Source organism: Cervus elaphus, chromosome 14, assembly GCF_910594005.1.
Source record: "Cervus elaphus chromosome 14, mCerEla1.1, whole genome shotgun sequence".
In the NCBI taxonomy this organism is placed as follows: domain Eukaryota; kingdom Metazoa; phylum Chordata; class Mammalia; order Artiodactyla; family Cervidae; genus Cervus; species Cervus elaphus.
The window spans coordinates 75746510-75890688 of record NC_057828.1 but is presented as its reverse complement, the minus strand read 5'-3'; the positions used below and the strand labels follow the sequence as shown (position 1 = coordinate 75890688).

The 144179-nt window shown below is 43.2% G+C and overlaps 2 long non-coding RNA genes and 1 other non-coding gene across 3 annotated transcripts; 2 read left to right on the top strand and 1 right to left on the bottom strand.

Annotated features, from left to right (window-relative positions):
- Positions 1 to 58748: 58748 nt before the first annotated feature.
- LOC122708388 lies at positions 58749 to 58883 on the bottom strand. Its single transcript, XR_006345169.1, has one exon. It is a non-coding gene; the product is annotated as a small nucleolar RNA SNORA48 (small nucleolar RNA).
- An 8502-nt stretch (positions 58884 to 67385) lies between these two features.
- On the top strand, positions 67386 to 95746 carry LOC122707916. The gene is made up of 3 exons (XR_006344958.1): positions 67386 to 67636; positions 90779 to 91013; positions 95459 to 95746. It is a non-coding gene; the product is annotated as an uncharacterized LOC122707916 (long non-coding RNA).
- A 37870-nt stretch (positions 95747 to 133616) lies between these two features.
- On the top strand, positions 133617 to 137749 carry LOC122707885. The gene is made up of 3 exons (XR_006344948.1): positions 133617 to 133738; positions 135211 to 135310; positions 137650 to 137749. It is a non-coding gene; the product is annotated as an uncharacterized LOC122707885 (long non-coding RNA).
- Positions 137750 to 144179: the final 6430 nt, after the last annotated feature.

The following is a 144179-nucleotide window of genomic DNA, read 5'->3' as shown; positions in this document are numbered from 1 at the left end:
TATTTCTCCCTCTCTGCTATGCATCCCTATCTTGAGTTGTCTGGGGCTCTGTTCCATGTTATCTTTACTCCATGTTCTTTACTTTAGACCTCTGGCTGAAGGAGTATTTTCTGGTTAAGGTGGCTCAATTGGTAAAGAATCCTCCTGCAATGCAGGAGACCCCAGTTCAATTCCTGGGTCAGGAAGATCTGCTGGAGAAGGGATAGGCTACCCAGGCCAGCATTCTTGGGCTTCCCTTGTGGCTCAGCTGGTAAAGAATCTGCCTGCAATGCAGGAAACCTGGGTTCGATCCCTGGGTTGGGAAGATCCCCTGGAGAAGGGAACGGCTACCCACTCCAGTATTCTGGCCTGGAGAATTCCATGGGCAGAGAAGCCTGGTAGGCTGCAGTCCATGGGGTCACAAAGAGTCAGACACGACTGAGCGACTTTCCCTTTCTTTTTCAGGTCCTCTTGGCAGTGGTGGCAGAGGGAGAGGGCATGGCAGAGCTCTGAGAGCCCCTGCTTAGAAGCAACGTCTGTCTCGTCTGCCTACATCTCACTGGCCGAAGCCAGGCACATGGTCGTTCAAGAGTTGAACAGAGCCGGTTAAGTATCATCATCTCACAGGGAGGGGCACTGCGGGAGTTGAAACCAGAATATTTAGCAATGAGTAAGGCAATCAGCCACAAATGGGGCTGAAATTGATTTTGATAGTCTCAGAACTTACATATTTTGGTCTTATTTTATGTACTGCTCAGATGTGCCCGAGAGTATTTAGGTTTGCTTTTTGTCAGTTTTGATGAACCAAGATATTGCCTAAAATAACAAAATACACTTAGACCTAGTAAAAACATTTTCAATTGTTGAAATTTCTGGAGGAAAAATAACTATCATTACACATCTGAAAGTGTCTGGCCTCAACTATCTTTTTCCTCCATTAGAATAATTTTTATTATGCTATTTTTGATAATGTGATATTTCTTACGAACACAATCATCATTTGATAGTAGGAAACAATACTTTTTTCCCCCATTATTCCTTAATTTTAGCTATAATAACTTTTGATTGTCCATGTTCCAGAAAAAGGAAGTTTAGAAGACGCATCTGATGATGCTCCCCCCCAAATACATAATTTTTCTTATTACACATCTTTGCCTTCATGTCTCATGTAACATTTATCCCGATTCTGCTTTATTCAGAGTTATTTATTTATATATCAATTAATCATAGTCTGCTACTAGATTGTCAGTTTCTAGAGGGTAGTGACTATTTCTATCTATCTCTGTGTCCCTTCTGGTACCTGATCCTGCTTTCCATAAGGTTTCTTGAGTTGAACTGGGTGGGAGGCAAGAATTATTCTCAAACATAATCTGAAAGAATAGGCTATTATTCTCTTCAGGTAAAAAGCTGTGAGATTGTTTTTTCCTCCAGAGAAAATGAAGTAGGGTCTTGCTAACTATTCCGAAGGGTTACCTCTAATTGGCCTTAAATTGCTCTTTCTAAGCCCAGTGCCAACTATGCAAGTGAGATGCTAATAGTTTTTCTTCCTTTCTCATCCCATCTAATATTTGCTTATGCAGCCCACCTTTAGAGACATTCTAGCTATCTGTGCTCTGTGAGTGGGAGGGAGGAGGGAGAGAGGGAGAGGGATAGGGAGAAGGCAGGAGATTTGGAGCAAAGACACAGGCAATCGTGAAACAGAGAAAGAACTGTATACCTTGCTGTTTGGGAAAGAAAAGATAAGAAGCATGAAGTCCTGATGGAGTCTATTGTATTAAATTGAGAGGAATAAATTCTTGCCTCTGACTTTTTTAGCTGAGACTTAGGGTCAGTAGAGCAGAATGTGATGTTGCTGGTAGTTGATTTAATATTCAACTTTTGCCTATAAATACAAAAGCAAGAGAGGAAAAGTAAAAGGGTGCTGTACAGAATGATGCTGTTACCCATATCTAAACAGCAGGACTTGAATAAGGAGAATCCCACTTACTTAACTGATAATGAGTTTATGAAAGCTCCTTTAAGAGACACGTCAACTGCCTTGTTAACCAAAGCGATGCTTGGAGTTCAGCACAGAATTCTAAGGGCTAAGTCTTTTTGGGTGCATGACCTGGGAGCTTGCTTACCTCTGCTGTTTGGGATTCCTAGGTTCTCTACCCATGTGTCCAGACTGCTACGCCCTGCTCATTGGATACCCTGGTTCCAGCCTTCTTGATCCTTCCCACCGTCATGAACATATATTCACTCCTCTTTACATTCTTGGGTTCCTGGGCTATATAAAGTAGACAAGAACTGCTTATAATCTTTTACATACTCTAAATACTTTTGGCAGCAAGAAGTGGTGGGAAATGAGAAAGAAGCGCAGAAGGGGGAAATGAGTTGGTCTTCTATAGCTTCCACTCACAAAGTATTTTGTAATTCCACAAAGACTTGGGACATTCATTTCATTGTGATGGTATGGCAGCATGTAATTTTGCAACATGATCCATAGACCAGAATCCCAGCCCTACTTCTGACTCTTCTAACTCATTTATTAAATATATTTTGAGTGCCTTCTACACTCTGTAAAGCTCTGGGGGATACAAAGATGAAAAAGCCATCATCTCTGCCTTTGAGAGATGCACCATTTAGTAGAGAAGCTTGTAAACATGCAAAAAGTGTGGTAAAAATACATCGTGGTAATGCGTGTAGAAAGGGACAGTATATGGCTTTAGATAGACACCCAGAAAATGTGAGCAATTATCAGGACTATTGCTGTTATCATTACTAAGTGATAACAGTGGCAGGTTCAACGTCTTAAAGAATCATTAAGGAAAAATTATACCTGGGGTGCTAAGTGGGGACCCAGGGGAAGGCCTCACAGGAGAAATCACTTTTGACTCGAATCTTAAAGAAAGAATGGAAGATTATAACTGAGTAAGCATGGGATGGGAAGCGGCGTGGGGGAGGGTAAGAGCTGGGAAAGGCAATCCACATGGAGAGACCCCTCTGCCCGATGCAGGAATGTGGGGGAGAGCGGCTATGTGCACGTGTGTGTGCAGGTTGGCTTGGCCAGAGTGCAACAGGGAGGCTGCATGGGGAGAACGGAAGGTCTCCTCTTCTGGTTGAGGAATTAGATCTTATCTTCTGGATTGCAGGAACGAGAAGCGTTTCATAAGCTTCAATCAGATTCTCATTTCAGAAAACTAACTCTGCCCCTGGTTAATCATCTATACACACAACTGGGATTCACAAACAACATCTCTAGATCCCAGTTTTCTCATGTATCATGAGCATGGTGACTCATGACCTGCTCACCAGATAAACATGCTACTTGCATCAAAATGAGGAATAAGGAGGTGAGGGTCTCTTTGTTCATGACGTTATCTTTAACGCATAGGACCATGTGCCAGATTACTTCTGGGTCTTTGCTTATCTTTCCTACCTCTTCCTTTGCCCACAGCTTAACTGCTTCCCACCCTCTTTAAACTTCTTCAAGTTGTCAGCATATTCTTCTGGGCTCTGCTCAAGTTATTTCTGGTTGAAAAAGCCTTCTGCTTTCATTTTCTATTGCTGCATTAAAAATTTCCACAAACTTGTTGGCTTAAAACAGCATTCATTCACTATTTCACATTCTCTGTAGGTCAGGAATCCAGGCACAGCTTAGATAGGTTCTCAGTTGAGGGCCTTACCAGACGGAAATCAAGGTTTCTTTCCAGAGCTCAGGTCCTCAGGCTCACAAGGCAGTTGGCATAATTCAGCTCCTTGTGGCTATAGGATGGAGGTCCCTACTTTCTTCCTGGAGCCTCTCCCAGCTACTAGAGCCTGTCAGCCGTTTCTTGCCATGTGATTCTCTCTACAACATAGCAGTTTGCTTCCTTGAGGCAAACAGGAGAGACCATTTGCTGCAGCTTGAAATCGCTGACTTCTTCTGCCTCTGACCTCTAGACTCTTAGAGAAAAGGATTCACTTGATTTGGTCAGGCCCACCCACACTCAAGGACAAGGGATTAAACAGAGCATGCACACCAGGAGATGAGGATCTTGGGGCCTTGTTAGGAGTCTGCCTACATACCTTCCCTTACTACTCTACAGAACAGATCACCTCCTTGAAATTCTTAAACTTCCCAGGTGGTCTGTCACCATCCCCTCCATGTAAACAAACACTCGATTGTATTCTGCTTCTTATTACACTTGAGCTGTTGCAGGACCAGTCCTTTCAACTGCCAGAGCCAGAAAGATGCCTTTTTGTTTTTTTTGTAACTATTTGCACCCTGGCTCATTACTGGGGAGACTAGAAACTTAAAAGATGCTGGTATCTTTTGTTGATTTTTTCTTCTTGTCCTAGACATCGCCATGCATGTGTTCTTCATTGGCATGCTAATAATACACAGAGCAATGACCTTCCTCAAGGCCTCAGGAGAACCCCCTGAAATTCCACGCCACTCAATATCTTTGGGCAGGCTGTCAGTGCAGTCCTGCACATTGGAGACCCTGAGTTTGGGAGTCTCAAGGTAAATGGAGAAACAGCATTGTGTGTGAACAGAAGTACGTTCTCTGCTTAAAAATAATTGTATTCACTTTTGGTTAATGTCTAGCAGAAGCTTAACTGAAGCTTAGGTTTGCTCTGATAGGAAATCTACCTTTGAACTCTGTCTCTGTCTTTATTTTGGAGACTGGGCTTTAAAGGAGAATAACTTGGTAAGCCCCAAATCAACCTCCAAACATTTTATCTCCTGGGATTAACCTTCCAAAGAACAGGTATAGTGTGTTTGGAAAACAAATGCCTAGCAAATGCCGTTTGAGGCAATCCATGTCCACCCAGCTAACTGAGCTTGACAGGTCCTAAGAGATGATGAAGCGTATGAACTACTTTCCACAGAGTAAGTTAGAGCTTAGAGCTTTTTCTGTGGTTACCACCACCTCTGACTACTGCACAGCGAAATCACTCAATAACTTTTGATGTAGAGTTTGGGGAAAAAAAAAAATTCTGTCCCTGTTTATTTTTTTCACATTTGCTGTAATGGCAGATTGTCAAGACAGGACTATTAAATATGCATGGGTGCATGGCCTTGTCCTGGTCAGGTCCAAACTCAACCCACCCACATTGTACAGACAGCCTGGTGTTTAAAGTTGGACGATGGCTGTGTATATCCAGGGCAGACAGATGTATTGTGTATGTAGAGAAAATGTATACAACAGACTGCATTTCAATGTATACACTGGGAAATGGGGGCTGCTTGGAAGAGCAGAGCTGAGAGTGGGAGGACGAAGGACTCCAGCCTTTTTGAGCCCTAGTTACTATTCTGAGAGGCAGAAGACACTCGGCGGGTCCTGTCAACAGTTCCTCCTAAACGTAATAGCTTCATTATCTCCCTAGAGTCACTCACAAGCATCTGGATGATCTAGGACAGTTGTGACCTGTCCTTGGCTGGTCCTAGTAGTGATACTGACTCAGTTCAGAGCCACACGCGGTGCCAGCCAGGCATGAGGGTGCACACCCTGAGTGAACACGTGGATGGATTGGTTGGCTCGGGAGAGAGAGGTTAGACCAGTGCTCTTTTCCCGTGAAGATTTTATTAGAATTCAGAGGAAATTAAAACTGAAAGCAATTCTAGAGATCGCCTCACGAGACGTCTTGTTTGGAAAATGAAAAAGCATCTGAGATTCAGAGAAACTGAAAATAACTTGTGCAAAGGTCCAAACGCCGAGCAGTCGCTAAGAATAGCCTGGGACCCAGATCTTCCGGTTCCTCTTCATGGTAATATTCTTCCATGATCACTCACACAGAAGAGACCTTAGAACCTTCACCCTCACGTCACCCTTACAGCACTCACTAGGTGTTCATGGAGCTGCTGCTGGAGTGGGCTTCCTGTTCAGTATGTAGAAAGTAACAAACAGAAGACGTTTCTTGTTCCACGTAGTGAAGCAACTTTCATGGGCTTAAGGAAGTTTCTCCCACTCCCTGTTGTTGCTAGAAATTCTGCCACAGTGCTCCACTCCTTAGTTTAAGACTTAGGCTTCTACCGAAATACAGTTATCTCTGGAAAAGCCATCACCTTCACCCCACTCATTTACTCTCAGGAAAGAATGATTTTATGAGACTCTCTTTTGATGTGGAATGGAAGGTGGGGAGTGTCTAAGAGCTGAAGAGAGAGGGACATTGAAAAGAAGGCTGTTGATGAGGATGGGGCTGAAAAACAAATTTCATCAGATCATAATTTCCCCAGGGTCTCAACCTAATAGTGAAAACTGTATCATATGGGTTTCCCTGGGTGTGGGAGTGGGAGGGTAGATTGCAAAAATGGCCCCTAGTTTTTTTATCCTTCAAATCTGGGCTGGTTTTGTGACTTGATTTGGCCAGTAGAATGTGGCAGAAATGATGTTCTGGTTTTGAACTCAAACCTGGAGAGGCCCTGCATTCTTTATTCTTCTCTCCTGCGATGTCTGTGATCACTGTCTTGTGGGCAAAATCAGGCTAGCATTTCAGAGGATGAGACATTGTATGGAACAGAGACAATGAGGCCAGCTGACACTTCTTAGGCTATCCGCCTGGTTGCCGACTGTTACGGGCTAAACTGTGTTCCACCCCAAATTTATATGTTGAAGTCTTGACCCCCAGAATCTTAGAATGTAACTGTATTTGGAGATAGGTCGTTAAAGACGTAATTAGAATTCGGTCTTTAGATTGGGCCCAATCCTATATGACCAATGTCCTTATAAGAAGAGGAAATTTATACACAGAGGTGTGTACATAGAATAAAGACCATGTGAAGATACAGGGAGAAGTTGGCCATCTACAAAGCAAGGGGAAAGACTTCAAGAGAAATCAAACCTGCTGATACTTTGATATTGGACTTCTAGCTTCCAAAATTGTGAGAAAACACATTTCTGTTCTTTATCCCAATCTGTGGTACTTTGTTGTAGCAACTCTAGTGAACTAGTACATCCCAGCCTAGCAGCTAGCCATAGATGCAAGCACATGTTTTAACAGTATCAGCCAAGTCTGGCTCAGGTTAGCAGAGGCCCCAGACTGATCCCGGCCAAAATTGCTCTTTATTGATTGATCTCTACCTATCCTCTCATCTCAAGCACCGGCACCATCAGTAAGAAGAACTGAGTTGATTATTGCTGCTCTCCTATTCTCTATCCTTTCTCAATTGTGCCCACTGTCCCTTGGTGTAAAGAGCTTCTCAACCAAGAGTCAGACAACTTATTTGAGTTGCACCACAGGCCGTCAGAGGCCAGGTTATTATCCTCGAGTGAGATGGGAAGAGTGGCCTGACATGGTGGTGTGAGGAAGGAAGGTCTTGCGTATTGGCACTAAACACCTCTGGGTTGGATTTCTATGTTGGCCAAATTATGCATCTTTTGGGAAGCTCTGCAAGCAGGTATTTCCTTATGGATACAGTGTGGATAATAGCATGTACTTACAGGGTTGTTATATAACATTAATTCACACACTTTCAGATAGCCCAGAATTCTGTGTATAGTAGACAGTCAATACATGTGAATTTTATTTCTTCCCCATTGTACCACAGTTAGGAGGCTCAGATTCACTTATTCACTAATGTTTTTGTTTAGTGCTGAGTGCCACATACTGTTTTAGCAGAAGCCAGACAGACAATGTCCCTGCTCTCGTGAAGACTATGTTCTATTGGGAATATGAAGATATTAAAATCTGTTTATCTATTTATCTATATATCCATCCTCTCTCTGTCTACCTATCAATCTACCTATCTACTAACTACTGATCAGTCTTGGAGAGATCACAGAGTATTCACTACTTTTCTTCTATTCCTTTATCTTTCATCAGAGCAGCTTCTATTTATTTTAGAAATTGAGCTTCTGAGTAAGGTTTGGCTTGAAGAAAGGGTTATCTAGTTGGGAAAAGAAGTTTGGAAAAAAGCTCCATTGGTTCATTTGCCTTTAGGGAATTCCATGTTTTTCTGCCCATATATGATTTTAAAAGTTAACTCAAGCTTACTACTTGGAAATCTTACAAGAGTATATAGATTATAAAAAGAAACTTGTAAATATGGTATACCTCTCCTTGACAGAGAATGCTGAGGACAGAATGTGGAATGTAGCCCACAGTTTTCTCAGTAGTTTCAAATACTCAGCCTCTTTGAAACATTGAACAACACTGACACCCCACTCTTCAGAAGGTTCCTAGGTATTCATACACTGAATTTTTCAGTTCTCTGCTCACTTTTTGGGGCCATTTTCTTCTCAGTTTCCTTAACCTACTCTTATTATTCCTTCTACCCCTTAAATGTCACTGAAACTTTTCTCCTATTTTCATTCTTCCTCAAAATAATTCTTTCCCCGTGTTCCCAACAATCTTCTCCTTGCAGATGGCAAATGACCCCAATTTCATATTTCTAAGACCGTTTCTCTTCAGAGAGTAAAACATATCAGCTTCTTCTTGGGCAGCATGGCCAGCTAAGGTTCTAGGGGTTTTACAAACACAGGTCCAAATCCTGAATCACAGGTTTCTTAAAAGCAGCTCCTACCTCTTTTATCTTTCTGAGCTGTGGCATGACATTACCAAGTCTGTCAGTCAGTCTTCATCATCTAAAACTGCCCCTTCACCCCTAACCGCCAGTAATTTTGAAGATCTGTTGATTGAGTCCCACAAATTATGACTTCTTTTTATTACCTCGGTTCAGCACCCAATTTTCTCTTACTTGTAGTGTTGAAATTGTCTCCTAACTGGATTCCCTAACTTTATTATCTGGCTTTCAAAGTTATCTTTATCTATTGCTTTTAAAGTACTCTTTCCACAGCAGAGCTTTGATTATATCAGTTGCCTATTGGAAATTTTTTATGACTTCCCACTGCATACAAAATAAATTCCAAATTTCTGAGTGTATCACCCTCCTTGACATGGATCTGAATTGCTTTCTTTATTATTGAAGTATAGTTGATTTACAATATTGTATATGTCATTTTCACATGTAAAACATAGTGATTCAGTATTTTTATGAATTGTATCCCACCTAAAGTTCCTATAAAATAATGACTCTATTTCCTTGTGCTGTAGACTACCTGCTTGTTGCTCACTTATTTTATACATAGTAGTTTGTATCTCTTAATCCCACATCCTGATCTTGCCCTTCCCCTTTTCCCTCTCCCAACTGCCAACTATATCCCCTCTATTCTCTGTATCTGTGAGAGTATTTGTTTTGTTATATACATTTATTTTATTTTTAGATTCCACATATAAGTGACACATAGAGCTTTAGTCTTTCTCTGACTTATTTCAACAAGCATAATACCCTCTAGGTCTATCCACATAGTTGCAAAAGGCAGAATTTCATTTTTAAAAAATCTGTGAGTAATATTCCATTGTGTGTGTGTGTATATATATATATATATATGGCGTGAGTGCTAAGTTGCTTCAGTCGTGTCTGACTATTTGTGACCCTGTGAACTGTATCCCGCCAGGCTCCTCTGTCCATGGGATTCTCCAGGCAAGATTACTGGAGTGGGTCGCCATGCCCTCCTCCAGGGAATCTTCCTGACCCAGGGTTTGAACCTGCATCTCTTATGTCTCCTTCATTGGCAGGCAGGTTCTTTACCACTTGCGTCACCTGGGAAGCTCATATATATTAGCACATCTTCTTTATTCAACGCAGGAGATGGGGGTCCGATCCCTGGGTCGGGAAGATCTCTTGCCTTCTCCTGGAGAAGGAAATGGCAATCCAGTCCTGTACCCTTGCCTGGGAAATTCCATGGACAGAGGATCCTGGCAGGTTACTATCTGTGGGGCTCCAAAAGAGTTGGGTGTGGCTTAGCGACTAGACAACAACAGCAACCACAAAGATCATCACAACTCATGTATATTGAGAGAAACAGATGTGTGGTTGCCTGGGGTGGCTGGCACGAACTTCAAAGGGGCATGAGGGAGCATGATGGGGTGATGGAATGAGTCTATCTTTTCTGGTTAGCACTTATAAGAAGGTACACTTTTGTCAAAGCTCATTGGGTACATTATATTGTTTCTAAATTACACCTTAATAGAATTGATTAACAAGTTAAAACATTGTTATACTTTATTTCTGCCATTTACCAATAGAGAACCCTTTAGGCCCTCTGGCCTCCCTGGTAGCTCAGCTGGCAAAGAATCCGCCTGCAATACAGGAGATCCCAGTTGGATTCCTGGGTTGGGAAGATCCACTGGAGAAGGGAAAAGCTACCCTATTCTTGGGCTTCCCTGGTGGCTTAGATGGTAAAGAATCTGCTTGCAAAAAACAACCTGGCAAGATAGGTATTATTAATTCAACTTCATATATAAGGATGGTAGAATCAGAGAGGTTAAATGACTTGCCCAAGGCCACACAGCTGGATCTCAACGTTGTCTTAGGGCTTTGTAGTTTTATAGACCTATTTGCTTCTATGCTAAGAAGACTGATGTAGTTTTATTTTTAGTCTTCTTGAGTTTAATTTTTCTGTTTTGCTGTTTTCCTCTATTCTGCTTTTTCATGCTAGACTTTTCTCATTATCCGTGTACCTAAGAATCTAGAACCTAGCACTGCCCCCTCCCTATACATAGTCACTTCCCTTTTTTGATAGCTGTTGAGGACCACAAAATTATATAAATGGCTTTGTTGTGAATTTTATCTAAAATAAGAATGTATAGATCTGAGGGAAGGCAATAGGAGTTTTCTGACATATAAAAATGTGTAATTCTAGGGCAGGAACTTTTCTGAAAACTTTGTAAAAACATTGAGATATAACATAGAGCCAAGTGCACAAATCATAGGTGCATAGCTCCATGACTTTTTACAAAGTAAATATCCACGCAACCACCACTTAAATCAAGTTGTAGATAATTGCCAACAGCCCAGAATCCTCCTTCCTTTTGGGCAGGAATTTTTTTGACAGATATTATGATTCAGTGTTCTTCTTTGCTTATGCCTCTGTTCTGGATGGTTGCACTTTTGAATAATAAGTTCATATTATTCGCTCACTTTAATAGTCTATTTTTCGACTGTACGGTGTACCTCTGAGGTACACAGACCAAACAGCCGTGGCTGGGCCTTGGCTCCGTTTTGGGAAGTGTGCTGCGCTGAGGTGGGGTGGGGGAGGTGGAGGGGAGGTGGGCCTGATGAACTCAGCACTCCCAGAACTGGCTCGTTGCTGTGGATCCAACTCACTCAGGTTGTCATGACTCCAGCCTCCACACGGACTGAGCCTTGTCTGCATATTTTTGCGTCTCCCGAAGCTGGTTTCCGGCCTCGCTGTTTCCTAGCCTCCAAAACACCTCCGAAAGTGGCTGGTCTTTCTGTGAGGGTATCATGTCACCTGCACCTGCCCTGTGACTGTGTTTCTTTCATGCTCACTGTGTCCCTCTGATCTGCTAAAAATGTCCTTCTGTAGACTTCTGATGAAGATGAAATTAAACCTGGGGACGAGGGCAGGGGAGGCTGGGGCCAGAGCAAGGATGTGTTGCCTGAGGCCTTGGCTGGGCTGCCTTCCAGCGACTTTGGAGAGGTAGCCCCAGGAAAGGACTGGCTGATGAGCTCTGAGCAAACCCCAGCTCCCGGGGCTGCGGGGGCTGGACGTCCAGGCTGCATTTTGAAGATCAGCTACCAAAGCTTCAGGAACTGGGAAGGAGAGGAGCTAAGGAGGCCCCAGGGAGGCTTGAATCACCTGCCCTACCTTCTGCAATGAATGGCCTGGATGCTTTTTCTTGTTTTTGTTTTCATCTGATGATTCAGCGGTGAGACGAGGAGGCCCTGGCAAATTTAAGTGTGTCTTAAGGAAACTGTATCTATGAAAGGGTTAACTTCATGCAGAAGTTAATTGGAGAGATGTAAGCAGAAAAGTCTTTGTGAATTCAAACTTTGATCCATGAAGATTAGCACTGAAAAAGGAATCGTTATGTGCGAGGGGCCACAGGTCAAGTACTACACCCCTGGCCATACTTGGGGTTTTCTTGCTTTGAGATCTCCCAGACATTGGTCTAGTTGGCTGGCTTGCTCTGCCTTTCTTATTTGGCCCCAAATGTCCAAATGCCTTTGCTGGAACCCCTACCTCCTTACAGGCAAGATGAACTTTCAGCAAGGCTTTGCAAAACACCAAGATAGAATGAGAGTGAAAGAAGCCTGGGAAATACAGGCACATTTTTAATGTCCTGGCTCCATCCTGTGTGGGTACCTGATGCTGCCTTAACCTGCCTGAGGGCTGCAGCTTCTAGCCTCTAGGACCAAAGTCCTTGCAAACCTCAGATGGCCCTTTGCCTGGAATTCTGATTTCTTAGATCTCAGTCTGTATCTGCACGGGTAGGGGGGATTTGCTGACCTTCCCAGCTAAGTGGTAAAGAACCCACCTGCCAATGTGGAAGATTCGGGTTTGATCCCTGGGTCGGGAAGATCCCCTGGAGAAGGAAATGGCAACCCACTCCAGTATTCTTGTCTGAAGAATCCCATGGACAGAAGAGCCTGCTGAGCTAAGTCCATGCGGTCTCGAAGAGTCAGACACAACTGAGTGACTGGGAACACACACAAGCACAGAGAATGAGACACTCATCTTTTATTAGCCTCTACTATGTGCCAGGCACTTTGTAAAAATGTTTGCGTGCATCATTGCATTTCCTCTTTTCAACTGTTCTATATGATGTGCATTAAGCCCACTTTTCAGGTGAAGAAACTGAGGCTCAAACAGATTGACTAGCTCAAGGCCACACAAGCTAGTAAGTGGTGGAGTCAAGATTCAAATGCTGGTTTTGTAATGCATGATCCAAGACCTCTTTCTTAAACAAGGTAATGCTTTCATGATCAAATCTGAGAGAAGACAGTTCTATTGTCTCATAAGACTCTCTCCTCAGCTCCAATCTCTAGACTGAGGACTCTTCTCCTGGTAATTGCCCCATGAGGGACATGGAACTGTGTCACAAGTATATCATTTTGCATTTAGATGCCAACAGTATAGACCCATTACTATGTATTATCATACCCCAGCATTCATAAAAGAACTGCATCAGTTAATTAATTGGGGGTCACTACACCACTGAATGATTTTATGTTTTACAAAAGGCTTCAGCATTAGATTCTTTTATCGAGCAAGCACAGCAGTGCATTTCAAATATGGACTGATTTGCATTCAATCACTCAGGAATACAATTATGCAGCAGGAATAATCATTATTATGTAAGAGTAGCTACAATTTATTGAATACCTACTACATACTGTGTGTTTTATAGTTGTGAGTGTTTGTACGCCAAGTTGCTTGTCGTGTCTGACTCTTTGTGATCCTGTGGACTGTAGTCTGCCAGGCTCCTCTGTCCATGGGATTCTCCAGGGAAGAATACCAGAGTGGGTTGGCACGCCCTTCTCCAAGGCATCTTCCTGACCCAGGGATCGAACCCATGTCTCTTACATCTCCTGCATTGGCAAGCGGGTTCTTTACCACTAGCGCCTCCTGCGAAGCCCATGCTTTGTATTCATACTTTATTTATTCATCAAAAGTTGGCAAGAAGGTATATCTTCCTCATTTTAGAAATGAAGTTACTGAGGCCCTTTCCTACACTTGTAGAAGTAGAAAGGAGCAGGAATAGAAACCCACTAAAGAACCTGCTCCTCACCATTCCAGAAGGATGTGTTAATAAGAGTGTAAATATATCCCAGCAGCCCATCTCACCCTTCTATCATTAGCGCAGGTAACTTTTTCTTTTTTTAGTGAGGCATTCAATTTCACTTGCTGGCCTGGGATAAAATCTGTTACTTGAATTTGCTTCTTTCCACTTTTACTTTCTATAAAGTCTTCTCCAGAGTCACCAAGCCCACTTCAAATCTCACTTTCTCTTTAATCTAGACCTGTAGGTACATCTTAGCAACGACTCTCTTCCCCTCAGTATTTTTGATCAAACAGTAATTTTGGTCAAATAGTGCGTGCACGTGTGCTCGGTCCTGTCTGACTCTGCGGTCCTGTGGACTGTGGCCCGCCAGACTCCTCTCTTCATGGGATTTTCAGGCAATATTACTGGAGTGCATTGCCATTTTCTCTTCCAGGGGATCCTCCTGACCCAGGGATCGAACCTACATCTCCCGAGTCTCCTGTATTGCAGGCAGATTCTTTACTCCTGAGCCAACAGAGATGCCCCAGTCAAATAGCATATTTGTTCAAATAAATTCAGTTGACGCTTCATATATTCCTTGATGGCTTAGTTTCTGCTGATCCCTCAGAATATAATGAGGAGGGAAAAGACTGTCTCAGGTCCTCAAGGATCTTATATTGAATTGGAATTGTCAGACATTAAATAGTTAATCATATGATTATATATAAAATATAAATTGTGATAAATGCTACCATGGCAAAATACAGTAAAAAAATAGATATAGCCTCAATCCATCTAGTACTTATGGTTATTGGGAACTGTTCAGTGAACTTTAACTGATTTTATCTTCTCACTGATACTTTGGGCAAAGAGGCAATGTGTTCAGAGCCCTGTAGCCAGTGAATGGTGGCCCCAGGTTTTGACTTCAAGAAATGAGGTTGCAGAGCTGGAATTATTCATCAAGGCACTGTAAGAAATACATACTGGGAGTACTGACCCAAGGAAGTGATGTTTCAGTGGACATGGGGATGGATGAAAGGGAGGGATAGAAGAAAAACAGAGGGAGAGGACGTCTGGCCTCCACTGGCACTCTTGACCTGTCTTCCCTTGCCGTTTTATGAGCTTTGCTGCACTGGGCTTCTTCTCCCACTTTATACAGTCCTCCTGCGGGATCCATGGGGAAGTGGTCCCAGAACCTCCAAGAATGTAAAAATCTGAGCGTGCTCAAGTCCCTTATGTAAAATGGCACGGTATTTGCTATAACCTACACACCTCCTCCCGTATACTTTGTTTTTTTAATTAATTTGTTTTTTATATTTATTTATTTGGCAGCCCCAGGTCTCAGCTGGGGCACTCAGGATCTGCGATCTTCACTGTGGCGTGCGGGATCTTTGCTTATGGCCTGTGACCTCTTTGTTCAGTCACGTGGGCTCTAGTTCCCAGACCAGGGATGAAATCTGGGCCCCCTGCATGGGGACCAGGGAGTCTTAGCCACTTGACCACCAGCCACCTTCCCATAGACTGTAAATCATTTCTAGTTTCCTTATAATACCTAATGCAACATAAATGCTATGTAAATAGTTGTAAATGTAGTGTAAATGCTATGTAAATAGTTTCCTGTGCACGGCAAATTGAAGTTGTGCTTTTTGGAACTTTCTGAAACTGTTTTGAAAAATATTTTTTATCTCTGGTGGGTTAAATTTGCAGATGCAGAAATCTTGGATACAGAGAGCCAACTGCATTTTCAAAACTGTCCAGTCTTCTCGTCCATTTCCCGGTGACTCTGAAAATTCTTACGCGTCTCAGCTCTTAAAAGCAAACAAACAGGCAGAGGCAGGCAGCATGGTCCTGCGTCTCCTTCCATGCCCGCTGCTTCATGCTTCCTTCCCAGCCAACTTCTAGGAAGAATCCCCCACCTGCTCTCTCCACCTGGTCACCCCCTCCTTCAGCCCTCAGTCTCCTTCCCTATTCTCGCTTCGCACAAATCTCACCAGGGACCTCCCATTTCCAAACAACAGTCTTCACATCTCTGCTTCTTAGACCTTGGTGTGGCAGGTGATGTCACCACCCCCTTTTGCCTGAATCCCTGCCCTCCTCTAGCCTTGGAGATGATGTTTTTGTTGGCTTGTCTTCACTGTCTTGACTGTTTCTCCTGAATGGCGATTGTATGTTTGTCCTCTTCTTTCATCTACTTCTTAAACGTGGGTGTCTTAGGTTCTTACCTGATAGAAAATTACATGTATTTCCAAGTTCCACTTGCTTCCTCTGTCTTGGTTCCTGGCACATCTGTGTCTCCAGCCTGGGTCTTCATTCCAAGCGGTCCTGTGCACTAGACGTTAACACCCTGATGCCTCAGGCAACCATCGAATCCATCATGTCCCAAACCAACCAAGTGATCTTTCCTCTTAACTGCATTGTTCCTTTTTATTTCCCCTTTGAGTAAATCCCTCCACTATCTGCCCTTTCAGTTCAAAATCTAGGACTCACCCTCTCCTCTTTCTTCTCTGTTACCATGTCACTATCCAAATAGACGCAAATTTCTGGAGACCCCATCTGCAGTCTAACTTACTTCTCTCTCTCCCCTCTCCAGACATTTTAAGCAGTTCTTGCCCCAGTTCGGGCTGCTATTCTCCCTTATCTGGTCTTCGGCAACAGACCCCTGACTGGTCTCCCTACCTCTTATCAGGTCTTCTGCAATAGACCTCTGTTTGGTCTCTCTACCTCTGTCTTTCCCCTCCATCCATCACATGTCCAGCTGCTTCCATGGTGATTTTTCTGAAGGTCAAACCATGTTGTTTCCTGGCTTAAAACTCCAGAAATAGCTGCTATAGAATGAGGTGCAAACTCCTCTGTATGCCGCCCATGACCTTTTATACTCTGGTCCTTACTTATCCTCACCATGGCTCGCTCACATTAAGTAAAGTCTTTGAAGTTCTCAGAATATGCTGGATTCTTTTATATCCTTGGATTGGCTCATATCATTCTCTCTGCATGATGAGCACCTCTTCAGTCTAGAGTCTGGTCTCCTCCTTTCCCACGCGGGCTTCTGTGTCAGCATCTGTAACACTTGGTGTTTTGCACGTATTTGTTTATCAGCCTCCTTCAGCCCCATTCATTAGAGGAAGGTCCCTCCCCCAGTTCGCCCCCACTTTCTTCTGCATGTGCCAATAAAATATATATTTATGAACAAATGAACACATCTTACATGAGTAGAGAAGGCATAATTTCATCATGTTGCAACAGGCATTCTGATGTGGGAAGCAGGAGCCTATGACTTTGGGTGGGTTAATGAACTTCTCTGAGGTCAGCTTTCTCATCAATAAAATGGATTTGTAGCAATTTCAAGACTCAGAGATGGGTTAGATACTATTTTGAGGTCTTCCTAAGATGTAAGTTACTTTTAGTGTGCTGTCCACTAAAAGGGTTTAAACGCTGAGCAGTGTTCCCTGTTCAGGATATATTAGTTCTGATCTTCCTGCCTGCCTGAAAGTGCTTTTATGAAATGAATTTTAAACATTATTGGAATTTATTGAGAGCCAGTTCTATTATGTGCTGATCTATTCAGGACCTTAAAAGGGTGAATGTTGTATCATCCTCACAACAATGTACCCGAGGGCATATTTTCCTTACCCCCATTCTGCAGATAAAGAGACTGAGACTCAGGGTCACTAGCTAGTAGGTGGTGAAGCCAGGATTCAAACTCAGTCACTTCTACTATGATTAATCTATGATTTAACCCCTACCCTATACTTGCTCAGTTTTTGAAACTGTGGTTGGGGAGTCAAGCTTCATTTTGTTATAATATCAGGTATGAGTTGCAAGCTTCCGCTGTGAGGGGCTGGATGGTAAACATTTTATGCTTTGCTGTTTCCTGTTCTTCACTTTGTTGCAGTGGAGGGGTATCTTGGTTTTATTTTTCTTCACAGATAATGTAAAAGCTCATACAAAACAACTCAAATGACTTTGTCTTCAGTCAGGTTTGCCTTTTTTCTACCTGAGCACACCAAGTCAGGACAATTTTTCTCTTAGACCGTGGAAATAATACATAGAATTAACCGGTGTTTTAGTAATTCCTGTTGGATAAGATCAAGCTATGCAATTCCACAGCAAACAGATTGACAGTCCCAGCCTCCCTTGCAGCAGCCTACAAAGGTTCCATTAAACGCTGACCAGCCAGACCAGAAATGTCAATTGTCTGCTCCGTGAACTCTCTGTTTTACAGAATGTCAGGCGCTCTAGGGAGTAAACAACTTAACTTGCCCATTCAGATCTCAATCGTTAACATCAGGGCTCCCCCCTCGAAAATCTGCGATGAAGCAGAGGAGGGGACTTCAGTTCTTTGATGTCTGGCCTTAAATTTAAATCAGTCAAAAGTGAAGAGTTCATTCAACCTCTCCTCCCTAATCACTAATGTTATATCTGGAGCAGAAGAGCAGAAGCTTTCTTGAGAAATTTTAAACGCTCAGCCTTTTGAGGATGAGACACCCCTCTGGGTACTGAAAATCCCCCTAGAATCTGTGCTCTCCTGAATGCCCAGGCGAATACACACAACAGTTGGCCTTTGTGTTCAGGGGAGTCTTACTTATCCAGAAGGCGATTTAAAATGTCCTGTTTTAACACTTGAAAAACGAAATGCCTAAGTGTGTGGTATCGATCGAAGAACCAGCCCTCTCCTGAGCCAGCCCGCCCACCTGCTCCTGGGTCCACACCATCGCTCAGGCACCAGTGGAAATGATTCATTTCCTCCGCGCTTCTGCTGTGTCATCGGGCTGATGAGCGACGGAGCCCGGTGCCCCAGAGGCGCGCTCCCCTCCGTCCCCGGCTCCTTATCGCCACGTGGCATGTTTCCCAGCCAGCGCATCTAATGGGAGGTCAAGGTTCCCTAGCTCGCAGCTCCCTCGGAGTATTTTACCGCAAGTGGAGGACGGCCCTTTGGGAAGAGGGGAAGTGCAAGCTGTCGCCTCAGACTGCTGCTCGGTGGAGCATCTGTTCAAAATAAATCTTATTCTCCCTTCCAAGTGCGACCTTTGGAATGCAACCACCTGACCCCCGGAGAGAGGGGGCGAAGCTGGCAGAAAGGAGGGAGCCGGGGGTGAGAGGATCCTGGGGGCTGTCAGCGGTTACGCCTGGTTCCAGGACGTGGTCGCAGAGACGGCGCTGGCGTGTGGCTCCTTCGTGTTTAGCCTCGCGACTGCTGTAGTGGGTTGGATGGTGTTCTCTAAATCTCCATGTCTGCCTGGGACCTTAGAATCTGACCTGATTGGCAAATAGGGTCTTTGTGGATGAAATCATCTTGGATTGGGGGTAGCCCCTAAATCCAACGACTGGTATCCCCATAAGAAGAGGAGCAGACAGAGACAGAAGGAAGATGGTGTGTGAAGACAGAGGCAGAGACTGGAGAGATGCTGCCGGAGGCCACCGGGAGATGGCAGGGACAAGGATGGATTCTTCTTTAGAGCCTTCAAGGGGGCCCGGCCCTGGTGACACCTGGGTCTCCAGCATCTGTCCTCGAGCGCTGTGAAAGAAGACTTCAATGTTTTTCTAAGCCACCCAGTTTGCGGTACTTGGTTATAGCAGCCTTAGAAAATGAATGCAGCTGACTTCTAACTGCTGTGAATGACTGATGGACCTCTTCATGGCTGGAAATCCTGATTCCTGGTGATTCCTGGTGTACCCTGAATGATGCTCGTGGAGAAATGACAGGGGCCTGGTGCCTCTGATTCGAGGGACCTATAGTTATTGGATGTGTGATTGATTGTCATTGGATGTGTGGTTGATGTGTTGCAAGTTGGATGACGTTTCTGTGTGCTGCTTTCTGTAATTTAATATGGAACCAAATTTTCCTTGCTTCTGCCTTCCCACTTGAATTTCTACCAGAACTTTAGAAATTCTGGCAGCTTTGTGAAGAGATTCACTGTCCACCAAAACATAACCCACTCCTTTTTTTCTTTTTTTCACTGTCTTTGCTTAATTGCTTTTCCATCTGGGGTACTCCTTCTCATAGTCATCATACCAAACGTTAAACCAATAAAAATTGAATATTCATTGGTGTGTCTTATCTCCTTTACGAGCCTATAAGTTACCTGAGGCGGAGTCATTCACGCCTACTGGACAGCCAAGCCTGCATACAGCATTTGATGAGTCCCCATTTGTAACTCGTGCCACACATTATCCAATATAAGGGCTTCCCCGGTGGCTCAGACAGTAAAGAATCTGCCTGCAATGCAGGAGGCCAGAGTTCGATCTCTGGGTTGGGAAGATCCCCTGGAGGAGAAAATGAACACCCACTCTAGTAGTCTTGCTTGAAAAATTTCATGGACAGAAGAGCTTGGCAGGCTATACTCCAAAGGATTTCAAAGATTCGGACACAGCTGAGCGATTGAGCACACAGGCATGCCAAGGTCTTCTCGGTTAATTTGAGGTCATGTCAGGACTTGAATCCAGGCAGTCTGACTCTAGAGTCTAAGATCTTAATCAGTACATCTACTGCATTGAAGTTATTGAAATAAACAAGCAGAGAAACACATGGACCTCCTGAGTGGCCCAGCTGGAACCCAAATCTGTTTCTTAAAAACTCTGACCAGTGGCAAAATCTTTATAGCTGACCTCACTGAGCCTTCTATTTTGCTAATGAGAGCAGTGGTAAAAATAAAGCAATTTAGCAGTGGTCAAAGTTCCATTTCCTTTAGGACTGCTCTAGAAAAACAGATAATCAAGAGGCATGGTGACCTGCAGTTTTGGTAAGAAAACTGAGTTTGAAACACTCACAAACCCTAAAATTTGAAGTTGGGTAGTTAGCGTTCCTCAGTTCCAGTTTCCTTTCTGGGAAAAGCTCCTTACCGCAATGATTAACTGAGACAATGTACATAAACTGCCTGGCAAAAGTAACAACTGATCTTTACCTTTTATACTGTTTTTAAACTAGTATAAAAGCTATCTATCCAGTGGTTTCTGGTCTGTTGTCATGGTATCCTGGTGTGCTGCAATCACTTGTGAAGTATATAATTCCTTTGAAATAATAATGAAAATGCCAATACTTGTAAATAATAAATCTGTTATTTTCTATAGATTAAATTACTATAATTTAGGTGATCTCTGCATCAGTGCCACACTTGCTTGCATTTTTACATGGTTTCCCAAGGAAAGAGAGAGAAAAGGGTAAAGTGAACTGGTGAGGAGGAAACCATGTACCACCTAGGAATATATGCAAGGGATTGTCAGATGTCAAGTGTAAGATGGTGGAAAAAAATTTGAAGATCACCGTGCATCTGAATCCCCACCTTGCTGTGCTGTGCTTAGTCATTCAGGTATGTCTGACTCTTTGCAACCCTAATGGGCCTTAGCCTGCCAAGCTCCTCAGTCCATGGGAATTCTCCAGGCAAGAATACTGGAGTGGGTTGCCATACCCTCCTCCAGGGTATCCTCCCAACCCAGGGATCAAACCTAGGTCTCCCACATGGCAGGCGGATTCTTTACCATCTGAGCCACCAGGCAAGCCCCTCTCAGGAGTAAAGAATCCACCTGTGAGCTATGGCTCACAGATTAATCTAGATTCAATATGCTAAGAATTGTTTATTTGTTGCTATTTAGTTGCTAAGTCACGTTCAACTCTTTCGTGACCCTGCAGACTGTAGCCCACCAGGCTCCTCTGTCCACGGGATTTCCCAGGCAAGAATACTAGAGTGGGTGGCTGTTCCCTTCTCCAGGGGATCTTCCCAACCCGGGGATCAAACTCAGATCTCGTACACTGCAGACAGATTCTTAACCATCTGGGCCACCAGGGAAGTCCAATGCTATTGGGATTAATAAAGTAAAAGTCATTTAAAGGCATAATAGAATTCATAATAACTTCTTGTCACTCTGTATTTTTGAATCAGCAAAATGCTCAAGCACTATCATGTGGATGTCAATTTTAGATATTGAAAAGGGTGCAATACACTCAAAAAGATTGAGAAGCCCCGACTCATTGATGAAAGAATTTGCACGACGTTTTGCATGTTCAGCTGCTCAACAGCCCACTCCTCATGGTGGAGGAGCACGCTGTTGGTCTTGTCAGGAAAGGACGTGAGTAGAGGCCACAGGCCAGGAGGTAGAAGAATCAGAACTCTGGGTGGATCTAGGCGGGTTAAACTCCAAACACGGGGACATGGAGTGGTACAACGGCCTTAGGCGATACCTTTTTGTATTTGAGATATTTACATTGTTTTCAAGAAGATCTATCCAAGTTCGTGTTGGGGCTGAAAAGTTAACTCTGTCTTTAGGACAACTGCTAAACTAAGGGGTCAGAATTTTTGGGAGACTGGGCTAAGAACTGAGCTTCAAGGGGGGTTGGAAATGACAAACAAATAGTCACAAGGGCACTTTGGTGGTGTTTGCACCTAGTAGGGGCAGTCAGGAGGCTACAGCCCAGCGCCCAGGGGATCCCTGGTAGTAAAGTCTACACAGAGACAGTGCACACCATTTATGTAAGGAGTGGATGCCTACAGAATTCCAGAGTGGCTCTCAATATCAGAGACTAGTAGTGCTGGGTCTGCAGGAAGCAAGAGGTTATTCTCACAGCTGGGCAGATCAAAGGCAGTCAGGAAAAAATGTATGATTTTCCCTCTCCCAACATCCTACATGGGTGGTCATCTAGGCTCTGCATATACGTCTTCAGCGATAGCAGTCTCTTCAGGGGTGAGGTGGGGTCACATTCCTCCTCAGGAGAAATAGACCTGTTTTCTACTGAAGAGGGAATCCCCCTGGGGTATCTCGAACTGTCCCCCATGGCTATTTGGAAAGAGGCAGCATGTCGAATTGCGACTTAGTGGCATTCCAACCTTCAGACCAGGTATTTGTGCAGAATATTTCAATTGCACATTTGAATCCAAAGAAAATTGTTATAAAGGGAGCAAGTGTGTATTTCTGTGTGTGAGAAAGAAAGATAGAGACAGAGAGACAGAGACAGGAAAAGGCAGGTAGATTAGAGAGGAGAGAATTTTCTTCTCAAGTGTTGAAAAATACAGCACAGTTTCAAGAGGTAGAGACGACAGTATAGAAGTTTCCTTTCAACTCCACACTTCATGAGTTCTCTCAGACTTCGCTCTTTGTTGATTTTACTGATAGTTTTAGCTGCTAATCATTGAAACAGCAAGTATGCAGTGTCAGATGCTGGACTAAGTGATCTGTAGACTTCATAGGACCTAATCGTTGCAGCAAAGGTGGTGTCCCCCCATTTAAGGTGAGGAAAATGGGGCTCAAATTCATTAGGTGACTTTCCCAAGGTCACAGGTTCATGGGAGGCTGATAAAAAGTCAAGACATGTGTTGACTGAACTGCAAGCCCTCGTTGTGAAGTCTTTATGCACTTCTTCTTCTGAGCTCCTCCTCCCCAAGTCTTAGTTTCACTTATTGGAATTGTAGAAGCTAGAATTAGAATCTTAGAATTATTGTTCAAACCTTTCTCCCAAATTGTTTGTAATGGGATCGCAAATTTAAACTTCCATCCTAATGCAAATGTGCAAAGAATAAAGTCTGAAATTTTACTTTTGTCTGTAATTAACTTGGTCTTTCTCCTGAGCGTCCACTTAGTAGGAAAATAAATTAATGCAGTGTCCAGTCTAATATAACCTTAGTCAATTTTAAAAGTTAAAAAGTTTAATAATGCCTTGAGGTAATGTTCTATCTCTCTCTAGGAAAAAAAGAAAAATAAAGTGTGATATCTCATAGAACCTCTTTCTTTGGCCTTTGGGCATACAGGATGGGGTGTGTGGCTTAGCATTGGGCTATGTATTAGGCAAGATAAAAAATGCTAGCTTCTGTAACAAACAGACCTCTAAAATCTCAGTGGCATAACATGAAAAAAGGGCTATTTCTCTTTCATGTCTTAATGCCACGTAGGGAGTGTGGCTTTTTTCTAAGTGGTGACCTAAGAGTCCAGGTTCCTTTCATCTGTTTTTATCTTCAGGGCATCTCTCTCTCTCTCTCTCTCTGTCAATCTCTGTCTCAATTTCTCAATGATTCTAGTGCTGTTCTAGGGAAGAGAATATATAAAAGAATTCTACGTGGTAGACGTTGATACTCCGCACTTACCAGAACCTGGTCACAGTGTTTCAGCCTAACTGCCAGGGAGGCTAGTGAAGGCTATTTTTCCCATGGGCTCAAGAAGCAGAAACAAGACTGACGGGATCTGACCGAGGTCCACAGCAGGGAGGAAAGCTTCCCCAGCCCCGCTGAGAGCTCCTCCTGCCGGTGCTGGCTGCCGGCCCCTCTGTCTGCCGAGGCGCCGGATTAACATCCCTCATCTGCTTCCGATGCTGACGTGGGTGACTGATGCCCCTGGGGGGTCGTTTGTCTTGGCCTAGCCGCCACTTCCAACGGAGCTCCCACTGGCATGGTGCCATTGAGCTTCGTGTTGTGTCTCTAGCTGGCCTGCTGGACAGAAAGTTCACTGCCAAGGCCAGTTGTGGTGTCGTGTTGTAATACCCTGGTGGACCAGTGACCCTCAGCCCAGCAGCCATACCACCCAGGAACATGCGGAGGTTCTGTCGACCCAATCATCAAGGCTGCCCTCTGCCTGACCACACTCTAGGAATCATTTCTGCTCAGGCCTGAGTTGGACTTCCGTGGTGGCTCAGTGATAGAGAATATGTGCGCCAATGCAGGAGATGTGGGTTCGATCCATGGGTTTAGAAGATCCCCTGGAGAAGGAAACAGCAACCCAGTCCAGTATTCTAGCCTGGGAAATCCCAGGGACAGAAGAGCCTGGAGGGCTACAGCCCATAGGGTCACAATGAGTTGAACATGATGAAAGACAACAAAAAGGCCCAGACTGGTGGGAAGCTGCCCGTTAGTGAGATTCTTCCACGAGTCCCCAAAAGCATCAGGATGAATGGCTCTTCAGAGAGCGGTTGTGAGGTGTCGGTGTGGTTCTCTGTGTCCCACCCCCCTCCCTTCCCACCGTCCCCAGGAGGCCCCCAGGGAGGGGGCTGGGACTTTTCTTCCTCCTCCTCTGCCATAGCTTCTCCTTCCCAGAACAGACCCCCACACCTAGGGAAAACGCCTCTGCTGACTGAGACCCATTGGCATGCTGGGGGGGGATACAGAGATGCCATGGACCCTCCTTCCTCATGACAATAACCTGGCTTGCCAGCTCTTGTAGAACCCCAGCAATCTACATTTTGCCTTTCAAAGTTGATATTGCCTCAGTGTTTTTCCTTTACATTCATTCCGCAGCAATTTCTAATCTTTCCCAGGCAGGCAGATGCCAAGGGTGGTGGAGAGTGAGTAAAGGGATGCATACTCAGACAAAAGGGAAATCCCATTTAATTGAGAATGCCTCCGTTTAACAAGGAACTTCTTAGGGTTATGAGCCAGATGCATTCATTTAACAAATATTTATTGATTATGTTCTGAACAGTGTTCTGGGCCATGGGGATACATTTGCTCACCCAGTAAGCAAAGCTAATTGCCCCTGAGAAGCCTGTGTTCTAGAGGTGTGCGGGAAACAGCAATAGACACCAAGTAAGTGCTTGCATATGTAATGCTTGGAAGTGGTAAGCGCTAAGCAGAAGAGGGTGTGCGAGATGCCAGGTAACATGCCAGAGGTGACTTCACTGAGAGTGTGGCTTGTGAGTAAAGACCTGAAGGAAGCGAGCAAGTGAGCCATGTAAATTTTTGAATAAAGAACATTCTAGGCAGAGGGGACTAAAAGTGAGAAAAGCCCAAGCAGAAGTCTTCCTGCTTCCTGGAAGAATTAGAGGAGGCTAGTGGCTGGAACAATAAGTGGGGAGAGCAGAAGGAAATGACATCAGAGAGTTGATGGGAGGGTATGGATGGTGTTGACCCTGCTTATCTTTTCCTCTAAGTGAGTTGCGGTTCTGAGCAGGAAAGTGATTTGAGCTGACTTCAGTTGTATCAGAACTGCTCGGGGCCAGCTTTGTCTTCAGGGTTAGAGTTCGAGTGGCTCTCTATCTCTGCTTGACTTCTCATTGTGGCAGGGAACGTGTTCCTTCATGGGAACGTCCACAGCGGTCATTCAGGCTTAACTGTCAGGGGAATCTTCTTTCTCATTCAGTCCCCACAGGACAGAGATAGGCATACTACCACCTACAAGCCAAGTCTGCACCAGCCTATTTAATAAATGAAGATTAACTGAAACCCAGCCACGTTTATTTTGTTGATATATTGTCTACGGCTACTTTTGTGCTACGATGGCAGAGCTGAGTAGCTGCCACAGAAATCATATGATCTGCCAAGTCTAAAATATTTACTAACTGGCCTGTTTGAGAAAACATTTGCAGATCCCTATTATGGGAAACAAAAACTAGAAAGACAACTAGAAACGAAAACTGAAGACATATGAGCTACAGAGATAAAACAGATGTCAAAACATGATGCAAGTTTATGTATACCAAAAATAGGAGATAAAATGTATAGGAAGTAGGAATTCAGTTAAAATATAGTCTCTTAGAGGTTTGGAGATTTGGGGAGGTCAACAGTGAATGTAGTAAGATTGCTATATTGGTAATAGCATTGTAAGAGAGTTTACCTATTGAACACCTGCTTTCTCCACTAGGGAACCTAGTAGATCCTAAACTAGGCTGAAAAATTCCAGCGTGGCTTAGACTGGAGGCCTCTGCTTTTGACCTGATTTGCTAATTGCCTTTACTTTAAGTGTCTTGCTTAAGTATATGCAGATTTAGTCTAAGAGATCATCAACCCTTTCCCATTATCAGCCTCTGTATATTAATGTCAGATAATAGTTAGCAATGGCCTTAATACTCTTAGAAGTATTTAATTTTGTGAACATGATGGGGGCTTGCTTCTTCTCTCAGCCCCTGCTGCATGCTCCATTCCCTTCTGCTTGGTGTTCCTAGCTTGGCTCCAGGCAGCCTCAGGGGGAGAACACTGCTTGCTCATGGGCAGATCTCAGGTCCTTTCTCGCTCGAGCCCCCTCTGCAAAGCAGTTGCCTGGCCTCTTAAGCGCCTGGCTTCCCCGGTTTAATTGGTTCCACTCAATGCATGCACAGTCACCAAGACATTTTCCAAATTACTTACAATTAATACTCGAGTCACTGACAATGAGCTGTCTCAGGCCAGTTCCAATTTCCTATTCAACAGCCTGAGTAGGCAGCATAGTCAGAGCTGGGGTCACAAGCACCAGTCACCCTCAAGGAGGAAGCTATTGCCCAAAATCACATCTGTGGCTGCTGATAAAGTCATGTTGGTAAATGGTTTGGTACGAAAGGCAGGTACTTAAGGTTATCTTCTGCAATTTTGCAGAGATGAGGACTTAACAAGATGCTATTCACATTAACACTGTTCCAAAACTAGGCACTTCCACTGCCATAGCTCATATACCTATGCCAGCGTCTCCAGGCCTCTGGAAAGTTAACATCATCATCTATTCACCCACGCACTTAAAGAGTGTCTATTGCCAGGGATGGACCAGGTCCATGCCACTACTCTGTAGAACTGTCTTAGCCCGGTGAAATTTGAAGATGCAGGGCCCATTGCTGGCCTTGACTTAATCAGTTTTGTGACGCTTACAGTGATATAATTTAAGAATCCCCTGTCTAGAGCTGAAATAGATGAGAAACAGAGTGTATTTGTCCTCATTTTCTGCTTTTAGAGGCTTTGTGTTGGTGTCAAGGGAATAGGTTTCTGCTTCCTGCTCTGCCCCCTGGTCTTACCTGCTCTATATCCCCACAGACTGGTTGGAGCTGGCATTAAGGGGAGGCTCCAGTTCCTGGAGTATTTGTATACTTGGAACCTAGGGAAAATAGAAGGACATGTATCAGTTCAGTTCAGTCGCTCAGTCGTGTCCGACTCTTTGCGACCCCATGGATCACAGCATGCCAGGCCTCCCTGTCCATCACCAACTCCCGGAGTTTACTCAAACTCATGTCCATCGAGTTTGTGATGTCATCCAACCATCTCATCCTCTGTTGTCCCCTTTTCCTCCTGCCCTCAATCTTTCCCAGCATCAGGGTCTTTTCAAATGAGTCAGCTCTTCGCATCAGGTGGCCAAAGGATTGGAGTTTCAGCTTCAGCATCAGTCCTTCCAATGAGTATTCAGGACTGATTTCCTTTAGGATGGACTGGTTGGATCTCCTTGAAGTCCAAGGGACTCTCAAGAGTCTTCTTCAACATTTGTATACCTACCACTAATAGACTAATCAGGTAGAGGGGAATACAAGGTCTTCAGGATTGCAACCTAGCTCACACAGCCCAGTGTGAGAGACTAAATCCGATCCAGGGCAACCCCAGTCCTCAATACTGAAGCTGCCACCACAGCCTGATGGCATCCAGTTGTACCACTGTGTTGATCAGGGTGCTCAAGAAGCAGAACCAAGAGGACGTACACAGACAACTATGGAGCAAGCGGTAGTGTGAGGGACTGGATCACATGGTCAGGGAAGCTGAGAAGTTCCACCATCTGCTGTCTGCAAGCTGGAGGCCCAGAAGAGCCAGGGGTGTAGTTCCAGTCGAATCTTGAAGGCCTGAGCAGGAGGGTTCATGGTGGAAGTCTCAGTCTGAGTCTAAAGGCCCCAAGAACCAGGAGCTCTGATATTCCAGTGACAGGAAAAGATGGCTGTTCTGGCCCAAGCAGAGAGTATTCATCATTTCTCTGCTTTTTTTGTTTTATTTTGTACTCGACAAATCAGATGATGCTCACCCACACTGGTGAGACCGATTTTCATTCAGTCTACTGATTCAAATGCTAACCTCATCTGGAAATACCTTCAGGGTCACACCCAGAAATAATGTTTTACCCACTCTCCAGGCATCCCTTTGCTCAGTCAAGCTGACACCTAAAATTAACCATCACCACCACCCGGCTGGTGGCTCACTGGATGAACTTACATAGATGTCATTATAGCTACCCGGTGGGCTTTCCAGGTGGCTCAGCAGTAAAGGATCTGCCTGCAAATTCAGGAAATGAAGGTGACAGGGTTTCAATCCCTGGATCGGGAAGATCCCCTGGAGTAGGAAATGGCAACCTGCTTTGGTATTCTTGCCTGGAAAATGTCATGGACTGAGGAACCTGGTGGCTATAGTCAGGGGGTCGCAGAGTTGGAAACAACTTAGCCACTGAACACAAACACACACAAACATAATCAGCAGGTGGGATTTTGGCTGGTCTTTGAAAGATAAAGAACCAAGGAAGACTTTCCAGGAGGACATTCCAGGCCCAGGGAACAACTAGGGGAAAAACAAAGATGCAGAAAAGTAAGAGAACTGCCCAAGAAATAGCGATGGGTAGAGTGAAAAAGTTGGCTTAAAACTCAACATTCAGAAAACTAAGATCATGGCATCTGGGGAAATAGTTGGGGAGACAGTGGAAACAGTGTTAGACTTTATTTTTTGGGCTCCAAAATCACTGCAGATGGTGATTGCTGCCATGAAATTAAAAGATGCTTACTCCTTGGAAGGAAAGTTATAGCCAACCTAGATAGCATATTAAAAAGCAAAGACATTACTTTGCCAACAAAGGTCCATCTGGTCAAGGCTATGGTTTTTCCAGTGGTCATGTATGGATGTGAGAGTTGGACTGTGAAGACAGCTGAGTGCCGAAAAATTGATGCTTTTGAACTGTGGTGTTGGAGAAGACTCTTGAGAGTCCCATGGACTGCAAGGACATCCAACCAGTACATCCTAGGGGAGATCAGTCTTGGGTGTTCATTGGAAGGACTAATGTTGAAGCTGAAACTCCAGTACTTTGGCCACCTCATGCAAAGTGTTGACTCTTTGGAAAAGACGCTGATGCTGGGAGGGATTGGGGGCAGGAGGAGAAGGGGACGACAGAGGATGAGATGGCTGGATGGCATCACCGACTCAATGGGCATGTGTTTGGGTAGACTCTGGGAGTTGGTGATGGACAGGGAGGCCTGGTGTGCTGCGATTCATGGGGTTGCAAAGAGTCGGACACGACTGAGCGATTGAACTGAACTGACCTGAAGTTGGTTGGAGTGCTGGGGGCATGAAAAGGAGAAGTGAACGTTAGGTTTAAAAACAGAGCCTCCTGTGTGTCCGCCTCGTTCTGGGTGCTCTGAAAGACATAATAGAGAAATGGGACAATATAAAGATGAAACTGACACGGCCCCTTCTTTCAAAGGGCATACTCGTTGAAGAGAGCATCCATATAGCACCGCGGCATCAGCAAGGGTTTGCTGAGGGGTAGGCTCGCACCCTTAGTGACGTTCTAGAGGAGATGCTACAAGCACTGTGGCTAGGAGAGCTCTACGCCGCCAGGTCTCGGGCTGCCCACCCACGGTATACCCCATCGTAGGGGGCTAGAAGGAGAGAGCTGTAGCCTGCGATGCTAATTTTGCTCATCAAGTTGATTGGACCGTGGGCTGCCCAGACATTTGGTGTTTATTGTGAGTGTCTGTGAAGGTGTTTATGGATGAAATTCACATTTGAGTTGGTAGACTTAATAAAGCAGTTTGCCTTCCCTAATGTTGGCTGGCCTTCCTCCTATCAGCTGAACACCTGCATAGAACAAAAAGACTGGATAGGAGGGAATTTCTCCTGACGAGGAGCTGGGACATTGGTCTTTTTAACTTTCAGACTCAAACTGAAACAGTGGCTCATCCTGGGCCCTGAGCTAGCTGGGTTTTGAATTGGAATTTATACCATGAGCTCTCTTGGTGCTCAGGACTTCAGATCTAGACTGGAACTACACTGTTATCATACACCCGCTATTCTAGATGTCCAGCTTGCCAACTGGAGATACTGGGGTGTCTCAGCCTCCATAGTTGTGGAAGCCAATTCCATTAAGTTATACATACTTATATATGCACACTTATATATATATATATATATATATATATATATATATGTATATACATATATATATATACATACTTATGTATGCACACACACTATATATATATATATATATATACACACACACTCTATATTTACATGCACACTCTCTCTATTATACATATACATACATGCACACACACGCATCTTATTAATCCTTTTTTTATCCCCCAAAGACTCTAATGTGTAAGCTCTGTTGGTGCTCAGGAAGGACCTTAGTCTCTACTTTTCAAATTCCATGGTGTGGTGCATTCTTAGCTCTGCCGATTCAGTGTGCATCTGTTTTCATCCTCTCTCTGGCCTGGCAGTTAGAAGAGGGGAAGGGGTGGGGTTCAGAGGACAGGAAGCTCCCATCCCTGATTCCTCAACCACTTCAGGCCACCTCATTGGAGGCTCCTTTCTTTAGGCTCCTTCCAGGGGAACTCTTTGGCTTCAATTCCCAGGGCACAGTGGATATTCTGGAAAGGGAGGTTTTATTCCGTGGTGGTAGCTATGGTACACATCCCTCTGAGAGCAGCACTGGTAAAGGGGAAGGACGACTACCCTTCATTTTTTCCCTCTTCTTCTCTGTCTTATCAAAAGTGTTTTTTTTTTTTTTTTTTTTACCATTAACTCAAAGTTTTTCCTTAAAGATGTTCACTTTGTGCCAACTGCAGCGAATGAAGCTAAAGGGAAAGAAAGCTCTGCAGGCACCAGAGTGCCGTTGGTTACTCACACAGCTCTGGCTCTTTCTGCTGAGTCAAACTGGATTTGTTTGTTCTCAGCACCATCAATGCTTGTACACAGGTGCACACAGGGAGATGTGGAATCACACCAAAGGATATTTTTACATAAGGCCAAAAAGATGTGCTGTCTATCCGGGGCAACACGGAGATAAAAATCCTTTGTACTTATAATGCTTTCATCTTAGCCCAAAGTGCTGTCTTATATCCACTTTATCTCCTTTATCTACCTCCCAGCCCACAAAGTCAGAAGCAGTAAGGAAGATCCCCCTCATCTGGACTAGAAGACATTTAGGACTAGGTGGATTAAATGGTTTGTTGTCAGTTACACTGCAGAGTTTGAACTAGAAAGCTGGTTCTTTCCTCTCTCCTGTCTTCTTCTACCATCCCTGCCTCCCTCCTTCCTTTCTTTCCTCCCTTCATTCCGTTCTCCCATCTTTCTCTCTTTCTTCTTTCATCAGATGTTGGTGAACCAAGAGGTCCTCTTCTGGGCGCTGATGGTGTGGAACACACAGCTCGTGCCTCTGAGGCATTCACAGGGCAACAGGAGACAGACACGTCAACACAGCAGCAGAATGCAACGCTGGAGGTCAACGGGCCCCCAGGAAGGCACTGGGGGACATCGAGGTGGGGAGGCTAGGTCCTCCTGGAAGATCTATAGTGAAGGGTCTCTGGAAGTAATGTTTGAGTTAGGCATAAAAGGAAGTATAGGAATTTTATAGATGAAAGAAATGTGGGCAGAGGGAACAGCTTGGGCAAAAACAGAGGCTTGTGTAAGGTCATCTTGTGGTCAGAGAATTGCAAAACTGTCAGTATTGTTGAAGTGTAGGCAGCTCTCCTCTGAACAATGCTTGCTGACTTCCAGCAAGAAATACCACCCTTCTAATCATAACTCGGCCCATTCCTGAGACCACAAGAACAGAGTCTCAGCGATGTGTCGTAAACACTGCCTGAACAAGATTAACCCTGCCTGTCCACCGCCAGCTTCTGATGGCTGTTCCTCTTTCTTCAACAATGAAGAGAGCTGTGTCAGTCTAATGACCGTCATATTACCACCCATTAACTTCATTATTGGACACTAACTGTTTCCAGTAATAATTCTTTCACTGGTAATGACTCGATGTCTGATTCCTGGATAATTACTGTCACAAATGTGATCAGACGGGTGCACGGGGTAGCTTTTCTCCATCTGGGATCGGGGCACGAATCGACTGAAAGCTCAGAGCTTGTAGTGTTTTCCTGGAACTGACAGAGGAAAGTGATCTTATGAGTGGCAGGGAAGGAGATTTCCCCTGGGGAGTCTGGAAACCTGAAACAGAATTTTCCCTTCCCTTAGGCTTTTGGATAGCTGTGGTGGGCCTGGGTGTATATATTTGTGTGTGTGTGTGCTCATATGCTCGTGTGCAAAGCTGTGGTTCAAGAAAACATCAGGCATTCTTCTCACTGTAGGGACAGTAATTGATATCTTGCTAGAAGCTTCTGGCAGATTAGATTTGATAAGCCATGACACACAGAGGCCTTGACTCTAAATTACTCAAACCCCACTCTAATTATCCACATTTATTTGTACACAGAGATAGGCTGCCTATTTGGAAGTCCAAGAAAAGGGTCTCACATTGCATGTGGTTGAGGGTAATGTTAGAAAAAGGAACAAAGTTGGCAGTAGAATTAATGAGGTAGGCTGATGTGAAATTCAAAGTGTAGAAAGAAGGAGCCAGAATGAAACTGGAGAACCAGAGAAGATGGGCAGAGGTCAGTGAGGAAAACTCTCCATGGACCTGAGACCTCAGAGCTGGCTGCTTGGCTTTCCCACCAACACGGTTGGGTAAGACCACTTCTGATAGAAGAAAACCCCTATATCCTAAAGATTGGGGAGGTCAGGCTTGTCCAGACACACGGTTGTGCAGCTTGCCTCTTCCGTGAAGAATTGAGGCTCGCCTAAAACAGAGACTATGCTTGACATTTTCTGAACAAAGAGTTAGCAAGTGTTTATTCCTGCAGAGGGCTTTTTGACCTCAGGTTCACAGAACTGTGTTGAACAGCATCCTCAGTGCACGGCCGATATTAAAATCGGTCCACATAGAAGCCTCTATCATTTGGTTTTTGACTGTTGCTGCTCTGTTCCCTCTCTTTATGTCTCTATCCTTCACTCTACAAGCTCCAGCTCTTGTGAGTTTCATATGTAGTCTCAATGAATTAGCTTTCTATTGCTGCCTTAACAAGTTACACAATCCTAGGGGTTTAAATAACACAAGCTTCTTGTATTTATTTTTAAATTAAGAACAGTTTATTTTATGTTGGCGTATAGTTGATTTGTCATGTTGTGTCAGTTTCAGGCATACGGCAAAGTGTTTCAGTTATACATGTACTTTTCCACCTTCTTTTTCAGATTCTTTTCCCATATAGAGTTCCCTATGCTATACAGTAGGTCCTTATTGATTTTCTATTTTATATATAGTAGGGCATATATGTTGATCCCAAACTCCTGATTTATTCCTTTCCACCTTCACCTTTCCCTTTTGGTAGCTTTAAGTTATCACAAACTTCTTATCTCAGTTTCTGTAGGTGAAAATCCAGCAGTCTCAGCTGGGTTCTCTGCTCAGGGTTTCACGTGGTTGAAATCAAGGTATTGGTTGGTCTTGGCTCTTACCCGGAGGCTCCAAGGTGAGGGGAGATCTGTTTCTTAGCTCATTTGGGTTGTTGAGTGCATAGGGTTCTTTGCTGGCTGTTGATGGGGTCATTCTCTGCATCTAGAGACCATCTGTACTCCTTGGCTCATAGTCTCCTTGGTCTTCAGAGCTATCAGTGGTGTGTTGAATCCTCCTCGCGCTTAGAATTTTTCTATTGGAATCTCTCCAACTTCCTCTTCTGCTTTCCCTCCTGCTCTTAGGGGTCATTGACCCGCCCTAACCATGCAGGATAATCTCCTTATTTTACAGTCAAATGCTTACTAACTACTTACACCCATAAAGTCCTTTTGCCATGCAAATTAACATATTCGAAGATCTGGAGATAAAGGGGTAAAATTTTCCTGGAGGTCATAATTTTGCCTGGCATTGTGACCCAACTTTCATTTGCTTATTTACAAGCAAGAGCCTTAAAAGTGTGTTGTCTGTGTACACTAAAAAGATTACATAAGCAGTTTTGTGCTATAAATCTTACTTTTGTTTGCTTAAAATCATATTTTGAAATCTATCCTGCTTATTATTTCTGACCAAGATGTACCATTCTGCTATGCACTTACATTAAGTATATTACATGTATCCATTTCCTTAGCCATGAATACTCACAAACAGAGCTGCAATGAATGTCTAATATGTCTGTACCTCACGGTGGACCTGTGTGAAGGTTCCTGTGGGGTACACATCTAGGAGTGGAATTGCTAGGTGATAGGATGAAGCATCCCTAACTCCACTATGCATTTCTTTTTTTAAAAATTTTATTTTTATTTTTATTTTTATTTATTTTTTATTAGTTGGAAGCTAATTACTTCACAACATTTCAGTGGGTTTTGTCATACATTGATATGAATCAGCCATAGAGTCACACACATTCCCCATCCCGATCCCCCCTCCCACCTCCCTCTCCACCCGATTCCTCTGGGTCTTCCCAGTGCACCAGGCCCGAGCACTTGTCTCATGCATCCCACCTGGGCTGGTGATCTGTTTCACCATAGATAATATACATGCTGTTCTTTTGAAACATCCCACCCTCACCTTCTCCCACAGAGTTCAAAAGTCTGTTCTGTACTTCTGTGTCTCTTTTTCTGTTTTGCATATAGGGTTATCATTACCATCTTTCTAAATTCCATATATATGTGTTAGTATGCTGTAATGTTCTTTATCTTTCCGGCTTACTTCACTCTGTATAATGGGCTCCAGTTTCATCCATCTCATTAGAACTGATTCAAATGAATTCTTTTTAACGGCTGAGTAATATTCCATGTTGTATATGTACCAGAGCTTCCTTATTCATTCATCTGCTGATGGGCATCTAGGTTGCTTCCATGTCCTGGCTATTATAAACAGTGCTGCGATGATTACATTCTAGAATGTCTGCACCAGCTTCATTTCCCAACAGCAGTGTGTAAATGTCCCGTTTCCCCACATCCTTGCCAGTGTTTGGTGTTCAGTCCTGGCTCTAACACTTTCTTGCTATGTCACATGTGGTTGTTAGTGTTAATTGCTCAGTCGTGTCTGACTCTTTGCAACCCCATGGGCTGTAGCCCTCCAGGCTCCTCTGTCCATGGGATTTCCCAGGGAAGAATACTGGAGTGAGTTGCCATTCCTTTCTCCAGGGAATCTTCCTGACCCAGAGATGATACACGGGTCTCCTGCACTGCAAGCAGATTCTTTCCCATCTGAGCCACCAGGGAAGTCCTAGCTATGGTTAAGAAATGCAAAATCTGTTTTCCTCAGTTTTCTCAACTGTAAAATAGACTGAAACTAGCATCTGATTCATTAGGTATTGTGAGGATTATGAGTTTTGATCAGAATAGGGCCTAGCACATAGTAGGTGCTTTAATAATTATTCTGTTATTTTCAAATATTTACAATATGATAGACATACAGTAGCTTTTTTTTTTTTTGGTTTCATTTTGCATTGTTTCATTAAGAGGGAGGTCAAGTATGACTTCCTGTATTTACCAGCTGTTCAGATTTTTCTTTCCTTTTTTTGTGATTTGTCTTTTGTGTCTTTAATGAATAATATTTCGTAGGGTTTTATGCTCTATGTTCATTTCTGCAGCATTAAATCCAGGTGCCCTAATATGTCTAACATTTCAGCATGTCTACATGCTGCAGCTGTGAGAACGAGTCTGCTCATGGAAGAGTGTTGCTGAGAAATAACAGTTCTTGTTACACACTGGTGGGTCCCGCAAGCATCCTTGTTACACACTGGTGGGTCCTGCAAGCATCCTTGCTGGCCATGAAGTCATACCCCATCTAGGTCTAGTCTCGTCCATTCCCTGCCAATGGTTAACTCTACTGCTTAGAGAATATCACTTGTCATCATGTCTGTGGACTTGGTTCTGGTCTGGTATGCTCTAGTCTGCCTCCTCAGGGAAGGCACGAGTCTATGGCTTCTCTGTCTATTAGTCTCTAAAAGGAAGTTCCAGAGAGGCGAGGGGCTGTCTCCCTATCATTCCATCTCAATCATCAGAAAAATGATGGAAGGCATGACTGAGCCACAGAAGTCTTTTTTGTATACAGCAAGGACCATTATAGATGGGCTAGTCCATCTGCAAATTGGCAAACAGAACTTTTTTATATATAGAGAAAGCAATGATTCATAACTTAAAAACAAAAAGGATTTGATTTAGTAAAGCATCTTAGGGGTTTAGAAATCAGTGAATTCAAACACCATTAAAATAATGAAACAGCCTCACATTTTAACTCAGTTGGATTTTTACTCTTCGTTTCTTAGTTTTTAACCTTGTTAATTATAAAAGAGGTTGAAATATCATTTTGAAAAGTTGTAAATGGTCTGTTATCTCAGCATGATTTTCAAAATACCCAGAGGGCTGTATACTGTGCTGTTGTTCAACCTTCTTTTTCTGTAAAGATCTTGAAGTTAATGTTTATTGTTTTGGAAATCTTTAATTAAAAAATGATCACATGGCCTAAGAGGGAACCTCCCTAGAGGCTGGGCCCTGCATGTGAGACAGGATGGTATTGGGGCAGGTAGCAGGATGTGGTCTTCTGGGATGGCAAGTCAGGTTTCACGGGCTGAAAGGCCAGAATAAAAACAACCTCTTGTGCCTGAGAGTGAAGACAGCCCTGCCAGACAAGTGAAGTCGCTCAGTTGTGTCCAACTCTTTGTGACCCCATGGACTGTAGCCTACCAGGCTCCTCTGTCCTTGGGATATTTCCGGCAAGAATACTGAAGTGGGTTGCCATTTCCTTCTCCAGAGGATCTACCCGACCCAGGGATTGAACCTGGGTCTCCCATATTGTAGGCAGACGCTTTACCATCTGAGCCAGCAGGGATGTAAATTGGTCTTTAAAGTCAGAGTTTTAGCTGCTTCTGGGTAATTGATAAACAGACTTCCTCCTCATTGAGTTTGGACAGCACAATACTCTGCTTGGACTTTGAATAGCCTTCATGAAATGACCTGGGACTTGAAGTTAAAAAACAAACAAACAGAATTTTGGGGATTATTATTTTCTAAACCCATGATGTATAAAAAGAGTTTTCTTCCCAGACTACGGTCACTGGGGGAAAATATTGGCATCTATTGCTATATGGACACATCGATAAATATAGTAGTAGGTACTAACCAAGCGCCATGGAGTGGTGGATTTTCTCCCATGTCTCCCCAAAATGCCACAGTGAATTGTGACAAGTTTGCAGTCAGCCCTTAAACAACTCAGGCTTGGACTGTGCACGTCTACTTATATATGGGAATTTTTCCACAGTATATACTCTAGTTCTACACACGCCGAGGTTGGTTCAATCCTTGGAATGGAGAACTGGGGTACGGGAGCTCACTGGACTTATCCTCGGGTTAACCCTGGAATTGCTCAACTCTAGTCCATTTTAACCCGAACAAAGAGGAGAGCATCTGTCCGGGGTCTGCCCCAGGATCCCCCTGAAGACTTCCACCTGTGAGTAGCTCGCTGGGCCGACGAGTTGTCTCAGCTCTTTCACACATATCTGGAATCTATAGGCATGGACCCTGTAATCAATGTAATGGATTTTTTAGTTCACTGGGGCAACAGCTAGAAACCAGAAGCCCTGCTCAGGAGTTCTCGATCACTTCTGTTCAGATGAGGTATTTGTCTCACTATTTTGTCTTGGGGAATTTCATTATGTCATCATTTTACTAGCATTTCCCAGAGATGTTCCTCTAACCGAATGTGCTAGAACATGGTAACAGGAAACTTCTGCCTTTATTTTCCATAATCCAATACTAGATACAAGAAATCCTAGAGTGAAATTACTGCCGTGCCATAGAAGTCTCCAGTTAAAAGGGCTGTGCGTGGGAGGGCTCAGTGCAACAAAGGGAGTGTCAATACATTATAAATGATAATAATAGCAGTTAACACTAAGAGTTACAGAAGTTTATGAACATTGTGCTAAATCCTTTAGATGCACTTTCTCACTTAATCCTCTAAATGACCCACTGTTGTTGTTGTTAAGTCACTAAGTTGTCTCTGACTCTTTGCAACTCCAAGGTCTGTAGCACACCAGCCTCCTCTGTCCATGGGATTTCTCAGGCAAGAATATTGGAGTGGGTTGCCATTTCTTTCTCCAAATTATCTTCCTGACTCAGAGATCAAACGCATGTCCCCTGCATTAGCAGTAGGATTCTTTACCACTGAGCCTGACCCTATGGAGGTAGATATTGTAACCATTACTTCTACTTTACAATGAAGAAATACAAATATGGAGGGGATCACTAAATGTGCCCATGTTAGTGACTAAGCGTGTTGGGGTTGAACCCAGTTTTGTGATTCATGAGCCCAAGCTATTAACCATCCAGAGATTAACTACTGTTTCAGCTGTGAGAATTTTGGTTTTGATCACTTACTACGTATAAAATGCTGTGAAGAATACAAGGAGGATAGCATGTGTTTATAGCAAAGGCTAAGAGAGTTTGGTTCAGACCAAACTCTGTATTTTTGTATACTGGTTCAGACCAAACCAGTATTTCTGGTTCAGACCAGAAATACTCAGACTTTCTTTGGCAGAAGAAAAATCCTTGCAGGCAGAAGTTGTCAGGGGAGTCTTTATGGAGCAGGTGGATCTGGAAAAATGGGGAAAAGGATTCAAGCCTGCCTTTTAGAGAAGAGGATGTGTTCTGGATAGTGAGGAAAACTAAATAACCCCTCCCTCCCAGATTGAATTGAAAACATAGAACAAAAATGAGAGAGTGATGTATAGAATATCTTCTGACCTGTGGCTACAATAATGTTATGAAGTCCTATGACTACTCTTGCTTTTGCAAAACAAACAAAAAACTATTATTATTATCAGCTATTCAAGGAGTCAGGGAAATATCTAAAATTGAAAGGCTTGCCCCAAAGACCTCATTCTAAAGCCTGTTATAATGAAGCTAGTCAGATATCAAGGTTATTACTTTTCAACATTTGGGAGGATTCCAAAATGGCAGTTGCTTTGACAGACCCATGATGTGTTCATGGAACTTTCTCTAGAAGAGATACCAACTTAGGCAGACCAACTTAGAAGCAAGGATAGAGGAGAACTTGGGTCACTGACAGAAGCATAGCGTCCCACTCCTGAATGAATACGTGTCATCATGGAAAGAGAGCTTTCCCTTTGATGGTGTGTCCTCTGTTCCATGGCTGGTCTTCCCCACTCTGAATTATTGGGTGATGAAATGTGCACTCCAGCAGAACACATTATTATTATTCAGGAGCAAGTGACTTGAAATTGAAATGCTCACACAGTTGTGAACTCCAACAGCGTTAAAAATAAATCCCTTTATCTGTTCTACATTCCTAGGTACTCTTTTCCATTGGAGCCCCCTTTAAAAGATGTGTGGACTGCACGTTGAACAAGATCGAATGTGACTCTGCAAAAATAGAATGCCTGGTCTCTCCTCTTTCCCTTTCCACTCGACAATGCAAGATAAATTCACTCCACGGGAACCTTTTGTGGGCTGTACTGCTCAGGCAATTTGCAGTTTGCTGGGGGAAAGGCAGCTCACGCTACATTTATCACCCCCTGCCGCCGGCTACAATTCAACCCACTTCGAACCTCTGAGCAGAGGTGGTGATGGGGGCTCTGGCATTAGAATTTCACATCATAATGGAAGTGCAGGGAAGCAAAAGACAAATGGATCAGGGCCATTCCAGGTCTTCACTAAGGAAGAGGTCAAGAGTACGACATGGGGTGATAGGACCAAAGATGAGCATTCACAGTATTGAAAAATACAGTTGCTTTTCTTGATTCTTTTATATATTTCCTTCTGGTAATCTAAGCTTGAATAGTGAGTTTCCTATTGTTATCCGAAGCATCAACTCATGTTGTGAGAGGTACTCTACAATAACTGCACAAAGCAACATGGCCAAAACTAGTAGATAATAAAAGGCATGACTTGCCTTCATTTCCTGTTTTACCCTGGGACTTGTTCTCACAAAAAAGAAGCAAACAAGAACAACAACATAAAATGAGTATAGTGGGTAGCTGGGTGGAGTTAATGTATTGGTCAAGACAGGCTAGATAATGCTATGAACAACCCCCAAATCTCCCAAAGCCAAAGTGTTACTTCTCATGAAAATCAGTGGAAGAGTCTGCTTCACAAGTTTACTCAGGGACCCAAGCTGATGGAACATGACATTGTTGCTATACTATCTCTAATTCGGGAAGAAGAAGAGTATGCTGAAGAGTCTTATCTGGCATTGAAATTCTGACTCTGGAGTGAAACGCATCCCTTCCACTCACAGTCCATTGGCCAGAACCAGTCACGTGACCTGCCTAACTGTAATGGGCCCAGAAAATATAACCCTCTTGTGCAGCTGGAAGGAGAGGGTGGTTGTTTATGGGTGAGAGCTGGGAGTCTCTAATACTGTTGTACTGTCTCTTCTATTAGTCGACTTCTCCTCTGGAGAAGGAAATGGCAAGGAATTGGCTTAGGTAATCTCCAGTATTCTTGCCTGGAGATTCCCATGGACAGAGGAGCCTGGAGGGCTACAGTCCATGGGGTTGCACAGAGTCAGACATGACTGAGCTACTGAGCATGCATTGGGTGGCTTAGTGAAGTAGGTCTGAATAGCATGGTAGTGGTTTTTGGTATTTAAATAAACTAGATACTTGCTGTTTCTTTTTGTTTCATGTACAGTGGCGTTCACAAATGTCATAGCAGTGGTAAGAAGATTTTGGTGGTAGAAAGACTCCAACAGCTCCCTAACTGAAGGGATGAGAAAACTAGAGAGGCTGAAAAAGTTATCCATGATTTCCCCATTGTTGGCAGAGACGGGGTGCTTTCCAGATCAGTCCTCTTTCCTCTATGCAAGCTGCCTTTCCGTTAGATCCCTTCCCTGGAGTCAAGGGAGAGCATGAGCTCAGAAGGTAATGTCGTGCAAGTCTGACCAACAATGAAAGTGAGTCCGTATGAGGATTAATATCACAGTGGACAGCATGTGATTTATTTTTAGTGTTAACACTCGAGGTACCCATTACTCTGTTTAGAATGGATGTGTTTTTACATTATTCATTCGTTTCTCTACCTGTTATTATTGCTAATATTTTTGACTTGTTAATCATAGTACTAACGACAAATGTTTTCCTTTGAATTCACCCGAAGGTTCATATTTGATCCTAGGGCCACGTGTTGATACTTGGCAGTGCTTCCTAACGATTTTATGCCATGGCACACATAGAAAATGTTAATTGTATAGTGGGGTAAAACCACTGAGGCTGCTCAACCCCTGAGGCAATTGCAGGTGAATTCCAGCTGCTTCAGAACCCAGCCTGGCCCCCTGATGAGCTGAGGATTGACCTTGGCACACCAGTACCCCAGTTACAAAGCACAGGTTGGGAAGCCCTGGCATTCAGAGAAGGGCAGTGAGCTAGATGTTACTTTCTTATTCAGACTGGTTGGTTTCGGGGTCAGAACTATGTCCCTATTTATCTGTGCTGACTTTGATACTTGCGTTGGTTAGAAGTGGTTATTAAGAGGAAAAAAAGGCACCTCGCCTTGACCCTTCTTGATCAGGAAAGGCTTCTTGGAAGGATTAGATTTTTCAGCAATGTCTAGGGAGTGAGTATGAATACCCATAGAAATCATAGATAAGCTGGTACCCCTGGAGTGCTCTTTGGAACCATTCTGGCGGGGTAATGAAGTCATTTTAAATAAGGGATATTTTCAGCATAAAATGTTTAACAGATCAAATGCGTCTAGGCTTCTGCAGGTTTCAGAGGAAACAGAATGGAAAGCACACTGATGAAACACTGCTAACAGGCAAATGTTCCTTTTTCCATGAGGTAAGCAGCTCACGGGGTTTCGTTTAGGTGAGAACTCTTTGGTGGTTGGTTTAGGTAATGAGCATCTGCTGGGAAGGCCTTGTGAGCATTATTTGTGTCAGCGTCTGTGCGAAAAATATCTCTTCCCTTTATGGTGTGGATTTGAAAGAAAAATGGCATCCCATTGGAGGAAAAGGATTTGATCACTGTCGGGCCCTATCTTTTTGGTCCTTTATAATTCTTTTCTATGTCACTGCTTGACATCTATCATTAGAATGCTGCCAGACAATTTCCTCCCTCTCTTTTTACTACATGGAGGTCTCTTTGTTAAAAACAAGGATGCTAATGTTGCTTTAACTGTTGAGTGCATGAGTGTGTGTGTGTGTGTGTGTTGAGTATAAACATACTTGTCTATAGGGCATGGATGGAAGGCTGGAATTTCATTCTAACATGTTCACTGACTTTCTGCCCAGCAACCCAAATGCTGTGGAAGAGACAGAAGTAGGTCAGGATGGGAATTGTCCTATCTCAGCATATTACAAGGTGGGTGTGACAAGCGAGTGAGCTGTCAGTTCAGAGACAGAAGTAGGGAAAACCAGAGATGGGTAGGGTAACCATATAATTCATCATCCACACCGTGACACTTATGAGAATGAAAGGGGGTGCTATTAATAATTACGCTGGGACAACATGTGTAAATTGGGACTGCCCCAGGCAATCTGAGATGAATACTAAGCCTGGGGATGGGCTAAGTGTCAAAATGCCAGGAGAGGAACAGCCACATAATAGAGCCTAGTCTTTCCATTGGAATGGAGTCAGGAGCATGGACAATTTCCCACATGCTGGAATAACATAATGAAAAACGCAAAAACTGAATGGGCAGGTGAGAGCACCATGGCACTTCATGGTTAACAAGAATAAGAATTATGCCTGGCGAGTGTAAGTCATGTGGACCCGGCATAGTCCAAGGAAGTAGTTTGTTTGCTCCTTTCGAAGGTCAGCAGCTGCCTGTCTTCCCTTATGGAAATTGTTTTTGTCCATCTAAAAGGTGGAGTTCTTACACCTGACATCTGTCAGGAATGGGCGTTTCACTTAGGTAGAAGCCTAAGTCATATCATGCGTAAGGTTGAAGGGCAAGAGTGCAGGGGATTTCTGGTAGAGGATTGTCAGTAGTTGATGGGGGCATTCCATTGGGGGGAAACCCCCTATATTTGCTTCTACTTTTTATTCTACACATAAGACTGTCATTGGATGCAAGAAACTAAAGCATAAATAAGACTGTCTCTACCTGGTAACTTTTCATTAAAAAAAAATTATACATTAGGTGTAGAGAAGGAAATGGCAACCCACTCTGGTATTCTTGCCTGGGAAATCCCATGGACAGAGGCATCTGGCAGGCTACAGTCCATGGGGTTGCAAAGAGTCAGACACAACTTAGCGACTACACAATATGCATTAGGTGAGGAAGGGTATGTTCAGAATCCTAGGAGCAGTGAGCCTTTAGAGGAAAATACCTGACACTCAGCAGACCTCAGACCCCTTCTTTCCTTCCTTGCTTCCTTCTATCACTTACTTTTTCATTAATTACCTACTAATAGTTAGGCTCCATACTTGGAACAAGAGCTACAGATAAATGAATCATAGTTCCTACCTTGGAGGAGCACTCATTCTAGTAAGAATGAGTGTAATTCTAAGAAATTAAACCTAAATAGTAAAGCACTAAGACAGGAAGGGATAATGTGTTAAGAAGGGCTCATACTTAAGAAGTGTGATGGAGTATGACAGTTCTATAAGGTGCAGAAGGAATTTCCAGGCAGAAGCTGTGGGATGAAGAAAGGAAGTCAGATATTACAAGGACGTGGAGTGCTTGGGGAAGGGATAAACACTTACCTGTCCTAAAGGGCCCAGAGTAGAGAGGGAAAGAGTGAGTGGCAACAATTTAAACCTGATTGGGTTGGGCTCCTGGGCCCAGATGTTGAAGTACAGTGGCGGCAATGGAAGAGGAATTCTAGCGCTGAGAGGAGGAAGAAAAGACATGGGACATTGACAGTCCAGCAGAAAAAGAGAAAACACATAGAAGAAACACAGAGACACAGTCTCTGATAGAGAGGAGCAAAATTCTCAAAAGAACTCTTACAAGATCTAATAGACACACAGTCTGACTTCCCTTAACTGCCTTTCTGGGTCTGGGAGCTGCGGCTGAGCCTCACGGGTCCGGGACCACTGGGACTCAGCACAGATGTTAGGGTGATGGCACTCAGAGCCGTCCCCTAAAGGGGCAAGTCCAGTCTACTTCTTGCCTCCAAGAAGCGTCGATGGGTAGACAAGCAAGAGTGGGGTTTTTTGTTTGTTTGGTTGGTTGGTTTTGGTTTTGAAGCTCTTCTTTTCAAAGCAAAGAAGGGGATGCAATGCAGGGGGAGGGGAAACTGGCTTCTGTGGTTGGAGGCTCTGCCAGGGGCCCAAGACCCACCCCTTGGCAGAGTCTGTGGCCAGCTCTTGAGCAGACAGTGAAGGAAAATGCTAGTGGGTTACTGCAGTGCCAAGCTACCTGCTGGCACAGTTTAGCCTGAACTAAGGTTGCTTTTGTGTCAGAAACAACATGAGTCTGGAGATCCGGGGCTGTATGTTTAATGAGGGACATTCGTATATACTGTGGTTCTGCTCGCTAATTGTCCCACCAGGCTGGCTCCCAGGCAATCCAGATAAAGAGAGGAACTTGGCTCCGAAGCCTAGCTCACTTGCATCAACATGGCAAAAAAATTCACAAAACCTGATAATCAAGCAAACACACAGATACAGGGTGTATTTCTTATTTATTCATTTTGCAATTCTGCTTCTTCTGGGAAAGTGGAGGTTTCCTGTCCAATAGCTCACGACTCTGCTGAAAGGCACAAGGAATATCAACCAGCTGCTTCATGCACTGTCCTGGCCAGCAGGGGCTGAGAGTACAAGCAAGAGGGTGGGGGGTGTGGAACCAGAACATTTACCATAGAAACCTATCAGTCAAGAATGGGGATCCTGTTGGCCACAGTTGTATGACTCTCCCACCCAGAATTCTTGCACCCATCTTTAATTATGCTGCTGTATGAGGTAGGGACAAATGTCCCCGTCATTTAGTCAATAAACATTTATCAAATAATGATCATGTGCCGCGGACTGCACCAAGTTATCTGGATAGAGTAGCAAGGACGATGGTCAGGGTCCACCTAAGGATTTACAGTCTAATGTGGGATATGAGCTATGAATGAATGAACAAACCATAATTACACATAGAGCTGTAATACCTGACACTTCTATATGGAGCTTACCATCCCACTTCGAAGTCCATACGTGTGTACACATACCTACACATACAATCTTCATTTCTGCTTCTCGACAGCTGGTCTCCTGTCTCTCTTCCTCTCTTTGTCTTAGCCCAAGTCTGCCCAGATTCTAAGACCCTGACCTAAAGCAAGGAATACTTATGCCATCTCACCCCATCTTAAAGAATTTAGCATTGAGCCAATTTCCCTGTTACTTTGGCTGAAGATATGGAGACCTGCACTAAATCTGGCCCTTCATTTTCCTCTTCTATGCGCCCCCTAATCCATGGCACTCTTGCTTTGAGAATAGATGCTTGCCTTTATCATGTGCCCAATTACACTTCTGTGAAGCATATTTGAAAACAATAATCTCTGACTTTATTCAAGCTTTTCTCTAGCCTTTCTTTTAATCTTACTGAGATTTTTTTTTTTAATCATAGATGGGAAGCCTATTCTTGAATGGCTGTCCTGTGACTAAAAGACTGTTTTCTACTGCAGATGGCCAGATGGGGCTACTAGCTATCACTTACCTAGAGCTCCTTTTCCAACATCCATCTACTTGCTGGGATCTGAGGCTACTTATTCACATCATCTCCTCCCGCACTTCTCATTTGCTTGAATGGACCGCAATGAATAAGAGTGTTTGAATGTGGCTAGAAATGGATCTCAGGGAAGATGGTTTGGGGCTGGCCATGGGCAAGTCCACAAATATAGCATCACAATGTTAGAAAGACAAGTACTGTGATGATGAGCATAGACCCTGGTGCCACACAGATCTAGGTGTGAATCACGCATACCTCACTTAAGAGCTATGCAGACTTGACTGAGTAACTTCTCTGCCCTTCAAATTATCTTTCCATACAATAGGCCAAATTTTACAGTTTCAAAAATTTCAGATTTAGTACTTATCGAGTAGTTTTGAGTTCTAAAAGATAACACAATTAAAGACTCCTGCTTCTGGACAAGATGGAGTGATACAGATTGAATTTAGGTTCTGTCTGAAGCCACCAAAGGAAAAACAGACAAAATGAAGCAATGGTTTTAAGACTTTGAACACTCATCTGGTCTTAAAAACAGAATACAATCAAATTATTTTTTAAAATTAATTTAACTGTGTATGATAACAAAGCCCAGGGATATGTCTAGGAATAAGAAAATACACAGCAACCAACAAAGAAAAGTTCACAGTGCTTAGAATTCAATAAAAAGATTACTAGCATGCAAAGACACAGGGAGGAATGACCTATGGTGAGGAAAACAACTGGACATGACCACGAACTGGTGTATCTGATTGACTTGGCAAGGGTATTGGTGGCTTGCATGTGCTCAGTCACTTAGCTCTGTCTGACTGTGACCCCATGGGCTGTAGCCCGCCAGGCTCCCCCGTCCCTGGGAGTCTCAAGGCAGGAAGACTGGCACGGTTTGCCATTTCCTTTTCCAGGGGACCTTTCTGACCCAGGGATCAAACTCATGTCTCTTGCTTTACCACTGAACCACCTGGTAAGCCCCTAAAAAGTTAAGTAGAAACATAGAAATTATACAAAGGACCCCTAATAAACTTCTAGATATAAAAATCACCATGTCTTATATGAAAAAATATACCAGATGGGGTTAATTGCAGATTAGTCATAGGGAAAGAAAAGATTTTTAAATATGAAGATATAGCAATAGAAACTAACTAGAAAAAAACACATATAAAAAAGAGTGGAATGAGCTATGGGGCAACCTCAAGAAGCCTGATATATATGTGGTTGAAGTCCCTGAAGAAAGAGGGGGAGGTCAGAAAACATATTTGTATACATAATGAACATTTTTTCCCCTAAACTTGCTAAAAACTATAAAGTCACAGATCTGAGACATAAAATCAGCAAGGACAAACAGACTTGAACTGGTCTGATTTACATTTACAGAACAACTCCATCAGATAACAGCAGAATATTTACTTTTGAGTGTACATAGATCAGTATCAAGTTTTCCTTGGAGATGGAAGCCTGACCCAAAGGCTGGTCCTGGGGCTGGGCCTACTTTCCATGATGTAGATGGTTAAGACTGTTCTGGGCCATTAAACAAGTCTCAACAAATTTAAAAGGATTCAAGCCCTACAAAAAATGGAATTAATTTAGAAATCAGTAACAGAAAGATATCTAGAAAATCTCTAGAGATTTAGAAGCTATATCATGTATTTCTTTTTAAAAAATTTTATGTTACATTGGAGTATGGTTGATTAACATTGTCGTGTTAGTTTCAGGTGTACGGGAAAGTGACTCAGTTATACATGCATATGTTTCTATTCTTTTCCAATTTTTTTCCCACTTAGTTTGTTACAGAGTATTGAACAGAGGTCCCTGTGTTATACAGTAGGTCCTTGTTGATGATTTACATTTAAACAGAGCAGTGTATACATGTCAACACCAAACTTCCAATCTACACATAATCCTTGTTGATGATTTATATTTAAACATAGCAGTGTATACATGTCAACACCAGACTTCCAATCTACACATAATATACTACATAATGTACTTCTAGATAATTCATTAGTCAAAGGAGAAATCAGAAGTATTTTGAACTGAATGAAATGAAAACCCAGTATATTAGAATTTGTGGGATGCTCTATAGCTGTATCTAGGAGAAAATTATTGCACTAAACATCTGTATTAGGAAAAAATAGTCTTAAGTCACATGATCTCACCTTCCATATAAAAAAAAATTGGGAAGGAAGTACAATTAAAACTAAAGTAAAAAGAAAGAAAATAAAGATCAAAGCAGAAATCCCTAAAATATAAAACAGTATGGCTAGAGGTTTCTCAATTTTCTTCATCTCTTAGAACCAGTCACATGGTCAGGAAACAAGGAAAGGCCACAAATTACCAATGTCAGAAATGAAAGGTAACATCACTGCAGTCTATAGACATTAAAATGATAATGAGGGAATATTGTGAACAGTTTTATTCCTATAAATTTGACATCTAAGATGAAATTGACAAATTCCTTGAAAAGAACAAACTACTGATGCTCATTCAAGAAGAAACAGATAACCTGAATAGCTATATATCAAATAAGGATATTGAATTTGTAGTTAAACATCTTCCTGCAAAGAAAACTGCAGGCTTAGATGGCTTCACTAGTGAATTCTTCAAAACACTTAAGGAAAAATAATACCAATTCTACATAAACTGCCCCAGAAAATTGAAGAGGAGAAAATACTTCTTAACACATTCTTTGAGACTGCCTTGACACCAAAGCTAGACAAAGACATGACAGGTTAGAAGAACCAAAAGCCAAAAAAAGCTGCAGACTAATACATTTCTGGTTACAGGTGCAATAATTCAAAATAAACTTTTATCAAATCCAGTCCAGCAAGGTATTTAAAAAAGAAGAATATATCTTGAGCTAGCTGATTTATCCTAGGAAGTATATCTTCATATTATCAAACCAATAAAGAAAAGCTATGTGATCATCTCAATAAATGCAGAAAATAAAGTGACAAAATATAATATTTATTACTGAATAATCACTCAACAAGCTAGGAATTGAAGGGAACTTTTTCAATCTAATAAAGTCCATCTACAAAAAACCTATAGCCAACATTATACATAATAGTGAAAGACTAAATGCTTTACCACCAAACCAAAAACAAGATAAATATGTCTATTTTCTTCACTTTTATCCAACATTGAAGATTTGACTAGTATAATGAGGTTAAGAAAAGTACAAATCATGCAGGTAGTATAAGAGGAAATAAACTGTCTTTACTTACAGATGATGCAAATAGATACTTATCTATTTAGGATAGTTTTTTTTCTTTTCCAATCTCTGCCAGATATTCTGGGCTCAATAGTTCTTTATTGTGGGGGGCTTTCCTATGTGTTGTACAATGTTTAGCAGCAATCCTGGCATCTAACCATTAGTTGCCAGTATCATTGTCTGTATCCCTTTATCCCAAGGTATGACAACCAAATATGTCTCTGGACATTAACACATCACCCCCAGGGGCTCAACTACTACTGGCTGAGAATCACTGATAAAGAAAGTCTGATGAAATCTATAAAAATCTACTAGAACTAGTAAGTGCGTTTAGCAAGATTGTAGAATATGAGATCAATACATAAAAATTAGCAATAGCTTTATATACTAACAATGAATACAAGGAAATTAAGTTACAGTACTATTTATAATTGCATCAAAAATATGAAATTGATAGTGACACATCTGACAAAAGGTAGGAGAAGCTTCTACAATAATACTACAAAATATTGTTGCAAGAAGTTAAAGGCCTAAATAGATGGAGAGACATAATTTATTATGGTTGAAAGACTTAGTATTATTAAGATGTCAATTTACTTAAACTGATTTATAGATTTAGCACTGTGCTGTGCGCTTAGTCATTCAGTCGTGTCCGACTCTTTGCAACCCCATGGACTGCAGCCTGCCAGGCTCTTCTGTCCATGGGGATTCTCCAGGCAAGAAGACTTGAGTGGGTTGCCATATCCTCCTCCAGGGGATCTTTTCCGAACCCAGGGATCAAACCCAGGTCTCCCGCATTGCAGGTGGATTCTTTGCTCTCTGAACCACCAGGGAAGCCAATCCCAATCAAAATCTCAGCAGATTTTTTTTCCCTTTGGTAGAGGTTGATAAGTTGATTCTAAAATTCACTGGAAGTATAGAGCCTCTGGAAGAGCCAAACAACTTTAAAAAAGAACAAGTTTGTAGGAGTAATATCACATGCTTGCAAGGTTAAGAAAGCTGTAGAAAGCAAGATGGTGGAATTGGTATAAACTTAGATGGTACGAAAATACAAGCCTGTAAAGACCCATATATATCTATACAAATGATCTGATAACGGTGTGAGGGTAATTCAGTGAAGAAGGCATAGTCCTTTCAACAGATGGTGCTGAACAGTTGAATATATTTTAAAAAGGAGAAGCTTTAATCCATACATTGCACAATATAAAAAAAGTTGACTCAAATGCATCATAGGTTTAAATATAAAATCTAAACTATATAATTTCTAAAAGAAAATATAGTATGAAATATCTGTGATCTTGGATTAGGCACAGTTTTCAGAGATAATATCTCAAAAAGAAAATCTATAAAAGAACATATTGACCAAACTGACTTCATGAAAATTAAAGCTGCTTTGAAAAAGATATTGTTAAGGGAATGAAAAGACAAATCAAATTAGAATACATATAACTGATAAAGGATTTTACATATATATATATATATACACACACACATATGTCTACAATATGCATAGAGCCCTTAAATCTCAATAATACATCTGTGTCTTAGTGGGAGAAGGTGAGGGTGGCATGATTTGAGGGAATAGCATTGAAACATTGTACATTTTTACTGTATGTGAAACAGGTGACCAGTGCAAGCCTGGTGCCTGAAGCAGGGCACCAAAGCCAGTGCTCTGGGACAACCCAGAGGGATAGGGTGGGGAGGGAGGTGGGAGGGGGGTTCAGGATGGGGCGGACGCATGTATACTTGTGGCTGATTCATGTTGATGTATGGCAAAAACCATCACAATATTGTAAAGCAATTATCTTCCAATTAAAATTAATTAATCAATAAAAAATCTCAATAATAAGACATCAACAAGATTAAAACCCTTGTTCTCCAAAATATACCATTATAAAAGTGAAGACAACCTATGAAATGGAAGGAAAATTTTGCTATGTAAATACGTATATATTTGATAAAGACTTGGATTTAGAACATATAAAAACACTAACAACTCAATAGTTAAAAAAAATAACTCAATTAAAAATAAGTAAATTATTTTATAGACATCATTCCAAAAAAATACACAAATGGGCAATAAGTACATGGAAAGATGCTCAACATCATTAGTCATCAGAGACATGCAAAGCGAAGCCACAATGAGTTGTCACTCAATACCTACTGAGATGGCTATAATAAAAGACAGATAATTATGTGTCTCTGCAGATGTGGAAACATCAGAATCCTTACACTTTGCTGGTTGAAATGTAAAATGGTACACATCTTTGGAAAATGGTCTGTCAGTTTCTAAAAATGAAACATTAAGCATAGGATTACTATATGGCCTAGCAATGTCTTCCTAGGTGCCTACACCAGAAAAGCAAAACATAAATGTATTGGTAAAATTCAGTCTTCCCTTCTATATCTCCTTTTACACAGAACACTTCACTGCTGACACTTTTGGTCACCAAATATGTATGTATTTTTTCCCCAAGTCAAGAAATTCTTCATGACACCAGCTGGATGTTCTATAATCCAACTCAGTTCTGACTTCATTTACCTGGAAATTGATTGAACTCCAGAGGTTAAGAGCTCAGCAGCACACAGTCACCCCCTTCAGGTGCTAATTGCAAGAAGCAGATCCCCAAGTTCAGTTCAGTTCAGTTCAGTTCAGTCGCTCAGTCATGTCTGACTCTTTGCGACCCCATGAATCGCAGCATGCCAGGCCTCCCTGTCCATCACCAACTCCCGGAGTTTACTCAAACTCATGCCCATCAAGTCGGTGATACCATCCAGCCATCTCATCCTCTGTCGTCCCCTTCTCCTCCTGCCCCCAATCCCTCCCAGCATCAGGGTCTTTTCCAATGAGTCAACTCTTCGCATGAGGTGGCCAAAGTATTGGAGTTTCAGCTTCAGCATCAGTCCTTCCAATGAACACCCAGGACTTGTCTCCTTCAGGAGACTGGTTGGATCTCCTTGCCGTCCCAGGGACTCTCAAGAGTCTTCTCCAACACCACAGTTCAAAAGCATCAATTCTTCGGCTCTCAGCTTTCTTCACAGTCCAACTCTCACATTCATACATGACCACTGGAAAAACCATAGCCTTGACTAGACAGACCTTTGTTGGCAAAGTAATGTCTCTGCTTTTTAATGTGCTATCTAGGCTGGTCATAACTTTCCTTCCAAGGAGTAAACGTCTTTTAATTTCATGGCTGCAGTGACCATCTGCAGTGATTTTGGAGCCCCCAAAATAAAGTCTGACACTGTTTCTACTGTCTCCCCATCTGTTTGCCATGAAGTGATGGGACCAGATGCCACGATCATAGTTTTCTGAATGTTAAGCTTTAAGCCAACTTTTTCACTCTCCTCTTTCACTTTCATCAAGAGGCTTTTCAGTTCCTCTTCACTCTCTGCGCTAAGGGTGGTGTCATCTGCATATCTGAGGTTTTTTATATTTCTCCTTGAAATCTTGATTCCAGCTTGTGCTTCTTCCAGCCCAGGGTTTCTCATGATGTACTCTGCATATAAGTTAAATAAGCAGGGTGACAACATACAGCCTTGACATAGCCCTTTTCCTATTTGGAACCAGTCTGTTGTTCCATGTCCAGTTGTAACTGTTGCTTCCTGACCTGCATACAGATTTCTCAAGAGGCAGGTCAGGTGGTCTGGTATTCCCATCTCTTTCAGAATTTTCCACAGTTTATTGTGATCCCCAAGTTACTTGTTTACAATTTGAAAGTTCCCAAGACCTCCTCTCTCTCAAAATCTGAGTAGTTTGCTAGAGTGGCTCACAGAACCCAGGGAATACTGGTTTACCAGTTTATTAAAGGATATATGTGAGTAGCCAGCTGAAGAGATACATAGAATGAGGCCTGGGAGGGTCCCAAATGTAGGAGCTTCAATCCTCAGAGAGTTGGAGGGTCACCCGCCTGGTTTGTGGATGTGTCCGCCACCTGAAAGCTCATCATACGCCCTGGTACTGGGGTTTTATACAGGCATGACCAATTACTAGTTTCATTTCTAGCCCCTCTTCACTTTGGAGAAGCTGGGGGCAAGGAGGCTGAAAATCCCAAGCTGACCATGGCTTGGTCTTCTGGAGACCAGCCCCCATCCAGGAGCCCACCCAGAGTTGTCTCATGAGAACAAAAGATGTTCCTAATATTCTTTTCACTTAGGAAATTACAAAGGTTTTGGGAGCTCTGTGACAGGGACCAGGGGCAGAGACCATTATATGTGTACACATATATTTAATTTGTAATTTTTCTATTATCTCAATAATCCATGCAAAAAGTTGTACACTGATATTCACAGCAGCATTATATACGTAATAGCTAAAAAAATGAAAACCTAAATGTCTATCAATTGATAAATGGAGAAATAAAATGTGGTATAGCCATATGGTAATATCCAATAGAATATTCTTTAGCAGTAAAAAGAAATAAAATACTGATACATGCTACAAAGTGAATTGAACCATTATGCTACATGAAAGAAACCAGTCAGAAAAGGCACTTATTATGGTTTAATTTATAGGAAGTGTTCAGAATAGGAAAAGCTATAGAGACAGAAAGTAGATTTGTGGTTTGGAAGGGGAGGAAAAGAAATGGGAGTTAGTGGGGTGACTGCTAATAGGTATGAAGTTGCTTTTTAAGGTGATGAAAATGATTATAGTATGATTTTAAAATCTGTGAATATATTAAAAAACAATTGTACACTTTAAGTGGGTGATTTGTTTGGTATGTAAACTATATTTCAACAAAGTTGTCGTTTAAAAAGGAGTAAAAGTTGAAAAAGTGGGATTGACTATCATAAAAGAGTCAGGACTTTGTAGATTTTACCTTGATTGTGATGACAGTTACCTGGAACGTATACATTTTTCAAACCTCACTGAGATGTGTGTCAATTAACCCTCAATCAAATTGATCTGCACAACCTCAATAATAAGGACAAGCAAACCAGTTTTGAAAAATGGGCAAAATATTTGAAACAACACTCACAAAAGAAGATATACAAATGGCAAATAAGCGTATGAAAATATATTCAACATCATCAGTCATTATGAAAATGCAAGTTGAAATAACAATATTATCCCACTACCTATTAGAATAGCTAAAATTAAAATGATTGACTAAATGTTGGCGAGAATGTATCAGAGCTCAAACTCTCAAACACTGCTGGTGCTAAGGTAACATGGTACGAAGATTTTGTAAAATGCTTGACAGTTACTTAAACATTCCACATACAGCTGCCACACCATCTAGCTGTTCCACCACTAGGTATTTACCCAACAGAAATGAAAACACAAGTCTGTACAGAGACTTGTACAGAAATATTCATAGCAGTTTTATTTGTAATTGTGCAAAACTGGAAATAATCCAAATGCCCATCAACAGGTGAATGGATAAACCAATTGTGGCATATCACATTTACCAGTATAATAGAATGAACTATTGAATACTTATTGAATGATTCCATTAAAAAAAATTGGAAAATGCTAACAATTTTATAGCAACAGAAATCAAGTCAGTTGTTGCCTGGGAGGAGGGTGGGGAGGGGCAGGATGGAGGGAGAAAAGATACCTTGGGGTATGATGGGTATGGTATGCTCGTGGTCTTGATTATGGAGATAATTTTTTTTTTATATATACATATATATATGCCATGTATATACACATATATATACATGCCAAGCCTTATTAAATTGTGTATTATGTGCAGTTTATCACGTGTCAGTTATACCTTAGTAAACCTGTAAAAACAAAGAGACTCCATTTAAAGAGTAAAGAGTCTGTTTCCTCTAATTGCACGCTGACTCCACGTGCTGAAATGGTAGGCGGGAGGAACTTCCAGCTTGGCCTAGACAGGCCCCTGGAATCCAGCTCTCTTCTCAGGGCGGCCCAGGCTCCTCCCCAAAGTCAGGTTTTAGAGGATGCAGGGCAGCCGTGTATCTCTACGCTCTCCACGAGGGCCGGCTCCAGCCCACAGTGCTCTTCTGCTCACACTAGGACTTCCCGGTGTGTTGGCTTTAATAATTATTTCTTTATTATTCATTTTGTTGTCAATTTTTTATGACCAGCAACACAAGCAAAATCATTTAACTCAAATTAATTCTCCTGATATTTTTTTTTTTCAAAAGTGAGTATATATAAGATACCTGGCAAAGGGGTGTGTGTGTAAAAAAGCCGATGTCTAAAAAGACCTCATCGATTAGAAAAGTTTGAGGGCTAATGCAGGAGCTCTAGTGACTTACTGAGACGTGGAGTGGGATTGGCATATGTGGGACCTGCAGATAAAGTGACACAGGGTTTACTGAGATCCGATTCTTCCGCTTAGAAGTTTTGTGAGCTCATCCTGAGACCCCAGAGTCCCTCTTTCTTCCACGGTCAGGAAGTGTGGGGATCCAGTCAGCGAAAGAAGGCAAAAGTGTTTTCTTGCTTATTGGCTTGCTAGTCATCTGTGCCTAGAGCAATGGAAACTTGGGGGTTACCAGATGACACAGGGAGGTATTTTCTAGCTTTACCTTTATTTCTCCCTACCACTTCCAGAGATGTGCTAGCTGATTTACGGATCTGATTTACGGAGGGGCTCTAAAGGCAACTTTCAGCTGTGTGTCCGTATGCAGCTCTGTATGGGCCAGTCGACAGGCATTCAGATTGAGGGGGAAGCATATGCATCTCAGAAGGAAGCAGATGCTCCACAACCAGCAGTAATTTAGAAGGAAAAGCAAAGGTGGAAAAGGACAGACCCCCTGTCTGACCTCAGAAAGGTTTGTACCACTGCTGTCTCCTTCCTGAGGCCCCTGAGAGCTTTATGTGTCTTGAGCCATTACACCAAAGGCTACAGGCAATTCTGAAAGAAGTACACTCCAGAAGACTGAGTTACGGGAGTATAGACACTACCATCCTCAGCCGTTGCCATAGAAGGGATGTTATTGTTAGGGGATGATGCGGAAGAGACCTTCTGAGAAGTGACCAACTTGTACCTGAGAATTGAACGCAGTGTGGCGAAGGGTGAAGATCAAGGCCTTTGGAGTTTGAGAACAACAAAGACCACTCAGAGTGAGAATCAGCTCTACCACTTCCTGATCTTGGAAATGTTATTTGCTTACTCACAGCATCGTTCTATCATCTGGAAAATAAGGATATTAATAATAATAATGCCTGTCTTCTCAGGATCGTTTTAAGGACTAAGTGGAATGATATAGGAAGTGATGAACTGGGCAGTTCACACTTATGCTAAAAGATACATTTTAGGTGTTTTTAAATACAAGAGGCATGGCATTTGGTTGAAAAAGGACTCTTTAGCTGCCAAAGATGTTTTTTGGATCCGAGACTGATGGTCAAGTCAGCTGCTAAATGACCAAAGCAATGGCCATACCTACAATGAATGGGACCATCTTCTCAGATTTAAACCACGGCCCAATGGCAGCACATCAGTGAAGGCTATTTCTCCTTCCTACTTCATCTTAGTTAAAATGAAATGTTTGCAGGCTTGGAAAAAAGGGCTTGACCTCAGGTTAAAAAAAATATATATATATATATATATCACAACTTCCAGGTATACGAAATGACTTGTGTTCACCAGCGTTAAATGAACACTGAGATCTCTGGGTCCCATGGTTTGTTTAATCGGAAGTTGGTGAGGGGCATTAAGTAAATGTCACGGGAACACCATGCTGTTCTTGTCGGGCGGGAGAACACTTTTATTTCAGGGCCAGAGAAAACGTCTCTTTAGAGGATTCGGATGCTCCCATTAGTATGTCATGCCCCTCTGCACACAGGCAGACAAGGGTTATTTTTAAATTATTCTCTTCCCACTCAAAGAATCACGAAGAGATTCCATCCCCTAAAATCTCTACCTGGGTGAAAAAGAGGAAATCTCTCTGGTATCTCGTAAGCTGACCTCTTCTCCAGCTTCCCCCGAAGTTTCTGACAAGCCACCCTTGTCCCTTTCCCTGTGGTTGCCGTTCGCTGCCTGTGACCTGCCAGCCTCGCCCGCCGTCTCTTGTCCTCTCCCTTGTCTGTCGGATGCAGTGGGGTCACTTTCACCACCGCTGACAGTGCTCTTACCTGCCCCTGCCTGCTGGGTTCCCCCTTTTGGACATAATTTTCTCTTTGAAGGGCTTCCCTTGTGGCTCAGCTGGTAAAGAATCCGCCTGCAATGCAGGAGACCTGGGTTCGGTCCCTGGGTTGGGAAGATCCCCTGGAGAAGGGAACGACTACCCACTCCAGTAATCTGGCCTGGAGAATTCCATGGACTGTATAGTCCATGGGGTCGCAAAGAGTCGGACATGACTGAACGACTTTCACTTTCACTCACTTCTCATTGAAAATCCAGAGGCATAGAACCCATGGAAATGGTTAGGGAGCAGGGAAGGAGCTTTGCAGGCCTCTCTGTGTGATAATGCTCATATTCATATTCACGTTCAGTTTGTGTTAACTAATGCAGAAACCGTAAAGTGTCTAGGTTAGTACCTGGCCTATACTAGGCATTGCACACATGCTTGCTATCACCATTATTATAACACAAAAACAGAACCATGGCACATGCATCACAATTTATGAAAGTCATTTCATGGGCCATGCTGTTTCATGTTCCAGTGTTTCTCAAGTACACCAAGTTTTTTCTTAAGAGATAGAGAAACACTCCATTGGACTATTGGGGTGGCATAGATGGGGTTGTGAGAGAAATGTCAGTTCTTCCATCCTTTCTAGATGCAGTGCTTCTGAAAGCATCTTCAGAAACACTCCTAGCCTAGCGCCCAGCACACAGGAAGTACCTAATATATATACATAACATATATTTCTAATTTTTCCTCTGTATAAAAGAACTGTACTTAGAAATCTGGACCCAGGCCCCGTTAAACAGCCCTGCCCTGGAGCCCAGGGAAGCCCCATTCACAGCCGCACCGGGCTTCTTATCTTTAGGCTCCTGCTCCCGGAGGAAGTGAGCTTGTACACATGCTCAGTTGCTTGAGTCGTGTCTCTTTGCGACCCTATAGACTGTAGCCCCCAGGCTCCTCTGTTCTTGGGATTTTCCAGGCAAGAATACTGGAGTGGGTTGCCATTTCCTTCTCCAGGGACCAAACCTACATCTCCTCCATTGCAGGCAGATTCTTTACCGCTGAGCTACCTAGGAAGACAAAGTGAGCTTGGTTGCCCCCAAATCAGCAAAGGACTATGCCTTTCTCCTCTAACTCCTTATCCTGTCCCAATCTAGGTGGTAATTGTTTCTCTCCCTCAGCTGGCTTTCTCTCTGCTTGACAAGCAGTTCTTGTTAATACCCTCTTGTTTTATAGATAATGATCATGATAACAACAATCTTTCTCTCTTGTACAGTGCTTTCTAGTTTTCAGATCATTTCCTCTGCCTTGTCTTATTTTTCCCCTCAATCAACCAGATGAGTAAGCAGGAGAGTGCCACCTGTCCTTCCCATTTTACAGACCAGGATATGACATTCACACACATTCCTGCTGTTGTAAGGTCACACAGCTAGGAGCTGGCAGAACCAGAACTAGAGTTCAAGGCCTTACCTTTGGACCCTTGGTGTTTTCGCTGTTGCAAATGATTTCTTGTGAATGAGTGACAGGTCTGGAAGCACAGAGCTGGAAATGAGCAAGCCCTAAGGTTGCAAAGAATCCACCTGCTAATGTAGGAGACAAGGGTTCGATCCCTAGGTCAGGAAGATCCCCTGGAGTAGGAAAGGACAACCCAGTATTCTTTTTTCTTTTTTTTTAATCCATGTGTCTAGGGCATGAACCAGGCATGGGCACAGAGGAAAAGCCAAGCTGGTACAAGCAAGGAGCTGTTTTGTCCCTCACTGACATGAGACAGGCGTCATCAACCAGGTGCCACTCTACCCAGGTCAGGGACAACAACCCAATATGCTTGCCTGGAAAATTCTGTGGACAGGGGAGCCTGGCAGACTATAGTCCATGGGGTTGCAAAAGCGTTGGACTGAGCCCACACACTACACACATACGGTGATGAACAACAGCGGGGGCTACTGTGGCCAAGAGAAAACCAGCACTGTCAGGCTTAAGACAGATCCAAAAAATGACAGTTTCAATAGCCAAGAAGTATAGCAAACATTGCTGGTAGCAACTTAATTTGTTGAATGAATACAGGAATGAATAACATCAAAAAAGAAGTGCATTCTCTAAAGATGTGTGCGCATCCTTATGATCAATTCAGTCATCTCAGCTAGGGGAAGCATAACCTCTTAGATTCTCAAAGAGCACTTTTGACCCTCAAAGGACATTGGACAGTGCCTGGATGCATTTTTAATCATCATGACTGGGAAGGGAGTGCTACTGGCCTCCAGTTAGTAAAGACAGTCAATGCCGTTAAACATCCTACTGGGCACAGGCTAACCCCGACCCCACCCCCCCCAAAAAAAACATCTAGCCCAAATGTCAGTAGTGCCAAGGTTGAGAAACTCTGCCCTAGAGGAATAAACATTTCCACACTTGCCCTACTTTCAGGATAGAGACAATCTTGGCATTAACCTTTTTTATGGGTCTGTATAAGTATGACTACTGGGTAATGGGAGTTCTTAAGGGAACGAGAAGAGCTTCAAGAATTGTATTTGATTTTAAAACCAAACACTGGCTCAGCCCAATATTTTTTCCTCTCTACAAATTTAATACACTCTCCTTTGTGGATAATAAAGGAGTGGGGAAATAAGAGTCAAGTGGTATTCTACAGGGATATGCTTCCACGAGTTGGCAAAGTAAGATCTGAAATATTGATAATTAATCTATACAGACCTTGAGAATGGAGAGCTCTGTTGAGAGCTGGAAAGGTCAAGAAAGAATTGACTGAAACAAAACAAAACAATGTGAAAGGATAAGAGCTCCACGAAGGTCAGGGCCGGAGGAAGGCTTAGAGATGATATCACTGCTCCTTTTCTACATGGGGAAACTGGAGTCCCATCAGTGTGCCCTGACAATGGCACAGTGAGATCCAAACTCAAGCTTCGGAGTGGTTGCGGTGACGCAATGTCCCTAAGGATTCTGCAGCGTCATCGCAGTCAGCACAGGGACAGTTCTGATGCAGTATTTCTCTGTTTACTAGCGCATCGTCAGCTCTGACAGGGAGAGAGCTGAGAAATGCTATCCTGTGAAACTGGGCCCTTTAATACAAGGTTGACAAAATGATACTAATACTCCTAATGAAAATGTGCACATCACCTTTACCCTTTCTGGTTTATTTACATACGCTCTTTCCCACCTTCTCAATTCTCTGTACGTGCAGCCTTCTTGCCTTTCCTTTTTCCAATCATCCTTTGGATAGTGACCCATCCCCCCTTCTATAGATCTTTCCTGGCACACCCTCTCTTCATATGCACGAGCACACATGTGTGCCATACACACACACACGCACACGCACCATATAAAATAAATCCCTCCCTACTGCATATTAATTCTATGCTTTATGCATCTTTCTGCAGTACAATAACCTGTGTCATGTTGGATTTTGTGAAAACCAATAAACAACACCCCCTTTATTCCCCAACTGAATTCAGAATCAATTGAGAAATAAGACACAGTTGTCAAACAGATGGATATAAAAATATAAACTTTATTGGTAAATTTTACTAGAGAACATGGCTTAGATCTGCAGCCAAGTGTGCCTCCCTAATAATTTCCTCCAGAGTGAAACGCACAGATCCAGTCCCAGGAGAAGCAGAAGTGTGCCGTGGTGGGTGAGCAAGATGATGGAAAAAAAGAGGCCCCACACTTTCTCTTCCTGTAGTTCGGTCATTTTTTCCTTTCTTGGGGACCAAATATTTCAGAATTGACATCAAAATATACAGTCTGTCTCCTCTCTTAGATTGTGGGCAACTTGGGGGCAGGGATACCATATGGTCTATCTTTGTTTATTCAATCCCAAGTTTAGCGTCTGGCACTTAGCAGGTCTGCTAAATGAATGATGTTAGACATACTTCATGTCTTTTTCTTCTGCCTCATTTCATTCCTTTCAAACAGAAATTGATGCTGCCGGTCCTCTCCCAGCCAGCCAGGCTCCATCCCACCCCACACATTACAGCAACCAATTTTACAAAGCCCCTGCGGAGTCATGTCACTTCCCCTTCTACCGAGGAGGGAAATGAAGCTCAGAGCTCTTTAGTAATCTGAGTATCAATCAAGTCAGCCAGCAAGCAAGTGGTAAAGCCAGCTTCAGTATGTGCCTCCTCAGCCCTCATGTGCCATGGGCTTCTCCTTGCTAGCTCAGACCTCACCTCTTTCTGCATCCTCTCACAAATTCTTTGCCAATCCTGACTAAGGCAGAAATTTGAATTGACTTAATTTTTAATATGGACTTCCCTGGTGGCTCAGTGGTAAAGAATCCACCTGCCAGTGCAGGAGACATGGGTTTGATCCCTGGGTTGGTAAGATCCCCTGGAGGAGGAAATGGCAACTCACCCCAGTAATCTGGCCTAGGAAACCCCATGGACAGAGGACCTGGATGGGCTATGGTCCATAGAGTTGCAAAAGAGTCAGACACAGTTTAGTGACTAAAGAGAGACAGTTTTTAATATAGTGAGATTGTAGGCTTCAGACTTAGTGGGGTTCAGTGGCCCAGTTACTACTAGAATCCCACCAGCTAAAATAAAAATGGGTATCACTAGGCAGAGAGATCGCTAAGCTCTGTGCGGTTCCTCAGCCAGAGGCCATCTTTCCATCAGCCAACACTTCTCTTTCAAAGTTACCACCTACCCAAGCTCACCTTCAGGACACAGAGTCTATCTCGAATTCATTCCTTCTAGACAAACATCTCAAGGACATACTCCGAAGTGCCGACCACGTGTCTGGCTTCACCCGTAATCTTGGCTCCTGTGTTCTGCCTACCCTTCCAGGATCTCATTGCCCACTCATGGCAAACCCGCACACTCACCATGACCATAGACTATCTCAGGCTTTCCCAGATGTCACCTCAGAGCTAGCCTCTGCTCTGCGGTGTCCTCAAGCTGATACCTGTCCGTCCCTGTGGGCAGGGCTCAGGTGAGATCCCAGCCCACTCTATTCTCTTTCTTCCATCATCTCCTCACACCAAAGGCAAAGCACCAGGTCTTGGAACTAGGACCTATCATTTGTGGAGCAGGTTGGGGATGAGTAGATTGTATTAATTGTCCTCATTTTTAAAATGAAGACACCGAGATCTCAGGAGGCTTAGAAGCCCACCCCAGGTCACACAGGCATGATGATCTGAAGGAAATCAGGGCTGCAGAAATGTTGATCTTTGTATTCCTGAATGCGTAATTCTGTCTCTTCACTACACAGCCAGACTCACTCTCTCGGCCTCTATGCGCCCGTTCCTGCCTCTTCAATCAGAAGGATGTAAAATGAGAGGAAAGAGAGAATCAAGAGAAGGCAAAAATCGTTCACAATTCAACATAGCTCTAATCTGATGTGACAAGGCCAAGTCCATCTCTTCCTGGTGCCAATTACTTAAAGGGCATTGATGCCATGGCACCATTAAAGTAACAGCCAAGACGAATTGTAGGACCTTGTGGATCAATGTGTTCAGTGTTGTTCAACTCGTTCAATGAAATAAAGTGGTAGATGATTAACCTTACCAATGTCAATGTGTTGTTGCCATCAAATTCAGCTAAATGAATGTCCACGGCCCTCATTATAGAGTGCACTCTGAGGTAACTAATGTATTAATACCTTATTGGCAGATTATAAAGGGAGAGAATCTCCAGGGCAGGGCAACGAGTCTGAACAGAAGCTAAGATTATTTGATATTCTTAGAGTGGGGAACAGTGACAGATACAAATGCAGAAATGTGGACTGGGTCAGTAATTGAGAGGGAGATAGAAGGGGGAAAAAAAAAAAGCAATGCCCAGAGCTAGTGAATGACTGCCTCCTTGATCGGTGGGGTCTGGAGTACACAGACATTGATGGTGGACTTCAGAAGAAAACCGCAACTTGCCCATTTTATTTTCTTTTGGGATAGCTGTCTAATTTGGGAGGGGTTAACTCATCCTTTTAACCTTAACCCAGCTGAGGATTTTAAAGAAATGCGAGAGTGCCTACAAGGAAAGCAGTGAGTGGGCGCAGTGTGCAGTAGAAAGATAGCTTAGGAAGAATTTGATTTCCTCCTCTTGCCACCCGGCCCCACTGTCTGGGGATGCTGAGAACCCCTTGAGGAGCCTTGGCTCCCCAGCCAAGGCTGGCTCTAGGCGTGGAGGCAAAGGGCAACGGATTGCAATTCAAGAGACCGGAGTGCTGCTTCCAGTTCCACTGCCCTGGGCAAGAATTCTGCATGCCCATTCCGATCTCTGGATCTCAGTTTCCTTATTTGTGGAACAAGGAGCTTGGGGGACTGCAAACAGACTTTTTCAGGGTCTCAGACACCTGTAGGGTGAATTAGGGGATCCCGAGGGAAAACACTAGTGGGCGGGGTAGCAGGAATCTGCTTCTTTACCCGCTTCTGTCTATCCACAGCAGCTCGACATGCATACATGGTATATCAGTCTTCTGCATAATATTTCATGGGAAAAATAGACCCCATTGCCAAACAAGACAAAGTGAACAAGCAAACAAGCAAATCTGAAACAAAAACCCTGGACCGTGTAATCCCCAATATTTAATAATTTTTAACACTAAAATGTACTCGCTGAAAAGTGATAAATGCAGTCCATTATCTAGTCTTTGTAGCTACCAAATGCCATTCAGACAGATTTTTTTTCCTCCACCCTAACAAATGCTCTGATTATCCTGGCACCATGTGGAAATAACTTCGTTACGTCTTTACCATCAGTACATGCATTAATGCCTCATGGGCTGGTGATAAGCTTCCAGAGGAGAGCAAGAGCATTTGAAAGCATGCTAAGCCCAATGGGTGGAAAGGGGAGGAGTCCTCTAAGGGAAGAGGGTAATGGTAGATAGGAGCCAGAGAGGCTGATGCAGAGAGCAGACACTGGGTCACCCATGTGATGGCAATGCTTATTTTACAGCCAAAGAGGACTGCGATTGTCCAGTAATTTCTGAGAACTATCTGCTCAGCTACTCCAAGTTCTGCATTACTGGCTGAAGCTGGGGAAAATTTTGGCCTCCCTAATGTGTACTAAGTGTCTCATCTATCATAAGCTTCTGCTGGGGTGACTGATTTTTGCTCTTACTCATTCTCCACACTGTCTGCAAATGTTTCCCAGAACCCAAAGGAACTCTTTTCTGTTTATAAAAGCTTACATTTTCATTTCCTGAGCCTTGATCTGCCAAAGGTCCTCCCGTTGGGCCAACATTTTCTGTAGCTACTCTGGAGTCCTTTCCTTGGTTACCTGTCCCCATTTGGAGATTTCCAAGTCAGTCCCTACAAGAGATGCTTGTACTGAAATCACACAAATGAATGTCATGGACTAGTCAGAACTCTATTTTTTTTCATGTGTGTTCTTAGAAAGTGATGACTGTCTCTTGAGTTAGGAATGCTTATTTTAAAGAATGTTGTTCATCTATATTACCATATGTGAATAGATAACCAGTGGGAACTTGCTATATGACGCAGGGAGCTCAAATCTGGTGCTCTGTGACTACCTAGAGGGGTGGGATTGGGTGGGAGGTGAGAAGTGGGTTTAAGATGGAGAGGACATATGTATACCTATGGCTGATTCATGTTGATGTTTGGCAGAAACTAACACAACATTCTAATCTTAATCCTCCAAATTAAAAATAAATGATTTTAGAAAATTTTAAAAAGAATGCCTTTTCTCATCTAACTGTGTACTCATTGGTGGCAAAAGTCATTATCATTTATTTGTTTTATTTTAGTTATTATCACTATTATCGGGTTGGCCAAAAAGTTCATTTGGTTTTTTCTGCAACGGTGTGGTAAAACCCAAATGAACTTTTTGGCCAGCCCATCATCATCTCAATCAGTGTCTCCCAATAATGATGGGTGGTATGTATTCCTTGGGTTACTTGGAAAAAAAAACCTATTCTGAAGCCCCTCCCCTAGAGTTTAAGTCAGTAGATATAGAAGGGTTGTCCAGGAATCTGTAATTAAAAAAAAAAAATGATTGTGATCCTCATGATCACAGAAGACTAGGAAACACTGAGCTATAGAATCGAGTGCCCAGCCCAGTGCCTGGAACCAACAGCTCTCAGCAAACGTTTGCAACGAATAAAGGCACTCCAGGATCCAGGCCTAATGACCCAAGCCTAGCCCAATGAGGAAGAGAGGGGTGCATGAGAAAAGCCCATGCAATGCTCTGTGTTTCCAGAGAGTCCAGCCCAGAGGGACTGTGTGTATGTCATAGACTCTCAACACCCTAGCCTCCACCTACATTGCCAGACATGTAGCCCGTATCTGCAATAACAGTCCGTGTACTCAACAGGCAGACATTCAGACCGCGTACCTCTCCCCAAAATTGTCCCCTTCAGAGCAGCAAGCTGCAGATCCCAAGGGGACATCCAGGCTGCTGTCCATTCTGGGCTGCTTTCCGGGGTCCCTGCGGCCTCCCGCCCTCTATCTGTTTTGCAATACAAGTGAAGTCCCTTTCTGTCGCCCCTTGGCTCATCGTGGGCTTCTCTCTGACGACCATCTCTGCTCCACGAAGGAGCAAGGCTGTCCGAGCCTGTGCTGGGCTTGTCTGCCAGGAACACCTCTTGGCAGAGACTTCCATTCACTTTCTTATGTGTCTACTTGTCCCAGATTGTTGACCAGTCATCTGGCCTGAGCTCTTCTGCAGATGTGTCCCCTTGACCTTGTCATGGCTTCCCAAATCTGGAAGATTCTGCATTATTTGGTGATAACTCTTTGAGCACTCTGCACAAGGCTGGTGGCTGAGGGTGCAACAGGGAACAACATGCAACCTCTTTATCTTAGAATCACAGGAGATGTAAAAGGTCAGAAGTCCAACCCTGGCTACCCTCTGAAAAAAATGCTATCTTAAGATTAAACACAGATGACTGTGTGGGCTCGCAGAAAGGGCCTTGACCCTGAATGCTTCAGCAGGGAAGGTCTCCTGGAGGAGGTACTCCTTGATCCGCCTCTGAAGGAGTCAGTTGTCCAAGGACGAAAGCCAAGCCTGATGGGCATGCTAGGAGGAAGAAGCAACATGCACAGAAACAAATGTTTTGGTACTTAGATTCCCTGCATTATTTAAATATCCTGGCCTTAGACTCAGTTCCATTTAGGAAAAGAGTTCTAGGATCAGGAGTCAGGAAGTTGTATTTTAATTATTTTTCTTTTTGTGTTGTTAGTTGTATGATCTTGAAAGAGTCACTGCTTTTCTTAAAGTCTCTATTGTCTTCTCTGTAAGGGATTTGGAGAGATTTATAATCCCTTCTAGTTTATTCTACTCTGAATCTTCCTGTATTACATGTGCTGTTACTTAGCATAATAAATTGTTCTACTTACCAGGTAATATTTGCATGTGTGTGTATTTGTGGGTGCACACAGGCATTCATGTATATTTGGGCTCATAAGACCCATCTAAGTATAGCTGCCTTTATTGTGGAATTAAATTGTATGTTAGGGAGAAGGCACACTTTTTTTTTTCCCCCCCTAGACTATCATACATTATACAACACACACACACATACACACACATACACAATCTCTTTGGAGTAGACCGCCCAAAAGGGGTGGGGGTGGGGTGGAGAATGGGTGAAGGGGAGCAGAACATGGGGCTGTCACAGCCTGTGGCTTAAAAATGGCTTGAGCTGCAATTAAAAAAGGCAGAGGTCAAAGGTTATTCCCCGGCATTTTGCTTGGGGTGGATAATTTTAGAGGGTGATGTGTCTCAGCTTGTTGAGATATTCTGAGAGACTTGCAACAGCTTAAGTCCGGCCAGCCTAAAATAAAAATCAGAAAGGCCAACACATTCAGATACCAGAAAGAAGCAGCACATTGGTTGACGTTAAATGGAGAAAAAACTCAGCTTGATTGACGCTGCTCCTGGATCCTTATTTCTTGATTAATAGTAGAGATTGGATAATTTTAAAATTATTAATTATTTCCAGAGTGCATACACGATATCAGCTAGTCTTAGGCAGTCCTGTCACTGGGAAGGTTAAATACTCTCTGTACTTGATAATTACCTAATCACCATTACTCTTTTACATTCATTCTGCCCCAGAATTCATTATGACTGGGTTGGGTTATTAAAGCTTGCATGGAAAGAAATATAGCACCCTGTTGTTTGCACAAGATTTATCAGCAAATAAAATGCCCTACTCTACCAGGCTACTCCAGAAGAGTCCGGAATAGATTCTCCTGCCAGTTTGTTAAATTTGCTCTCAGATTCACCTTTGTGTGTCCACTAGCACGAACTGCATAAGGAAATGCAAATGAGCCCTTACCTGGGGAAATCTGAGGCCAGCAGGGAAATAACCTGCAGGAGAGGAAGGTGACGGCAATTAAAGTAGGGATTGCCTCACTCCAGAATGTCCGAGGCACTTTGGAGAAAGGGCTGTTTCCCCCAAACCTTCTACCTGGTTGGTTGCTAGCAGGTCTCCCCAGCGATCACATCCATTAGCTTTGTCTTTTTGACAAAACCGTTAGTTGAATCAATGTCAGCGCAGCGAGTGAGGCCAGAAACCCCTCTCACAACCTTGGCCGAAGCAGGAATTCATGGGAGCTGCAAAGGGTTACGAATAAAATGCAGTCACAAAGGTAAGCTTGGCTTTTACAAAAGCTGCCCTTGGCTGAGATTACGATGAATGATAAGCCCTAGTGCGGGTAAGGCAGTGGGGGGTGAGGGGAGCTCATACACAGCTAAGGGCTGTGTAAATTGATATAAGCTTTCTGGAGGGCGGTTTGGCAAACTGTACTAACAACCTTAATAAGGTGCATATCTTTGACTGCATTTTCCTACCTTTGGGAATCCATAAAGATATATCTCTAAAATATTAAAATATTAATCAGAAGACTACATGTTGAGCCATAAGGAATTGATTAGGTTAAGTATACTTTTTAAAAATAATATTAGACTTAAAAAAATCAAGCTATAAACTATTTATTGATAGTGGAAATGCCCCTTATCTAGCTTTAAATTTTTTTAAAAAAGGAGGCTACGAAAATGTAAGGTATAATACTTTTTCATTTAAAAAAGCATCTATAAGTATGCACTACAAAAGGATGGAAAGGTACAAGGCCTGATTGTTAACAGTAACTACAGGTGGTGCATACTGGGTGTTTCTGTTTCTCTGAGTGTTTTTTTAATAGGCGTATAGTTGCTTTACACGGTTGTGTTAGCTTCTGCTGAACAGCCAGGCGAGTCAGTTATACATACACATACACACACGCTTTTCTAGAGGCCCTTCCCCTTTAGGTCACATGTGCATGGACTAGCATCCTCTGTGCTGCACAGAGGTTCTCATTAGTTACCTAGTTCACACACACCAGGGTATATATGCCAATCCCAGTCTCCCAAAACATCCTGCCCCCCTCTCTCCCCTTGTAAGTGTGTTTTCTGCATCTGTGACTCTATTTCTACTGCATCTTCCTAGGTTCCGCATATAAGTGGTATTATAGTATATTTTTCTTGCTCATTCTGACTTACTTCACTCAGTGAAATAGGCTCTAGGTGCATCCATCTTATTAGAACTGATTCAAATGTGTTTCTTTTCATGGCTGAGTTATATTCCATTGTGTATATGTAAAGCAATCATCCTCCAATTAAAAATAAAACAAAATAAAGTATTATACTCATCTTGGACCATGGACAGACACGCTTTAGAGAAAATGCCAATAATCTGGAAAATAAAAGATAACTGAACTTGAAAACTTAAGTCTTTGAGCAACTTTATTAGCTAATTCTGGAAATACCTGCTTATGGATTTCTTAACATGTTGGATAACAAAAAACTATTTTCAGTGGACTTTTTGATTTTACTTAAAGCCCAAAGCAAAGTATCCTGGGCTTCCCTGGTGACTCAGATGTTAAAGCATCTCCCTGCAATGTACGATAGCTGGCTTCAATCCCTGGGTCAGGAAGATCCCCTGGAGAAGGGAATGGAAACCCACTCCAGTATTCTTGCATGGAGAATTCCTTGGACAGAGAACCCTGGCATGTCCATGGGGTCACAGAGTCAGACACAGCTGAGCAACTAACACTTTCACTTGCAAAGCGTGTTAGTCATCCTTTGCCTCTCTAATTACTTCTGGGTCACATAAAGGAGGTAGTTAGCTATGACCAACATGTTTTAAAATGTTTCATGATAGAGTGTTAAAAAGCTACCAGGGGTCAAAACACACTCTAGAGCTGCAGTAAATAAAAGGTGTGGTATGGGTGCACAATAGGAAAAATAAAATCCAGATACAGACTGATATATATATGGGAATTTGGAGCAAAAGGGATCTTATAGTATAATGATTAAAAGTGCACCCTGTGGAATTATACTGCCTGGCTTTAAATTCTGGCCCCAGACAATTATTAGCTATGGAAATACAGGAAAGTTACTTAGCTTTAGTCATTTTCTAAGTTTTAGTCACTTCAGCTATAAAACATGAATAGCAATGTCTATGACATAGTGTTGGCATGAGAGTTAAATGGCATAACATATGTAAGGATCTTAGTATATCATAGAAAAATTCTAAATTTTTATGGTGCTTGGTACATGATAAAAGACATGCTGGCACCACTTACGCACCATTTCAGAATCTTCTTCATCCACATTTTATTCCAGTCCGATGCCATCCTGTAAGTAGCCACAAGCCATATGTGGCTCTGTATATTTAAATTTAAATTGATTGAAGTTAACCAAATATTAACAGTTCAGTTCCTGAGTTGCATAAGCCACATTTTAACAGTCCAGAGTCATATAAGGATTAGAGACTCCCACACTGGACTGTACAGATATAGACAATTTCTCTCATTGTGGAAAGCGCTATGAGATGGTACTGTTCAAGGGTTTTCTGTAAAAACTGGCTGCGTGCATTGTAAGTTGACCAGCCTCATGCAGGTGAGATCAGACAGCTCTTGTCTTTGGTCCTTACCACTTGTCTGTTCCTTTTTGCTGGGGAGCATCATGCAGAATGTAGATAAGAATGTGTTTTGCACACATACAGGCCCAACCTGGAATTACAGGGGATATTCATGGGGCCTCTCTTGACCAATGGTGAATTGGAGTCAAGGGATACATTCTTCTCCCTTACATTTGCAGTGTATTTAGTAAAAATTCCCAGAATATTCAGTAAAGTTATTTTTATTTTATTTTTTTTTCAAATAAAATTTTGTTTATTTTTAATTCATTTTCTTCTTGTTTCATAAATATGTAATTGACCTACAGCACTCTATGAGTTTGGAAAAGGAAATGGCAGCCTACTCCATTATTCTTGCCTGGAGAATCCCATGGATGGAGGAGCCTGGCAGGGCAGGCTACCGTAATCCATGGGGTTGCAAAGAGTCAGATAGGACTGAGTGACTTCACTTTCACTTTTATAAGTTTAGGCTTTTTTTTTTTTAATAAGTTAAGTATAAGTTTAAGGTGTATCATCCACCCACTTTTTAATACTTTGTTACAACAACCCTAGGAAACAAATGTATCCATGATCTATCACTGAGCAGAATATGGAGTCACAGAGTCATAAGCATAACATACATACATTTACTTTATCCATAAAACTTTGTTGTATTTATTCTCAAGTGCTTACATGTACCTACAGAGCTTCTGAAAGAATATTCACAAGGCTGTTCAACAAGACTACCTCTGAGCAGGGAACTTGTTGGGTTAGGCTATTATGGGCATGTCTTGCTTTTTTTGCTATTTTCTATTTTCCTACAAACTGACTATTTCATTTTTTACCCCATTACTTTTGTAAAGATATATCCCCTCCCAAAATTCAACTTCCTTGTGCAACCCAGGGCCTTTTTCTTCTGGAAGTGGAGAAAAGAAATATAAGCTAGAGGAGGAGAAGAAGGAACCTAACAAAGGGCATGAAAAATCGGGGCTTTGAGGCCTGCCCACCCAGGCCTCTGAACTAATTCCTAGTTGGTGAAATGTGTCATATCTCTACAAATGCCCCGATTTTGTTCCTTTTTAATATCCCATTGAATACATGTTGCACATCTTCTTTACCCACTCCTCTGCTGACGAACATTTAGGTTGCTTCCATGTCCTGGCTATTGTGAATCGTACTGGAGGGACCTAGAGAGTGCCATACGGAGTGAAAGTTAAGTCAGAAAGAGAAAAGCAAATGTCATATATTAACACAGACATGTGTAATCTAGAAAAATGGTGTAGGTGATCCTATCTGCAAAGCAGAAGTCGTGACACAGATGGAGAGAACAGCTGTATAGACACCAAGGGGGAAGCGGGGGCATGACTAGGGAGGTTGAGATGGACACATCTGATCCCACGTGTAAAGTACACAGATTTGGTTCTATGTGTAAAGTACAGTGTTGATTCTCTGCATAAAGTAGACCATGGATGAGAACCTCCTGCATAGCCCAGGGAACTCTACTTAATGCTCTGTGGTGACGTGGACGGGAAGAAGTCCAGGAGGGATGGGGGATAGGTGTGTACGGGGCTGGTTCACTTTGCTGTAATAGTGGAGACAGACACAACGTCGTAAAACAACTATACCCCAATAAAACTGATTAAGAAAAATAAAATGTGCCATCGACAGAACTCTTAATGCCTTGGAGCTGCCAAAAGCAGGAATCGCATCTCCGCGTGAGGGGAGGGGCATGGGCCCCTTTTCCACTGGGCCTGGGAGCCCCCTTCCTTACACGCTTCCCCTGGCATCTTCCATCCACCCTGCCACTCTGCACCAAGCTGGGAGGATGCAGCATGGGTGTCATTCTGAGCCCTGGTTTGAAGTGTGTCCCAGGCTTATTTCTGAAAATCTGGTCATCACAGCAGAGCCAGTGCTGGAGATGGTGGGCATAGATGACCTGAAATCCTGCCTCATCCCACCTCCTCTCCCTCAGCTCTGAAGGGGCCTCTTGGGGGTCAGGACGGTCTGGAGCTGGAGCTGGTTGGGGGTGGAGAGGAGAAGGGCAGGGAGAGGCGTGGGGGTTTCTGACGACAGAGGGGTGGGGGCACAGTTAGCGACACCAGAGAAGCGAATCTGCGCCGTTGAGGAAAGCCGCTCTCAGGCCTCTGAGCAACTCCGTCTTGGCCCCTTTCTCCTCTTCCTGCACCGTGCCTCTGCATCTCTTGCTTCACAGCACTTAGCACCTTCTTATTTCCTTTTCTCCTCCTTTCACACCAGGACAGGGTTTGATCTCTCCCAGAGAGTGAGATAATCGCCGATCATCATTAGACAAGTAACCTCTTCCCTTTTGCAGCAGTAAAATCTGGAATTAAACTTCAGATGCTGGAGGGACAAAGCCCTCAAGGGGTGAAGGAGGATTTTCAGAGCTTTAAAAGCCTTCCCAGGAGTCTCTGACATAAAATATCTAGCTCTCATTTGATGAGAATGAGGAAAAAAATAGGTGATACATATATAAATATCCATATACTACAGTCCTTTCCACAACCTGCTGAGGTAAACTATTCCCCATTTTATGGAGGAGAGACTGAGTCAAAAACATTAAGTAATTTGTCAACGTGTGATAGAAGCGGGGTTCTCACCCGGGATGACTGGCTGTGGGTTTCGGTGCTTATCAACCTATTATACTCTTTCTCATAAGTGTGTCTGGAGCGCTGATCTCCGGAAATCATCAGTGAACCTTGTGAACAAGGGACTTCAGTAGAGCCAAGGGATAGGATGTGAATCAGAGAGACACTTGGGATAGACAGAATATAAGCGGTTCCCTGGCAGGAGCGCCCCATGGCAGAGGTCTCATTAGACTGTAGAATATGCCATCGTAATGCAGTAGAGACACAATGTGCTTGAGGGGAAGTGGAATCCCGACAACAGGTGGAATTGAATTAGGTCTCCGGGGACTAGGAACAACCATTCTCTCTTTTGACCCAGTTCCATGCTGAACGTGACATTTAGGAAACCATTGCTTGACCCTACAGAATCTGCATACAAGCCTTCCTTCTGTGTTCCCTCTCCACTCTCCCAGCTCATTCTCAAGTTCACACTTCATAGGCTGGACAGGACAATGCCTGTGACCTTCATCCCTGTTTCTAGGACTTTATTGCCCTTGAGGATTCAGCCCACGGTCTCTGGTTATCATAGAATTCCAGGATTTTAAATGGTGGATGGAAAAACCACATCCACTGTGGAGTTTTGCAAGTTAAATATTTTTACAATTTCCAACCCAATGGCAGGGAGATCAAACAGCACAGTTGCGAAAGAAAGCTGAAAAAGGCCATTCGATTCTAGAAGCTGCTGGCTGGTATTAAAATATTCCATTTCCTCTGTCCTTTCCCCACCTTGCTCTCTTCTGGAATAAGAGCCTTTGACTCTCCCAGCAGCCTGAAAGAAGTTTATGGATGAGACTGATATTTAAGACTCTGGCAAAGTATGACCTTCGGCTTCCCAGTGAGCGTCAAGGACAAACGGCAGTGCTTGGGACTTGAGACTTTAATTCCCACCAATTGCTTCCCTCTAGTCTATTATGCATGAGAAATGCAACCGGCTCAGCCTTGGTAATCCAGGGGCGCCTTTGAATCACAGACCCATAGAGTGTCAGAGCTGGCCTTGGAGATCACTGAGTGAGTCCAACCTCCTCATTTTCTAGATGAAGAACCTTGCTTCAGGTGCGTGCGCCTCTCAAGTTGGACTCTGCTCTGGCTCGCCGTTCCCAGAGACACAGAGCAGTCAGCGAGGTTATGAGTTTCTCAGGCCAGTTAACGTTGCTAACGAGCAGGCAATGAGGGAGCAGGACAGAGTCATCAGGCAAGGGCAGAAACCACGGACCTGGGTTTCAAAGAGGCTGAATGTAGACCAATTCCTCGCTACTGTGAAACTGAAAGAAAGGATGACGTATGAGCCAGAACCTTGAGAAGGTTCTTTACAGAGGCAGAAAGGAGGATCTTTTTCTTTGTCCCATTTACCTCTTTACCTCTTTCTTGTTTGGCAGAGGAATTCTGAAGTTTTCCACATTCCTTCCAACCTAATGAGGAGGCTACTGTCTCTCTACTCTCTGATGTTCCCCGAGCATGATCCCAACAGCAAATCATTTTGTGCTTTGCAGTGTCAGGCAGCATTCTGAGGGCTTTGCATGTGTTCATTCACTGAATGCTCACAAAACTCCCAGGAGGCGGGTGTGGATATAAGCCTCATTTTATAGATGAGGAAACAGAAGCAAAGAGAGATGAAGTAACTCATCCTGGGGCACACAGCGATACCATTAAAGTCTTGAGGCAGGAGAAATGCTTTGGCAAGAGGGGCTTTCAATCTGGGGTAAACTTCTTGAGGCAGTGGTGAGTTAAGCTTGACCAGGGGTCTCAATGAAGCAGAATACCCTTGTTGTAAACATGCATACTCCAGGTGAGAGATGTATTCTAGAAGAAATGCAGACTTTAGAGCCTGGATAGGTTGCTTGGGATTCTAACTCTTGCTAGCTATATGACCTTGGGTAAGATACGTGATGTCTTCAAGCTTCCATGTTTACATCTGTCAAACAGATGTAACACGGTTTTGAGGCTTATAAGGGTGATAAGAATATATACCTTGCAGAGTTGTTATTAAGGTAAAAGTTATCACGTAGGGTTTGATGTTGGTGGGCATTAAAAAAAAATGGTAACACCTGTTAAGCAGCCACCTCCTTTCCTCTTGCCTCTTGTTTCCAGGTAGATGTGTTTCCATTTCTATAATCTTCCTGAGTTCTCTCTTAATCATTTACTCAGTAACTGAAGCACAAAAAAGTAAGTAACTTTCCCAAGGTCACCCAATTAGTAAGTGGGGAGCTATGATTTAAACCCAGACAGTCTGGCTTCAGAGCTCACATGCTTTGATGCTTCACCATACCAACTCCTCAGAAGACTAAGTACACATTGATATCAAGTGTCTTCTCTCTCCCTGGCAGGAAAAAGGTTGAAACCACCAGCATTTTGGAAAAGGCAGCATGGGGAAGCAGACTCAGAGCTGATGACTCAAACCACTCATTCTCCAGTCTTATTTTATATCCCCATTTCTTGTTAACCCGAGGAGTGGGGATCTTGGGAGGTGGTGGCCACTCAACCCAGTTCACCCAGGAATCTTTGATAACATCCATTTTTCTTATGTGACTATCAAGGTCCTTCTTATACCCTCAGAAGTACCTGAGTTTGGAGATACATTCGATGGTTGTTCTATGCAGAAGGCATATGAAACGCTTAGGCAAGTGAGAGGAGCAGATCATAGACAAGACTATTGGCATCTTCTCTAAGGCAGAGGAAAAAAAAATTGGCCATATTCTTTTTTTGAGGGCTGCGTTAGTTGGCGCCCCGAGAAACTAAGACCACAAGACTTCTTGGAATGTAGGCTTCTTGAGTTTTGCCTTGGCAGGACTATCTTTGTTCTGGCTCTTGAATGAGTCCCACACATGCATTCCCAGGGCCATCAGAACCCTAAATGACAGCTTAACAGCAGGCAATGAAATTGCCTCATGCCTCTTTCAACATGGTCAGGAGCAGCCCTCGGGCAACCTGTTGCCAAGGACAAGGACAGGAAACCTAAAGCAAAGGATGACCTGCACAGCCTAAACCCTAGAGTTAAATTTACCAGCATAATTGCCAGATGTAATTTCCCTGCACCTCTTTCTGCTAAGTGCTCTCAAAGAGCAAAGCACTTAGTAAATTATAAGGAGGAACCAGCACAAAAGTGCTTACAAATAAGAATTATGGAAAATCAAAAGCCAAATGCTCACAACAGCATTTTTTTTTTTTATTTAATCAGAAACAGAGTCAGAACCATACAGGAGGGGTGAAGCCTCTCAGGCAAGCGATAACATAAGCTGTTCGTATACTTTAAGATCTAATCTATCATTTTAAAAATTATTTTATTACAGGGCAGTTTCATAAAAAAAATAAAAAATAGAGTCTGTGTTCCATTATTCTACTGGGTATCCCAAGAGAAGCCCAATAAAGGGTAATGATAGAACGACTGGGAATAAAGTTTATGGCATTAACTCACAAGGCGAGAGAACAAACAAGAAGCAAAGATGGGTGGAAGGGAATTCAGCTACCAACCGGTCCATGCTGACTGGGTTTGGGAGCTGTTTCTACTGGTTTTCATTTCAGGAAAGGGAGTTTGTAACACAGAAGATGGCATCTGACCTCAGCCGCAACGATGGCAGAAAGGAACAAAGCCCAGGCTTCCTGGAATCTTAGGCAATCCCACAGGAAGACTTTGAGTTTCTTAAAAACAGAGCCTGGAGGAGCCAGCCATCTATCAAAGTGATTGTGCTTTTGCCGGCTCCACATCAGTCACCTCCTGAGGGCAGATCATGAAGCACAATTGGGCACACGGTTTTTTTCATGTCTCCCCATCACAGCTGGAAATTGTAGCTCTGGGTTCATGGGAGGCTATGTTTGGGAAAAACAGCAGATCGGGCATCTTTGAAAACCACAGATCACATATATAAACATGTCTAGTACAGTGTGTAGAATACAATAGGCACAAAAAAATGGGAGCCCCTGTTTTCCTCGCCCTTTCCAGCCATGCTTCTAGAACAGCAAGATAATGGAAGAGGCCTAGAGAGAAGACTTTGAGGGGCTCTTGGGGACTCGATCCATCTCTCTGTCCCTATCCAAGTTCACAATGAACTCACCCCACTTGGGAAGCTCGCCTCTTCTCAGAATGAAATGTCTTCAAACTCCTTCTCTGCTTTCAGTGTCACCCACGAGTGTCTCTTAGGCCCCAGCTACTAAGGTCATGGCTACCAGCAAGCCGTAGGCTGATTTAAGATGAAACTGACCTGAGAGCCTTCTCTTTGACTCTTAGATGGCAAGAGCTTCCTTCTTTTAAAACAAACAAACAAACAAACAAAAACTTTCTGCCCTGGTTAACTCTTTTTTTTTTTTTTTTTTTGATATGCACATGCTTTTATTTTTTTTTTTTTTATTATTATTTTTTTTTCCAGTGGGTTTTGTCATACATTGATATGAATCAGCCATGGATTTACATGTATTCCCAATCCCTATCCCCCCTCCCACCTCCCTCTCCACCCAATTCCTCTGGGTCTTCCCAGTGCACCAGGCCGGAGCACTTGTCTCATGCATCCCACCTGGGCTGGTGATCTGTTTCACCATAGATAGTATACATGCTGTTCTTTTGAAATATCCCACCCTCACCTTCTCCCACAAAGTTCAAAAGTCTGTTCTGTATTTCTGTGTCTCTTTTTCTGTTTTGCATATAGGGTTATCGTTATCACCTTTCTAAATTCCATATATATGTGTTAGTATGCTGTAATGTTCTTTATCTTTCTGGCTTACTTCACTCTGTATAATGGGCTCCAGCTTCATCCATCTCATTAGGACTGGTTCAAATGAATTCTTTTTAATGGCTGAGTAATATTCCATGGTGTATATGTACCACAGCTTCCTTATCCATTCATCTGCTGATGGGCATCTAGGTTGCTTCCATGTCCTGGCTATTATAAACAGTGCTGCGATGAACATTGGGGTGCACGTGTCTCTTTCAGATCTGGTTTCCTCAGTGTGTATGCCCAGAAGTGGGATTGCTGGGTCATATGGCAGTTCTATTTCCAGTTTTTTAAGAAATCTCCACACTGTTTTCCATAGCGGCTGTACTAGTTTGCATTCCCACCAACAGTGTAAGAGGGTTCCCTTTTCTCCACACCCTCTCCAGCATTTATTGCTTGTAGACTTTTGGATAGCAGCCATCCTGACTGGCGTGTAATGGTACCTCATTGTGGTTTTGATTTGCATTTCTCTAATAATGAGTGATGTTGAGCATCTTTTCATGTGTTTGTTAGCCATCTGTATGTCTTCTTTGGAGAAATGTCTGTTTAGTTCTTTGGCCCATTTTTTGATTGGGTCATTTATTTTTCTGGAATTGAGCTGCAGGAGTTGCTTGTATATTTTTGAGATTAATCCTTTGTCTGTTGCTTCATTTGCTATTATTTTCTCCCAATCTGAGGGCTGTCTTTTCACCTTGCTTATAGTTTCCTTTGTAGTGCAAAAGCTTTTAAGTTTCATTAGGTCCCATTTGCCTGGTTAACTCTTTAGCTGTAAATCCAACAGGCAGCTCTGAGGAAGAAATGAGTCACGGAGAATAAACTAATGCTCTCAGGACCTAACAGGAATCCCTCCATCGCCAATGGGAACTTCCTAAATGCAAGGCATTAAAGCCAAGATATCTCTTTTTCTTGCCAGTCAGAGACTCCTTTCCTGCGTTTATTCCCAAAGTCTCAACTGGCACTGAAGTCTTCCAGCATCCTGAGTCACAAGAAGACTCACAACAGACAGTGTGCAGGTTGTGCATCTGTGGAGTGTAGACCCAGTAACTCTGAGGTGGGCCAGCATGCTGTTTCCAGAGGGCACTGTGCGACTGGCCCCAGCTACCGGTGAGGTGGCTCTTCCCTGTTTCCATCCCCAGGGCGAAGCACATTAAAAAGCACAGTGGCAGAGTTCATTCGGAGAGAACGCTATTTGCCTACCATCTCTCTTCTCTACATCATCAAAATTGGTCAGTTTGCTAACGCTTTATATCCTTTCCACATTGTCAGGTAAGATACATTGCAAATGTATATGGCTTAACAAATATATGGTAAATAAGCATTTTTTCCCTGTCTTTTCTATTGATAAAAGATTCTATGGAAAGTTGGAGGAAAGAAAGCCGCTTTGTAAAAATGATAGATATGGTATAAAACTGCATGGTTTAAACATCTAACTTGCTGAGTTTTAATGGGGTTGTCATCACCGGACTGTTAGCTTAACTTATGAAAATCAAGAAAATGCCTTTTTGTTGCTTCATAAATCCTGATGAACAATAGTCCGACAACAGAAAACAAGCCCTGATTTTGGAATGATTGCTCTCTGTGTATCGCCAGTAATGAAGTATGCAGGAAATCGAAGACTTATTGCTCACAGATATTAGCACAGACCCAGATGGCTCAATTTTTTTTTACCATAATAGATAATTCTTGAATTATGTGCCTAACAAAGACAAATTCTAGAACCATCGGAAGGCATTTATTATATTAACAAGTGTGTTTTCGATTCCTTCAAAACAGAATGTAATTTAATCTCAGCTTCAGAGACAGATTGGAAATGTTAAATGTCTGCTTTTCAGAAGTGATTTCTGTAGGGAGAAAAGTATTCACCATCAGCTTGAGCTGTGGAACTGGGGGAAAGGATGTTTATCTTAACAGCACAGAAAGGGAGAAGTTGTGGATTTTTTTTCCCCATTTTCTTTTTCATTTTTTAAATGGAGAGCAGATTGTATATATCCTAGTCCTTCCCCAGGGCAACTTCTGCCTTGCTGCACATAACATATTCCACTGTGAGAAAGAATAATTATCTGATAGTGATAGGGACCCTTCTTAGTGTTCTGTGTGTATAAATGAAAACCTGGGACCTATATGTTACTCTATGGACTCAGGTGGATCTGGCTGGGGTCAGGTTTGCGATTTTTCAGGGAGGTCCCTGTTAATAATCATCCCGGGAAGGATGGCTGGAGCTGTGGAAGCTTTGGAAATCATGCCATACGAAAAACAGCAGAAGGACCGAGGTTGTTGGAGAAAAGAGACACTCGCAGGTGTTGGCGGGAAAGGAGATGATTGTGAGGGCATGGTTTGTCCTTCATGGAGGGCATGTCGCTCCACACTGGGACCAATGTCTACATTTCCTAAGAGAAAACGCTCTCACTTTAACATCCCAGCTCACCTTTCAGAGAAGAGAGCATCCAGAGGGCTCTACCAAAACATTAAGGACTTGAGTCTGGGTATGGAGCAGGGAGGATGGAGTCAATGGAGGTGCGAAAGGTAATGCCTGGAGGAGAATCAGGGAGTGAAAGTCAGATGGTCCTAAGGAAGACTCCATCCGAATGATGGAGATCTGACGCCAGGCGGTGGAGTGGAGGCAGAAGGTGGTGAGGCTCAACTGACAACTTCAGAAAGAAATCAAGAAATGCCAAGGGAGACGACTGCCATCAGCGTTGGACACACCCTCAGTGCTTGTCATAGAACATCTGTACCCTCCCCTGCGGGCAGGAAGGGAACGGTCAGTGTGCGGAGGAGCCGGTTTGGATGAGGAAGAACTTGCTAGCAGAACCGCCACAGTGGAGCATCAGTGGGCTTGTGAAGAAGTGGTGTCTGGACACCTGCTCCCGGTCTTACTGGAACCGGTTGTGTCTGGGTCAGGAACGCTGCAGAGGAATGCCAGGCTTCGGTGGAGGCCCTCTCCAGGTGCCATCTGAGGTCCTGCCAGTTCCAAGTCAGTGCCAAAATACCTCTTCTTTGCCACCATGATTCATTCATTCAGCATCTCTTTATGCAGTCCCTACACTGTGCGAGGCAAAGTGCTTGGTCCTGGGGACATGTGGGGTCAACACCCAGGGGTGAACCCTGCTCCCAGGGATCTGCTCCCAGTGGAGCAGACAGGAAGTGAGCAGGAGTTACAGGGGTGCCCGTGATGAAGACGAAGGGCAGCAGCTGGGGCGGGTGCCCTCGGCAGATGGTCTGATAATGTGAGGGCAGACAGCGTGGAGGGAGTGATTGTAAGACTGACCTATACTGCCCATGGGAATTACGTAAGGACAGGGAGAAGGAAAGAAAAAGAGAAGATCCCGTGCAAAGAGAACCACACCTTTCACAATATGGAGGGAAGAAAGGGAAGTCCCACCATGGGATCACTCTCTACCTGGGATCTTAGAACAGAGCAAACCATCACCCTGGTGGCTCTGCTACTCAGCCTAATTAGTTCTATTAAATTAAAAGTTAAAGTGGGGAGAACAGAGAAGGAACATATGCATTTTGAGGTGAATTGGTGTGACCTGGAAGGGATTAAAGAAGTGGGGATTATTCCTTGAAGGCTGAGTTTGACTCAATAAAGCAGGAAAGGGAGCTTGGGCTGTAGCTGGAGGTGTCCCAGGGCGGCAAGAGGTCTTCAGAAGTGGTAAAGTGCTAGAGGCAGAAGCGTGGGGATGTCTCCATTGCTGCCCTCAGGCAGAAAGAAGACGCAAGACAAAGTCCTCCCCAGAGCATGACTCTCTCCGGAGTGTCTTTCAGGCAAAACAACCCCTGTTTGGCCACCCTGCCCTCTGGCTCTTATGTGGGGAGATCCTATAGTACAAGTAAGTGGGGGATCTGAAGAGAGAAAACTCCATGCAGTTTGCTTTCTTCCAATGCTTCATAGCTTTGCCAAGTGTATCACCCATTTGAAGATTGATCTTTGCTCTGTAGACAGGACTTGAGATCCAGACATGGGAAATGACTTACCCGAGGTCATGGCTCGGTTCTGTTCTGGAACACTCTATTTCTGCTCTGCCGACTGGTTTTTATGCCAAGCATTCCCATTGCTGGGGCATGAGAAATAATGGTGTCTTTCCAAAAAAGAGTCTTTGATGGGGAGATCAGTCAGGTAAGCGAAGGGATGGTTCTGAGGGGGCTCCTCTCCCATGCAGCCATCTGTCCTTGAAAAGGGTGCCAAAGGCTTTCCTGAGTGAAGGGAAAGAACGGGCCCACCAGCAACCATACCTCAAAACGGTTGATAAGCACTTGCTCGTCTATTCTGGGTCTTTCCCCTCCTTTTCGTCATTGCACCGCCGTGGTGTTGAAACTGGCTGAATCAGCACGGAATCGTTTAGCAGGAAATGATGAAAACTGTCATTTTCCTCTGTCTGCACGGTAACACAGCGGGGAGAGCTGACGAGGACGGAGGGGCCGTCTGACAGTGCCTCCGGCCTCAGATTGGAGTGTGGGTGGGAAGAGCCCACGATCTAATCAGCGGCCCTTCCCCGGGGTGGGCTGGGGACTCTGAACGTGATGCTGTCCCTGCGGCAAGGACGCCAGGACCCACAGAGAGGCCTGGTGAGGGGAGGACAGAAAGACAACCTGGGGGATATCCCTCCAGGAAACAGACCCGCAGAGGATGGGGTCACCAAGTGCTCATTGCAGCTACTGGAAATGGTGCTGGGCAAGGGGCTTCATGATGGGGAGGGGTTTCCCTTGGTTTCCAAAAAGTAACAGGGAGCCTTGCTGAAATACTACCCCCAACCTCACTCAGGGCGATGTGAGTGCTTTTACCACGCTGTCAGGATTTTTCATCACGGCTCTGTAATGTTATCATGCAACTTTGCCCTGTGAGCCTCAGTTTCCTCTTTTGCAAAATAGAGATGTTAGGACCTAGAGCTGTAGCATTATTGGGCTGAATAATGACATAATGACTCTGATAGCGCTTTGAGCAGTACACATTATTATATTATTCAGAGTCTCTGGGGCATATTAGAGCCCTTATTCTATCACTCCTAAGTAGCCAAACAAGCAACACTCTCCCCCCCTCATCCCTAGCTTAATGGGTTTAATGCAACTGTGGACATAAACACTGACCTATATGTTCCAATCTGAGTGGGGTGTGTCTGTGGGGGGGGGTGATTAATGGAAATGAGACAGTCCCCAAAACCCAGAGTTGCTTCTGCATTCTCTGAGGCCAGGAGACTCTATAGCAGTGACCATGCTTCACTCGATATCCAAAAGAAATGTGAGCAATGTTGTTAACCATTTGCATATTTCTAAAGTCCAGATTTTTGGCAACGTTCATATGACAATTTAGAGATGATGTTCCAGAAGTGAGGGAGGAGAAGTAATGCAAAGCACGCTTGCTATTTTTGTTTAAAAATTGAGCAGGCAGATGCACAGCCCAAGGAGCCCCTAAGAAGGGGTGGTGCAATGTTAGAGCCCAGGGCAGGGCCAGCAGAAACACTGAGTGCATGGCAGGCCATTATGCGATGGAAAGATCTGGCTGGATCGACGTTACCCTCACTTAGGATTATCATGCCACTGAAGCTCTGCCCAACAATTTTTTTTCCTGTATCAGTCAGCATTTAACAATGATTTATACCATTTATACTCTTTAAAAAATCTTTCTGGAAGGTCACTTTGGCCACTGTGTAGGGGATGAACTTCAAGGACATGCTCTCAGAATAGAAGTGAGGGCTGTGGGCAGCTACTCTAGATGAACTTGGATGGTGACTTGAGTCAGGGTAGTGGCCGTGGAAATAGAATGGATACACCTATTCGTCACTAGCAAATTAATTAGCATGACTTGTCAATAGATGGAATGTGGCTGATGAGAGAGAAAGAGGAAAAAAAAGGAAACAAAGATGGAACCCATGTTTTTGGCTTGGGCAAATGGGTAGATTGAGGTAACTTTATTTAGATGGGGGAAACCAGGGAGGAACTGACCTGGGTAGAAAAAGCAGAATTAAGAGCTCTATTTTTTGGACATGCCTGGAAGCCATTCAATGGGAGATGCCAAGCATGCAGTTGAGTACACAGGTTTGGAGCTCAGCTGAGAGAGATGTCAAGGCTAGGAATACAGATATGGAAGTAATCTTTTAGATATCTAAATCTTGGAAACTGGAAGGGATCACTTAGGGAATGAGTGCTTATGGAAGAAAGGGATCCATCCCAACATTTAGAAGAGGGAAAGAGAAACAGAGATCAGAAAAGGAGTTGAGAAGACATGTCCAGTGAAGTGGGAAGGAAACCAAGATAGTCTGTTGTCCTGCAAAGGGAGGCTGCTCTATATAACTGCTAAGGTCACTTTCATATACATGCGGAGTACATCATGTGAAATGCCAGGCTGAATGAAGCACAAGCTGGAATCAAGATTGCTCGGAGAAATATCAATAACCTCAGATATGCAGATGACACCACCCTGATGGCAGAAAGCAAAGAGGAACTAAAGAGCCCTTTGATGAAAATGAAAGAAGACAGTGGAAAAGCTGACTTAAAACTCAACTTTCAAAAAAAAAAAAAAATTCAACTTTCAAAAACTAAGATCATGGCATCCAGTCCCATCACTCCATGGCAAACAGATGGGGAAACAATGGAAGCAGTGAGAGACTATTTTCCTGGGCTCCAAAATCACTGCAGATGGTGACTGCAGTCATGAAATTTAAAGATTTTCAATGAAAAGACACTTTCTCCTTGTAAGAAAAGCTATGACTAACCTTGACAGCATATTCAAAAGCAGACATTACTTTGCCAACAAAGGTCCATCTAATCAAAGCTATGGTTTTCCCAGTGGTCATGTACGGATGTGAGAGTTGGACTATAAAGAAAGCTGAGCACTGAAGAATGGATTTTTTTGAACTGTGGTGTTGGAGATGACTCTTGAGAGTCTCTTGGACTGTAAGGAGATCAAACAAGTCAATCCCAAAAGAAATCAGTCCTGAATATCCATTGAAAGGACTCATGCTGAAGCTGAAACTCCAATACTTTAGCCACCTGGTGCGAAGACCTGACTCATTTGAAAAGACCCCGATGCTGGGAAAGATTGAAGGCAGGAGAAGAAGGGGACAACAGAGGATGAGATGGTTGGATGGCATCACTGACTTGATGGACATGAGTTTGAGCAAGCTCCAGAAATTGGTGATGGACAGGGAAGCCTGGTGTGCTGCAGTCCATGCAGTTGCAAAGAGTCGGACACAACTGAGCAACTGAACTGAACTGAAGTGTAAGGTCCCTTTCAGTGCAAACACTCTATGATTCTTGCTGCTCTTTGCATTGCATCTTCTCTTGTTGACTGTATAGGCTGATACGTCCAGGAACTTGGATTTCTGCTTGCCTCTGGACAGGGACCTCAGGCTGTATAGGGTAACAAATTATCTGCTTATCACGACTGACACTACTACCATTATACTTTTGTTTCTTGCTATTATTTTATCTAACTTTTGGAAAGTTGACTGCAGCTTTTAATCTAGATGCTCAGGCTCCATCACTAATCCACTACTTCCTTTGTCTACTTACCCCCACTTTTCTGCCAGGAAGGCTTCACCATCATCTCTACCCAATGAGTTTTTGTCCACTTCATCTAGTTTATCTGCTGATAGTCCTCAAGGTTCAGTTGTTTTTCCACTGTTATTTGCAATTTATCTGATTCCACACCTGACATTATATCTTGCTGTGATATACAGTTGTCTGGCTATTGTTTATCCAGTCAAAGTGTATTTTTCTGCTTCAACTTTTCTCCCTCTCTTGAAAGTTGAGGATTGTGTCTATAACATCGCACAATCTGATGTTTGCAAATCATCCACAAAAATGCAGAGATAAGACCTAATTCATTACCACTCATGTTACCCTCACTTGGGGGGAATTTGGGGCAAATTGCTTTGCCCTTGGATGGCACTTCCTTTTAATTTTAAGCACTCTTTCTCCTACTCTCTCTCTTTCTTATTCCCACCACATCAATTTCTTCTCTGATTGGAAGACCATTTCTACTATGGTAGGCATAGTGTAAATATTTTATTTTGGTGATTTGTTCAGCGAGATCTATGCAGAGTGAAGACAAAATGCCGACTGAAGTCCCTGTGTGTGAAGAACACCGTGTTCAGCTTTTTACTCCCAAGGCAAATTATTTGCTTAAGTAAGGGTTTCTTCCTTGATTACAGCTCTTATTATTGAGATCATGTCTGAATTTCCCAGGTGTGTTTTGAATTTCACAATCTTGCACTGTACTCTCCAGAACTAGTCTCAGAAAATATATTTGCATGTGCTTTCAGAGACGGAGTCCTTACCTAGAGGAGTTGCCCTGGGAATAAAGAGCTACAGAGAAACACAGTATCTGGGCACGTTAATTATTTTTCCTGACTGAGGCTATTTGCTGGCTGTTAACTGTGATAGCGACATCTATTAAGTGTCATACTGTTTGTTTTAGGAGATTGCCACTCTTGATTTGCAAGATCTTAGAGGATAATGAAGTGAATAGGTGAACATGGAATAAGCTATATTTGATTCATTCATCTAAGAAATATACATTGAGTACCTATGGTATGCCAAGAAAAATGCTAAGCATGGGGATCCAGAAATGAACAAGAAAAGTAGTCAGTCTATAAGGGACATTTAGGCAAGCAATTATAACATGTTGATAAGCCCTCTGACAAAATGCTCCAGGAGCCTTGAAGATGGAGTTACAAATTGCCAAGGGGTGCTGGGGATAACGTGACAAAGAATGAGTTTTGTGAGTGACTGAGAGCATGTCAGAGAAAGCGGGCCGCTGCACTCCAGAGATAGGCAGCTCTCAGTGTGGAGCAATGACAGGCAGTGCAATGGGACCAGGCAGGATGTAGGTGGGGGTCAGAGGGAGGAAAGGGGGCATCTCGGGCAAGTACAAGGGCCTGGCAGCTGATGGTGTCAGACCTCCTCCTGTGTGAGGGTCCGGTGTCTGATTCAGGGTGCCTCCTAGTGAGACAAGGGAAGGGGGAAATCATGGACCTCGCAAAGGGGCAGCGACAAAATTTAATGCATCCAAATAATTCAGCCACTCCTTACATAGGATTCTGATTTTCTCTCGGAAAATTCTACAGCTGGTTCTTGAGCTCAGATTTCTCTTCTGGCTTTGCCTTTCCCATTTGGCTGCCACAGATCTGGGGACTTACCAAAGGGTTTGGTTATTAACTTTGCTTCACAGAATTCCTTTTTCTGCTTAGCTGACCCTGGCTTGTATTAATCTCTATCTATTATCTGTCTACCTATCTATCCATCCATTATCTATCTATCCATTCATCTATCTATCTCTGCTGATCTATTCATATCCTCTCATATAACCCTTTTGATTCAAGGCTATGGTTTCATTTTCCCATCTTAGCAGTGACTATGTATGGTAGAGCTCAGTACTATCCCGGGAACAGAGAATCAGAATGGGCAAAGAACTCTCTTAATAGGGCTTATTGATATCTACTCATAAAAGGAAATGGGTGGGGTTTATTTAACTTTGTCAAGAGTCATACTATTCTGGCATGAGGATAGATGGGAAGATGTAAAGTGATAATAGTAATGACATCTGAAAGGAAAGTTTTCCTTGCAATACCAAATAAGGGCAAAGCCAAAGAATGTTCAAAATACTGCACAACTGTACTCACTTCATACTAGCAAGGTAATGATCAAAATCCTTCAAGCTAGACTTCAACAGTACATGAACTGAAAACTTCCAAATGTACAATCTGTATTTAGAAAAGACAGAGGAACCAGAGATGAAATTGCCAACATCTGCTAGAGAAAGCAAGAGAATTCCAGAAAAGTTCTACTTCTGCTTCACTGACTACAAAGCCTTAGACTGTGTGGATCACAACAAACTGTGGAAAATTCTTGCTGAGATGGGAATACCAGACCACCTGACTTGCCTCTTGAGAAACCTGTATGCAGGCCAAGAAACAACAGTTAGAACTGAACATGAAACAACAGACTGGTTCCAAACCAGGAAAGGAGTCCGTCAAGGCTGTATATTATCACCCCGCTTATTTAAGTTCTATGCAGAGGACATCATGAGAAATGCTGGGCTGGAAGAAGCACAAGCTGGAATCCAGACTGCCGCAAGAAATATCAATAACCTCAGATATGCAGATGACACCACCCTAATGGCAGAAAGCAAAAAGGAGCTAAAGGGAAAAAAAGGAACTTGATGAAGATGAAACACAAGAGAGAAAAAGCTGGCTTAAAACTCCACATTCAAAAACCCAAGATTATGGCATCCAATCCCATCACTTTATGGCAAATAGATGGGGAAACAATGGAAACAGTGACAAACTTTATATTCTTGGACTCCAAAAATCACTGTGGATGGTGACTGCAGCCTTGAAATTAAAAGACACTTGTTCCTTGGAGGAAAAGCTATGACAAACCTAGACAGTGCATTAAAAAGCAAAAACATCACTTTGCCAACAATGGTTCGCATCGTCACAGTTACAGTTTTTTCAGTAGTCATGTATGGATGAGAGAGTTGGACCAAAAAGAAGGTTGAGCACCAAAAAATTGATGCTTTTGAACTCTGGTGCTGGAGAAGACTGTTGAGAGTCCCTTGGACAGCAAGGAGCTCAAACCAGTCAACCCTAAAGGAAATCAGTCCTGAATATCCATTGGAAGGACTGATGCTGAAGTTGAAGCTCCAATACTTTGGCCACCTGATGCAAAGAGCTGACTCATTGGAAAAGACCCTGATTCTGGGAAAGACTGAGGGCAGGAGGAGAAGGGGGCAACAGAGGATGAGATGGCTGAATGGCATCATTGACTCAATGGAAATCAGTTTCAGCAAATTCAGGAAGATAGTGAAGGACAGGGAAGCCTGGCGTGCTGCAGTCCATGGAGTCGCAAAGAATTGGACATGACTGAGTGACTGACCAACAACAACACTATCACTGGTAAATAGTAGAGATAGATTTTAGAGAGTAAGGGAGCTTTTCAGTTACTAGATATGAATGATATTGGGAGATTAAGTGGAATCATTGTAAGTAGCATGAAAGAAGTAGAAGATAAGAAAATAATAGGTTTGGTAAGTTATGATGCTTAGATTCTTTCATTTTTTAAATCACCAGTTCCCTTCCTTCTACCTTCTCAGTTGTATCAAGAGTACCATCAGAGCTAGGGTTCAGAATATAAAAAGAGAGCTGAGGGGAATGTCAATCTTACATTCACTATCTCTGGAACCCAAAGCATGCTAAAAATTTTAAGCCAGTGGCTAGCTCACAGAGACAGAAGTCAACTGTGGGGTGAAACTGCATCAGTAGGGGGATGGAGGCTAGACTTGAGGAAATGGGGTTGCAAGGCACTAAAATAACACAGTGAGGGCATTAGATTTCTCTCCATGGAAATCTGTTAGAAGAGGGAAGAAAACCATCTGTCTGGAAAAGTGTAAATATAGTCATGCATATGCCCAGGGGATGGACTTGTTTTTTTTCCTCTTAAACAATATTAACTAAAAGTTTTATGTAAAAACCCTATTAATACTTACTTCCACATTGTTGCAACCAGAAAGTACTTTGTATTCTGCTTTATCTTACCATTATTTCATTTACTTAACATCATAGCAATAGCATCTTTCATAATTCCACCTAGTCTTCAGAGGTTTTTTAATGGCTATGTAATACCCCAAAATATTGTTGGACTTAATTTAATAATGTATCTCAGGTTAGCTTTGTAAATCCCTTTCTAGCTTCATATTGTGTATTTTATGGCCTTCTTAATTCCTCTATCTATCCAAATTAGTCCACTTTTCCTTTCTCGAATATTCTTATACTTCCTTCTATAACCACCCCACAACCACCAGCAGAATGTACACTTAACTTCATCTCTGCTGATCTGTAGGGAGGAAACATGATATGACAGTAAAGCTTTCAGTGTCACACCAGAAATCACAATTTCAGTTTTTGTCACTTACTAGTTGTATGATCTTGGAAAGGTTACCTAATTTTGTGAAGCTTTTTTTTTTTTTTAATCTTGAAAATGCTTCAGGTATAACATATAATTACATATACCTTGAAACTAAAAGTGAAAGTGTTAGTCGCTGGGTCCTGTCTCACTCTTTGGGACACCATGGACTGCAGCCCACCAGACTCCTCTGTCCATGGGCTTCTCCAGGAAAAAAATACTGGAGTGGGTTGCCATTCCCTTTTCCAGGGGATCTTCCTGACCCAGGGATGAAGCCCAGGTCTCCTGCACTGCAGGCAAATTCTTCATGGTCTGATTCACCAAAGAAGCCTTATATATACCTTAAAGGATTATAACTATATATACTATATGTATCTTAAAGGGTTGTATAAGGATTGAACACAATTTGTAAAGCACTTGCTACAGAGTAGATGGTTAAAGACTCTGCTTGCTCAGGTCCCTGTGGCAAAATCTTTCTTTGAACTTACTGTCTATTCCACAGAGCACTTTCCACATCCTGCCTTGTATTCTAAGTTGTTCTTTTATGTGAGTAAGTTGAGCCTCCTAACATTCAGTTGAAAACACACTGCGAGCAGGGAACCTTATTCACCCTTGAATCCTCCAGTGGTGCTGTATATAACTCATACTCGTTGGTGGATGACGGAGATCTCTGCTGAATATCTGACGTTATGACCATTGCTGTAGCCTTACTCTGTGATGACTGCGGAGTGGAAGACGTGAGGGACAGGGCCAGTGGAGCAGGCCAGGCTCTCGGGTGGTGCCTTTCCAAAGTCTTCAACTCTTCACCGCTCATGGCTACCAGGCTTCAAAATGGCGGCAGAGCGCCGCGCAGCATGGCGCTGCAGCTCCACCTACAGGAAAGGCGATTGGAGGAGCCGCTGGCGGCCCAACCACGTGACTACCTGCTCTCAGCCGCAGCCTGGGCACCCGGCAGGCATGTTCAGCGCGCATTTCACACTGTGACAATTTGAGAGACCAGGTGCACCCAAGAGGCAGGGGCAGATGAGAGCAAGAGTGGGGAGGAGGGAGCCCATCCACCAACAGACCCGAGTTCTCTGTTCCTCACAAAACATTTGCCTTTTACAAGCACTCAGGTAAATCCCAGCAGAACAGGGAGTGCCAAGAGAGGAAGCTGGCATTTGAAAGGCTTGCAGTATCAGCTAATTGGTCTCAAACCTAAATCATAAAAAGACCTGTAATTATGCTGCTTAGAATGAACACAGGAGGCTGTTGGGTGCGCGGTGCTGGAGCGGAGGGGCGGTGATGGGGAAGAGAGTCCGTTTTTTAAGTGAATTTATACTATTATAAGACCTGTCGCGGGTGAGTAATAAAAATGGCGATGCTAAGTTAAGCTTTGTGTTATCCTGTTTGCTCAGATGCTGCTTATGCCAGCTGTAGCCAGCAGAAAGCACTTTTCAATTTATTTTTATGACTCTTCTCTAAAAGCATTCCATTAAAGGAATATTACCCTGTATGAAGTTTGGAGGCACCAATGGCAGTTTATTTGCTTGTTGTGCTAGAAAGGAATAAACAGTTATCTGTGGTACCCATAATTTCAGTTTTGTCTTTCTCTCTCTCCAGTAAAGGGTCAAACGTGGCTTCTGCCTTCTGCCCTTCTGTGGACCACCCCCTCCTTCACAGAGTTTGCCTCAACCTCGGCCACATTTCAGTCCGGTCTGATTATCAGAACCGCTGAGTCTCAAGTTTGCAGCTTGCTCCGTTCATTTCCGTCATCCCATCGGTGAGAAGAAGCGTCTGCAGCCATCCTTCATGTCGGGAGGGATGAGCTGAAGGAGGCAGGGAGATGTCTCCTAAGGTAGAGTCTTTCTCCGCTATCATGGCTTCCAAACCTGCTTATTTGGCTCCTTTGGCAACACATTCCACAGAAGCTGTGATGTATAAATGTGGGGACTTCCCCTTTCTCTCTCACAAATAAAACAATTTCTAGAAGGAAAACAAAGCCTAGTGGTTGAGAGTAATGGGTTTTGGAGTCAGATTGCCTAAGTTTGAAATCTCACCCTGCCATGTAGGACCTGTTATCTTAGGTGAGTTACTTAACCTCTCTGCTCTTATTTTCTTAACCTATAGAATGGGGATGTGATAGTTCTCATCTGATAGGTTTTTGTGAAGGTTGAGTGACATCACTGGTGTAAAGTGTTTAAAGAAGTAACTGTCCCATAGTAAGAGCTATAAATAGTAGTCAATTTTTTTAAACTAATATTGTTACTGAGATCTCAGTAAATCTAAGGGAAGACTAGTTTTCTGGCTCTGATTTCACTACTAACTTGCCACATCACCTTAAACTTGTCACTTCACTTCTCTGGGATAGTCATTTAAGCCCCTCTCTCATTCATGGAGGGTTATGAAGACTAGCAAATGGCAAAAATCATGATATGTGAATGGCCTTATGACTATTTATGATGGTTTTATGACCCAGATGAAGATGGTGCTAACTCATGGTGTCAGTATGTTCTTTAAGCATATTTTGAAGATCTAGCATTGGGATGTCAATTTCCGAGTGAAGTAGTTTTTTATTTAAGTAATAGAGTCTTTGAGTTGCAAGAGATCTGAGATGCCATGAAGTTTTTATTTTTAGGCAGGAATTCCTTCAATGACTGCAATTTATGGCTGTTCGCAGCCTATTCTCTAATCTGCCCTAGAATGGTGGATTCATTCTTTTGCAGGCTCATCTTTCCTACTTCTAAATGATAGAATGCCCTCCTTTACAGTATCTGAAATCTTCCTCTTGCTGTCACTTTCATACAGTTGTGTTGGTTCTGCCCCGTGAACCTTCACAGATGAGTCTAATCCTTTTCTGCATCACAGATCCTCAGATATTTGCAGACAGTAGTTCTTATGTCTTTTCTGTTCTTGGCAAAACTCCTCCAAACATTTCTTATATGCCATGATGTCCAGAGGTTTCATCATCCTAACTACCTCCACTGGATGGAGGGATCCTTTATTGTCAACATCCTTTATAAAATGTGCCTGAAACTGACCACAGAATTCTGATTGTTGTTGAGATTCCTTGATTGTGACGTCATTCTGTGTGATCAAACCTATGTGATCAAAGGTGAAAGAAAGTGAAAGTTTAGTTGCTCAGTTGTGTTCGACTCTTTGCAACCCCATGGACTGTAGCCAGACAGTCTCCTCTGTCCATGGGATTCTCGAGGCAAGAATACTGGAGTGGGTTGCCGTTTCCTTCTCCATGGGATCTTCCAAACCCAGGGGTTGAACCCCATTGCAGGCAGATTCTTTACTGTCTGAGTCACCAGGAAAGCTTGGTTCTTACTTTTTTTAAGTTGCTACAGAACCTTGGTCAAGTTATTTATGCTCTGTGACCATGTCCCCCCACTAAAGTGGGAATAGTAAAACTTGCCTGCTGCATCCCTCATGGAGTTTGTGTGAACCTCAGAGGTGAGCAGGTACATGAAGGGGTTTGAAAGAGCCTTGGGAGAAATATTGGGATGAAATTTTATGGCTCTTGAGTTTGTGTGATCTGCTACAACTCTTGTGGTCTCTCCCCCATAAGCCCTGCTGTGAACCCATTTGTTACTCCACATTGATAACTGTGTAGATTCATCTTGTTGACTTTTCCTGTCATTTGGGTTTGTAGAATCATTTCAGAATCTTGATTTTGCTAATCTGTTTCCTGGCCATCACACCCTGCTCTGTGTTACCCACAAATTCAAGAAGCCTGTCTTCTGTAGCTTTACCTGAATGATGGATACAGATATTGAAAGTTTCCCTTCATGAGAACTTCTGTTAGGCTCTCCTTGCCCACAACATACACAGCTAAAGTAACAACTGCCTCTTTCCTGTTTTCTCTCCTAACACATATATATTTCACTCACAGAAACAATTTCTCTTTTCTTTTAAAGATATTTGGGTAAGCACCTCCTCTTCACCTGTAGACAGTAATACTCCTTAAGGACCAAGAATGTGCTGTGTTTACAGTTGTAGTGCCAAAGGCACTGATCTTACCTTGCATATAGAAGTTAACTTCAAGGATGTTGGACCATGAGCAGAGATTTTCATATCCCCCAAGGAAGAATCAATCCTCAGTGGCCAGTGATTTGACCTGTTATGCCTATGCAATGAAACCACCATAAAAAGCCAAAATGATGGGCTTTGGAGAGCTTCTTAGTTGGTGAACAAATGGAAATTTGGCCAAAATGGCGCATTTGCAGAGAAAGTGATGTGCTTTCATAATAAACTAATAATCTAGTAAGTGAAAAGTGAAAGTGAAAGTCACTCAGTCATGTCTGACTCTTTGCAACCCCATGGACTATAGTCCATGGAATTCTCCAGGCCAGAATACTGGAGTGGGTAGCCTTTCTGTTCTCTAGGGGATCTTCCCAACCCCGTTATCGAACCCAGGTCTCCCACATTGCAGGAATATTCTTTACCAGCTGAGCCACCAGGCAAGCCCAAGAATACTGGAGTGGGTAGCCTATCCCTTCTCCAGCGAATCTTCCCAACCCAGGAATCGAACCAGGGTCTCCTGCATTGGAGGCGGATTCTTTACCAGCTGAGTTATGAGGGAAGCCCCATAATCTAGTAAGGAAATATAATCTAGTAAGGAAAAGGTTATTCTGATTCAGTAAGCCACTCTAGCAAATTAACCAAACCTGAGGAGGAGGGAGTGTTGGAACCTTCCATCTGTAGCCGGTTGGTTACAGGCCTAGGTGACAGGTGGGACTTGTGATTGATGTTTAAGGGGGGAGGGGCAGTCTTGTAGGACTGAGCCCTTAACCTGTGGAATCTGATGCTCTGTCCAGATAGATACTATCAGAATTGAGCTGAATTGTAGGACTCTCAGGCAGTCTCACAGAAAATTGGTTGGTGTCCTTGATGGAATTGATTGCAATTATCAATGGTCAAAATTTACTGTGTTCCAGTTTGAGGATAGCCTGTTCCATTGTTTTAGTTTGGAACTGATGGAATTGATTGCCCCTTGATGGAATTGATTGCAGTTATCAATGGTCAAAATTTATTGTGTTCCAATTTGAGGATAGCCTGCTCCATTGTTTTAATTTGCTAGAGGTAAAGTGTTTTCTTGGAGGGAATCATTGGAAGTAATTTGTGAAGTCATCAAAAAATAATTTTGAGCCAGTGGGATAAATAAAGCAGTTTAGTAGTATGAAAACATAGGTAAAAAATAAACTAATAACAATGTATTGAAAATTATGATTGAACATTAGCTAACATTTTCTGGGGTTTACAAAGTGTCTGGTCTGTGAAAGTTACAAAAAAAGGAAAGAGAGAGAGAGGAGAGGGGAAAAAGAGAGAAAGAGAAAGAAAGAAAAAGGAAAGAAAAGAAAGAAAAAGGAAATCATCAAGCAACTCTTTGGTGAGTTCTTTGAAGTCTAATACTTCTTTGGTTGTACAATTTATTGTGACAAAAATTTATTAAAATATCATAAAAGATATCACTTTGTAACACTATCTTGTAACATTTTTAGTCTTGCCCAATGTTGTGGGGAGTTTTTTGTTTTTGTGTTGCTGTAGCTAAGAAGCTAAGAAACAGTTATTTGGTTCTCAGGAATACTGCAATATAATAGGAAAGATGAGAAGAAATTGATGTACAAAATGGAAAGATGCAACATACTATAGAATCTATGGGCTAAGAGAAGTTCATTGTAAAGAAACTGCCATGACTGCTTGTATATGTAATAGGAGAAAGTGCATAATTGAGCGCTGGAAAATGTCCATGTACTAAAGAATCTCATTCCGAGTTAGGCTCCTTTTCCATTTACCAAGAGAATGGAGGAGGATTTCCCTTTACCATGGGCATTAATTTTCCCAAAGTTCCAAGCGAGGTTAGCATTCTTAATTTTCTCTGGATCTTCACTTTCACACCTCAGAGCAAGCTATTGCTGAAACAGGGAGATGTGGAAAATTTGGTATGAGTTAAATGAAAGTTAAAATAAGCAGAAGTTGGGGTGATGAGAGGTTCATGGGAATACAGAGTGAGCCCCAGCAGAAGGCAAACATAAAGGAAGATGTGTCAGACAATTGAGGGGATGACTTCCTTAGTGAATATATGGTTTTTCTTTGTTCAAATCCAAGTAAAAGCCTGTTATAGTAATTTTTGTCCAATAAAAGTTGAAAGCATAAAGCAAATTGTTTCTTCTCAGACCTTTGAAATCCTTGATGCCTAGATTAGGTTTGTTTGTTTGTTTGTTTTTGTTTTTTGCTTGCATTTCAGTCACTGTATTTTCAGCTTTATAATTTCATGTGATTTTTGTCTCCCCTAAGCCTGACTCCCTTCTTCGATTACCAACTTCAGAAACCAGCACACACAATTGGGAGAGGAGTCTGGAGATTCATCCCCTCTGGACTGTAAAGATGACAAATCTCTCTCAACTCTTTGGTTAGAAAATACAATTAAGTGGACTGGAGTGGGCTCTCTCCAAAGAAAATTGGCTGGATTGAGATGTGAGTATCTTAGAAGCTGAACCAATAAAAATCAATCATTCCCATCCCCTGTGGAAATGGCACTAGGGGAAAAGTTTGCTTTGATATCTCTGCTGTGGACGAAACGTGTGTGATTCTTACCCAATCAATAAAAATCTCTAAAATGAAAGATTGAAGCCGTCAGGAGCTGTAATGTCTCTGAGATGAGAAATGTTTGTGAGAATTGTCTCCCCTAAATGCTACCCACTTTCTCTCACCCCATCTGAGTGCTTGCCTGGTTTGGGAGCTCTGCGTGCTGTCTTTTTGCTCAAGCTAGGAAGGCTTGAGGAATCTCCAAGTCCGTGTGAGCCACTTCCCAGAAAACAACACATGGCTAAACAACCTGCCTACAGGATCACGGGGCGGGGAAGGAGGCTGCTGAGGGGTGGTGCCCATCCCTGCCTTTACCTTAACCCGGAAGATCTGGCCCTGTCCTGTGTCTAAATACTTCCAGGAAACGAGCTGGCATGCTGCCTGAGATGAAACTCTCACTGAAGACATTCTTATTTTTAGTCTTTTATTTAATTCCTTAATCCCAATTATGATTAATTGAGATTCCCTCTGATGCCACCCTGGGACCAGCGATGGCTATGGCTGTGCTTAAGGTGACGTTTCTTGGGGGGACTAAACGAACGCATTTGCCAACCAGATTCTTGAAATCAATTTGTTAATTCTAGTGTCTGTGTCTTAATAAGATGGGTCATAGCATAAAAATCAGCAACCGCACCCTGAACTTGATTTCCTAATGCCGGCCACTTTAGGATGATTTGTTGGACTGTCCTTTGGGTGAACATAGTAAATAACTGGGTCTCTCCTGTCTCCTCACAACACAGAGAGAGGAGAAACTCTTCATTTTCCAACTTTATGCTTGGCCAACTACTTTTTTGTTAAATTGTGGTAAAATATACACACACACGCTCACACACACACACACACACATATAAAGTTACCACTTTAGCTGTTCAATTTTTTCATTATATTTATTATGTTGAAACTCAGTGGTTGTTTCCTGTTACCACTTTTAAGTTTACAGTTCAGTGCATGCATGCTGCATGCTAAGTCACTTCAGTCATATTCAACTCTGTGACCCCATGGGCTGTAGCCCACCAGTCCATGGAATTCTCCAGGCAAGAATACTGGAGTGGGTTGCCATGCCATTACAGTTCAGTAACATCAAATATATTCACATCATTGTGCAACTCTCACCACCACCCAACTCCAGAACTTTTTCATTTTCCTAGACTCAAACTCTGTACCCATTAAGGAATAACTGCCCATTCCCTCCTCCCCCAGTCTCTGGAAGCCACTCTTCTATTTTGTGTCTCTATGAATTTGGCTATTCTCAGCTGCTTCATGTAAGTAGATTAAAACATTACTTTTTGTCTTTTTTATTTGGCTTATTTCACATACATAGTATAAGGCCTTCAAGGTGCATCCATGTTGTAGAATGTGATAAAATTTCATTCTAGGGCTGAATAATATTCCATTGCATGTATACACCATAGTTAGATTATTCATTCATTTCTTGGTTATGTTGTTTCACCTTTTGACTATTGTGAATGATGCTACCCTGAAACAAATATACAAATATCTTTGAGTCCTGATTTCAACTCTGTTTTTTTTTTGGGGGGGGGGGCAGGGGTTCAAATCCTTTTTTTAGTTATTAATGTTTATTGGACTGTGGTTGCTTTACAGTGTTTAATTAGTTTCTGCTGTATACCGAAGTAAATCGGCTGGCTTCATGGATACATGTACCTACACTTTGGTAGATATCCTTCCTATTTAGGTTGCCTCAGAGCATTGACTTTCCTGTGGCATACAATAGGTTCTCATTAGTTACCTATTTTAAGCATGGTAGTGTATATGTCAATCCCAATCTCTCAATTCATCCCACCTTCCCCTTCCCCCCTTGGTGTCCATACATTTGCTCCCTACATCTGTGGCTCTTTTTCTGTTTTGCAAATAAGTCACCTGGGCCATTTTCTAGATTGCACATATAAGCAGTACTATATGACATTTGTTTTTCTGTTTGACTTATTCACTCTCTGTGACAGTCTCTAGGCCCATCCATATGTCTGGAAATGGCCCAGTTCTGTTCCTTTTTATGGCTGAGTAATACTCCACTGCATATATGTACCACATGCTTTATCCATTTGTCCACTGATGAACATTTAGGTTGCTTCCATGTCCTGGCTGTTGTAAATAGCGCTGCAGTGAATATTGGGGTGCATGTATCTTTTGGAGTTGAGTTCTCTCCAGGAATATGCCCAGGAGTGGGATTGCTGGGTCATATGGTCATTCTATTTTTAGTTTTTAAAGGAATATCTGTACTATCTCCATAGTGGCTGTACTAATTTACATCCCCAGCGACAGTGTAGGAGGGTTTCCTTTTCTCCACACCCTCTCCATCATTTATTATTTGTACACTTTTTGATAATGGCCATTATGACTTGTGTGAGGTGATACCTTATTGCAGTTTTAATGTGCATTTCTCTAATAATCAGTGATGCTGAGCAACTTTCTGTGTGTTTGTTGCTCATCTGTATGTCTTCTTTAGAGAAATGTCTATGTAGGTCTTCTGCTCTTTTTTTTTATTGGATTTTTTTTTTTAATATTCAGCTACTTGAGCTGTTTGTTTATTTTAGAGATTAATCCCTTGTCAGTTGCTTCATTTGTAAATATTTTCTCCCATTCTGAGAATTATCATTTTTTTTTTTTTGTAGAGTTCTGTGTACTCCTGCCACCTCTTCTTACTCTCTTCTGCTTCTGCTAGGTTTTTGCCATTTTTGTCCTTTATTTGTGCCCATCTTTGCATGAAAGTTTCCCTTGGTATCTCCAATTTTCTTAAAGAGATCTCTAGTCTTTCCCATTCTATTGTTTTCCTCTGTTTCTTTGCGTTGTTCACTTAAGAAGGCTTTCTTATCTCTCCTTGCTATTGTCTGGAACTCTGCATTCAGGTGGGTTTATCTTTCCCTTTCTTCTTTGCCTTTCACATCTCCTCTTTTCTCAGCTATTTGTAAGCCCTCCTCAGACAAACCACTTTGACTTCTTGCTTTCCTTTTCCTTGGGTGGGGATGGTTTAGGTCACCACTTCCTGTCCAGTGTTACAAACCTCCTTCTGTAGTTCTTTGGGCAGTCTATCTACCAGATCTAGTCCCTTGAATCTCTTCATCACCTCCACTGTAAAATAGCAAGGGGTTTGATTTAGATCATATCTGAATGACCTAATGGTTTTCCCTGCTCTCTTCGATTTGAGCCTGAATTTTGCAATAAGGTGCTGATGACCTGAGCCACAGTCGGCTCTAGGTCTTGCTTTTCCTCAAGTGGGTACCTCTCCCGGTGATTGTGGAGGCAGGGGCCAGGGGGGTGGGGCAGGGGGTTACAATGGCAGCCTCCCCCGCCGGCCTTGTGTGTGGCACCTTGCTTCCATGATGGCCCAGGCTTCTTCTGCCAGAAGTGATGGGAACTTCTTACTCCCATCCCTTCAGGCTGTCTCTTAATATCCAACAGCCATCCTCTCCATTGGTCTGCTCTCCAAACCCCACGTTCCAGCATCCAGCCCCCTCTGCACAGAGGAACAAGGTAGTCCCTTCCCACTTCACCTCTTCTTTCTTTCATCCTACCAAGTGGCATAAGGATTTTTCTGGTCCTTTCAGATGTCTGAGGTCTTCCACGAGTGTTCAGCAGCTGCTTTGTGAGAACTTTTTCATTTGCAGATGTATTCTTGATGTACTTGTGAGGAGAAGAGAATTCCACATTTTCCTATTCTGCCATCTTGACTCCTTCCCCTGCTTTCAAATCTTTGCGGGGGTATATGCAAGAAATGGAATTCCTAGGTCATAATTCCATGCTTTTCTTTTAGAGAAACTCCTGTACTGTTTGCCACGGTGGCTGTATCATTTTACATTCCCACTAATGATGCACAAAGATTCCAAGTTCTTCACATTCTTACCAACACTTATTTTTTTTTTTTTAAATAATGGCCATCTTAATGGCCAGCTACTCTTTTATTTATGGGAATACATAAAATTTTGTGGGTTTTTTTCCATCTTTTTTTGGTTGGTATTTCTTTAGTAGTCTCTTCTTGGGCAGAGCCATGAAAAATTCTTAATTTGTCTTTTCAGCCTCACACCCTCACTTTGGTATGCTGTTAAGAAGCCAGAAGTACTTGGTGGTACCTTGAGACGATAGAGTCATGGCAATAATACCTCTAGCTGATTTTCTTTCTATTTCAATTTCCAAATTGTATTTTAACGTTTCTTTTGTGATGTTCTCTCACTCAACATGCTTAAAATTGACTTCGTTATTTTGACACCATCACTTACACCTCTGTGACTTCTGGCAAATTATTTAAGGTGAGCTTCTGTTTCCTTGATTGTAAAAGAGAATAATAATACTAAAGCACAGGGTTGTTTATGGAGACTAAATTAGATAGGGTCCATAGAGCATTTACTACAATGAGTAGCACATAGTGATATTTCAGTAAGCAAAAGCCCTTATTTTTTTTTAACTTTTCTTCTAACTGAATAATATCTGTATCTTTTTTTTAGGGGGGGTCAATTTATGGTACCAGTCTTCTTTAAGTATTGAAGCCTTATACCTCAGAATAAACCTTTCAATCCTGCTTTATATCCATTCTGTTGGTTTTTTATCAATCATTATTTTCAACACTTCTTGCATTATAATAAACTTTTAATGGATTATCAATTTAGCAAACACCTGCTGAATCCCTGAAGCACTGACTCCAGCTTCTTCCTCCTTAGTGTGTCCAGTACTTCACTAACAGATTCATTTTCCTACAACAGTGTTTCAAGTGGTCATTCCTATTTTTAAAAAACATTTATTGATCTCTTCTAACCTTTACAGCCTGGAAGTAATACACACATTCTGTCTTTCCAGTCATCAGTTCAGTTCAGTTGCTCAGTCGTGTCTGAATCTTTGTGACCCCATGGACTGCAGCATGCCAGGCCTCCCTATCCATCACAACTCATGGAGCTTGCTCAAACTCATGTCCATTGAGTCGGTGATGCCATCCAACCATCTCATCCTCAGTCGTCCCCTTCTCCTCCTGCCTTCAATCTTTCCCAGCATCAGGGTCTTTTACAATGAGTCAGTTCTTCGCATCAGGTGGCCAAAATATTGGAGTTTCAGCCTCAGCATCGGTCCTCCCAATGAATATTCAGGATTGATTTCCTTTAGGGTTGATTGGTTGGATCGCCTTGCAGTCCGAGAGACTCTCAAGAGTCTTCTCCAACACCACAGTTCAAAAGCATCAATTCTTTGGTGCTCAGCTTTCTTCATAGTCCAACTCTTACATCTGTACATGACTACTGGAAAAACCAAAGCTTTGACTAGACAGACCTTTGTTTTTTGGGTGTGTGTGTGTGTGTGAGAATTCCCTAATCTTATGAAAGGAGCATGATTCTCCAGTTCTCTCCCAACCCCCACCCCACGTGCAGATTTAGTGATCTCTGAATTTATTTTCTTTCATTTGAGGCAGCCAGTCATTCTCTTGGCTTTGATATATTGTTTTTGCCCTTGTACCACCATAGCAAGGATGCTCGGGCTCTAACTTAATTGACTGCTCAAGTAAACTCTAGTTATCGTTTGAAACCTAGTTTTCCTACAGTTGTTTTGTGGATCACAGTTTACCAAATTATTGGAGAGAGTTCCTTGGCCTGGAAGAACAAGAGGAAATCTTTCATCCCATACCTGGGCTGCAGTCTTTTTCCAAACACGTCTCAAAGCAGTGACATCTTATTCTTTTCTTACAAAAACTATGATTTTAAAATGCAACAGGAGAGAGATGTGATGTACCATCTTGTTTAGAGCACTGTCTCTGCAGTTAGATCTAGGTTCTAATCCTGATTCTACTGCTTATTGACTAAAAGATTTGGAAAATTACTTAATCTTTGTGTTCCTTAGAGTATCAGTGAAATAAGGGCAGGAAATGAGTAGAGTTATTGCCATAATATAAAAATATTAACTCATTCATTGATTATTTGGAATAGAATGTGCTTAAATAAATGGCAGTGTTGTTGTTATAGACATCATAATTTTGTAGTTTTCTCTTCCTAGGTCTTTGGTGTTGGTATGTTGGGGAAGGCAAGAATAGCAATGCAATGAGACTACCATGGACCTTGTTATGGCTAAAATTGTTCTATCCTTCTAACTTCCCCTTTATGTTGCCTGTGCCCAGTTTATGCCTGGACTGACTCGAGAGAGGGAGTCCTCCAATACAAGAAGGCTTTGTTCTCATGGGAGGAGATGGGTCTAATGGATGCTGGGTCTCACTTCTACCACCTTTCCAGTCATCCCAGTTTTATTCTTAATCCAAAGCTGGAATACAAATATGTTCTTTTATGGTGAACCTCATTGAGTGTTTGGTTTCTTTTCTTTTCTTTTTTTTTTGTATTGGAGTATAGCCAATTAACAACGTTGTGATAGTTTCAGGTGGACGGGAAAGGGACTCAGCCATACATACACATGGATCCATTCTCCCTCAGGCTCCACTCCCCTCCAGGCTGCTACATAACATTGAGCAGAGTTCCCTGTCCTACACAATAGGTCCTTGTTGTTTGTCTATTTTTTTTTTTTTTTTCTGATAGTGGAGTGCAGTTTATTACACCGGCGGGCCCAAGGCAGAGTCTCCTCTTAGCCAAGGACCCCGACCAGCATTTGTGAAAATCTTTTATACCCCATGCATATGATGTGTACGTGTCCAAACCCACTACCCCAATTCCCTTGAGACTTATATAAACAAAGGAAGGGTAAATACAACTACAATAACCCCATCATTCACGTGTTATGTGTTCAAACAGTCAATAATCAATAAGCCCGCAGTTACATTCCAAATAGTTAATAACCGATAAGCCTGTGCTTACATTCTGATAGATAGTGTCCGGAGGCAGGGGTGATTAGTGTCTGTTTTCTCTTAGGTGATGAGTAACCTGGATATGATCTTCAAGGTTCCCCTGCCCAGAGGGGGTCTTATCCTTCCATTGTCGTTCCCACAGGCACTAAGCAGAGAGTTCAGAGTCCACTGGAGAGGTGGCCGAGCACGATCAGCACAGACAGACCTGAGATGGAGTCCAGGCCCTATGAATTCCTTCTTCATTCCCCCCTCTTGATGCTCTTAGTTTCTGTAATGAGCATCATTCATTGAGATATATTGTACCTTAGCCCTCCTGTCACCCATATGAGAGAATGCTATCAACTTCTGTGTCACAAAATCCACAAGGCATTGTAGGAAGCAGGGCCCACAGAGCAGTATGATTAAGATTACTATAACAACAGTTACAATGGGTTTCCACCAGTCTCCCTTTACCCAGGAGAGGACTGAAGTCCAAAAGGGAATATTTTCATTAGACATGGCTTTCACTTGATTTTGCATATCCTCTAAGGCAGTAAATACATTTCCAGACAGGTCAGGGATGTACACGCAACATTCGACTTTAATTACGGCACAAGTCCCTCCTTGGGCTGCTGTGAGTATGTCTAATGCCATCCTATTTTGAATTACTGCCTTCCTCATCTGAATTTGTTCCTTATTCAAAGCTTGAATGGCTTTGGTACTGTCTAAGAGGGCCTGTTTAGTGAAATTAGTTAAGGCCTCTACCTTAACCATGATATCTGTTGTCCCTACAGAGGGTACAAACAAGGCAGCAAGATAGTCATACCATTGGAACACAGATTGTGTCCATCTTGCATGCAGATAGGGCAGGTTTACTGGAGGCTGGTGTAGGCTAGGCTTAATTCTGCCATGGGTGAAAGCAAATCCTAATGTGCAATGCCGCACCCAGCCAACTGGTAACCATGGCCATAAGTTAAGCCCACAGAGCCACTGGGTCCCATTGGGGGCTACCCAGCGCATTCCAGGATTATATTTCCAGTCGGAACCAGGCCACTGAACAGACTGATTGGGGTGATAGGTAACTTCCAAGATTTGTTTACATTGTTCAAGGGACAAATAACCCATATATTTTAAATCTTTTGGGTCTAGGGGGTGGTCTCCAAATCCAACTTTCTGTTCTTTTTGTTTCCAGCAAATAGTAGCAGGGGTAATCAATTGTCCTTTCTCAGGAGTCATCCAGAAATATTCATCCCAGACCTGGTAGTATTGCTCAAGGTACCAGGAGGCCTGTCCCCGTTTTGTTAAGGGAGCCCTTTTCCTCTTTAATTTTCATATATGAGGTATAAGCCTTTGTTATCTCCATAAGGCTGGTGTTCATGTTAAATGTAACCCTATGTCCCTGGCCCATTGATGGCTTCTTCTTACACCAGGAAAGCAAAGAAAGGTTATGGTTGGTGAGAGAGAGGAACAGAGTGGCGATACCCACCAGGGGAGTCTGTCCATTACTGACAGGGGCATAGCCCCACATACCCAACAGTTGGCGGAGTTGTGGCCCACAAGATGAAGACGTTGCCCTGTGCAGGAGCAGTGGTCAGGTTCAGAATTGCATTTGTGAGGCCGAGCAGCAGGAGTCGTTTACCCAGCTCCATCCTGTAGAGGGCTCGTCCGGGACCTTGTTTTCTTCTTCCTCCTCAGAATGATCTTGGTTTCCCGTGGGTCGGTGGGGTCCTTCTGGGTGGTCCACTTGGCGTCCTCCGGGTCAGCGTGGTATGCCTTCTTTGCTCTGGTGTGATGGATCAAGGGGAAATACCTGCAACTTTAACTGCAGTAGGAGTAGTTAGAATAACATAAGGGCCCTTTCACCAAAGGGCTAGCAAATCATGTTCCCAATCTTTGACCCACACTTGGTCACCAAGTGTAAACTCATGAATTTGTTCCCCAAGGGGGAACGGCACCCTTTCCTGTACAAACTTAGTTACCTGATTTATTACCTTACCCAGTTCCATCTGCTGTGAAATCCTATCCCCCCTTACCTGAGGCAAATTTGTTGACACCTGTTTTATTATGGGAGGAGGCCTCCCATACACAATTTCGTATGGAGAATAGCCTTGGGACTGTGGGGTCATCCTGAGTTTGAGCAGAGCCATCGGAAGCAAGTCCACTCAGGAGCAGTCAGTCTCTCTGATCCACTTGGAGAGTCTCTTTAAGTGTCCAGTTGGTTCATTCCACTATCTCAGAACTCTGGGCCTATATGCAGTGTGCAGTTTCCATTTGATGTTTAAAGTTTTGCTTACTTGTTGTACTAAATCAGCTGCAAAAGCCGGGCCATTGCCTGATCCAATGCTGGTAGGAAATCCAAATCTGGGAACCATTTCCCTAAGCAGGCACTGGGCTACTTCTGATGCTCTTTCAGTCCAGGTAGGAAAAGCTTTTACCTATCTCAAGAATGCACATATCATGACCAGCAGATAACGGTAGTGTCGGTGAGGTTTCATTTCAGTGAAGTCTACTCCCAGGTGTTCAAGGGGCAGTGTGCCTTTCAGCTGAATACCCAGAGGATTTTGTCTGAATACCCGAGAGGCAGCATTAACCTGTGAGCAGGCAGCATGGCTTAGGTGGGTCGCTTGGTGTGTCTGGCTTACCAGAGTGTGTGCCAGCTCCTCCGGTACCAATAATTTGTCACTTGACAATTCCCACCATCTCTTTTCAGTCTTGATGGCCCCTTCCGCTCTGGCTAACCTGACAGCCGTTGTCCTTGTTTTATCAGGCTAGTGCCATCAGTATATAGGACCCAATTAGGGTCTGGAACCTTGAGCCCTTCTTTGAAACAAACCCCAGATACCTTACCTCCTCTTTGTAGATTGTGCCTTCTTTTTCAACACCCGGTAATCTGCTTCCATCAACAGCTGAAGCAGTGCATTTGTCCCTTTCCAGCATTTTTCCTTGGTCTCAGGCAGCCAGCAGCAGTTCATCCCCGTATTGTAGGAGCTGACATCCATACTCTTCTGGATGGAATGAGTCCAGATCAGAAGCCAAGGCTTCCCCAAAGATGGCTGTGGTGTTAGCCTTTGTTATCTGGTGCTCCCGACTGAATATTCCCATTCAAAGGCAATGATGGGCTGTGATGCTGGGGCGAGGTGTATACAGAAGAAGACATCTTTGAGATCTAGGCAAGTGTAAACTTTAGTCCTCGGTGGGAGGAGGCTAAGCAAGGTATAGGGGTTTGGAACAGTGGGGTGTAAAGTCACAGTAGCCTGGTTGACTAGTCTGAGATCTTGTACAGGTCTATAGTCCTGTCCTCCTTCTCTTTTGACTGGCAGGATTGGCGTATTCCAAGCTGACTGGCACTCTACTAGAATGCCTGCTTGTTTTAATCTATTGATGTGGGGCAATATGCCGGTTCAGGCCTCCATCCATAGCGGGTACCGGAGCCCTCTAACCGGGATGGTGCCTGGTTTGAGTTCCATTATCACTGGGGCGTGATGTTCAGCCAGCCTGGGGGGAGGGGAGGTTGTCTTCCACCCAGACCTCAGGGAACAATTGAGTTAGCTCCCTCATGCTCTTCTGGCCCACCCGGCTCTGCCTTCAGGGGCTCATGCAACCTCCACTCATCTTGGGTTGGCACTGAGAGAGAGGGCAAATAAGTCATAGAGTCCGTCCAGAAGGTGGGCCTCTCCTCAGGGGAGAAAGTCACCTGTGCTCCTAGTTTGGAGAGCAAGTCTCCTCCCAACAGGGGTACTGGGCACTCAGGAATGTCACTTGGTGCCCCCCCCCCCATCTGACATTTTCTGGGCTGGCAAAATGATTTAGTCATCTCTTCTCCCGATACCCCAGTTACAGCGGTAGTCTTTCTGGACAGAGGTGCCACAGGTTTTGTTACTACCGACAGTTCTGCTCCTGTATCCACCATGAAGTCAATGTTTTGGTCCCCCACTTTTACGGTTACCATGGGCTCTCAGGGACCTGATATCTCTGAGCCCTGGCAGCCCTAGTTAATTTCCAAGTCAGCAAGCCCCAAAACTGCAGGAGCTTCCTCTTCTTTCCTTGCCTTAGGGCATTCATTCTTCCAGTGGCCAAAAGCTTGCACCGGGCACAATGGTTTGGCTGTAACAGGGACCCGGGCCTCCCTTGGGACCGGTTGAAGGACTGTCCTGTCCCTGGGGCAGATGAGGTTTTCTGGAGGGCCCGAGATAGACTTTTCCAGAGCAGCAGCTAGCACTGTAAGTCTCTTGTCTGTTCCCTTTTATTCCCTCCGGCTCTCTGGCAGAGCGCAGTCTCTGTTTAATTCCAACATCTCCCTCCCCCTCTTGTCAGTACTCACCGGGAGAGGCGGGTATAGCTTGGGCGGTTTGGTTGGAGCCGGATCCTGGAAGTGTTGGCCAGAGGCTTCTGTCACCGGGATCGGAGCCTGCCCAAACGGCGGCTCTATGAACTCCTGGAAAGCTGGCGGAGGAGCAGTGGCTGTTGCAGAAACTTCACCTGGCCCTGGATCGGGCATTAAGGCGGCCTCCGGTCCTGGTGAAGCACTGGGAGGCAGGCGCGTCATTATCCAGCATGGGGGAGGGGTCAGGTCATCTCCGTCCAAATCCTGTAGAATTTCCTTTTTTATCATCAGTCAATTCTTGTGCCATTAATATTTTTCCCTTTCCCTTCTGGATACAGAACCTTGTCCAAGTAGGAGGGTCTCAAGCTAACCCTAGCCATGAGTCAATAGATGGATATTGATCCAGGTGTCCTGGTTCTCCTGTGACTACTGTGTAGATTGCTTCCACTATTTTTAAGTTCATGGTGTTCTCTGGTGGCCATCCTGCTCCCATAGGGGTCCATTCGACCTCACAGAGTATGTGGAGGCAGTTAGGCTTCATCTTCACCCCATAGTCTCCTCCTAATCCCTTCTTTAAATTTTTAATCATGCATTCCAATACAGTTGCCTTAGATTCACTTTCCCCCATCTTGCTTACCTTCTCGGACCTTCTTTTACTTTTCCTTTTCGTTCTGCCTACGAAGTTCTCAGTACCCTATGTACTTCTGATATTTCCACTCAGTGACACTAAAATTGCCATTCTGCCTCCTTCCTAATTGGGGTGAGAAGAGCCTTACCTGCCAGATCCCAGAGGGAGAAGGGGGGTCAGCATGTCTTCACCTGCCGGTCAGCACAGCTGAACCAGAACATCACATGGTCCAAGACTGTTTTTCCCTTAAAGTCCATTCTGCCTTGGTGGGCTTGATCAGGTGCGGATGAAAACACAGATGGGTTAAATATCTCATGTCCCAGGCCATCTCCGGAAAAGCCAATTCATACTCACTTCTGTATCCCCCTCCTTCTAGCCTAACAATTCCGAGGGGGTCAAGAATTTCACAGCAGACGGGACACCTCCTGGGGGAGGGCAGAATACGAGCATACAAGGACCAGTTTCTTATCTTAAGAATCCCCTGGCGATCACATGGTAATAATTTTCCCCGAGACAGCGTGGACACACCTCCTAAATGTCCTTCAGAAATTTCCTTCCTAAACCCTAGCACGCTCGTCGACCTGTGTACCAAGCAATCGCCACCTGCCTATTCCAGGCTCCTGTGGGTCCCCGCTCCTTCTAGTCCCTCCCAGGGGGGTGATCAGGCCCCCTCTTCCACCCTGCCGGGTGGGCTCCTCCTCACCTGAGCGCTCAGTTCCCCTGCTGCTGTCCACTACCTGCTGATGTGAAAGGTCTGGGCGTTGAGAAGCAGAATCCTTCCAGAGGGGCGAGGCGCCTTCCCCCCTCTGGGAGATTCAAGCTACAAAGCCTCGGGATGGTCTCAAATGAGACCTGTCTCCTCAAAGCGAGGAGTTTCCCGGCCAATGCACCAAATGTTATAGCCACGCTTTCTGGGAAACAAACTCACTCAGAAGGACAATGCAGATAGTGGAGTGCAGTTTGTTACACCGGCGGGCCCAAGGCAGAGTCTCCTCTTAGCCAAGGACCGGTTGTCTATTTTAAATATAGCAGTGTGCACCTGTCCATCTCAAACTCCCCTACTATCCCTTCCCCTATCTTTGCTCCCCTGTCAGCAACCATAAGTTCATTCTCTAGATCTGTGAGTCTGTTTATATTTCATAACAAGTTCATTTGTATCATATCTTTTTAGATTCTACATATAAGGGATGTCATCCTATCTTTCTGTTTCTCTGTCTGACTTACTGAACTCAGTATAACAATCCCTAGGTCCATCCATGTTGCTGCGGATGACATTATTTCATTCTTTTTGATAACTGAGTAATATTTCATTGTGTAAATGTGCCATGACTTCTTTACCTATTTATTCCTCTGTCAATGGGCATTTAGGTTGTTCTATGTCTTGGCCACTGTAAATAGCACTGCAATGAACACTGGGGAGAGTGCATGGGTCCTTTTGGACCATGTTTTGTCTCTGGATATAAGCCCAGGAGGGGGATTGCATGGTCATATGGTAGCTCTATTTTTAGTTTTTTCAAGGAACCTCCATATTGTTCACAGTGGCTGTACCACTTTACATTTCCACCAACAGTGCAGGAGGGTTCACTTCTTTCCACACCCTCTCCAGCACTTATTATTTGTAGATTTTTGATGATAGCCATTTTTACTGGTGTGAGGTGATGTCTTGTTGTAGTTTTGATTTGCATTTCCCTAATAATAAGCAGTGTTGAACATCTTGTCTTGTGTTTGTTGGCCATTTGTATGTCTTCTTTGGAGAAATGTCCATTTAGGTCTTCTACCCATTTATTGATTGGGTTGTTTGTTTTGTTGATATTACGCTTCATGAGCTGTTTGTAGATTTTGGAGACCAATCCCTTGTAGTCACATCATTTGCAAATATTTTCTCCCAGTCTGTGGGTTGTCTTTTCATTTTGTTTATTGTTTCCATTGCTGTTAAAAAGCTTTGGAGTTTAAGTAGGTTGCATTTGTTTATTTTTGTTATTATTTCCATTATTCTAGGAGATGCATCAAAAAAGATATTGCAGCCATTTATGTCAGAGAATATTCTGCCTATGTTTTTCTCTAGGAGTTTTATAGTGTCCAGTCTCATATTTAGGTATTTAATCCATTTTGAGCTTATTTTTATGTATTGTATTAAAGAATGATCTAATTTCGTTTTTCTTTACATGTAGCTGTCCAGTATCCGAACACCATTTGTTGAAGAGACTATCTTGCCAACATTGTCTTGCCTTCTTTATCTTAGATTAATTGACCATAGCTGCATGCATTTATTTTGGGGCCTTCTATCCTGTTCCATTGATCTATATTTTGAAATACTTTTGTGCCCCTGCCATACTCTTTTGATGACTATAGGTTTGTAGTATAGTCTGAAGTCAGGGAGCCTGATTCCTCTAGCTCCATTTTTCTTTCTCAAGATTCCTTTCACTATTTGATGTCTTTTGTATCTCCAAACAAACTTTTGGATTGTTTTGTTCAAGTCCGGTGAAAAATGCCACTGGTAATTTGATAGAGATTGCACTGAATCTGTTTATTGCCTTGGGCAGTAGTCCACTTGTTTGCCGATGGGTGAGGCTGCACTCCCTGCCTGGTAGTTGTTTGATCTGAACTGACCCAGCCTTGGAGTCTACAGGCTCTATGGAAGGGCTCATGGTGATGACTTCCAGGAGGGCTCATGCCAGTGGGTGCTTCCTAGGGTAGCTGCTGCCAGGGTCCTTGTCCCCACGGTGGGCCACTGCTGACCCATGCCTCTGCAAGGGGCCCTCCAACGTGAGTAGACAGGTCTGGTTCAGTCTCCTTGGGGCTATTGCCGCTTTCCCCAGGCCCCCATGTACACCAGGTTTTATGTGTGCCCTCCAAGACTGGAGTTTCTGTTTCCCCCAGTCCTGTGGAGTTCCTGCAATCAAATCCTGCAAGCCTTCAAAGTCAGATCCCCTGGGGATTCCTAGTTCCTTTGCCACATCCCCAGGCTGGGAAGCCTCAGGTGGGGCTCAGAACCTGCACAACAGTGGGAGAACCTCTGTGGTATAATTGTTCTCCAGATTGTGGGTCACCCAACTGATAGGTGTGGGATTTGATTTTATCATGATTGTGCCCCTCCTGTGTCTCATTGCAGCTTCTCTTTTGCCTTTGGAGATGGGCTATCTTTTTGATAGGTTCTAGCATTCTCCTGTCAAAGGTTGTTCAGCAATTAGTTGTGATTTTGGAGTTCTCATGGTGGGGGGCGGGGTGGGGGGGAGGTAAGCACACATCCTTCTACTCTGCATCTGTCACTGAATGTATTTTAACATTACAAATCATTTATACTTTAGATGGGTTGATTGACATTTGCTTATGTTCTCCTTTGGATAAAATGAAGAGATTAATTGACTAGGAATAAAGCTGCTTGATTGAATGTGGAAGGACATCATAGTTGCTCAAGGCTGCATGCTAAGCCCTGGAGAATTAAGTATATATTCTACCTCATCTGGAATGTCATCCTATGTAATACTAGCTGATACTTACTTTTTCCTTTGTTAGGTTAAAGCTAGTACTTCACAGTTTATAGTAGCTCTTTGGGGCTTAATTGTGTAATTTGCACCATTGTCTATGTTTCTTATTAAATTATTTTTGTATGTAGGACTCCACATAATTATAACCTCAGTGTAAGGAAGTCACACTCCATTGTTCCTGAAGGACCCAGTGCTGTGTTAGACATTTAAGTTTCATTAATTTGAAATATACTGAGGGCTTGCTATGCTAAAGGTTGAGGATACAATGGCAAATGGTATAGAGAAACTTATATGTTAGCGGACACAAACTAATTCCTAAATTTATCATTGAGGAGGGGACAGTCAACCACCCTCGCAGTTGGTTTGGGTAGCTAGGGAGTTTTCAAGCCCAGCTTTTGCAGCCTCAGCCTGAATTTGACTTTCTTTTCTTACAAATGGGCTTAGAGATTCTCTAGTCTTATCATATTTGAAAAGCTTTTCTCTCCCAGCTTCATCGTATTTCATAACTCGTAAAATATATGTGAAAATCAATGACATTAGATCACCATGTCTTACGTCTTAAGAGTCTTCTCTGTCTCCCTAATGATGTAGTGAATCAGAAAATAATTAAAAATCATTTAGGTTGCACCCTCCCTTTCTCCCCCTCTGTCTGACTCCCCCCCTGCTTGTAAGGAACAGTGCAATTTATGTCTCTTCCTCCAACCTGATTGCTTTAGATAACTCAGGGACATTTTCTCAGGTGGGAACACTGCCAGAACCGGCAGTACACACAGCTTTGCCTGGATTCTTCATGAGACAATGCATGGATGCATACTAACTAGTGCTATGAATAAACTGCCACCTTTGAAACCACTGTTTATTTTTCCTAACAGCAAGAAACAACCACAAAAAAGCTACAGATGACATTTTTATAGCAGTTTACCATTTGCAGGATGCTTGCCCATCCATTATCTCATTTGATGCTCATGAAAGCTTTGTGACACAGATATTACTCTTATCCTGCTAAATATCAGCAAAGCAAGGCTTACATAAAGCTGGGGACTTTTCCAAGGTCATTCTTCTTATGAGAGGTTGGAAGCAGAAATGCAGTCCTCAGACATTCACTTTACTTTTCTACCCGGACACAGAGAGTGGGGGGTGATGGGAGAAATGGATGTGAGGAAATAGTAAGGGAGGTAGAATGATTTTAGTCAAATTTGGTGGACTTGTTCCCATTTTTTGGACAATAGTAGGGTTTTGCTGCATAATTTACTGCATTACTTACTGCATTATATAGGGAGAAATATCAATAACCTCAGATATGCAGATGACACCACCCTTATGGCAGAAAGTGAAGAAGAACTAAAGAGCCTCTTGATGAAAGTGAAAGAGGAGAGTGAAAAAGTTGGCTTAAAGCTCAACATTCAGAAAACTAAGATCATGGCATCCGGTCCCATCACTTCATGGCAAATAGATGGGGAAACAGTGGAAACAGTGGCTGACTTTATTTTTTTGGGCTCCAAAATCACTGCAGATGGTGACTACAGCCATGAAATTAAAAGACGCTTATTCCTTGGAAGGAAAGTTATGACCAACCTAGACAGCATATTAAAAAGCAGAGACATTACTTTGTCAACAAAGGTCCATCTAGTCAAGGCTATGGTTTTTCCAGTAGTCATGTATGGATGTGAGAGTTGGACTATAAAGAAAGCTGAGCGCCAAAGAATTGATGCTTTTGTACTGTGGTGTTGGAGAAGACTTTTGAGAGTCCCTTGGACTGCAAGGAGATCCAACCAGTCCATCCTAAAAGGAGATCAGTCCTGGGTGTTCACTGGAAGGACTGATGTTGAAGCTGAAACTCTAATACTATGGACACCTCATGCGAAGAGCAGACTCATTTGAGAAGACCCTGATGCTGGGAAAGATTGAGGGCAGGAGGAGAAGGGGACGACAGAGGATGAGATGGTTGGATGGCATCACCGACTCAATGGACATCAGTTTGAGTAAACTCCTGCAGTTGGTAATAGACAGGGAGGCCTGGCATGCTGCAATTCATGGGGTCGCAAAGAGTTGGACACAACTGAGCGACTGAACTGAAATTCATTATTCAGTCCTTTGTTCTACATAAGGCAAGTGACAATATGAGTTCAGACACCTTCATCCAAGTAAAGTTAGCTTAAGTAATAACAAATTTATTAACTCACATATATCTATAAGACATATATAGGAACATCTCTTTACATCCCATTGATTCATGTTGAGTGACATGTACATTCTTCCACTACACTGACAAGGGTGTGGCGCGTAGGACAACTCAGACCCTTCCCTTGATCTAGAAGCATGGTCAGCTTCTCTGGGTCCCACTGGATCCCATGCATTTCCGGTGAGGGATTTCTATGCTAAATGTCCATCAAAAGTATTCAACATACAAGACTCGGTAATGACTGAATTTGCCCAAGAGCAGAGCTGTTCATCAGGATAGATCAATGATTCTTGGCCTTGATGTACAAATAAATCATCTGGGGAAATTTAAAAGATGATGATGCATGGGACCACTCTTAGTAATTACAACTTGACCGGTCTGGGGTGAGCATGGCATTGGGATTTTTAAAAGCAACCTAGATGATTCTAATGTGAGGTCAAGGTTAAGTACCATTTTTATTGGGCCTCGCGACCCACAGTGGCATTCATGGGCCAGCTGCACTGATATCACTTGGGCATTTATGAGACGAGAAACTCAGGCTTCACCCTGGACCTACTGAATCAGAATCTGCCCGTTGCAAGCTTTTTGTGTGACTCATAGGTGCACTGAGGTTTGATAAGCCCTGGTATAACTGATAATATCCAAAGTCTTGTTCCAAAGTCATGCCTTTACTCCAGTTCTCAAGTCCAGCTGTGATTCTGTTTAGTGATTTTTTTGGTGGGTAGTCCCCAAATATCTGCTCTACTGCCTAATTTGCCTCAAAGGGGACCTTGGATATCAGTGTTTATCATTGATGTGATTGAGAATCACTTGAGAATTTTATCCTAAATTTAGATACCTGGTTTCCACTGTAGAGCAAATTAAATAGAATCTCTGGCAATGAGTTTGAAGCATGTGTGTCCTGGGAGAAAAACCATCTTTGGGTTCAGGTGGCTGTTGTAGTCTGGAGTGTGAGAAAGTGCTGTGTTTTCCCAAAATGAAAACGAGAGGGAAATAAGCTGATTGGAAGTTTCATGATATTACAGAGAATATTTTAATTGAGCTCATCTCTGGATGCTTGCTCTTTAGTCTGCCTGTAGACTTGACCACCCAAGGAGCCCAGCAGAGAGGAGAGATCAGAGGCCCCGGCCCCCTGAGGCTGACCAGAACTGGGGCTGTGGGATGATGGATGGGCTGCTGGTGCCATAGATAGTTGCTGCCTCAGCCCATCCTGCGATTTCCCAGAGTCATAAATCCTGGAGGGGACACCAATACATTCCTGATAGCAGAGAGAAGTCACTCTTTAATGTGGGCCTGATAATGTCACTGAGCTCAGTCTTCCTAAATTTAAATGATTAGCAATGACCAGCCTCGCTCCTGTTTGATGCATCGCTTAACCTGGTAATCGGGAAATCTATTCCACTTGCCTACTTAGATTGATGATGTCACGTTACCCTGAGGCTCGCTTTCTCCCCCCTTAATGGGGGAAGAGCATGTTAGGATGCATTGGCCTTCAGCATTCTGGCCTCAGCCTCCCCTCATGAATTTGATTAATATCACAGGCTCCATGGGCACATCTCAGAACTGCTGAATCTGGCATCTCAGGGAGGACTATGTTTAGAGAGCATTGAGATGTTTCTAATGGAGTCTGCCATTGGATGATTCTATTCATGTCCTGACTTCTGGACTTTGTGAGAACATTCTTTTCTAAGAAAGAAAAAAATGTAGAGATTTTGGTTGAGCTCTATTGAGTAGGGGGGAAAAAAAACACCACAGGACCCGTTCTTTAAAGTAGAGCTGGCCACCTATATCTACCTACTGTGCTGAGTGAGGAGACCCCTAACCAGTGGTTGTAGGTCTTTTTATGGATCTTGGGGTATTTCTGGTGAAGTTCAAAGCTGGTTTGTCACCAAAGGGTCCCTTACTCCCTATCCAGCCCCCTAGCCCATCAGCAATATAAATGCTATTATTTTTCTCCTCTCTATTACTCTCCTGAGAGATTTTTGTTCCATATCCTCTCCTCTCTCTGGTTATTCCAAGGGATGCCAGACAACTGAAGGATAGCCTCTCTTCAAGAAGTTCTGGGAGTTCTTTGCCAGGAAACATCCATGGGAGTCATCGGTAGACTCAAAACCAGGCCTGGAGAAGAGGGAAGGGAGCCAAGTGACAAATCGTAAGAGTGGAAGAAGAAATAGAAAAATGTGCCCCAAATGCGGAATGGCAGAGGATCAAAAACAGTAGTGTCAAAAATAAATACCCACACTACTCAGGTGGGCAGGGGAAGGAAACTGGAAATCAGAATGAAATACCATTTAACAAGCCAAATTAGTAAATATTTGTTGATTACATGGACTTCCCAGGTGGTGCTAGTGGTGAAGAACCCACCTGCCAATGGCAGGAGACACTAGAGACACAGGTTCAATCTCTGAGTTGGGAAGATCCCCTGGAGGAGGGCATGGTAACCCACTCCAATAGTCTAACCTGGAGAATCCCATGGACAGAGGAGCCTGGTGGGCTACAGTCCATAGGGTTGCAAACAGTTGGACATGACTAAAATGACTTAACACACCAGACATACACACACATTGATTGCAATGCTATATGTCAGGTACATAGTGATGCTAGGTACTAATGATGCAGAGCTGAAGAAGTCTTCCTCTTGCCTGCAAGGACTCATGTTCTGATAGGAGATACATCCCTTCAGCCAAAAGTTGCAAAGCGGCGTGACAAATGCAACTGAGGTAGGTCCAGAACACAGAGCAGAGAGGAAAGCCTTCTTCAAGAATGTGATGTGTGAGTTGAGTTCTGGAGCATCACCACTTTTCTAAGTAGATTGGTGGGCAGGGAATGAGAGACTATTGGACATTTACCTAAAGGAATGATTCTGCGAGTAAACATGACTCCTTTATATTTGTTTCTCCCTCATAATCACCAGAGAAGCAAGTGAATGGCTCCATGTCTCAATCCCAACTGATATTTCCCTCCAGACTCTGGGCCTTGGGCTAAGAGGCATCTCATGATGTTATTTATATAGTGCTGAAAGCTCATTCCCACCTTGCTGCCTGTTTTTATATTGAGGCATCAGCACTTGGCTTCCATTGAATTCTCTGACATACAAGTTAACCCATGTCTCGGGGGTCATAGCTGGGAGTCTCTTATACATCTCCATTCCCCAAATGTGCATGTGTTTATGGATAATAATTCTAAAGTCTGAAGCCACACAAAGCCCTCTAAGGGTACGAGCTAAGGTCCTTGTCTCTATGTAGAAACAGGCTATCTCTTGGGACACTCAATCATCCACCCATCTCTCCGCATTCTTTCAAAAGTTACTGTGTACAAACTGTGGACATGACCAACTGCATGTGACCCTGCTCCCCAGTGCTCAACTCATAGCCTCCTCTTGGGTAGGGAAGGCCTTCCTCTAAAGAAGACATTGCTCAGCCCTTCAGGTGAGACAAAGCATCAGGAGCTTGGAGCAGCAAGAGCCTCTGAGGATGGACAACCCTGCAGAGATGTCAGCATATAGATTGAGTATGTCATGTAATAATGGAAACCACTGAAAAACTCACAGAGGAAAGAAAAGGAGAGAAAGATATATTCTTAAGCTGGAGGAAGATCGAAGTGTCCAAACCCAGGAAAAACATCATTTTAGCGGGGAAGAGTTTTCTTGGCTCCATGAATGAATCGTTGACCACATGGGGCCCCCTCCCTTTTCCTTTTTTTTAAGGCAGCAATTTGCCTCTGATTTGGAAAGGAAGCGAGAAGCACACTCACAGTGACGCCTGACTCGTGCTGAAGACAAATGAGGCAGACGTTTTAACATTTCATGAAGGTGTTTATTACGCTCCTGCACTATTCTGGTCTAATGTTTGTGGCAGTTCATTTTTTGATTTGTTCCCATGTAAAGCGTGGAACAAGTCAGATAGAGTCATTCTACTTTGACCACTAACATTTTATCTGCAGACTGACCCAGTCTTAATAGAGGAGACTGGTGTCTTACTGATTTTATTTTTCCTATGTTCTGGAAACTATGCTTTAGGACAGCCCCTATGCAGATGAGTGAGTATTAAGGTCCTCATTAGTGACCCAGTGGACCAGAGACGGGTCACGCCCCATCACTTCCACCAAGGCCAGCAACGGCAGGGTCAGCTGAGCGCTCCAATCTTCTTTCTCATGCCCTCCTTTAAGCAATGTCACTGTTTATCATCAGGAATGAAACTCTGTCTTTGGAGATTATGTAAACTGAAATATCATTTTAGTCAACAAATGTTTATGATACATTTTTAATGCTGTGTAACAAATGTGTTTGTATCCTCCTTTGTCTTTATATATCTGGCTTATTATTAAATATTTATGGGAATTACTGGTTACATATTTTCTAAGCTACTGAAATACAGCTCATCACGTTCACTAACACATTCCCATATTTCTCTTCCTTGAAGATACTGCAGTCATGTATTTATGTTCCTGTTGAGCTTCCAAGGAGAAGAGCCGTTTCTTGATTCAAGATGCGAGGAAAACTTCCTTCTGACAATTTTTGGAACCCCCTTTCTATCCCTTCCCATGAGATCATAGGTGCAGGTAACTTCCTGCTCCTGGCCAGCCAATGTTGTCATTGTCTTTGAAGCCTCTGGGTTATTGGAGATGCAACTCTATACCTCGTGAAGGTTTATTGTATTCCAGGACAAAACATATAGCCCAACAATCAATCTTAAGTGGCAGCTCTTACAAACCTACCACAAAGAAAGCCACTAGAACTTACATATATTTTCCTATGTAAAAAAAAAAATTCCATACTTGAATATACTTAGGCTAAATCACTACTGAAGTACAGTTTATTGGGTCCATGCTGATGCAGCTTTTGAGATCATTTGGCTTTGTGGTCAACAAAGTGAGGGGAAAAAATTCATTCTTTCTGGGTAGTGCTTACAATGCCAAAGAGCTGTTTTTATAATCGATTTTGATGGAAGTCCTTTGGAAGGTCAAGAATGAGTGTGCTGGTCCATCTGAGTCAATGGACTGGAATTAGGATGGGTTTGCTCTCCGTCCCTCAGGAACTTACTGAAATGAAGGATCATGGTGCATTACAACGAAGGCTGCTGGGTATGGTTGAGCAGGTCGTGCACTCTGCAAGAGGTACCTTTTATATAGTCTTTGTTATAAACAATGCCTCCTGATGTGTAACATGCACATGCATGGCCATTCATGACAATCCTCACTGGATGGTGTTTTCTTCCACAAATAAATGCAAATGGTATAACTCATTTATTTCCCTGGTGGCTCAGTTAGTAAAGAATCTGCCTGCAGTGTGGGAGACCTGGGTTCGATTCCTGGGTTGGGAAGATCCCCTGGAGGAAGACATGGCAACCCAGTCCATTATTCATGCATGGAGAACCCCCATGGACAGAGGAGCCTGGCGGGCTGCAGTCCATGGGGTGTCGCACAGAGTCGGACATGGCTGAGCAGCTAAGCACATGACTCATTCAGCCTCTTAGCAAGTACTTTGTCCTCTGACTTTCAGTACGAGGCTGGGCTATCCATTGTCATCTGATACTTGTCAGAATGCCCCAATTGACAGACTTAAGGTTCTATCCACTCCATAGAATTGTCTTACTTGACCCACAAAAAGTTTTTAAAAAATAAAATAGCTATCAAGGCTTTAAAATCAAGAGATTTTACATAAAAACTCTAGTTTCCAGCTGATTAAATAATCACATCTGGTAACATGTCACCCTTCCAGGAGGGGCAGCTATCTAGTAGAGCTGAGGATCTGCTGTTCCCTTAGAAAGAGCCCCTGCTCTCACCTCAGCATGCCCGGTTATCTCACTGCTGGCCTGGTTCACTAACTTACGCCATGTGCCTGTCTCCCGTAGCCATGTTCAGGAGAGCATGGTATCAGAGACCATGGTATCCGGTCCCATCACTTCATGGCAAATAGATGGGGAAACAATGGACACAGAGACTTTATTTTTGGGGGCTCCAAAATCACTGCAGATGGTGACTGCAGCCATGAAATTAAAAGATGCTTGCTCCTTGGAAGAAAATCTATGACCAACCTAGACAGCATATTAAAAAGCAGAGACATTACTTTGCCAACAAAGGTCTGTCTTGTCAAGGCTATGGTTTTTCCAGTAGTCATGTATGGATGTGAGAGTTGGGCTATAAAGAAAGCTGAGCTCCAAAGAATTGATGCTTCTGAACTGTGGTGTTGGGGAAGACTCTTTGAGAGTCCCTTGGACTTCACGGAGACCCAACTAGTCCATCCTAAAGGAAATCAGTCCTGAATATTCAGTCCTGGAAGGACTGATGCTGAAGCTGAAACTCCAATACTTTGGCCACCTGATGCAAAGAACTGACTCATTAGAAAAGACCCTGATGCTGGGCAAAATTGAAGGCAGGAGGAGAAGGGGGTGACAGAGGATGAGATGGCTGGATGGCATCACCGATTTGATGGACATGAGTTTGAGCACACTCTGAGAGTTGGTGATAGACAGGGAAGCCTGGTGTGCTGCAGTCCATGGGGTTGCAAAGTGTCAGACACGACTGAGCGACTGAACTGAACTGAATTTTGTAGCCATGTGGTCTGGGACTCCTGTGTGATTTACCCCAAAAGATGTCCTCAGCATTCTAGCCTCAGAACAATTCATTTCCATGCTTGGAGAGGGTTTGTGCTCTGTTCTTTGAGCAGCTTTCTCTGTCCTCAGGGTTCCCTGAATTCTTATTTGCATTTGCACAGCCGTGATGGAAGCAATGGCCCAGATCCGCTGGTAACCAGATTTCAGCAGGCAGCGCCTCTGCCCCCGAGGAGCCCACTGGCCCCCTGCACGCAGTGGCTGTCACATCTCAGCTCTGCTGCTGGTCCATGGAACAGCCTTCCCTGTGGCTCTCCTCTTCCCTCAAAGCCTTTATCATCATCTGCTTCTATTTTGGGTGGGGTGAGATTTTAGTCCCCAAAATGAGAGTGAGCAACACCCCCACAGAGAGCGGTGCTCTGAGGATAAAAACCAACAATGCAGTACCTTCTGCTTTAATGAGTTTGTCTTTATTTCTCCTTTTCAGAAAATGAAATGCCCTTGCTCCCAATCCCTCCCAGTGTTGGCTTGGCAGGGCTCCTCTCCCCATGTTCCGGGCTCATTAAATTAAGTTTTTGTTGATAACCTTTGGCCAGACCCATCTTCAGGAAGACTCTAATGCATGTTAATAAGCCAGACTTTAAAGGCAGCAAAGATCTCCAGGCCCGTGGTCCCTTTCATGCCTTAGCAGCTTCCATGGCAAAAGGATGACACGACTTTTATCAGGGCTTGGGCTACATTCATATCTTATGACATAGATTTTTTTTTTTTAAAGCAGAATTTCAAAGAGCCTTCTTTATCACAATATCTTTAGTCTTCCTTAACAGTTCATAGGGATATTTTCTCAGAAGTTGTATAATCAAAGTCATAAAGTCATTTGTACATTTATATATATATATATATATTTTATCTTCAGGGGCTCACAGAGTTGGGAGAATGACGTCTTTAAAAGCAATTGCTGATATAAAGACCGACTTCAAATCAGCCCTGACCTTTTGTTCCAACAGCTCCTCTGTTATAGAACACATTCAAATAGCTATGTGGGTATCAGTAGGGAGAAGATTTCCCTAGTTAGGGGGGTTGGGGGTTCCTGCCGAAAGGATTGGTGCTGAGTGGGGGTGGCACCTGGCTTTTCTCTTGACTGCAGTCTAAATGAGGCGCCAAACGTCATGCCTGTGGGATGGCATGGCTGCTGCCCCTTTTTTCAGCTCCATCTGAGGGGCTTGCCTGGAACAAAGTGCCCACGGGTGTATGAATGTGTCTGGGGGCCAGAAGTGGATGGTTTCAAGGGCTCATTAGGTCTGGTGTTGGCTTGGAAACAGGGAAGTGCATGCAAGTTGCCGGGTCCTCACAGGCCCAGAAGTTGGGCTCCCAGGCTGCCTTCCATACTCCTCCCACTCCTCGGGGGAGCCCTCTGCTACGCAGAATGCATATTTCAGCGACCTGGTGATTGAGTTCTTGCTGAGGACCTGGCACTGTGATCTTCACTTTTACCTATATCATCTCATTTTGTGCCTTCTGCTTGATGAACTCTTTCTCTGTTCCTTATGATAATGAACAGAGAGTCTGAGTGATGAAGAAATGTACCCACAATTGTTCAGCTTGGGAGTGGCAGATGAACAGTTGTAACCAGGTCTCTTTCCACCAGATCACATTGCATCCTCTTGGGAAATGAACAGGTATTCTCTCCACCACCATGGCCTACTGCCTCGGATAGCATGTGCTCAGGACTAGTGGAATTCCTTCGGAACAGCTTCTCTCTGGCCTGCTCCTTGTCTGAAAATCCTGACTGACACATTTACCAACCAACAGTCTAAGAAGTCTTTATGAAGTGCCTACAGTAGTGTCTGGTTCCCACTTGACACATCACAAAGCACTTATTACTACAGTGTCCTGGGTTTATTGAAGGCACTCCTACAGTTTCTTTAGCAATTTCAGACTAGTACTAGATACTATTGGCCCATGATCCTCTTTTTTTTTTTTTCCTGCTAGTTAAGTCTCAATGAGTTAAGTCTCATTGGTTAAACAAACCATTGCTCCACTTATGTTTTTCAGGCTATGTATTCTTTATATAGTTATTTTATTTAATACTAACATAACTTCTCATAAAAACATTGCCTCCTCCATTTTACAGAGCAGAAAACTCAGAGAGGATAACTACCCAAAGTAAGAAGTGGCACTGGGCTTCTAACCCAAGCTTTATTCATTCTAAAGACCTTGCTTTTTCTAAAGGCCACATCCCTCGATGGTCAGCAGCCTTGCTGGGGACATTCTCCTCCCAGTTTCCAGGATGTGGTACAAATCAGAGCCTTTCATCTGCCACAGACTTTGGGCTTGGGCCCTAGACCAAAGAGTCCAGGCTTCGCTACATCTTAGAAACACTGGGGCGGGTGGAGCTTTAAAAAGTCTCCAGGCTCAGATGATATATCCTATGTTAGTCAGTGGAGAAGGCAATGGCACCCCACTCCAGTACTCTCGCCTGGAAAAGCCCATGGATGGAGGAGCCTGGTAGGCTGCGGTCCATGGGGTCGCGAAGAGTCGGACACAACTGAGCAACTTCACTTTCACTTTTCACTTTCATGCATTAGAGAAGGAAATGGCAACCCACTCCAGTGTTCTTGCCTGGAGAATCCCAGGGACGGTGGAGCCTGGTGGGCTGCCGTCTATGGGGTCGCACAGAGTCGGACATGACTGAAGTGACTTAGCAGCAGCAGTAGCAGCAGTACATTCAGACTGCTACAACAAAAATACCATTAGACTGGCTGGTTTTAGCAATAAGAATGTTCTCTTCTCCAGAATCACAGTCCTAGAGGCTGGGAAGGCCAAGATCAAGGGCTTGGCAGGCTTGGTGTCTGATTTGCAGGTATGTTCTCCTTTACATGGCAGAACATGGAGCGAGAAGGCAAGCTCTCTCATGACTCTTCTTGAAAGAACACTAATCCCACCATGAGGGCACCATTCTCGTGGCCCAAAGACCAAAAAGATAAACCCCTCCCCCCATCTATCTTCCCAAAGTCATCTCCAAATGCCATCCCTTTGATAAGTAGGGTTCAACTCTATGAGTTTTGGTGAGGATGCAAACATTTAGTCCATAGCATACCCCACTTGGATTAAATGTCTGGGGGTGGGAGCCAGAAACTGAATGTTGAAAAGCCCTCCAATTGATCCCTGTGTGCAGCAATCTTTGGAACCCCTTTCCCAGACTGTCAGGGGGCGCTGCTCTCTAGAATCCCAAGTTGGCTTGAACAGTTAATGGATCAGTGCACACATCTTCAAAGGAGCTGACCACCTGGTGCAGAAAGGGCTGCGCTGAACCTGGGAGGTGTCCTTCCAACTGGAGTGCTGGCCAATGAATTCATCATAAGTTCAGAAGTATTTACTGTCCGTCAAAGCTTCGGCACTCGGCGGGAGGTGACTGACTGTTGGCCAGAGCCCAGAGGTGTAGGCAACAGCTGTCCGCCAAACAAAACCTCCCTGCAGTCTGCGAGGCAGAGCGGGTCTTTGCTGCCACAGGGAGCATGTATATGACAAGGCATGTGCCTTCACACATTCTTCCCAGCCATCTGCCCTACTCCCATCCGTAAATTCCAAACTCTTCTTTCTTTTCCTGACTGTCACCCTATGGCCCCTGCTAATGATTTATACATCATCCTCTTCATTAACTGATGGGAAAGATACTCATGGTAATTTCTTTTCATCAACTCTCATTCCTTGTAGGCTCCCAAATAATTTCGCAAAGTGTGGCCTTTTGGTTAAGTTGTTAATGAAGCAAGCTCTAATTAACATTAGGGGTGTCCTCCGTACACACTCCTAGAGAATGGCAAGATCTTAAAAAGCTCCATCGTCATTAAATTAGTAAATTATTATGGCAGCAGCCTATGTGTGCTCTAACTTTTGATTTAAAAATTATCCTAGTGGGTTGATATGTTGTGTTTATCTTCTGCTAATTGAATGCTACCTTGCATTTAATCACAGTAAATTGGCCTTCCCTCTAAATAGATCTAAGGGCTTTTAACACTCGTTAACTCTTAGTAGCTTTGAGAGTAATGGGGAAGAGCATGGCAGGGAGAAAGAAGCTCTGAAGAGGTGGGTGGGACTCAGTCTGACACCATCAGTGCCCCTGCTCTGGGCTCATTTCAGAGCTCTGAGTTACATGTCTTTTCAGATTTCAGAAATGTAGTCAAATGGTCAAGCTTTTGGTTCTGGGTTGGATGCACCCAGGGAATCCAGAAAAAATGTAGCTAGTGAATGAATGAAACAAGTATGAATCCTTTGAAATAAAGAAGTAAACAAGAGGGCCCAGGGAGCTACTCGGCATCAGAGTTGTTCTTGTCAGTGTCTCGTCTGGGACTCTGAGCCTGAAGAGCCCACGGTCGCTTAGGCAGTGACGGGGAGCCGCCAGGTAAGAGCTGGCTAGTGGCCACTACATTGTGTCCAGGGGGAGATGGTCGATTACCTCTGGAAGTGGAAATGGGATCACTGAATCTTCCCAGGGGAGAGGAGTTGAGATGAATGTTAGTCTTTGCTATGCCAAAAGAGATTTGACTTCTTTTCAACCGTAATGCAGTCTCTGGTTGCCTTGGCTGACTCCCATCTTTCCCCATCGGCCACCTTTGCTGTCACCGTGGCCATCCCTAACAGACCCAGTCCATTCCCCGGCCATTGCTCTTTGAGGTCTCCCCGGATGCAAGCTTTGTTCCCATCAGCTGCTATGGACTCTGCTCTTGTGTAACTCATACAAGTTTGTCTTCTTACAGGAATGTTCACTTTTCCTTTGGGTTCTAGATACTAGCCAAAGATGGTGATGTAACAGCCCTGTTTATTCAGTGCTTCTAGGAGGCCAGGCCTGTGCTGTAAGCCTTGCGCCTAACTTCTAGTTTAGTTCTTGCTACACACCTATGAGTTGGGTGTTATTATCACTGTAATTTGGCCAAGGTCATTCAGAGAATGAGTTGAACAGCTGAACTGAGACTGGCTGACGTGTGATAACCTGCGTTGAGGACTATTTTATACTGACACTTTCTACTGAAGTATGTAATTCCCCCTGCTCTGAACCTATCCTCTCCCTTAATAGACAATTCTTTCTTCCTTAACATCATTATCACCATCATCAAATGCTTGCTGAGGGCCTTCTAAAAGAAGGGCAGGAGGCTATGCAACAGGGAGGTGCGAAAACCACTCAGCACCATCTCAGAGGTCAGGAGGCTGGTGGTCATCAGGCAGAGTGGGTGGAATATGATTATTTATTAAAAAGTGTAAAAGCCACATTCCTTGACCTCACAATTCCACTTCTAGGAGTCTATCCTAAAGAAATATTGACAACTGCAGCCTGGATTTTATGTACAAAGATCACTGTGTGCTTAATCGCTTCAGTCATGTCCGACTCTGTGCAACCCCATTGACTGTAGCCCTCCAGGCTCCTCTGTCCATGGGACTCTCCAGGCAAGAATACTGGAGTGGGTTGCCATGCCCTCCTCCAGGGGATCTTCCTGACCCAAGGATCAAACCCGAGTCTCTTATATCTCCTGCACTGGCAGGGGGGTTCTTTACCACTAGCACCACCTGGGAATCCCACAAAGATCACTAGCTAAGCATTATTTACGCTATTGGAAAACTGGAAACCATCCAAATGTCTTACAAAGGAATAAAGGTTAAACCAGTATTTTCTAAACTTTCATGGAACATGAATCCCATGAAATGCTTGTTTTAAAAAAAGCTTTCATTATTAATACATTTGGGAATTACTATTTGCTAAAACTCCTTCTTGAAGAATCAAAATCTACATTGAAATTCTTCAAAGACTTAAAAGAATCCTGAAGGAAAAAAAATATGTTAACTTAATTTAATCTGTTACTAAGTCATTTTTTGACATTCCATAGAATTATGCCTTCTTAGGTGGTGCAGTGGTAAAGAATCTGCCTGTCAATGCAGGAGACGTGGGAGATGCAGATTTGATCCCTGGGTCAGGAAGATTCCTGAAGAAGGAAATCACAACCAGTTCCAGTATTCTTGCTAGAAAAGTTCCATGGAAAGCAAAGCCTAGTGGGCTAGAGTCCATGGAGTCAGACAGAGTTGGACACGACTGAGCACACACATACACACATAGAACTACACTGAGGAAATACCAGGTATAATAAAATGGACTTGAATGTCCTTATGTTAGAATATTAGGCAGCTGTTCCCAACAATGTTTTCAAGAAATATTTAATGATGTGGGTTTGTATTCAAACCTGCAAAGTTAAAAATTAAGGTAGAAAGTTGTATGCAGTCTTATTTCAGTTTTTAGGAGAAATACATATATAATATCTATATATCTATAATATCTATTATATATATGTGTGTGTGTGTGTGTATACATATATATATATATATATATATAGAGAGAGAGAGAGAGAGCGAGAGATAGATAGATGTATAGAAGAAAAATGTTTTAAGGATCAGCCAAAATGCTAAGTGTGGTGTTTCCACATGGTAGATTTAGGAGTAACTTAATTTTTACCAGTTTTCTATATTGTCCAATTCTCTCCAATGAAAATGTTTAATAATGAGAAAAATCTTTGCCTTCAGAAACATACTGATAGCAATTCAAAGAAATGAACAGGCCTCTGTGCTAAGTGTTCTACTTGAGTTGACTCAGATCATACAAACATAAGGAGTTCAAAGGAGGGGGAGAGCTGAGGACACACTAATCAAGGTTTCAGCTGAGTCTCTCACATTTCTTCGCAAACAAGCCAAATTGTGCTACCTCTCATCCTGTTTATCGTCTTCACTATCCCACCTCTGCTCACACTCTTTTTTCCCCTGCCTTCACTCTCCCACTTCTCTCATCTCGTCTCTAGTTCCATCCATGCTGAAAGACCTTGGAGAAAACACCCGTTTCTGGACAACCGATACCCGCTCCCTTCTGTAGCACTGTTGTTGCTTTTTCATTTTACCTCTTACTATGGTTGCCGATGTCTGCCTCCTTATCTTCCTGCTCAACCTTAGAGCAGGATGTTCCCGGAGGAACTTAGAGCTCCCAGAGGGCAGGAACCACATGTTACACGTTGTCATAAACTTGAGGGCACAGAGCCTTCTTCAGAGGGTACTCAATGCAATCAATCTCAGAAATTAATACACACTCAAATTTTGACAGAAGTGAGGTTTGAAGGAAGAGGAGGAGGACCTTGAAATAGGAATCGGCAAATTGGATGTGGGGAGTTGTGAGCACACACCTTGGGGGCGGCCAGTGGTGTTCCTCAGGGAGTAGAGGGAGATAATGTTGGAGATGAGGAATAGAGGACAGGGTTTTTTTTTTTTTTTTCATGAAGGGTCTTGAGTGGGCCACAGATGTGGACCCTTCTATAACAAGACATTTCACACTTTGAATCCTGCAGTCTTTCCTGGAAATGGAGAGGTTCAGGCCCCTCCCATGCAAATCATGACTCACTGGGTGGGGAGAAGGGCTGAGCAGCTGTGTCAGTGATTGTGATCACAGGAGACCCTTCCATTGGGGTCTGGGGCCACACGTGGGGAAGTGTGGCTCTATTTATTGGCAATGGGAGGTACAGGGGTTTCTACAGAGGACAATGTCCTCAGAGGAAGGGTGGAGGGGATTCCAACAGGGAGAGACAGGCCAGGCAGTCAGCAGAAGGCTAGTGCTGTAACACAGCAAGAGTGAGCCCGACAGTGCAAAGACTCCCTGGATTTTTCTGGCTCTTTCTTGTTCAGTCACTCAGTCCTGTCCGACTCTTTGTGACCCCATGGACTGCAGCACACCAGGCCTCCCTGTCCATCACTATCTCCTGGAACTTGCTCAAACTCATGTCCATCGAATTGGTGATGCCATCCAACCATCTCATCCTCTGTCACCCCCTTTGCCTTCTGCTTTCAGTCTTTCCCAGCATCAGGGTCTTCTCTAATGAGTCGGTTCTGCTCACTCTGGGTCTGCTTCTCCCTAATCCTCTCTGGTGCTGGAGGACTAGTCTCTAAATCAGGCACTGTGTTTAGACAAAAGGTGGGGGGACTCCCAGATGTTTCGGCTTCATTCCTTGAACTGGCAGGTCTATCCTCTTAGGAGAGAAATTTGGTCATGTTGAGTTTTTTTTCTCCCTTAATCTTTGTTTTGAGATATTTTGTCAACTCAGTGATGCTGGGGTAGATTTTTTCTTTTCAACTGAAAGTAAAATATCAGATGACCCTCTGAGGTAAACGTCCCCATTTTAGTTCCTGCAGAATTCTTACCATTGGTTTTCCCAAGACAGCTGTATAAGACTCCCAGGACTCATCTGTGCACTTGGCACCTGCACAGACAGGACAAGATCTGGGTGGATGGGGCTTCTCAAGCTTTTTCCAGAAAGTAAGTCAGGTGCAAAAAGGAAAGGGAAGCCGTTGGAGAAACATATCAGGCAGCAGGATAATTTGCTCTCGGTGAAGGTACTTGGGAACGTGATTAGAAGAACATCGTTGGTCCTGAAAAGAGCAACTCAGGGAATCTATTTGTAGGGGTTAGAAAGAGAGGCATTAAAATCATTGAAATTCAAAAAGTATCTAAGGCATCCCTGCCCTACAGAAGGGGTTTCTGGTTATTATTATTATTGAATATTTATATTTATCTGCATTAAGGATTGGGTTAACCTTTGCAATCTTCACAATAACTCTTTGGTTTAGGGAATATTATTATTTTCCCCACTGTGCAGACCGGAAGTGGGGGTCAAGTCAGTTAGACCTGCCCCAGTGCCTACAGCTAGGATTCCTTGAGTGGAGATCAGAGGTGTGGGGTGGTGGGTCAAAAGGGGGAAGAAATTAAGGAACCCTTTAACCAGTATTCAATGATCTGCGGACACTGATTTCCATTTGGATCTATAATGAGGGCCTTATCCAAAAGGGCTGGTCAGAGGCCAGATTTGCTCTTGTATGCACACCTGAATGGGGGTCACAAAGGAGAGGCCATGAGGTACAACCAAATGAGGGAAAGGTCCTTATAAATGAGTTGAGATGCCTCAAGAATTTTATCCAATACAAGCTACTTGCCTCATACTTACCTACTTGTGTAAAGGAAGTGTCCTAACTTTTCATCACGTTGCGAAATGACAGATTGAGCCTGCCAAGAACCAAGGGAACAGGACAAGCTCGAAACGGCAACAGTGTGGCCCCAGAGGGCAGAGTCCTCAGCCTTTAGGACTGAGGTTTTTCAGCCCTGTCTCTCATTTTTGAAGGCCCTTGCCTTCCACTTCCCCTGAGATACACCTTATCGAGGAATGGGTATAGGGGAATGCATTGGGGGTTCAAGAGAGGAGAAGAAAAGCTCTCTCCTTCCGGGATCCTGGCCAAGTGCCCTCACTTGCCCTCTCAGGCTGATGTTTGGTTACTTGAACCCCTGATTTCCTATCAACAGTATCCCTCTTTCCCTTATTTATCAAAAACCTGGTTAAATAAACTCCAGGCGCAGTGAAAGACACATTATAGGGATGGGTGAAAGATACAGTTCTTGCCTCCCAAAGAGCTCCAAGCCAAGGGGGAAATCAAGCGAGTACGTAGCGGCAGGCAGCACCAAAACAGTGTGATGCTAGGGTTCTGCAGGGACTCAGCATGTGCAGGGGAGCTCAGACTCACAGGATGCCTTGGCTGGACATGGAATGACAGAGGATAAAATTGACACAAAGCGCACTTTCTGCAGAAGGAACGGCACCTGCAGAGGTGAGGAGGTTCAGGGGAGCAGATGTGTTTGAAAATAGCAAGATTGAGACTCATCTGACTTTTAAAAATATTTTTCATATGCAGAACCCTGGTTTGTTATCTTGGACATACCAGTTATCTAACACATATCTAACACTCCTAATGCTGTTGCTATGGGGCAGACATTCAGCCAGCTGACCAAAGGCCCTGAACGTCATTTGGAGATTGACTGTTTTGACCCTACTCCGTTGTTGTGTGTGTGTGTGTGTGTGTGTGTGTGTGTGTGTGTGTTGAGAAAGTTAAGGATCATTGAATGTTTTTCCATGGGTTTCATGATTGCATTGGGGAGTTTCATGATTATATTTGCCTGCTGGAAAGCTTAGGCTTCAAAGCTAAGAATGACTTTTCAAGAGCAAGACTGGCACAGGAAGGCGGGTTGAGAGGCTACACCGACTCTTCAGAAAAGGGCGATGAGAGCTGAGAGGCAGAGGGCAGGGAGAGGGGCCGGCGGATCTGAGGGCACTCTAGGACCCTGAGTTCACCTGACTGTGTGGCTGACTGGACGGGGAGTGAAGGAGCCAAGTCAAGGACGACTCTCGGGTCCTTCGGAAGTCGGGGCTCCCGTGACCTGAGCTATGGAGGACAAAGTGTCCTGTTCTTGAGAGAGCCTTGCCTTGGGTGACCCGCACCCCGTGTGCACAGCCTCTCCTGGCCGCAACGCTGTGTTTACACCTAAGAGCTCTTTGACACTCTCCACGTCCCGGGTTTCAGCAAGACCACCCACGGGCACGCTGGGCAAGCAGGCAGGGAGGCCGGGTTCCCAGGACGCAGAGGCCCCGGCAGCTATGTGTTTACGGTCTGGCCTGCCCAGGGGCTGCATCTGAGGGGCTGCCTCTGTCTGCCCGGTGCCCCCGTGGCACCTGGATGTACATCCTCTCCTGGTCACACCAGCCTTCCCCTCAGAGCCGGCGGGGTTCACCGCTTGCCTTCCCCTCAGAGCGGGCGGGGTCACCCCCCCTCAGAGCGGGCAGGGGTACGGCGAGGAGCGAGGGTGAGAGGGTGATTCTGCGCCTCAGATGATGACCTGACCTGAGTCATCTGGCCGCTGCCTTCCCGAGTGGGCGCTGAGAGCCCACTTGAGGATGGAGGCCAGTTGACTGTGACTGCTCACCGTCCTCCCTCTGAGAGATCATGACCGATGGTCCCGAGAGCGCGGCTCCACGGGGCCCTGGTGAAGCGGCCTGAGGCCGCCTGAGGCCTCGTCTTCACAGGGGAAGCCTGGGGCCCTGGGCTCCGCCTGGCACGCAGGGGCCGTGGAACAGACAGTGCCGCAGCAGCCGGGGAGGGGATGGGCCGTGGGAAGGAGGGCGGGCGTTTTATTCTTGGAGCCCTTTGGGGAGAGGGGAGTCAGAGACGCAGGCGAGTGGGAAGCCACGGGAGATGTGTCTGCCTGTGGTGGGTTGTAACAGCACTCGGAGTTATAGAGAGCTTGGAGAAAAGCTAAGTCCAATTCCTTCATTCCACAGGGGTCACAAGTGACGAATCAAGGAAGCTCGGACACAGACCCAGGCTTTCTGACTCCTGTGCGCTTAGACTCCAAGGACTGTGTCTCCTACCCAGACGCAGGAAGTGGAGAGATGGGCACAAATCTGGGTGATTTTTTTCAGAGTCAGTGTCCAACCCAAATGACAGCCTTGAATGCCTCGAAGAAAATTATTTTCCTTTAATATCTGACTTGTAGTCCTCTGCCGTCTGGACCTAGTTTCTCTGCTGGGAATCATTCAGAGGATATTCTTAATCAGAGGACCAAGCAAAAGAGTGTGAAAGGTGAGGCTTTTGTCTCAGCCATTTATATAAAAATATATATGAATATATATTATATAATGTGTGCATATTATATACATTTTTATGTTATATAACTTATATATAGTATTATGCATATTTATAACATATATATAAAATATAATATATATTAATGTATAATAATTATGTATAGTATATATTGTATTATATATAATATATTAATTATATATTATATAATTGATATATAGTATATAAATATACTTAGTTTCTCCTCACCAGGAGGAATTTCCCTGTCAAATGTCAGGGTACCAAACAGGTTAGGACCTCTCCTCATCGTTCCACCTCTGTGAACCACATTCATATCAGCATTTACCTTTCAGGGGTTCCTTTCCTCAGAGGTAATTGTCACTGTGGAAAGAAAGTGATTACTGATATCTTCCAAGATGTTCATAATGAAAAATGATACCTTAATGCAATAACTTTCAAAAATGTTAAAACTAAAAGTTTTTTTTCAAAGATCAAAATGTGAAAAGCAACAGAAGAGTAATAGTGAAATATTAAATGTATACCCCAAACTCCAAGTCCAAATTTTTAAGTTGAAAGTTATGAGCTTTTCCTAAACTACGTTGTGCATATTTATGTGTATAAATATACAGTTTGAACACATTTAGAACTAGTCCAAAACTTGCTGCTGAAAGAACAAAGAAGTACTGTCTTTTGCTATTGACTTTCTCTCTTAATGAAGTATCCAAATGTTTCAACTTCAGGTCATATAAGCCTATATTATCTTTTTAGTGGCCTCCTACATTTCATTGTATGGAAGCAGGATAATTTAGGAGGATGGATGTTTAGAATGTTTCCAGTTTTTTCCACTCTTACAAATTATTTTTGACATTTCAAAGGTAACGCATCCTTTCTACAAATGCTCTTGCATGAAGCTCCTAAACTTCTCAGAGGGAAAAAAGAGAAAAAGTACATCTGGTTAAAGCTGATGAGACTGGTAGCCTAGAGGGGTTGGTGAGTCTTGTCCCCTCTGATGGGTCCTGGGAAATGTTCAAGGGAACCTCGAGGGGTCCTGGGAATTCAGTTTGAAAAGTTTGCTGTAATTATTTACTTTGGCAATGGTACTTATTTACATTTAAAAATAAGTTTTCTAAAGAATGAATTGCTAATGGTAGAATAGGAGGCAATACATCAAGCTATTGCTGCAGATGACTTTGAGTGATGGAGCCTTTCCTTATGTTTTTCTTCAATCAAATTATCCACTAGACAGATTGGCCCAGATAATTCTCCAATTCCTAATTCCAAACTACATTAGGGACACTCAATTCACCAGTGGGGGACCAAATGGAAAGAACATCAAGCTGGAAATTGGGACTGCAGGGTTCATATATTTGCCTCTTCATGCTTTTATTTCAAGCCTCTGTTTGAAGGTGTGTGAAATGGCCAGAAGATCCTTGCCGCTCTACTGCTTATTGTAGCAAATATAGATGAACTTCTTGGTATTCTAGCCCCTGGTATATAGATATAAAAAAGGGGGATTCTAATTTTCTTTTTTTTATCATTTGAGTAACAAGAATTTAAGGGAGAAAGTTAATTTGGGGACAAAAGAATGCTGAATTATACTTTATATATATATATAAAGTATATATATATAAAGATATATATATATATTATCAAGTTCTTAGGAGGATGTTTAGGCATAGTTCTTAGATTCATGAGCAAGCTTGTATTTGGAGCAACAGAATTTGGAATCATAGTGCAGTCAAAACATAAATTAATAAATGAATGAAGAGAGCAAGAGACAAACAACATCAAATCAGAATAATCACTATTTTCCTTGAGCATAGAAAAACTTTTGCTATTTGATTGATTGTTTTTCCCTGAAACCTCCTCTACCCTCTCCTGGGTGGCTTGATTCCCCTGAAGTCAAAAGCATGGAGGGGAGGGGAACTTGCCTTGTTTCCTGAGGCTCAGACTCCTAGCCCTACTGTTGTGTTGACTGAATCCTTGGACCTGAATCTTCCTTTGATTAACTTTCTGGGTGACTTGGTTCCTCTAGTCCTAGAGGCTGCTTTGCTGTTGTCTGTCTCTCAACATTTGAGTTTCTTCAAGAGTGGTCTTCAAACCATCACATGTGAATCATCTAAAGAACTTGTGCAAGTGAACCAGTTTGCTGTTCACCTTAAACTAACATAACATAATAAATCAACCATAGTCCACTGTAAAATAAAAATTTTAAAAAAGAACATGTTATAAATATCCTGTTCCAGACGGCATGATTCAAAAACGGTAGGTGATGACAGGGAATCTCCATGTATAGTTAGCACATCATGTAATTCTTAGGCACATTAAGAATGGCTATCCTCTACAATTAGGGATGGAAACCCTTGTCTATTTCTCAAACCCTAGACTTTTAATCATCCCCTTGTTGACTTTCCATCTACCTGTCTGCTTATTTAGATCTCCATGTACAGCCCGATGCTTGCTGGCTGTTGCCATAGTTTCTGTGTACACATCGCTGTCCACTGCACTCCACTTCCTGCTGAGATTGTAGCTGAATGTACCCTCTCACCTGAGGCCAATTGCACCACAGGTACCTGGTTCTTTTAGCTGCTAACCTTGTTCAGTTCACCTGTCTCCAAACCTGCTGCTTTGGGACTTAAAAAAAAAAAAAAAAGACACATAATACTACAGTCGATATGTGTTAAGTGACTATTGGGTGTCATTATCTCATGTAACCATCCCACCACACTAAATAGATATTATTATTTTGCTGCATTTGAACGTATCCTCAGAAGAATTAGCATGACTGCAAATTTGCTCCAAGATGTAACATGGTCATTTCTTTCTTGCCATATTCCCCTAACTGGTCCCATCTGAATCTCATCCATTTCTTCTTATCCAGAAATTCAGCTTAAAATTGATTTGTGACTAGTTCAATAAAAATGCTTTTGAAGGTTTTTTTTTTTTTGTAGATAGATAACCATTGCTGGTCTGGGGAAGAGGCTGGTGTCTGTGAAATCTGAAATGAGTTATGGACAATAATGTGTCCATGTCAGGAGGTGGAGCAAACCCAAGCAAACAGGTCAGGAGGCAGGCAGTAGGCAATGGGAAAGTGTCTTGGGTTGTAGGGCTTTGAGCCCTGCCCCAGAATTCAGGAAGCCAGTCCTATGGATAGAAATAGAGGTCACAGACAGTGCAGATTCTCACTTTCAGAGGAATTGAGTTAGCCAAACGTTACTCTGGAAAAGAGCTCGCACCTTGGACTCTAGTTACCAGAATGGTAGTTCCTGGTTATGGAGCTTCAGAAATAAGCTTAAGTGATCAGACTTTAGGCTCAAGGATAGAGCCAAACTGGCACAAAGGCTTACTGAATGGGGAACCATGGCCTGAGGGTCTGGAGTTCCTGAAATCTCTACAAAAATCAGCATCTGAAGGGTTGTGGGGTGGGGGTGGAGGGTGGTTGATAGCAGCCTCAGCTATGGGGGCGAGCATGAATATGGCTTCAAAGACCAGGACCCAGGAAGACTAACTCAGAAGCTTTGCGGTTGCAGCCAAAAAGGATCCTTTGTGTTTTGGAAAAACCCACAGCAATTTCTTAACTTGCTCAGATTTAAAACCAAAATCAATTTGTATTAGATTAGCTGTATGTCAATGCAGGCCAGGCTTTCAGGCTCCACCAGTTTTAGGTAAATTGAATTGGCAATTCAGTATCCTTTTCAGGTCTGAGGGTCATGCAGCTGACTCCAGGAAAAACAAAAAACACAAACAGAAAAACACACAGATTAGACAAGCAGGCAGTGGAGCCAGGGGGCTGTGGCTTCAGAGGTTCAGACTGGTGACTCCTCCAGGGGGAGTCTCCAGAGGCCATTCTGTCCAGCCATGTGCTTCCAGAAAAGACAGGTTCAGAGAGGTCCAGGCAGCTGAGTTTAAACTGTGTTTACAGTTTTCACAGGGAGAGTGCTGCACCTGGCTGCTGATTCGGAAACTTCTTGATATAATAACTACTGTCAACCCTTCCCAAGAACTTTCTCTTGTGCAGCCGAGTTCTGTGCTCCGTTACAGACGCTGCTTCACGTAAACACTGTGCATGAAGTGGCCAGTGTCACAGAAGAGGAAAGCAAGGTCCGCGAGGATGACCTGAGAACTCAAGGTTACCCCGCTGGTAAGAGGCGAAGCAGAATTTGAGAGCAGTGTTTTTAAGGCCAACTGTTTATCCCCCTTACAGTGAAATTTGGAGATGGAAGCCTGATCTCCTGTTGTATCCTTTGTAGAGACTCTTTTTTTCTTCTTTCCCTAAATCTATCTTTTCTTTTCTCATCCCATTATTGCAGAAATCTGGGTGGCTTTCTATTTGGTTGGTTTTCTTTCTTTCTTTTTCCAGGAAATAGTATATTTTACTCAGTGTAAGATAATTTTAACTATGACAAATAGGTATATCCTAAACAGAATCTCTCTCTTAAATCATTGCTGTATCGCAACCCCAAACACAGAGAAAACCAACTGGAGGTCTTTGAGCAGAAATTCCCATATAGTACTAAGAGCATGGGTACATAATCCAGGGTCTCTCTAGTTTCTTTTAGACCGTCTCAAATGCATGGGGAGGTAGGAAAACAGCCTCCAGGGAATGCAGGGCCCTGTCCACCTCACACACAATTGACTGTGTGCCCATCACCCATCTACAGGGACATCTTTGCCTCTCTCATCAATTATTATTTCTCAGGCACCCACTGGGTGCTCAGCATTTCAGAGAAAAAGACGAATTGACTCTGCTGTCAACCATCACCCTGCAAAGAGCCAAATTATTTTGATGTTCTTCAAACATATTATAATTAAAAAATTACATGCTGGGAGAAAAATTATAAGCATTTAATCAGAAGAGAGGGTCAAGCTGATGTAATTAGGGAGGGGAGATGTGCTGGCTTTTATCAACAGAGCCAATTTCATCACTTTCCTGGTGAAAGCAATTGGATTTGAGGCTAAGATGTTTCCATCAAGTTATTTTTGAATTGAGGAAATATAATTTCATTGTGTTTGTTCAGGAGTGTCTTTGACCTCAGTGCTACTCTCTAAGGCCAGTCTCCTTTAACTATCCACTGATATGGCCATGGCTTGCTTCTCACGGAGGATCTCAGGCCTATTGTGGCCTAATACATAAATGCATTTAAAAAAACAGCTAGCCCTAGCAAAAAGCATCAACTGACGGATAGGAGAAAGCTCCCAGATGGCAACCACTGAAGTATTTGCCAGAAAGGGAATCTGTTGGTAAGCTAAAGTGCTTTTAAGAGAGTTGAATCATTCACCGAATCAGAAAATTGCCTAGGTCTTAAAGAGAGAGACCGTGGAAAACCAAAAACAAGCAAGCAAACAAAAAACCACACACACACACACAGACACACAGACACACACACACACACACAATTGAAAAAAAGAAGCAAATGTGAATTTCCCTGCCACTCTCTTTAACATATCTCAGGCTGGCTGTATGGCTACTGCTTTCTTTTCTCTGGCTCAAGCCAAATTCCCCTGCCACAAGTCACTGAGATGGAGAGAAACTTAGTTTTCTATTTTCCTTGGTGGAGGAAGTCCAGCTCTTCTCCCTGAACAAGGAAGGCTGAGTAGGAGTGGGAGGTTACATTCTGACTACCCTGGCAGGAAGAGGCGCCTTCGGGCCCCCTATCAGGACTAGGTAGCTCCTGGGGAGGAAGATACCCTGGAATGGGAGCTTGAGAGACTTGAGTTCTGCTCATTGACAATTGTCCTCATTCCTAAAATTTGGAAATATATGTAATAGTAATTCTTCAGTAATGACAATACTGATCCCTCTTGGTTTTGTAATGCTTCATGATGTCAAGAACTCTTTCCTCTATACTGTCTTATTTGAACCTTATCAAAATTTTGTGAAGTGGTTAGGCACACACTATTGTGTGTGTATGCATGTATGTGTATGTATATCTATATGTATATATATATACATATGTTCTAACTTTTAAAAAATTGGAAAGTGATAGGTATTACTTATTACTATGTAAGAGGTGGGAAAAAAGGAGGCTTGGGGTAGTAAGTGATTTGCTGATAGTCACACCAGTAGATGGGAAGAGCTAAAGCACAAATCAGACCCAACTGCTCTTTTCAAAACCCTGAAGTATTTTTAGAGGATAATACCTGCCTTAAATTACCCTTGTGAGACTCAAATAAAATAATGCTTTTGAAAATGCTTTGAAGAATGAAAACTCGCCATGTAGTTTTAAGTTTCTACAGTTTCTGATGGGTATGTGAACGTTCTATTTCCCAAGTACGTGGGTTCAGCGGGAACCAGTGGCATAAATTCATAGCTCCAGGAGGCATCCTGTTCTCTTTTCTGAAAGCAAATACTAAGGACAAGGCCTCATCCAAGATGAATACAGAGAGAGAAAAATACAATAAAAATGACAAATAGATATTGGGCAAAGACATAAAGTAAACATGGCAAGAAAGCAAATTGCTTCTGCCCTCCTCTTAAAGGAGATGAAATGCTGAATGGCCACCAAGATGGAGAGGCTGGAAGGATGAAGATAGTTACCAGAGATGAGGACGGAGTCTCTGAGAGCAATTCAGATCTGCACGGCTGGTAAGCGCGACACTTAAAGATGATGAGATGGAAGTGTTGACAGCTGAAGGCAGCCTCTCCAAGGCATACATTTCACAGCACAGAGAGGCCTGGCCCCAGAATAAACATCAGAGGAACACAGGTAGCCCGGGCATCTGGCTGTTGGTGTATAGGTGTCTTTAAGGTGTGTATGTATGAGTTACCGCTTGACCCATTAATTTATCCATCCAGCTATTCCTATCTCTTCATTCATTCATCATTGCCTTCTATCCTGGGCATTGGTCATGGGGCCACAAAGGTGAAAGACAGAGGTCCCTGTCCTCTGGAAGCTCATAGGATAGTGATGGTGAAAAAGAAGTAAACAAGTGATCAATCCACATTCAGGTGCTATCGGACAGAGAAGGGCCAGATATAATCGAAGCTCAGATGAAGGTCACCAAAGCCAGGCTTGAGGAGAGCAGGGCAGAAGAGAGGAAAGGAATGGAGGAAGAAAAAGCCCCCATGAGGAGCACAGACTATATATTGGTTACTTGTAGCATCTAGGAGTTGCTTTCTGAATCACGCCAACTAGGACCCAAGAATACAAATGGGGAAGTTTCTCCAACTCAGATTATACTGATGGCCTTTCAGTTCAGTTCAGTTCAGTCGCTCCGTCATGTCCAACTTTTTGCAACCCCATGGACTGCAGCATGCCAGGCCTCCGTGTCCATCACCAACTCCTGGAGTTTATTCAAACTCATGTCCATTGAGTCGGTGATGCCATCCAACCACCTCATCCTCTGTCATCCCCTTCTCCTCCCACCTTCAATCTTTCCCAGCATCAGGGTCTTTTCAAATAAGTCAGTTCTTTGCATCAGGTGGTCAAAGCATTGGAGTTTCAGCTTCAGCATCAGTTCTTGCAATGAGCACCCAGGAATGATCTCCTTTAGGATGGGCTGGTTGGATCTCCTTGCAGTCCAAGGGACTCTCAAGAGTCTTCTCCAACACCACAGTTCAAAAGCATCAATTCTTCGGTGCTCAGCTTTCTTTATAGTCCAACTCTCACATCCATACATGACTACTGGAAAAACCATAGCTTGCACTAGACAGGCCTTTGTTGGCAAAGTAATGTCTCTGCTTTTTAATATTCTATCTAGGTTGGTCATAACTTTTCTTCCAAGGAGCAAGCATCTTTTAATTTCATGGCTGCAGTCACCATCTGTAGTGACTTTGGAGCCCCCCAAAATAAATCCTGTCACTCTTTCCACTGTCTCCCCATCTATTTGCCATGAAGTGATGTGACCAGATGCCATGATCTTAGTTTTCTGAATGTTGAGTTTTAAGCCAACACTTTCACTCTCCTCTTTCAGTTTCATCAAGAGGCTCTTTAGTTCTTCTTCGCTTTCTGCCATAAGGGTGGTATTATTTGCATATCTGAGGTTATTGGTATATCTCCCAGCAATCTTGATTCTAGCTTGTGCTTCATCCAGCCTGGCATTTCATATAATGTACTCTGCATATAAATTAAATAAGAAGGGTGACAATACACAGCCTTGACGTACTCCTTTCCTGATTTGGAACCAGCCTGTTGTTCCATGTCCAGTTCTAACTGTTGCTTCCTGACCTGCAGGAGGCAGGTCAGGTAGTCTGGTATTTCCATCTCTTGAAGAATTTTCCAGTTTTTTGTGATTCACACAAAGGCTTTGGCATAGTCAATAAAGCAGAAGTAGATGTTTTTCTGGAACTCTCTCACTTTTTGATGATCCAACGGATGTTGGTAATTTGCTCTCTGGTTCTTCTGCCTTTTCTAAATCCAGCTTGGACATCTGGAAGTTCACTGTTCATGTATTGTTGAAGCCTGGCTTGGAGAATTTTGAGCATCATTTTGATAGCGTGTGAGATGAGTGCAATTGTGTGGTAGTTTGAGCATTCTTTGGCATTGCCTTTCTTTGGGGTTGGAATGAAAGCTGACCTTTTCCAGTCCTGCTGAGTTTTCCAAATTTGCTGGCATATTGAGTGCAGCACTTTCACAGCATCAGTTTTTAGGCTTTGAAATATCTCAACTGGAATTCCACCACCTCCACTAGCTTTGTTCACAGTAATGCTTCCTAAGGCCCACTTGATTTCACATTCCAGGCTGTCTGGCTCTAGGTGAGTGAGCACACCATCGTGATTATCTGGGTCATGAAAATCTTTTTTGCATAGTTCTGTGTATTCTTGCCACCTCTTAATATCTTCTGCTTCTGTTAGATCCATGCCATTTCTGTCCTTTATTGTACTCATCTTTGCATGAAAAGTTCCCTTGGTAGCTCTAATTTTCTTGAAGAACTCTTTAGTCTTTTCCATTGTATTGTTTTCCTCTATTTCTTTGCATTGATCACTGAGGAAGGCATTCATATCTCTCCTTGCTATGCTTTGGAACTCTGCTTTAAATGGATAGACTTTCCTTTTTTCCTTTGTCTTTCACTTCTCTTCTTTTTTCAGCTATTTATAAGACCTCCTCAGACAACCATTTTGCTTTTCACATTTCTTTTCTTGGGGATGGTCTTGATCACTGCCTCCTATACAATGTCATGAACCTCCATCCATAGTTCTTCAGGCACTCTATCAGATCTAATTCCTTGAATCTATTTGTCACTTCCACTATATAATCATAAGGGATTTGATTTAGGTCATACCTGAATGGTCTAGTGGTTTTCCCTACTTTCTTCAGTCTTAGTCTGAACTTGGCAATGAGTTCATGATCTGAGCCACAGTCAGCTCCTGGTCTTGTTTTTGCTGACTCTATAGAGCTTCTCCATCTTTGGTTGCAAAGAATATATTCAATCTGGTTTCAGTGTTGGCCATCTGGTGATGTCCATGTGTAGCATCTTCTCTTGTGTTGTTGGAAGACGGTGTTTTCTATGACCAGTGTGTTCTCTTGGCAAAACTCTGTTAGCCTTTGCCCTGCTTCATTCTGTACTTCAAGGCTAAATTTTGCCTGTTACTCCAGGTATTTCTTGACTTCCTACTTTTGCATTCCAGTCCCCTATAAGGAAAAGGATATCTTTTTTGGGTGTTAGTTCTAGAAGGTCTTGCTGGTCTTCATAGAACCATTCAACTTCAGCTTCTTCAGCATTACTGGTCGGGGCATAGACTTGGATTATTGTGATATTGAATGGTTTGCCTTGGAAACAAACAGATCATTCTGTCATTTTTGAGGTTTCATCAAAGTACTTCATTTTGGATTCTTTTGTTGACTATGATGGCTACTCCATTTCTTCTAAGGGATTCTTGCCCACAGTAGTAGATATAATGGTCATCTGAGTAAATTCACAGATTCCAGTCCATTTTAGTACACTGATTCCTAAAATGTCGACGTTCACCCTTGCCATCTCCTGTTTGACCACCTCCAGTGTGCCTTGATTCAGGGACCTAACATTCCAGGTTCCTATGCAATATTGCTTTTCACAGCATCAGACTTTACTTCCATCACCAGTCACATCCACAACTGGGTGTTGTTTTTGCTTTGGCTCCGTCTCCTCATTCTTTCTGGAGTTATTTCTCCACTGATCTCCAGTAGTATATTGGGCTCCTACTGACCTGGGAGTTCATTTCTCAGTGTCCTATCTTTTTTATACTGTTCATGGGGTTCTCAAATCAAGAATACTGAAGTGGTTTGCCTTTATAGAATAGAAATTTCTCCCTCCTCCTTGCTCTGCAACACTGAAGTCTGCTTTACCAAAAAGTCAAAACAATAGGAATTATTTTATTATTAAGGATGATCTCAATAATCAAATGATTATCACAGTTTTCCCCAGGTGCTCTCGTTTATCACCTCCGTTAGCTCAGAAGTCTTTTTGTAAGGCATTTGGGGCATCAGGCCCACCATCTCAGAGGCAGACTTAGTCATTACATTACCAACAGCAAATCTTTGCACTTTAGATATCTCTTCTGATCTGAGTGAGAGAAAAGAACTTTTCTGTTTGGGCTATTGGCCTCTTTTTTGACTTTTAGTAAAGCCATTCTGGGCTTCCCTGGTGGCTCAGATAGTAAAGAATCTGCCTGCAATGTAGGAGACCTGGGTTCAATCCCTGTGATGGGAAGATCCGCTGGAGAAGGGAATGGCTACCCACTCCAGGATTCTTGCCTGGAGAATTCCATGGGCAGAGGGGCCTGGCAGGCTACATTCCATGGGGTCGCAAAGAGTCTGACAGGACTGAGTGACTAACCCAGCAACACAAAGCCATTCTAAGTTTGCAAACACATTTCCTACCACTATAGCTTAAAGGTTTCAGCTCTGGGAACTCTGGGCTGCCTTGGTCTCTGCTCTCTTGCATCTGTTCTTTGCGTCTCTTTCCAATAATGTTCCCCTTCCTGTCTCTGTCTCCTATCTCTGGCCAGGGCATTCTGATAGGCTCTACCTCTACACTTGGGATTTTCTGACTTAGATCCTTTTAGCTTTCCTGTTATCCAGTTATATATTCATCCTGAATTCTTCCATACTTTAACTTGAACATGACATTTTCCCTCTTTATCCTCACTTCAATCAATGAAAAGTTTTAAATCTTTCCAAGTCTGCCTTTATCCAGCTCATTTGAAGGGCCCCTCTTCTCTCTGGCTTAGTGGTTAAATACCCTAGCTATCTACATACTACTCATATATATAATATATTAACCCCCATTGCACATTAAACACACACACACACACACACACACACACACAAACTAAACCCCAATATTTGTAACTTAAGAAGATACTGATACCATCTTGTTGAAATGGAATGATGATCAATTTGCCAGAAAGCAATTTAGCTGAAATCAGTGCTCTTGTTAATCAGCTTGTCTAAAATTCACTCATTTAAAAAAAAGAAAAAAAAACCTCTTTATAGCTCTTTAAGAATTTCATTTTATAAAAATATATCTGCAAAATATAGTAGTTTTTGAGGTAATTTTAACCAATTTCTCCCCCAAAAGTATTTCCAATTTAATTTCATATTTTTGATGAGTATGCATCATATTTGTATAATTTTATGAATGGAAGAATTATTTTGAATCCTTGAGTAGCTTTTTATACTGATTTTATTTTTAGATATCAGGAAGATTTTTAGCCAGATTTTCTAAAGATCTTATTTTTCAAAGTTTCTTCTCACAATAAATATTTGCCAAATCCATATAAACCTTAATTTACATAATTGTTTGTCACCAATAAGCAGGTGGGAAAGAACCCACTCCTCTGCATTTTATTATCATTTGGGGGAAGAGTATAATTTTCTCCAGGTGTTTATTCTCAGCCCAGTTCATGTTCCCAGGTGTCCAGTTTGCCAGGTGTTACTTGGAAAATAGAAAAATAGAAAGAAAGAAAAATAGAGGTTCATTTCTGCCGGCCCATTTGTGGGATTTTGGTCAGGTGGACCTAGACTAAAGGCATAAGTCATTGAGGGCTTTGCAAAGCCTTGAGACCTGTTGAATCAAGTTTAGATAAAAAAGGAAAAAAAAAAGATTTTTCCAAGAGGAATATTTTTGGATGAACTTCTAAAGCCGGTGTACAAATTCTGAAGGCTAAATTGTCCTCCAAGTACCTTTCAATGGGGTTATTTGTGTCCAACTTGACATTTGTTTTACTTACAGCTCTTTTTCATTGTGTTGCTCCTTCCAATGAGTCTCAGTTTCCCCTACAGCATTTTCCAGATTTAGCAGGTCCCCTAGGGCTGTGCACAGATGAGTCAGCTTTCCACAGTCTCTTGTTTCTGTGTCCAGGAAATAAAATATGGGGACTCATGAGGAACTTTCAGTTCACGTACGTATGCTGGCCATGGAAATTAATCTTCTTTCATCAGAACAGTGTTGAATTAATATACTTGAAGATATAGCTAAAGAAGTGGGCACTGTGATTAACAGAGAGATAAAGGGATGAAAAATATGACCAAGAGATAGGAGGAATAACTCAGTTCAAAATCTGTCCAACAAAATGCCCAGAAGAAAAGAATTGTGGAGATGCAATAATCAGGAAGAAATTTCCAGACTTGAATATATCTGGAATATGACTGCTGATTGCAGAAGAATTCAAAAACAAAAGTGACTATGTTAAACATCGTAACTTCCAACACATTGTAGGGGATTTCAGAATGTTAAGAAGAAAACCTCTTAAGGCATGTATGTGTGTGGCTGAGTCACTTCACTCTTCACCTGAAGCTGTCATAACATTCTTAATTAGCTTCTGTTTGTCCTGTACTCGGCGTATGTCTGATTCTTTGAGACCCCATGGACTGTAGCCCGCCAGGCTCCTCCATCCATGGGATTTCTCAGGCAAGAATATTGGAGTAGATTGCCATTTCTTCCTCCAGAGGATCTTACTGACCCAGGAATCAAACTCTTGTCTCCTGCTTTAGCACTGAACCACCTGGGAGGCCTGGGTATCGATCACATTAATCTACTGACAACAGAGGGGGCTTCCCAGGGGGCACAGTGGTAAATACCTGCCTGCC